The following is a 142,709-nucleotide window of genomic DNA, read 5'->3' as shown; positions in this document are numbered from 1 at the left end:
AAACTGCCCCAAAATGTCACTGCTTGTCATGTGTGCATTTTTTGATTATCTTGCAAGGTAAGAGACTTAACACTACAAAACACCAGTGAAATGAGTCATAGGCAGGTCAGGCAAACTCTGTGTCATCTTTTAGATACAGGAGAAATGACTGGTTAGCTTTGAATCGGATGAAAACAAAGGGAATTAACACGCTTGGCGTACATTCAGCAAATTTTATTTTTCTCTGAGATGTGCATCGCTTTGAAGAAAAGCATCTGCTAAATGAATAAATATAAATTTCAATGTAAATTTATTTTTTTCAGTTGATATCATACATCTTGTGATGCACATGGACACATCATCAGTCATGCAACCAGGGGTCACCAGGCGTTTTGGGCCTTTCTGCATCAGACACCCCTCCCCAGGCAACCTGATCAGGGTTGATTAGGTCCCAGCCTTTGTCCAGGCAGTGCTACCTTGAACCCACAGCTCACCTTTCTTGATCCACAGCCATCTAGATGCCCTGTCCACAGCTGTAACAGCAGCTTTCATAGCCTTCCTCTTAACATATAAATACGGTAGTAGTTCATGTCCCTTGCTTTTCTGCAGTGTTCGCTGAGTCCAAGCCACAGCTGTATTACTTTGATGCAGTGGAGGAAGGGGTCATAGGTAAATTTGGCCCACCCAGTGCCTGACCCTGACAGTTATAACACACACCAGTGATCCGTGTTTTAGTCAGTTTCAGTATTTTCACCTTCAATTTTCCTCTGTCACTTTTTGTTGATATTTGAAATTGCATTTATTTTATATTGTACTGTACTTGACTTTGGAGGTTAAGTCAAATGAATAATTATGGAAATGTAATATACCTGAGACCTCCGTCTGCTCTCTCACTCAGGTATTCTGTCAGTACCTGTTTATATTTTCGTGCTACCACACCTGTGAAGGTTTTCTGGTCTAGAGAGGCTTCGTGATGGTAGCTGCCAGCTGTGTGAACAAGTGAGTTCGGAGCTTATGATGGCATGTGAATGAATGAATGAATGAATGAATGAAATTACTCTTTTAATGAAATGTGCTGCCACATAAATCGAAATATACTTTCATTTAAAAAAATAAAAAGCTTGTCAGAAATAAATGTCAGATAAAAAAAATGTCAGATACCTTGGAAAAAGCCCTGGCCAAGTAACAGGTAATAATAATAATTCATGTCCATAGATTTATTAGGGACAACATGTCTGTACACAAAACACAGTCTGTGAACTGGTGTATTCCTACAAACGCACATTTTAATTTTTGTGAACCACAAAAATGTTATTAATATGGATTTTGCACACACACAGACTTTGCACAATACTGTGTTTTGTGCAAGGAAAACCATACTATAGTGTAGTATATAGTATACAGTATATGTTATATAGTAAATACAGTAGTATATAAGGGGGCGCAGTGGCTTGGCATGATGGACTTGGACGGGTCTGGAGTTCCAGTCCTGATTGGGATGCCTTGGGATGGACTGGCATCCCGTCCTGGGTGTGTCCCCTTCCCCTCTAACCCTGCACCCTGTGTTGCCGGGTTAGGCTCTGGCTTGCTGTGACCCCGCTTGGGACAAGTGGTTTCAGGCTATGTGTGTTTGTGTGTGTGTGTTTGTGTGTGTGTGTGTGTGTGTGTGTGTGTGTGTGTGTATTATGTAGCATATATGTTAGAAAAATGACTGAGTCCTCTAACACACTTGCACATAGGCAATAGTTGACTTGACCAGTTGAACCAGTTGGCTTTGACATAACTAAAAACAAGAACACGCATTCCACAAATATTATAAGCAACCTATATAAATGGAGCTCCCAGGATCAGATACAACAGTGAGTCAGAAAATCCCAGCTCATCACAGAGTCCAGAAGGCCTGCAGACATGCTGAAGTTTCTACTGCTGAGTGCTCTCATAGCAGTGGGTAAGAACCGTCTTTTCCACAGCAAAGTTTTTCACTCAGTCACGTTATCGGTATGCATAGTTAAATCCATTTGACTAATCTTAGTCAATTTCTTGCAAGGTTCACGATAGTTTTCACATTGTTCTAATATTGACTGTCTTTTGGTTTTCCCCAGTGCTTGCTGAGCAAAATGTAAAGCCCCAATACATGGAAGCATTGCAAGATAAGGTTGTGGGGGGTAGTGAAGCCCAACCCCATGCTTGGCCCTGGCAGGTATGACACATAACGGTGTTGAATGTTTTTGTCAATTTCAGCATTCGTCAGTTTTTTTTTTTTTTTTGTCATTAGAAAATAATGCTTTTGCTATACTGTCCTCTTTAAGTGAGACTAAGGTTTAGCCCCTTTTGGTGAGGCTCATTTAACTCAACAGTTATGTGTTAATTTATGGTCCATATGTTAATTATGATGTACCTGATGGATTTTTCCTGCTTTGTGTTTCAGGTCTCCCTTCAGTATCGGTTTCTCTACTTTTGGTACTTCCATGCCTGTGGAGGTTCTCTGGTCAGGAGAGGCTGGGTGATGACAGCTGCCCACTGTGTGGACACGTGAGTTTGGGGCCTAAGCTGGCATGTCCTAAAAGACTTACGGCAGCACTTTGGTGTGTTGTAACTTTGGTTGTGCAGTGTATTGGGTTTGGACCATGCATCCAGTGGTCTCTATGAACAACTCTTTAGAGAGAAAGAGGAAAGTGCCTATCCTGAGTTGCTCCTTTACAAATACCCTGCTGCATAAAAGGGAATATACTTGTAACTTGTGATTATTGTAACATTGTAAGGCACCTTGAACAAAGGCCTCAGCCCAGTAGCAGTCTATTATAATGACTAAAGTTCATTTTTATATTCATTAGAAATGGTGCATGTGTGTATCACTAACATAGACTGTACACCCTAACAATCTCTGTTTTCTGTACCCTACTGCTCTCTAGAACAAAGACTTGGCGAGTGGTTCTTGGCGATCACAACATATATGTGAGTGAGGGCACAGAGCAGGCGATCGCTGTGAGCAATTTCTACGTACACCCCAACTGGAACCCCAACAGTCTCGCCAACGGGTGAGTGGATAAGCCAGGCGAGCTTTTCTCACTTAAAATTTGAGAAGTACTGTAGGACCTTTTTTTGCTTAATTATAGTAAAATTAGTCAAAACTCAACTCAAAATTTGCATGTTCTGCTGTCAAAACACAGTACATAGTGATGAAGTGGTACAGCAGTCGTTTGTGGAAGAAAACAGTGATCAGCATTTTTCATAGCCTCCTTTACCGTGAAAACCGTGCAAGTGGTCAAAATGAGATGAATTCAGTTCTAGAGCCTGTACCTACCTACCCATGATATCCGAAAAATTATAAGTGGTAGTGAAGGCAGGTCACCTGTAAAGAATCTTGGTCAAACACTTAAACATTAACCCTGGTAGCCAAAAATTACCAGAAAAAAATGAGTTTATCGAGTATTTATGTGACTCGCTGTAAATGACACTAAGGTGATTTGGTTATTTTTTCATCATCTGAACACCCGTATGGCTCATTTGCCTCCCCTCAGGTATGATATCGCTCTGCTCCGTCTGTCCTTCGATGCCACCCTCAACTCCTACGTGCAGCTGGCTTCTCTGCCCCCATTCGGTCAGATCCTGCCCAACAACAACCCCTGCTACGTCACAGGCTGGGGCTACACCCAGAGTGAGTGTAACACTTTACCTGGGTGATTTACAACCTTATTTTTTATTGTCATTCTACCTGTTTACTGCATTCTGTGTGTTTTCGTGTGCTATATGCATGTTTGAAACGAGATTTGTTCTTACTGTGTGACACCTTAGCCATCTCTGACTGTGTCTGCAATGGTCTCTGCAGGTGGGGGTCAGCTGTCTGCCTCTTTGAAGCAGGCGTACCTGCCTCTGGTGGACTACAGCACCTGCTCCAGGAGTGACTGGTGGGGCAGCACTGTTAAGACCACTATGGTCTGTGCAGGGGGCGGCAGTGACTCTGCCTGCCAGGTGACTCAGCCCTTATTACTACAACATTAACAAAAGTATAAAACATAACTTTTTGATAAATCAAGGGAAATATTCATATCTGTAAATATTTTGGGGGGTGCGGTGGCGCAGTGGGTTGGACCAGGTCCTTCTCTTCAGTGGGTCTGGGGTTCGAGTCCCGCTTGGGGTGCCTTGCGACGGACTGACGTCCCGTCCTGGGTGTGTCCCCTCCCCCTCTGGCCTTACGCCCTGTTTTGCCGGGTAGGCTCCAGTTCCCCGCAACCCCGTATGGGACAAGCGGTTCCGAAAATGTGTGTGTGTGTGTGTATGTAAATATTTTAAAGGTGTTAAAATTCTAGTGATGCATCTCAAACGGTGTGATTCAAGTTTTGAGGATCAAAATGAGATATCCAAAAACGTTCCTTTTGTTAACTCAAGGTCTGTTACTCTTCAGGGTGACTCTGGCGGTCCACTGAACTGTCAGGTCAATGGACGCTACTATGTCCATGGTGTGACCAGCTTTGTGTCCGCCCTTGGCTGCAACACACTGAGGAAACCCACCGTTTTCACCCGAGTCTCGGCGTACACCACCTGGATGGAAGGAGTGAGTACCTGTAGGCTCCTACTGGCCAATCACAGAGAGTCACTGTTCGCGAGAACCAATGAGAACTGTTTGTCTCAGAACAAGTGCAGTTTTAGATTTGTGGCAGTTGGTGGCACCGTGTTTTTAGTCAGCGTCTACCAAGCTGAAGGTCTCTGGTGTGATTCTCCCTCCTCCCCTACCACCTTGATCAAAGTACTAACCCTAAACGGATGAGGCACACAACTGCAAGTGATTTGTTACAGAAAGCTAAATGAGCTAAAATTACTTCTATAGTCAATTTTACCATATCTAATTGATACAGTCATATCTAACTGATGCAATCTAATTTTTAAAATGTAGTTGGAAGGGAAATATTTTAATTTTATTGAGGTTTTTCGTAGCGCAATATAATGTTTCTGAGTTTTAACAAGCGGCCTTTTTCTGTTACAGATTATGAATCAGTAAAAGCAGAAATTTAAGCGGTGTGAAGGACAGTCTACTGGATAGGATCTCAGCATTCCAGATACGAGCCTTCCTTCTTAAATTCCACTCCACTGCAGACACGACGGATCAACTAAAATAAAACAAAGTCTCTTGATCACTCTAAATACTGTGTCCATCTGATTTTTATTCCATTTTTAATTCTGGTCTCAGTACAGCAAAAACACATTGTGAAGTAACCCCCATAAGGGTGTACTGTAATGTCCATGACTGTAGTGAAAAGTACTGAAAACGTTTCAGTCTGGTATTGTTCACTAGCTGAAGGTCAGATTTCTAAGAAGAGTTCCTGTATATTAGAAGAAACGGCAAAACTGAATAAAAGTAGTCGTGTTACACCTGTTACTGTCACGATTGTAACAAATCAGACTTTAAGACTGTCTCACTTTGAAACATAACCCTGTGTTTGCAATGGGGAAAAAAAGGCCTTGGTGCCTCTACATCATTAGTCATGGTTTCCAAGTGTCACGGTTCCGTGTAGCATGGACGGACTCAAGTGCAGAGTGTTCGGATCGAGGTGCACGGAAGCCAAATCAGAATCCATAATCGTAGTCGAGGGGCAGGCGAGGGGCAGGCGATCAGCAAACGTCGTAGAAAGGGCTAGGCAAAGAACGTGGTCAGGAAGAAACAGGCAAAGGGTCGAAGTCAGAATGGGTCTCTCGGTAATACGGTTCGCAGGGAAACAAGGAGGCAAAACAAGGTTCCGCGTCTGGGCTTCCTCGGTTTCCCTCTTTATAGTCTTTCCCATCAGGGAACGGCAGGTGTCGCAGAGGTGCCAGATGCGGAGAACGTGACAGTACCCCCCCCCCTCCACGGGCGGCTCTGGACACCCTGGGCCGGGAAGGAGGACGCCCCCGGGGGCGCAGAGCCGGGCACTCGGGATGGTCCCTATGGAAAGCGGCCACCAGGTCGGGGTCCAGGATGTCCGAAGCAGCTACCCAGGAACGCTCCTCCGGACCATACCCCTCCCAATCCACCAGATATTGTAGCTGACCTCTCCGTCGGCGGGAGTTTAGCAGGGCTCGGACCGTGTAGACATCGTCCCCTGCGAGGGGTAGTGTTGATGGTGGTGTGGTTTCTATTGGTGGCTGATGTAAGCACACCCCAACCGGTTTCAGGAGGGAAACATGGAATGTTGGGTGCACTCGGAGGTCAGGAGGTAACTGAAGGCGGCAGGTAACCGGCGTGACACAACGTACTACCTTGAAAGGGCCGATGTAGCGGGACCCGAGTTTCTTGGAGGGGGTCTTCAGGTGAAGGTCTCGGGTGGAGAGCCAAACTCTTTGTCCAGGCAAGAACGAAAGGGTGCGCCGGTGCCGGTCAGCCTGACGTTTGTGGCGTTCCGCACTGCGGAGCAGGTGGGCCCGGACCGTCCTCCAGACGCGGGTGCTCTCGTTATGCCATGTCTCCACAGCCAGAACAGGACTTGGAGAGGTCTCACTAGGGAACAGGACAGGTTGGTAGCCTAACACACACTGAAAGGGCGACATACCTGTGGATGTATGAGGCGCGGAGTTGTGGGCATACTCTGCCCAGGCCAGGTAGCGAGCCCAGTGGTGGGGTTTTTGGGAGCAGTAGGCTCGGAGAAACCTTGCAACATCCTGTTGCAAGCGTTCTACGTGACCGTTGGCTTCCGGGTGGTATCATGATGTAAGGCTGACCGTCACTCCGAGCCGGCTCCAAAAGGCCTTCCATACCCGAGAGGTGAACTGGGGACCTCGATCGGAAACAATGTCTTCGGGGAGTCCGTAGAGTTTAAAGACTTGCTCGAATAGGACCTCCGACACCTCGAGAACGGTGGGCAACTTCGGAAGGGGCACCAGTCTGCAAGCCTTAGAGAAACGATCTATGACGGAAAGGATCATGGTCTTACCCTCTGAGACTGGGAGGTCCACTAGGAAATCCAGCGCCACGTGTGTACAGGGTCGGGTCGGCGTAGGCAAGGGTTGTAGGAGACCTGCTGCCTTTTCGGGCAGGGTCCTGGTCTGAGCGCAGGTGGCACAGGCCTGGACGAAGTCCCTGACGTCGTCGGACAGTGAGGGCCACCAGAACCGTCCTTGGACTAGGGGTAAGGTACAGCGGATCCCGGGATGCCTGGCCTCCGGAGCCTCATGGGCCCATTTCAGCACTGCTGCGCGGAAGGAACTGGGGACATACACACAGTCGGTTGGCCTCCCGGGCGGTTCTGGCTCACTGTCCTGGGCTTCTTGGATGTCCTGGAGGAGTTGCCAGTGGACCGGACCCACCACGCATCCCTGGGGTAGGATCTGCTCTGGGTTGGGGGGCAGTGGTTTGGGGTTATGAACCCGCGATAAAGCATCAGCTTTCCCATTCTTGGAACCTGGCCGATAAGAAACAGTAAAGCGGAAACGGGTGAAGAACAGGGCCCATCGGGCCTGGTGGGAGTTCAACCGTTTTGCGGTCTCTAGGTACTCTAGATTGCGGTGGTCCGTGAGTACCACAAAGGGATGGACCGCACCCTCCAGCCAGTGACGCCACTCCTCAAGCGTGAGCTTGATAGCAAGGAGTTCCCTGTTCCCAATGTCATAATTCCGTTCGGCAGGGGTCATCTTCCTGGAGAAGAAGGCACAGGGGTACGACTTGGGAGGGTCCCCTTGCCGCTGTGACAGGACTGCACCCACCCCTACCGAGGAGGCGTCGACCTCCACCACAAACGGCAAGGAAGGGTCCGGCTGTTTCAGCACTGGGGCGGAGGTGAACCGTGTTTTTAACTCCTGGAAAGCCTTCTCCGCCTCCGCCCCCCAAGGGAGTCTTTGGTCCTTGCTTGCAGTTAACGCGGTAAGGGGTGCGGCTACTGTGCTAAAATTACGTATGAACCAACGATAGAAATTGGCGAACCCAAGGAAGCGCTGGAGCGCCCTTACCGTGGTAGGTCGAGGCCAGGAGGTCACTGCACCCACCTTCCTGGGGTCCATGGAAACTCCCTCCTGGCTTAGGATGTAGCCCAGGAAGGAGATTTGGCGTTGGTGGAATTCACACTTCTCTGCCTTCACATACAATCGATATTGTAGGAGCCGCCTGAGGACCGCCCGGACCTGTTGGATATGCTGCTCTCGGGTCTTCGAGTAGATCAGTATATCGTCCAAGTAGACGATGACGCAGTGATGAAGGAAATCGCCCAACACATGGTTGAGCAAGGCCTGGAAAACTGAGGGGGCATTAGCTAGGCCAAAGGGCATGACCCTGTACTCATAGTGACCTAGTGAAGTGGAGAAGGCCGTCTTCCATTCATCCCCCTCACGGATCCGGATGAGGTTATACGCACTGCGGAGGTCTAATTTCGAGAACCAGGTCGATCCATGGATTCCCTCCAGAGCCGAGGCAATCAACGGTAAGGGGTGCGGGTACTTGACCGTTATGGCGTTCAACCCTCGGTAATCTATGCACGGCCTCAGTCCCCCGTCCTTCTTACCGATAAAGAAGAACCCCGCCGCTGCTGGTGACGTTGACGGCCGGATCAGACCAGCTTCGAGGGCCTCCCTGATGTACTCCTGCATGGCCCTTTGTTCCGGTAATGACAGGGGATACACCCCGCCCCGAGGTGGTGTGGTACCTGGCAAGAGGTCGATAGCACAGTCCCAGGGCCGGTGAGGAGGCAGTTCGGCGGCGCGGACCTTGCTGAAGACCTCTCGTAGATCCTCATAGTCCGGGGGTATGACCGGCGGGGGAAGGCCCTCTACCCCTTCCACCGATGTGGCCCGGCAAGGAAGCGTGAGGCAGGATGCATGACAGGATCCTCCCCAAGAAACCAGCTCCTTGGTACTCCACCTAAAGACGGGGTCATGTCGTGCCAACCAGGGGTAACCTAAAATGACAGGGGTGTCTGGAGCTCGGATCAGAAAGAAGGTGAGTTTCTCATGGTGACACGCACTTGTTTCGAGCACGAGAGGTGCCGTCCAGGAATCAACCACCCCATCACCCAAGGGTTGACCATCCAGGGCTTTCACACTCAGGGTGACTTCATATGTTTTAATAGGGACATGGTGCGCTTGGGCAAAGCCTACATCCATGAAACAGCCCGCGGCTCCGGAATCTATGAGGGCGTTCGTCTGCACCCGGCTTGCCCCCCAGGAAAGACTCACCGGCAGACCTAGCTGTCCCCGGTGCTCCCCTGGACTCGCCTTCGTTTCTGTGGAGGTCCCCTGAGGTGGTCGCTCGGGGCACGCCGCACGGAGATGCTCTGGGGACCCACAATAGAGACAGTCTCCCCACCTGGCGCCATCTCCTTTCTTCTTTCTTGAGCCGGTCCTCCGCTGGGCTGGTCCCCAGGGGTTGTCGACTCCTGCCAAGATTGTCGATGGTGATGGCTGTCTCCACAAACCGGTCCAAGTCCCCCTCCTCACCCCTGTACGTGAGCTCGTCCTGGATCCGGGGATTCAGCCCTTCGAAGAAGCAGGTGAGGAGGGCAGGGGAGTTCCAGCCACTCTTGGCCGCGAGGGGTCTGAACTCAAGAGCGTACTCAGCCACGCTTCTACTTCCCTGGGTGAGACGCATGAGATAATTACCCGCCGCGCGTCCCGCGTGCGGGTAGTCAAAAACCGCTTCGAACTTTTCGCGGAAAATGTCATAGGTAGTTCTAGGGCGAGTGCGCCACCCAGCGGCGGCCCACGCCCGGGCTGGACCGGTTAACAACGACAGGACAAAAGTGATCTTAGCTGCGTCCGTCTGATACATGCGCGGAGAACACTCAAAAACCAACTCGCACTGCATCAGAAAGTCCTGACATTGATCGGGCGAACCGTCATACCTCTCTGGGGTCGCGATTCTTGTGACCGTCCCCGAAGCCTTGGGGGGTGCGGGCGGGACAGGCTCAGCAGGAGTCGCGGGTGCACCCTGGAAGGCGGGGTTGAGAATACCTCCGGTTTGGAGAACCTGGATTAATCCGTCGACCTTTTCTTGTATGCGCTGCAACGACTGGGAATGCGTTCCCAAAAACTCGTCTTGCTTGGTGAGCGCTGTACGCAGTTGCGCATACTCTGCTGAGTCCTGGTAGCAGGCGGAACCTTCTGTCACGGTTGCGCGTAGCGCGGACGGACTCAAGTGCAGAGTGTTCGGATCGACGTGCACGGAAGCCGAATCAGAATCCATAATCGTAGTCGAGGGGCAGGCGAGGGGCAGGCGATCAGCAAATGTCGTAGAAAGGGCTAGGCAAAGAACGTGGTCAGGAAGAAACAGGCAAAGGGTCGAAGTCGGAATGGGTCTCTCGGTAATACGGTTCGCAGGGAAACAAGGAGGCAAAACAAGGTTCCGCGTCCGGGCTTCCTCGGTTTCCCTCTTTATAGTCGTTCCCATCAGGGAACGGCAGGTGTCGCAGAGGTGCCAGATGCGGAGAACGTGACACCAAGCTTTAATGTGCACTACTTGACACAATTTGAGTCTATTTTCTATAGTGATAACTTTAAGAAAGGTTTTTTCTGTGAAAAGTAAATGTTATATTACATTTCAACGGATGTGCGGAAAACAAAAGCTTTAATTCCCATTTAAATTGTAACTCATTTGAGTTGCATAAAAAATCATGTTACTCATATCATGGATCTGATTCAGAAACATCGAAAGGAATACTGTGATTTGTATAAATAAAACACTGTAAGGCACCTTGAACAAAGGCTTCAGCCCAGTAACAGTTTATTATAATGACTAAATTTCATATTTATATTCATTAGAAACGGTGTACGTGTGTATCACTAACATAGACTGTACACCCTAACAATCTTTGTTTTCTGTACCGTACTGCTCTGGAGTGAGTACCTGTAGGCTCCAACTGGCCAATCACATAGAGAGTCACTGTTCACAAGAACCAGTGAGGATTGTTTGTCTCAGAACAAGTGCACTTTTAGAACTGTGGCAGTTGGTGGCACTATGTTTTTGGTCTTCGCCTGTCAAGCTGATTTTTCCTGCTCTCAATCCCTCTTGCTGTACTGACACAATAAAGTTGCACTGGGGATAGCTGTTATCTTAGTTAGAGCTACTGCTTTTGGACCCAAAGGTCACATGTTCAAATTCCACTTTCAGCAATCACATCCTTGAGCAAGGTTTTTGGCCTACAAATTACTTCAGTAAAGTGACCCAGCTCTATAAATGGATAAATAATAAGTAGCTCAACATTGTGAGTTGCTTTTGAGAAAAGCATCCGCTAAATGAATAATTCTCCATTGGCAGGTAATTGCAAGTGGATTGCTAGTAATGTTTTTCATTGCATATTGTAATGTATATGTATGTTAATTAGTGTCCTGTTTCTGTTACAGATCATGGGTTATTAAAAGCATGAATTCAAGCGTCACAATGACACTCAACTGGATACAGCTTCAACATTGCAGATACGATCCGTGTTGTTGAAGTGCAACAAAAATACACTCCAGACTAGATCCAGTTAGGGTACAATGCAATTATCAACACTGCAACTGAAAGTATGAAATATCCATCATCGGGTCTTATTCACCAGGCAAAGGTCGCTGAAAAGATATTTTCAATTACCAGTTTATTAGCACTGATTCAACAAGGGGGCCACACAGCAGTGTGCATCTCCAAAAGCCTCTCATTTCCAAGAATAACATCCACTGATACTTTTTATTTAGAAAATGTGGTCATTACTTTAATGAATCACAGGTAGAAGCCAATTAAGTCCAGTTAAGAGACAACTTGCAGTTACAACTTCAAGAGACAATTTGGATGCACCACGTTTCAGTTTTTCTTTACTACAAGCGTTCTGCTTTATTTTTTTCCAGCAATTTTTCCTATGTCATACACATCACATGGATGGCATGAAAACTGCACGGTATTTAAATATTTCGGAAAAGCACATTCTAATGTGGACCACACAAGTGTTGTTAATGTCATGAATCTAGAATGCACAAAAACATGGAAACACACACACACACACACACACACACATACAACTAGTTCACGGAAAAAACTGCATTATTGCTGCTTCTGTAGCTCTCCTGTTTGTATATGTTGTTCAGTACTCTACATCATTCCAGTGAAATGAACGCTCTTCACAATAAAGTGAAACTGAAATTACTCTTGAAAAATATGGTGCTACATAAACAAGAACATACTTGTAGCTTGCCATTCTAAAAAACTGAAAATGTAAGAATTCTCAAAGGCTTAGCATACATTTATGTACCATTTTGCTAAACACAACAAGCAAAACTCTGTCATTTGTTTGAGTGGACGAACAAGACTCTTTTCAGTTGATCAAGAGCATGCCATTGTTGACATGGTGGCCCAGAACAACATGATCCTCCTCAAAGAAATCCATTAAAGAATAATATAGGACAACCAAGTATTCCAGAATTTTCAGCAATGCAGTCTTGCTACAACTGATCGAGTTGTAAGGAGAAATGCCGTCCGGATGAAGCAGGTATACAAAGTGCCCTTTGAGAGGAACTCTATCGGAGTGACGGAGTTGCGATTCCAATTTGTTCAAGTACGTGTAAGCCACACAATTACTGCACTTTTACTCTAAATATAAAGATATTGTTTTCCTGGATCTTATGTGTCTATATACTATTCCACTCTAAGTGGAAAAATTCCGGTGTCTCTGGGCATAGTGCTGTGTCAAAGTGGGAACCCAGACTCCTCCGCAACAGATACAGTATAAACTTTGCAATCAATGGCATTACTTTAAAAAAAAACACTAACTTATTGTACCTTGTGTTCTTTTTACTCTAGAGGATTTTGGAGTTGGATAGCAGTGCTACTCATTTTGAGTACCTGTGTATTGATGAAGCTGGCTTCAATCTCAACAAAAAAAAGGAGAAGAGAGAGGAATGTGATTGGCCATCGTGCCACAGTCAATGTCCTTGGACAGCGGGGGGGGGGGCAACATCACCATGTCTGCCGCAATTTCAACTACTGGTGTTGTGGTACACAATGCTGTCTTGGGGCCATACGATGCCGAAAGGATACAAATTTTTTTGAACTCCCTCAATGAAATCCTCTTCCCGCAGGTTGACCAGAAGCAAATGGATCGAGATTTTGTAGTTGTTTGGGACAATGTGCCATTCCATCGTTCGGTGCTGGTGCGTGAGTGGTTTGAGCATCATCCACATTTCAGGGTGGTGTTCCTTCCGCCATATTTTCCTTTCCTGAATCCAATTGAGGAGTTCTTCTCCTGTTGGAGATGGAAAGTGTATGATCACAACCCTTACAGAATCAGAATCAGCTTTATTGGCCAAGTATACATGAGCATACAAGGAATTTGCTTCTGGTTTAGAGCAAAACTACAGTGCACATTCACACATACAGACTACATAAGCACATACTGAACTAGACATAGACTAATACAAACATGATTACCGATAATGCAGCAGACAAGAACATAGCATAATGCAGACAGAACATAAAACCATGCAGACATCCATCCATCTTCCTCCGCTTATCCGGGACCGGGTCGCGGGGGCAATAGTCTAAGCAGAGCCCCCCAGACTTCCCTCTCCCCACAAACCCCCTCCAGCTCCTCTGGGGGAACCCCAAGGCGTTCCCAGGCCAGCCGGGAGACGTAGTCTCTCCAACGTGTCCTGGGTCTGCCCCAAGGCCTCCTCCCAGTGGGACATGCCCGGAACACCTCCCCAGGGAGGCGTCCAGGAGGCATCCGGAACAGATGCCCGAGCCATCTCAACTGGCTCCTCTCGATGCGGAGGAGCAGCGGCTCTACTCCGAGCTCCTCCCGGGTGACTGAGCTCCTCGCCCTATCCCTAAGGGTGCGCCCAGCCACTCTGCGGAGGAAACTCATTTCTGCCCCTTGTATCCGCGATCTCATTCTTTCGCTCATGATCCAGAGTTCATGACCATAGGTGAGGGTAGGAAACGTAGATCGACCGGTAAATTGAGAGCTTCGCCTTACGACTCGGCTCCTTCTTCACCACAACAGACCGGTACAATGACCGCATTACTGCGGACGCCGCACCGATTCGTCCGTCAACCTGCCGCTCCATTTTTCCCTCACTCGTGAACAAGACCCCGAGATACTTAAACTCCTCCACTTGAGGGAGGAGCTCCCCCCTAACCCGGAGGGGGCAATCCACCTTTTTTGACTACCTCAGCAACTTCAGCCAGGGTAATGGACGAGTCCCCCTCCGAGCCCCCGGCCTCAGCTTCCTCTACGGAAGGCGTGTCGGAGGGATTGAGGAGATCCTCAAAGTACTCCTTCCACCGCCCGAGGACATCATCAGTTGAGGTCAGCAGCGCACCACTTCCACTGTAAACAGTGTTGGCGGAACACTGCTTCCCCCCTCTGAGTCGCCGGACGGTTTGCCAGAATCTCTTTGAGGCCGACCGAAAGTCTTCCTCCATGGCCTCACCAAACTCCTCCCAGGCCCGAATTTTTGCCGTGGCGACTGCCAGAGCCGCGCTCCGTCTGGCCCGCCAGTACCCGTCAGCTGCTTCAGGAGTCCTATGAGCCAGCCAGGCCCGATAGAACTCCTTCTTCAGCTTGACGGCATCCCTTACCTCCGGTGTCCACCACTGTGTTCGGGGATTGCCGTCGCGACAGGCGCCGGAGACTTTATGGCCGCAGCCCCGAACCGCCGCCCCGACAATGGAGGTGTGAAACATAGTCCATTCGGACTCAATGTCCCCAGTCTCCCTCGGGACCTGGTTGAAGCTCTGTCGGAGGTGGGAGTTGAAGACCTCTCTGACAGGGGCCTCCGCCAAACGTTCCCAACAGACCCTCACTATGCGTTTGGGCCTGCCAGGTCTGTCCAGCTTTTTCCCCCGCCATCGAATCCAACTCACCACCAGGTGGTGATCAGTTGACAGCTCAGCCCCTCTCTTCACCCGAGTGTCCAAGACATATGGCCGAAGGTCAGAAGAAACGACTACAAAGTCGATCATCGACCTCCGACCTAGGGTGTCCTGGTGCCAAGTGCACTGATGGACACCCTTATGCATGAATATTGTGTTTGTTATGGACAAACCGTGACTAGCACAGAAATCCAATAACAACTCACCGCTCGGGTTCAGATCAGGGAGGCCGTTCCTCCCAATCACGCCCCTCCAGGTGTCACTGCCGCTATCCACGTGGGCGTTAAAGTCCCCCAGTAGAACGACAGAGTCCCCAGTGGGAGCGCTTTCCAGCACGCCCTCCAGGGACTCCAAAAAGGCCGGGTACTCTACACTGCCGCTAGGCGCATATGCACAAACGACAGTGAGAGACCGTTCCCTGACCCGAAGGCGCAGGGAGATGACCCTCTCATTCACCGGGGTAGACTCCAACACATGGCGGCTGAACTGGGGGGCTATTAATAAGCCCACACCCGCCCGCCGCCTCTCACCCTGGGCAACGCCAGAATAGTGGAGAGTCCACCCTTGGTTGAGAAGAGTGGTTCCAGAACCCAAGCTGTGAGTGGAAGTGAGCCCGACTAAATCTAGACGGTATCTCTCAACCTCCTGCACTAGCTCAGGCTCCTTCTCCGCTAGTGAGGTGACATTCCAAGTCCCAAAAGCCAGAGTTGGCGTCCGAGGTTTGGGTCGACCGGGCACTCGGCCCCGACCACTGCCGAAATCACAATGCACCGGCCCCTTACGTCCTCTCCGGCAGGTGGTGAGCCCACCGAAGAGCGGCTCCACGTCTTGGCTTCGGGCTAAGCCCGGCCAGGCCCCGTGGGCATAGACCTGGCCACCAGGCGCTCGCATGCGAGCCCCACCCCCCCAGGCCTGGCTCCAGGGTGGGGCCCCGGTGACCCCGTACCGGGCGGGGTGAACGAGATCCTTGATTTAATAGTCATAATGGGATTTTGAACCGCGCTTTGTCTCGTCTGTCACCCAGGACCTGTTTGCCTTGGGAAACCCTACCAGGGGCATATAGCCCCAGGCAACATAGCTCCTGAGATCATTCAGGCACTCAAACCCCTCCACCTCGGTAAGGTGGCGGTTCGCGGTGGGGCCAAGCAGAAATAATTCAACTAAATGACCAAGCATAGAAAAAAAAAAAAAAAAAAAAAAAGTACGCGTTGTCCTGTATCATAAAGTAACATTATAGTGCAGTGATTGTCAGTTATTTGGAGAACATATTGCACATGGGTATGATGTTACTCAGAAGATATAAAGAAACATATTGCACATGGATATGATATTGCACAAAAGGTATAAGGAAACATATTGCACACGATGTTGCACAAAAGATGTAAGAACATACTGCACATGGGTGTAATGCTGAACAAGTAGGGTACAGTAGTAGTAAAAAGTCCAGTGAAGATAGCAGTTATAGGAGGGTGTTCAGAATCTTTATGGCTGCCGGGAAAAAGCTGTTTTGGTGTCTGGTACTTCTTGTTTTGATTAGTATGTATCGCCTGCCCAAGGGAAGTAGGGTAAACAGGCAGTGAGCTGGGTGTGAGGGGTCCCCTACGATTTTCTCAGCCCCTTTCCTGACACGGGACATGTACAGGTCCTGGAGGGAAGGCAGGTTGGTCCCGGTGATGCGCTCTGCTGAATTAACCAGTCTGTGAAGGCGGCGCTTGTCCAGTTGGGTGGCAGAGCTGAACCACACAGTGATTGATGAACATAGTATGGATTCCGTGGTGGCCCTGTAAAATTGGCACAGCAGTTCCTTCGGCAGGTTGTGCTTCCTCAGTTGGCGGAGAACGTACATCCTCTGCTGGGCTTTCTTTGCTATGGTAGTGATGTTCTTCTCCCACTTCAAGTCTTTGCAGATGATAGTACCAAAGAACTTGAAGGAATCAGTGCTGGACACAGTACAACCTTGGATAGCGAGTGGTGGCAGAGGAGAAGGTACTTTCTTAAAAAATGTCATCTCCACTATCCTACTGGTATTGAGTTCCAGGTTGTTGTGTCTGCACCACAAAGAAAGCCGGTCCACCTCCCACCTGTATGCAGACTCATCGCAGTCCTTGACGAGTCCTATGACTGTAGTGTCATCAGCGAATTTCAGGATCTTAACTGATGAGTCCACGGAGGTGCAGTCCATAGGCCTCTTCAAGCGATGGAAGAGGCCTGTGGAGATGTTGAGGCAGTAGCTTCTTTTATACAACAGAACTCCTCAGTAGAGAACTTCACGATAAACGTGTATTTGCATTCATGTATTTGAGTGTGTACATCAGACTATGATATACAATCAATAGGCGACACCATTGTACGTTTGATGTTAGTATTTAATTTTAGTAAATGCATTAGTAGAAGAAAAGGCAATACTTCATTATGCAGTGGAACTGAACTGTTTGATCAAGCTAAGAGTATGTTCAGTTGGCTGTGTTAATTGTTTTGAGAGCAATTACATTAATTTGGAGAAATGTGACAAAACGATTGAGAAAAACTGTAACACTTGTCCCTGAGGTTATACAATATTCAAAACACAACACCTTACAGCCAAGTAAGTCTTCTTCAAGAAATGGAAGAGCCCTGTGGAGATGTTGAGGCCGAAGCTTGTCAAGCATGGATTCAGTATTCGTGGCGTTTTTCCCAAGATGCATGGCTCGCGAAGGGGGTTGCGGTGGCGCAGTGGGTTGGACCAGGTCCTGCTCTCCAGTGGGTCTGGGGTTCGAGTCCCACTTGGGGTGCCTTGCGACGGACTGGCGTCCCGTTCTGGGTGTGTCCCCTCCCCCTCCGGCCTTACACCCTGTGTTGCCGGGTTAGGCTCCGGTTCCCCGCGACCCCGTATGGGACAAGCGGTTCAGAAAATGTGTGTGTGTGTGTGCACGGCTCGTGAGAATATATGCTGTGATGTAGATGAAATTCTCTGGCCAGATGTGAATGAGAGGCATAATCAATGAAGTTCAGTGATTGCAGTGCATATATGTATATATGTTTTTTCTTTTGGACAACTCATTGTTACACAACAGAACTCCTCAGTAAAGAACTTCACGTGTATTTGCATTCCTGTATTTGTACATCAGGCTATATTATACTGTACAATCAACAGAGCACACACTTCTACTGTTGATGTTAGTATTTATTTTTTGTAAATGCATTAGTACAATAAAAGGCAGTACTTCAGTATCCAGTGGAATTGAACTGTTTGGTCAAGGTAAGACTGTGCTTAGTTGGCTGTGTTAATTGTTTTCTGAGGAATTACGTTTGCTTGGAGAAATGTGTCAGAACAACTGAGAAAAACTGCAATCTGGATTTTACATGCGCGCGCACACACACAAAAATACTGTGTTTTGTGCAAATAAAACCATGCTATAGTATGTATGTAAGAAATGTGAGTCCTCTAGCATACTTGCACATGGGCAGTAGTTGATTTGACCAGTCGAACCAGTTGCCTTTGAAAAGAGCTAAAAACTAGAACACACATGACAAACATTCCACAGATATTACAAGCTACCCATGTATAAAGTTCCCAGAATCAAACACATCAGTCAATGAGGAAACCACACCTTGCTGGGTTTGGACTGGCAAAGAAGAGCACACAGGCAGCATTCATCAAAAACATTCATCGGAACACTGGTGCACAGGGAAATGATGCTGTGAGTCAAAAGACACATTGTCCACAAGAACGTGCAGCTGCAACTAACCCTCCCAGCCTGAAACGAAACAGAAAGAAAACAACATTCCTCCAGCACCATAGTGCTACATAAGAGAACAATATCTTATAATACATGCAATAAAAAAACAATATATTACAATATGATAATAAATGCTGTAAAAACGCAAACATAAATGTAAAACAAAAAAAATTGCAAAGGGAATGGAATGGCGTTCAGTTGAGTTTGGGTGTGCATGTCTGTGTGCGTGTGTATGTGTGGTTGGGTCAGGGTTCTTGCGGTCCGAAATGCTGCAATTTCAAAACCAGGCGGTGATGCATCTGCTCATGATGATCTCTGTAGTCGCTCTGTAGAACGTGGTGAGGATGGGGGTGGTGGGAGATGGGCTCTCCTCCACCTTCGCAGAAAGTAGAGACGCTGCTGGGCTTTCTTGGCTGTGGAGCTGGTGTTGAGTGACCAGGTAAGGTTCTCCGCAAGGTGAACACCAAGGAATTTGGTGCTCTTGACCATATCCCCAGAGGAGCCGTCGATATTCAGAGGAGAGTGGTTGCTCCGTGCTCTCCTGAAGGCAACAACCATGTCTTCTGTTTTGTCCACGTTCAGGGACAGGTTGTTGGCTCTGCACCAGTCCATTAGCCAGTGCACCTCCTCATTGCATGCTGACTCGTCATTTCTGCCGATGACACATGCCGTCGGCAAACCTGATGATGTGGTTCGAGCTATGTATTGCTGCACGGTCGTGAGTCAACAGAGTGGACAGCAGCGGACTGAGCACACAGCCCTGGGGAGGGGGTTCCAATGCTCAGTGTGTTGGTGCTGGAGATGCTGCTTCTAATCCGGACTCCTGAAGGGGGGTGTTCAGGCCTAGCAGGCTCAGCTTTCCAATCAGGTACTGAGGAATGATTGTACTGAATGCTGAACTGAAGTCTGCGAACAACATTTGAACATACGTGTCCTATTTGTCCCGGTGGGTGAGGGCCAGATGGAGGCTGGTGATGATGGCGCCGTCTGTTGAGCGCTTGGGACGATACACGAATTGCAGGGGGTCCAGGGGGTCCAGTGAGGGGGCAGCAGGATCTTACTGTGCGTCAGCAGGAGTCTCTCGAAGCACTTCATGACAATGGATGTGAGTGCGACGGGACGGAAGTCGTTGAGGCAGGACACAGAAGATATCTTTGGCAAGGGGACGATGGCGGTGGCCTTGAAGCACATTGGAAGGACGGCGCTGCTCAGGGACATGTTGAAGATGTCAGTGAGAACATCTGCCAGCTAGTCTGCGCATCCTCTGAGCCCTCTGCCAGGAATGTTTTCTGGTCCAGCAGCCTTCCATGGGTTGACTCTGCATAGCGTTTTCCTCACATCAGCCGTGGCAAGACATAGCATCTGGTTGTTGGGAGGAAGGGTGGTCTTCCTCGCCGCCACGTCATTCTGCGCCTCAGACCGAGCGTAGAAGTTGTTCAGTGCGTCTGGAAGGGAGGCATCACTGTCGCAGGCAGGTGAAGTTGTCCTGCGGTTGGTGATGGCCTGGATGCCCTTTTAAACGCGTTGCGTGTCGCCGCCGTTCTTGAAGTAGCTGTGGATTCTCTGGCCGTGTGCGCGCTTTGCCTCTCTGATGGCCCGGGACAGTTTGTCCCTCGCTGTTCTTACGGCCACCTTGTCCCCTGCTTTGAAGGCAGAGCCTCGGGTCCTCGGCAATGCACGCACCTTGGCAGTCATCCACGGCTTCTGGTTGGAGCGTGTAGTGATGGTCTTGGAGGCGGTGACGTGGTCGTTGCACTTGCTGATGTAGCTGGTCACTGATGCCATGCATTCCTCCAAGTTGGTGGAGTCATCATTGGTTGCAGCATCCCTGGACATGTGCCAGTCAGTGCGATCAAAGGAATCCTGAGGAGCAGAGATGGTTCCTGCTGGGCAGGTTTTCATCTGTTTCAGAACCGGTTTGGCGCGTCTGACGAGCGGAGCGGTCCGTATGCTGGGAACAGCATAATAGAGATGTTGTCCGAGTACCCGAGGTGAGGGCGAGGCTCTGCCCGGAAAGCGCCGGGGATGTTTCTATAAAAAACATCCATCTCCTTTGCCCCTCTCGTTGAAAAGTCCACATGTTTATGGAATTTAGTGCGCACCGACTTGAGATTGGCTTGTGTGCATTCCGCAGTTTTCTAATAGCCCCACACAGCTCACACTGCATCTCCTTAGGCATTTGCGCTGGGGGGAATGTATACTCTGACTATACGGACAGTGGTGAATTCCTGCAGTAAATAAAATGGTCTGCATGTAACAGTCACAAACTCCAACAGCGATGAGCAGTAACTAGAGACAAGCACCGAGTTCTTGCACCAATTCGTGTTGATGTAAACACACAAGCCACCACCGCGAGCCTTACCGCACAGAGACAGAGCTGCATTTCTGACCGTCTAGGTGAATGACGGCGTCTGGAACTCTGTCTCTGAGAGATGTCTCCGTGAAAAGGAAGATGCGGCAGTCTCTAAACTCACGGCACGTAGTCTGCGGCGGGAGTTAATAATTAGGATGATAATTAAAAAATAATATTCCTTAATAATAATAAGTAATAAATAGTAAGTTGGGGGATGCGGTGGCGCAGTGGGTTTGGCTGGGTCCTGCTCTCTGGCATGCCTGGGCTTCGAGTCCTGCTTGGGGTGCCTTGTGATAGACTGGCGTCCTGTCCAGGATGCGTACCCTCCCCCTCCGGCCCTGCGCGCTGCCGGGCTAGGCCCCGGAATGCCGTGACCCCGCTTGGGAGAAGCAGCTGTAGACATTGGTTGGTATACTTGTGATTTATTAAAAAAAAAATGCCAGATCCCTTGGAGAAAAGCCTCAGCCAAGTAATAAATAATAATAATTCAAGTTCCTAGGTTTATTGGGGGACTACATGTCTGTGCACACAGACCAGTCTGTAAACTGGTGTATTGCTACAAACGCACATTTTAATTTCTGTGCACCACGAAAACGTTTTCAATATGGATTTTGCACACAAACACATACACACACAGAGACAGGAATACTGCGTTTTGTGCAAATTAAACCATGCGATAGTATCTAGTATATATGCAATAAATATGATTGAGTCCGCCGGGGTGCGGTGGCGCAGTGGGTTGGACTGCAGTCCTGCTCTCCGGTGGGTCTGGGGTTCAAGTCCCAATTGGGGTGCCTTGCGACGGACTGGCGTCCCGTCCTGGGTGTGTCCCCTTCCCCCTCCGGCCTTACGCCCTGTGTTGCCGGGTAGGCTCTGGTTCCCCGTGACCCCGTAAGGGACAAGCGGTTCTGAAAAAAAAAAAATAAATAAATGATTGAGTCCTCTAACACACTTGCACATGGGCAGTGGCTGGTTTGACCGGTTGAACCAGTTGGCTTTGACCTAACTAAAAGTAAAACCAAGAACACGCATTCCACAAATATTACAAGCTACCTATATATATGGAGCTCCCGGGATCAAATACATCAGTGAGTCAGAAAATCCCAGCTCATCACAGAGTCCAGAAGGCCTGCAGACATGCTGAAGTTTCTACTGCTGAGTGCTCTCATAGCAGTGGGTAAGAACCGTCTTTTCCACAGCAAAGTTTTTCACTCAGTCACGTTATCGGTATGCATAGTTAAATCCATTTGACTAATCTTAGTCAATTTCTTGCAAGGTTCACGATAGTTTTCACATTGTTCTAATGTTGACTGTCTTTTGGTTTTCCCCAGTGCTTGCTGAGCAAAATGTAAAGCCCCAATACATGAAAGCATTGCAAGATAAGGTTGTGGGGGGTAGTGAAGCCCAACCCCATGCTTGGCCCTGGCAGGTATGACACATAACGGTGTTGAATGTTTTTGTCAATTTCAGCATTCATCACTTTTTTTTTTTTTTTTTTTTGTCATTTGAAAATAATGCTTTTGCTATACTGGCCTCTTTAAGTGAGACTAAGGTTTAGCCCCTTTTGGTGAGGCTCATTTAACTCAACAGTTATGTGTTAATTTATGGTCAATATGTTAATTATAATGTACCTGATGGATTTTTCCTGCTTTGTGTCTCAGGTCTCCCTTCAGTACCAGTATTTGTACTTTTGGTACTACCACTTCTGTGGAGGTTCTCTGGTCAGGAGAGGCTGGGTGATGACAGCTGCCCAATGTGTGGACACGTGAGTTTGGGGCCTAAGCTGGCATGTCCTAAAAGACTTACGGCAGCACTTTGGTGTGTTGTAACTTTGGTTGTGCGGTATAATGGGTTTGGACCATGCATCCAGTGGTGTGTATGAACAACTCTTTAGAGAGAAAGAGGAAAGTGCCTATCCTGAGTTGCTCCTTTACAAATACCCTGCTGTATAAAAGGGAATATACTTGTGACTTGTGATTATTGTAACATTGTAAGGCACCTTGAACAAAGGCCTCAGCCCAGTAGCAGTCTATTATAATGACTAAAGTTCATTTTTATATTCATTAGAAATGGTGCATGTGTGTATCACTAACATAGACTGTACACCCTAACAATCTTTGTTTTCTGTACCCTACTGCTCTCTAGAACAAAGACTTGGCGAGTGGTTCTTGGCGATCACAACATATATGTGAGTGAGGGCACAGAGCAGGCGATCGCTGTGAGCAATTTCTACGTACACCCCAACTGGAACCCCAACAGTCTCGCCAACGGGTGAGTGGATGAGCCAGGCGAGCTTTTCTCACTTAAAATTTGAGAAGTACTGTAGGACCTTTTTTTGCTTAATTACAGTAAAATTAGTCAAAACTCAACTCAAAATTTGCATGTTCTATGTTCAAAACAGAATACAGAGTGATGAAGTGGTACAGCAGTCGTTTGTGGAAGAAAGCAGTGATCAGCATTTTTCATAGCCTCCTTTGCCGTGAAAACCGTGCAAGTGGTCAAAATGAGATGAATTCGGTTCTAGAGCCTGTACCTACCTACGCATGATATCCGAAAAATTATAAGTGGTAGTGAAGGCAGGTCACCTGTAAAGAATCTTGGTCAAACACTTAAACATTAACCCTGGTAGCCAAAAATTACCAGAAAAAAATGAGTTTATGGAGTATTTATGTGACTTGCTGTAAATGACACTAAGGTGATTTGGTTATTTTTTCATCATCTGAACACCCGTATGGCTCATTTGCCTCCCCTCAGGTATGATATCGCTCTGCTCCGTCTGTCCTTCGATGCCACCCTCAACTCCTACGTGCAGCTGGCTTCTCTGCCCCCATTCGGTCAGATCCTGCCCAACAACAACCCCTGCTACGTCACAGGCTGGGGCTACACCCAGAGTGAGTATAACACTTTACCTGGGTGATTTACAGCCTTATTTTTTATTGTCATGTTACCTGTTTACTGCATTCTGTGTGTTTTCGTGTGCTATATGCATGTTTGAAACGAGATTTGTTCTTACTGTGTGACACCTTAGCCATCTCTGACTGTGTCGGCCTTGGTCTCTGCAGGTGGGGGTCAGCTGTCTGCCTCTTTGAAGCAGGCGTACCTGCCTCTGGTGGACTACAGCACCTGCTCCAGGAGTGACTGGTGGGGCAGCACTGTTAAGACCACTATGGTCTGTGCAGGGGGCGGCAGTGACTCTGCCTGCCAGGTGACTCAGCCTTTATTACTACAGTATGAACAAAAGTATAAAACACAACTTTTCTGTTAAATTGAGGGAAATTGTAATGTGTGTAAATATTTCAAAGGTATTTGAATTCTAGTGATACATCTCAAATGGTTTGATTTAGGTTCTGAGGATCAAGACGACGTATCCGAAAACTTGCCTTTCGTTAACTTAAGGTCTGTTACTCTTCAGGGTGACGGCGGCGGTCCACTGAACTGTCAGGTCAATGGACGCTACTACGTCCATGGTGTGACCAGCTTTGTGTCCTCCCTCGGCTGCAACACACTGAGGAAACCCACCGTTTTCACCCGAGTCTCGGCGTACACCACCTGGATGGAAGGAGTGAGTACCTGTAGGCTCCTACTAGCCAATCACAGAGGGTCACTGTTCGCGAGAACCAATGAGAACTGTTTGTCTCAGAACAAGTGCAGTTTTAGAATTGTGGCAGTTGGTGGCACCGTGTTTTTAGTCAGCCTCTACCAAGCTGAAGGTCTCTGGTGTGATTCACCCTCCTCTCCTACCACCTTGATCAAAGTACTAACCCGAAACGGACGAGGCACACAACTGCAAGTGATTTGTTACAGAAAGCTGAATGATCTAAAATTACTTCTATAGTCAATTTTACCATATCTAATTGATACGATCATATCTAACTGATGCAATCTAATTTTTAAAATGTAGTTGGAAGGGAAATATTTTAATTTTATTGAGGTTTTTCGTAGCGCAATATAATGTTTCTGAGTTTTAACAAGCGGCCTTTTTCTGTTACAGATTATGAATCAGTAAAAGCAGAAATTTAAGCGGTGTGAAGGACAGTCTACTGGATAGGATCTCAGCATTCCAGATATGAGCCTTCCTTCTTAAATTCCACTCCACTGCAGATACGACGAATCAACTAAAAGAAAATAAAGTCTCTTGATCACTCTGAATACTGTGTCCGTCTGATTTTTAATTCTGGTCTCAAAGTACAGCAAAAGCACATTGTGAAGTAACCCCCGTAAGGGTGTATTGTAATTTCCATGACTGTAGTGAAAAGTACTGAAAACGTTTCAGTCTGGTATTGTTCACTAGCTGAAGGTCAGATTTTTAAGAAGAGTTCCTGTATATTAGAAGAAACGGCAGAACTGAATAAAAGTAGTCGTGTTACACCTGTTACTGTCACGATTGTAACAAATCAGACTTTAAGACTGTCTCACTTTGAAACATAACCCTGTGTTTGCAATGGGGAGAAAAAGGCCTCGGTGCCTCTACATCGTCAGTCATGGTTTCCAAGCTTTAATGTGCACTACTTGACACAATTTGAGTCTATTTTCTATAGTGATAACTTTAAGAAAGGTTTTTTCTGTGAAAAGTAAATGTTATATTACATTTCAACGGATGTGCGGAAAACAAAAGCTTTAATTCCCATTTAAATTGTAACTCATTTGAGTTGCATAAAAAATCATGTTGCTCATATCATGGATCTGGTTCAGAAACATCGAAAGGAATACTGTGATTTGTATAAATAAAACACTGTAAGGCACCTTGAACAAAGGCTTCAGCCCAGTAACAGTTTATTATAATGACTAAATTTCATATTTATATTCATTAGAAACGGTGTACGTGTGTATCACTAACATAGACTGTACACCCTAACAATCTTTGTTTTCTGTACCATACTGCTCTGGAGTGAGTACCTGTAGGCTCCAACTGACACAATAAAGTTGCACTGGGGATAGCTGTTATCTTAGTTAGAGCTACTGCTTTTGGACCCAAAGGTCACATGTTCAAATTCCACTTTCAGCAATCATACCCTTGAGCAAGGTTTTTGGCCTACAAATTGCTCCAGTAAAGTGACCCGGCTCTATAAATGGTTAAATAATAAGTAGCTCAACACTGTGAGTTGCTTTAGAGAAAGCATCCGCTAAATGAATAATTCTCCATTGGCAGGTAATTGCAAGTGGATTGCTGGTAATGTTTTTCATTGCATATTATAATGTATATGTATGTTAGTTAGTGTCCTGTTTCTGTTACAGATCATGGGTTATTAAAAGCATGAATTCAAGCGTCACAATGACACTCAACTGGATACGGCCTCAACATTGCAGATACGATCCGTGTTGTTGAAGTGTAACAAAAATACACTCCAAACTAGATCCAGTTAGGGTACAATGCAATTATCAACACTGCAACTGAAAGTATGAAATATCCATCATCGGGTCTTATTCACCAGGCAAAGGTCGCTGAAAAGATATTTTCAATTACCAGTTTATTAGCACTGATTCAACAAGGGGGCCACACAGCAGTGTGCATCTCCAAAAGCCTCTCATTTCCAAGAATAACATCCACTGATACTTTTTATTTAGAAAATGTGGTCATTACTTTAATGAATCACAGGTAGAAGCCAATTAAGTCCAGTTAAGAGACAACTTGCAGTTACAACTTCAAGAGACAATTTGGATGCACCACGTTTCAGTTTTTCTTTACTACAAGCGTTCTGCTTTATTTTTTTCCAACAATTTTTCCTATGTCATACACATCACATGGATGGCATGAAAACTGCACGGTATTTAAATATTTCGGAAAAGCACATTCTAATGTGGACCACACAAGTGTTGTTAATGTCATGAATCTAGAATGCACAAAAACATGGAAACACACACACACACACACACACACACACATACAACTAGTTCACGGAAAAACTGCATTATTGCTGCTTCTGTAGCTCTCCTGTTTGTATATGTTGTTCAGTACTCTACATCATTCCAGTGAAATGAACGCTCTTCACAATAAAGTGAAACTGAAATTACTCTTGAAAAATATGGTGCTACATAAACAAGAACATACTTGTAGCTTGCCATCATAAAAAACTGAAAATGTAAGAATTCTCAATGGCTTAGCATACATTTATGTACCATTTTGCTAAACACAACAAGCAAAACTCTGTCATTTGTATGGGTGGACGAACAAGACTCTTTTCAATTGAACAAGAGCATGCCATTGTTGACATGGTGGCCCAGAACAACATCATCCGCCTCAAAGATATTCAGCAAAGAATAATACAGGACAACCAAGTATTCCAGAATTTTCAGCAATGCAGTCTTGCTACAACTGATCGTGTTGTAAGGAGAAATGCCGTCCGGATGAAGCAGGTATACAAAGTGCCCTTTGAGAGGAACTCTATCAGAGTGACGGAGTTGCGATTCCAGTTTGTTCAAGTACGTGTAAGCCACACAATTACTGCACTTTTACTCTAAATATAAAGATATTGTTTTCCTGGATCTTATGTGTCTATATACTATTCCACTCTAAGTGGAAAAATTCCGGTGTCTCTGGGCATAGTGCTGTGTCAAAGTGGGAACCCAGACTGTTCCGCAACAGATACAGTATAAACTTTGCAATCAATGCCATTACTTTAAAAAAAAACACTAACTTATTGTACCTTGTGTTCTTTTTACTCTAGAGGATTTTGGAGTTGGATAGCAGTGATACTCATTTTGAGTACCTTTGTATTGATGAAGCTGGCTTCAATCTCAACAAAAAAAAGGAGAAGAGAGAGGAATGTGATTGGCCATCGTGCCACAGTCAATGTCCTTGGACAACGGGGAGGCAACATCACCATGTCTGCCGCAATTTCAACTACTGGTGGGTGTTGTGGCACACAGTGCTGTCTTGGGGCCATACAACGCCGAAAGGATACAAATTTTTTTGAACTCCCTCAATGAAATCCTCTTCCCGCAGGTTGACCGGAAGCAAATGGATCGAGATTTTGTAGTTGTTTGGGACAATGTGCCATTCCATCGTTCGGTGCTGGTGCGTGAGTGGTTTGAGCATCATCCACATTTCAGGGTGGTGTTCCTTCCGCCATATTCTCCTTTCCTGAATCCAATTGAGGAGTTCTTCTCCTGTTGGAGATGGAAAGTGTATGATCACAACCCTTACAGAATCAGAATCAGCTTTATTGGCCAAGTATACATGAGCATACAAGGAATTTGCTTCCGGTTTAGAGCAAAACTACAGTGCACATTCACACATACAGACTACATAAGCACATACTGAACTAGACATAGACTAATACAAACATGATTACCGATAACGCAGCAGACAAGAACATAGCATAATGCAGACAGAACATAAAACCATGCAGACATCCATCCATCTTCCTCCGCTTATCCGGGACCGGGTCGCGGGGGCAGTAGTCTAAGCAGAGCCCCCCAGACTTCCCTCTCCCCACAAACCTCCTCCAGCTCCTCTGGGGGAACCCCAAGGCGTTCCCAGGCCAGCCGGGAGACGTAGTCTCTCCAACGTGTCCTGGGTCTGCCCCAAGGCCTCCTCCCAGTGGGACATGCCCGGAACACCTCCCCAGGGAGGCGTCCAGGAGGCATCCGGAACAGATGCCCGAGCCATCTCAACTGGCTCCTCTCGATGCGGAGGAGCAGCGGCTCTACTCCGAGCTCCTCCCGGGTGACTGAGCTCCTCGCCCTATCCCTAAGGGTGCGCCCAGCCACCCTGCGGAGGAAACTCATTTCTGCCCCTTGTATCCGCGATCTCATTCTTTCGCTCATGATCCAGAGTTCATGACCATAGGTGAGGGTAGGAAACGTAGATCGACCGGTAAATTGAGAGCTTCGCCTTACGACTCGGCTCCTTCTTCACCACAACAGACCGGTACAATGATCGCATTACTGCGGACGCCGCACCGATCCGTCTGTCAACCTGCCGCTCCATTTTTCCCTCACTCGTGAACAAGTCCCCGAGATACTTAAACTCCTCCACTTGAGGGAGGAGCTCTCCCCTAACCCGGAGGGGGCAATCCACCTTTTTCCGACTGAGGACCACGGCCTCGGATTTGGAGGTGCTGATTCTCATCCCCGCCGCTTCGAACTCGGCTGCAAACCTCTCCAGTGCACGCTGTAAGTCTTGATTCGATGAAGCCAACAGGACCACATCGTCCGCAAAAAGCAGAGACGAGATCCTGCGGCCACCAAAACAGACACCCTCCGTTCCCTGGCTGCGCCTAGAAATTCTGTCCATAAAGATAATGAACAGAATGGGTGACAAAGGGCAACCCTGGCGGAGTCCAACATGCACCGGGAAAAGGTCTGAATTACTGCCGGCAATGCGAACCAAGCTCCTGCTCCGGTCATACAGGGAACGAACAGCCCGTAGCAACGAGCCCCGAACCCCATAATCCCGAAGTACCCCCCACAGGATGCCATGAGGGACACGGTCGAATGCCTTCTCCAGGTCCACAAAACACAGATGGACTGGTTGGGCAAACTCCCATGAACCCTCCAACACCCTAGTGAGGGTATAGAGCTGGTCCAGTGTTCCACGGCCAGGGCGAAAACCGCATTGCTCCTCCTGGATCCGAGGTTCGACTATCGGTCGGATTCTCCTCTCCAGTACCCCGGCATAGACTTTCCCAGGGAGGCTAAGGAGTGTGATCCCCCTATAGTTGGAACACAATCTCCGGTCCCCCTTCTTAAAAAGAGGGACCACCACCCCGGTCTGCCAGTCCAGAGGCACCGTCCCCGAACTCCACGCGATGCTGCAGAGGCGTGTCAGCCAAGACAGCCCCACAACATCCAGAGACTTGAGAAACTCGGGGCGGATCTCATCCACCCCCGGAGCCTTGCCACCGAGGAGTTTTTTGACTACCTCAGCAACTTCAGCCAGGGTAATGGACGAGTCCCCCTCCGAGCCCCCGGCCTCAGCTTCCTCTACGGAAGGCGTGTCGGAGGGATTGAGGAGATCCTCAAAGTACTCCTTCCACCGCCCGAGGACATCATCAGTTGAGGTCAGCAGCGCACCACTTCCACTGTAAACAGTGTTGGCGGAACACTGCTTCCCCCCTCTGAGTCGCCGGACGGTTTGCCAGAATCTCTTTGAGGCTGACCGAAAGTCTTCCTCCATGGCCTCGCCAAACTCCTCCCAGGCCCGAATTTTTGCCGTGGCGACTGCCAGAGCCGCGCTCCGTCTGGCCCGCCGGTACCCGTCAGCTGCTTCAGGAGTCCTATGAGCCAGCCAGGCCCGATAGAACTCCTTCTTCAGCTTGACGGCAGTCCATAGGCCTCTTCAAGCGATGGAAGAGGCCTGTAGAGATGTTGAGGCAGTAGCTTCTTTTATACAACAGAACTCCTCAGTAGAGAACTTCACGATAAACGTGTATTTGCATTCATGTATTTGAGTGTGTACATCAGACTATGATATACAATCAATAGGCGACACCATTGTACGTTTGATGTTAGTATTTAATTTTAGTAAATGCATTAGTAGAAGAAAAGGCAGTACTTCATTATGCAGTGGAACTGAACTGTTTGATCAAGCTAAGAGTATGTTCAGTTGGCTGTGTTAATTGTTTTGAGAGCAATTACATTAATTTGGAGAAATGTGACAAAACGATTGAGAAAAACTATAACACTTGTCCCTGAGGTTATACAATATTCAAAACACAACACCTTACAGCCAAGTAAGTCTTCTTCAAGAAATGGAAGAGCCCTGTGGAGATGTTGAGGCCGAAGCTTGTCAAGCATGGATTCAGTATTCGTGGCGTTTTGCCCAAGATGCATGGCTCGCGAAGGGGGTTGCGGTGGTGCAGTGGGTTGGACCAGGTCCTGCTCTCTAGTGGGTCTGGGGTTCGAGTCCCACTTGGGGTGCCTTGCGATGGACTGGCGTCCCGTCCTGGGTGTGTCCCCTCCCCCTCCGGCCTTACGCCCTGTGTTGCCGGGTTAGGCTCCGGTTCCCCGCGACCCCGTATGGGACAAGCGGTTCAGAAAATGTGTGTGTGTGTGTGTGTGTGTGCATGGCTTGTGAGAATATATGCTGTGATGTAGATGAAATTCTCTGGCCAGATGTGAATGAGAGGCATAATCAATGAAGTTCAGTGATTGCAGTGCATATATATATATGTATATATGTTTTTTTCTTTTGGACAACTCATTGTTACACAGCAGAACTCCTCAGTAAAGAACTTCACGTGTATTTGCATTCCTGTATTTGTACATCAGGCTATATTATACTGTACAATCAACAGAGCACACACTTCTACTGTTGATGGCAGTACTTCAGTATCCAGTGGAATTGAACTGTTTGGTCAAAGTAAGACTGTGCTTAGTTGGCTCTGTTAATTGTTTTGAGAGCAATTACGTTCGCTTGGAGAAATGTGTCAAAACTGAGAAAAACTGCAATATGGATTTTACATGCGCGCGCACACACACACAAAAAAATACTGTGTTTTGTGCAAATAAAACCATGCTATAGTATGTATGTAAGAAATGTGAGTCCTCTAACATACTTGCACATGGGCAGTAGTTGATTTGACCAGTCGAACCAGTTGCCTTTGAAAAGAGCTAAAAACTAGAACACACATGACAAACATTCCACAGATATTACAAGCTACCCATGTATAGAGTTCCCAGAATCAAACAGATCAGTCAATGAGGAAACCACACCTTGCTGGGTTTGGACTGGCAAAGAGCACACAGGCAGCATTCATCAAAAACATTCATCGGAACACTGGTGCACAGGGAAATGATGCTGTGAGTCAAAAGACACGTCCACAAGAACGTGCAGCTGCAACTAACCCTCCCAGCCTGAAACGAAACAGAAACAAAACATCGTTCCTCCGGGACCACAGTGCTACGTAAAAGAATAATATCTTATAATACACACACACATTTTCTGAACCGCTTGTCCCATACGGGGTCAAGGGGAACCGGAGCCCAACCCAGCAACTCAGGGAATAAGGCTGGAGGGGGAGGGGACACACCCAGGACAGGGCACCAGTCTGTTGCAAAGCACCCCAAGTGGGACTCGAACCCCAGACACTCCAGAGAGCAAGACCCAGTTCAACCCATTGCGCCACCGCGCCCCCCCATCTTATAATACATGCGATAAAAAAAGCATTATTTTACTATATGATAATAAATGCTGTAAAAATGTAAACATGAATGTAAAACAAAAAAATTGCAAAGGGAATGGAATGGTGTTCAGTTGAGTTTGGGTGTGCATGTGTGTGTGCGTGTGTATGTGTGGTTGGGTGGTTGTTTTCTGTTCCAGCAGCCTTCCATGGGTTGACTCTGCATAGCGTTTTCCTCACATCAGCCGTGGCAAGACATAGCATCTGGTTGTTGGGAGGAAGGGTGGTCTTCCTCGCCGCCACGTCATTCTGCGCCTCAGACCGAGTGTAGAAGTTGTTCAGTGCGTCTGGAAGGGAGGCATCACTGTCACAGGCAGGTGAAGTTGTCCTGCGGTTGGTGATGGCCTGGATGCCCTTTTAAACGCGTTGCGTGTCGCCGCCGTTCTTGAAGTAGCTGTGGATTCTCTGGCCGTGTGCGCGCTTTGCCTCTCTGATGGCCCGGGACAGTTTGTCCCTCGCTGTTCTTACGGCCACCTTGTCCCCTGCTTTGAAGGCAGAGCCTCGGGTCCTCGGCAATGCACGCACCTTGGCAGTCATCCACGGCTTCTGGTTGGAGCGTGTAGTGATGGTCTTGGAGGCGGTGACGTGGTCGTTGCACTTGCTGATGTAGCTGGTCACTGATGCCATGCATTCCTCCAAGTTGGTGGAGTCATCATTGGTTGCAGCATCCCTGGACATGTGCCAGTCAGTGCAATCAAAGGAGTCCTGAGGAGCAGAGATGGTTCCTGCTGGGCAGGTTTTCATCTGTTTCAGAACCGGTTTGGCGCGTCTGACGAGCGGAGCGGTCCGTATGCTGGGAACAGCATAATAGAGATGTTGTCCGAGTACCCGAGGTGAGGGCGGGGCTCTGCCCGGAAAGCGCCGGGGATGTTTCTATAAAAAACATCCATCTCCTTTGCCGCTCTTGTTGAAAAGTCCACATGTTTATGGAATTTAGTGCGCACCGACTTGAGATTGGCTTGTGCGCATTCTGCAGTTTGCTAATAGCCCCACACAGCTCACACTGCATCTCCTTAACATTTGCACTGGGGGAATGTATACTCTGACTATACGGACAGTGGTGAATTCCTGCAGTAGATAAAATGGTCTGCATGTAACAGTCACAAACTCCAACAGCGATGAGCAGTAACTAGAGACAAGCACCGAGTTCTTGCACCAATTCGTGTTGATGTAAACACACAAGCCACCACCGCGAGCCTTACCGCACAGAGACAGAGCTGCATTTCTGTCGGCACGGAACGAGGCGAGCCCGTCTAGGTGAATGACGGCGTCTGGAACTCTGTCTCTGAGAAATGTCTCCATGAAAAGGAAGATGCGGCAGTCTCTAAACTCACGGCACGTAGTGTGTGGCGGGAGTTAATAATTAGTGTCACAGACTGAGCTGTGACAGGCAAGTTGTTCCAAGGAATCAGCAAGATGCCGGCAAAGTACCATCAATGTAACGCTGAACCTTGTTGCTGTTGCCTGTCACATGCATTTTATCTTGTATTGTTAAAAATTGTTTGTTCTGGTTTTGTATTTCATTTAACACTGTTTGTTTGAACTAGATTGGGTGCCGGGAAAGGCCTACCGCTATCTGTCTGGTTGTCATTAACTAATATTTCTTTTATAAAGATATGTGTACTGTTGTGGAGTGAATGTATTTATTGTTTTTAGAAGAACATTTCTGTAGACTTTTCCTTACCCTGTAGCTGTCTGGTGTTCTGTTGTGTTTGGTGCCTTGTGTTGGAAACCCGATGGAGTCAACTATTTGGGATATATCTAGGGGGGAGTCCTTGGGCACAACCAACTAGGCAGGGGTGTTTTACTGTGTAGTGTGAAATGTTTTTATAAGATGTATGTAGGGATTTTTTATAGTAAAAAGTGTTAGTATTGTTTGTATGTTTTAGTATTTAAGTATTTATTTTAGATGTAATTTTTGGGGGAAATGTATTTTGAAATAAATTGAGGCTGTTATGGTATAATCAGAGGGCGGAGCTATTGCTATATAGGTTTGTATTAGGGCACTAGTGAGAGAGATTGATACAAACTTATGTAGTTACTCTCATGCAGTGAATAGGAGAGTGATGCATTAATGTTGATATAAGGGCTAAGCCCATGGCTCATAGGCCTCATGTTCTTTATAACTTTATGTTTGTTTTGTACTTGGTTGAGGGTTTATGTGTTTGAAGAATACTTTTTAGTAAAGGGAAATAAACCTTTTGGTCCACTACTTCAATTCTCCACTGCTGCTTCCATCCGTCGTCCATACCTTCACAATTAGGATGATAATTAAAAAATAATATTCCTTAATAATAATAAGTAATAAATAGTAAGCTGGGGGATGCGGTGGCGCAGTGGGTTTGGCTGGGTCCTGCTCTCTGGCATGCCTGGGCTTCGAGTCCTGCTTGGGGTGCCTTGTGATAGACTGGCGTCTTGTCCAGGATGCGTACCCTCCCCCTCCGGCCCTGCGCGCTGCCGGGCTAGGCCCCGGAATGCCGTGACCCCGCTTGGGAGAAGCAGCTGCAGACATTGGTTGGTATACTTGTGATTTATTAAAAAAAAAATGCCAGATCCCTTGGAGAAAAGCCTCAGCCAAGTAATAAATAATAATAATTCAAGTTCCTAGGTTTATTGGGGGACTACATGTCTGTGCACACAGACCAGTCTGTAAACTGGTGTATTGCTACAAACGCACATTTTAATTTCTGTGCACCACGAAAACGTTTTCAATATGGATTTTGCACACAAACACATACACACACAGAGACAGGAATACTGCGTTTTGTGCAAATTAAGCCATACGATAGTATCTAGTATATATGCAATAAATATGATTGAGTCCTCTAACACACCTGCACATGGGCAATAGTTGACTTGACTGGTTGAACCAGTTGGCTTTGAATTCACTAAAACTATAGCCAAGAACACACATGACATACATTCCACAAATATTACAAGCCACCTGTACATATAGAGCTCCCGGGATCAAATACATCAGTGAGTCAGAAAATCCCAGCTCATCACAGAGTCCAGAAGGTTTGCAGACATGCTGAGGTTTCTACTGCTGAGTGCGCTCATGGCACTGGGTAAGGACCTTCTTTTCTACAGCAAAGATTTTCACTCAATCACATTACCAGTATGCCTTGTTACATACATTGTTACATTGACTGATCTTAGTCAATTTCTTGCAAGGTTCACGACAGTTTTCACATTGTTCTAATGTTGGCTGTCTTTTGGTTTTCCCCAGTGCCTGCTGAGCAAAATGTAAAGCCCCAGTACATGGAAGCATTGCAAGACAGGGTTGTGGGGGGGAGTGTTGCCAAACCTCATGCTTGGCCCTGGCAGGTAAAATACATACCGGTGTTGAATGTTTTTGTCAGTTTCAGAATTCTTTCCTTCTGTTTACCCCCTGTCAGTTTTTTTTTTTGGTCATCACTGGAAATTAATACTTTTGCTCTACTGGCCTCTATAAGTGAGAGTGAGGTTTATGCCCCTTTAAGTGATGGTCATTTAAGTGAATAATTATGGAGATATAATGTACCTGAAGTCTTGTTCTCTCCCAGATCTCCCTTCAGTACCTGTCACGTGGTTCGTACTACCACAACTGTGGAGGTTCTCTGGTCAGGAGAGGCTGGGTGATGACAGCTGCCCACTGTGTGTCTATGTGAGTTCAGTTCCTGTGATTTATTGTTATTTATTTACAAGCTGGGGGGTGTGGTGGTGCAGTGGGTTGAACCAGGTCCTGCTCTCCGGTGGGTCTGGGGTTCGAGTCCTGCTTGGGGTGCCTTGTGACGGACTGGCGTCCCGTCCTGGGTGTGTCCCCTCTCTGGCCTTATGCCCTGTGTTAGTGGGTAGGCTCCGGTTCCCCGTGACAAGCGGTTCAGAAAATGTGTGTGTGTGTATGTGTCTATTTGCAAACTCAAGCTCTCTACTTTAAACCCCCATTCTGCTGTGGTACTACACACACACACACACACACACACACACACACACACACACACACACACATTTTCAGAACCGCTTGTCCCATACGGGGTCACAAGGAACCAGAGCCAACCCGGTAACACAGGGCGTAAGGCCGGAGGGGGAGGAGACACACCCAGGACAGGACGCCAGTCCGTCACAAGGCATCCCAAGCAGGACTCGAACCCCAGACCCACCGGAGAGCAGGACTGTGGTCCAACCCACTGCGCCACCACACAACACTTTGTAAGACACCTTGTACAAAATCTGTATCCAATAATATGTGAAGTTCATTGATTAATTTATTAGAAATTACATATGTTTATGGAAAACAGACTGTAACACATGCCCTAATACCTTCAGTTTTGCATATTGTACTACTTTATAGTTTCGGGGTGTGGCGAGTGGTTCTTGGAGCTCAAAAGATCACTGCCAATGAGCCAACACAGCAGGTGGTCAGGGTGACCAACATCTACATACACCCTAACTGGGACCCCAACAATGCTTCCAGTGGGTGAGTGGACGAGTCAGAAGAGTTTTTCTCACTTTATATATGGGAAGTGCTATAGAGCCTCTTTTTTTTTGCCTAATAGTTGTTACTGTATATGCCATCAAGCTCATCATGACTAACCACAACCACTGATGTTGTTTGTGTGGTAAGGGAGGAACAGAATTGGTTTGCAGGTGTCTTCTTTTGTGTGTGTGGGGGGTGCAAACACGGGGAGAAACATGTCAACTGCAGTCTCCCTGAGCAGCTAAAGAGCTTTGACATACCAATGTCACCCGGTGTGCCACCACGTCCCATTTTTACATCAAATGAAATATACTGAAATTAGCCTACAAAAATACAGTGAAATTTTCCACTGTTGTCTAAATCAATGTGTTACGTTTTGAAATTGAGATGTGGACTTTCTGAGCAGCACAGTGGTACCCCAACAGCATCCAAGCAGCACATTCAAGCATATGTTCAAATCCAGGTCATGGCATGCAGAGTCTGCATGTTCTCCTTGTATTAACAACCCAGGAATGTGCATTGTGAGCTACTTCTGTACTCTGCCTTTCCATGGGAACTGTGACTGTGGCGACTTAAATTCGACTTTACGACGTATGCTTACGGATGTGTCATGATATCTGAAAAACTGAGTGGTGGAAATGTTATGTTACACATGGAGGCTTTTTATTAGAATTTTAAGACAGTGAAAACAACTTAAACACAAATACACCCAAATACAACAATTTGTTTTTACAACAAGTGCACATAGGACAGCTAAAAGTCAACAAAGAATGAGTTTACAAAATACACACACACACACACGGTATATAGACTTTAAAGTCCTGTCACACTAAGGAGAATTTTTGTTATGTGATCACCTGTATGGCTCACTTACCTCCCCTAGGGATGATATTGCTCTGCTTCGTCTTTCCTCCAATGTTACCCTCAACTCCTACGTGCAGCTGGCTTCTCTGCCCAAACCAGGCCAGATCCTGCCCAACAACAACCCCTGCTACATCACAGGCTGGGGCAGCACCCAGAGTGAGAATAATCAAACAGCCCTTTACCAGTGTTAATCTGGGTCTAATTTATTATTCTTTAACTTGTTTACCTAATAGTGTGTTCTCTGGTGTGCCGGTCTCTTCTGCTGTGAGAGCTGTTCTCTCACTGTCTTAAACGGTCATCCTCTGTGACTCATCTACCTTCATCTCTCCAGCTGGCGGTCCACTATCTGATGTGTTAAAGCAGGCCTACTTACCTGTAAGGAACTATGAAACCTGCTCCAGGAGTGACTGGTGGGGCAGCATAGTCAAGAAAACCATGGTCTGTGCAGGAGGCTCCAGGAACTCTGGATGCAGTGTGAGGGAGCCCTTCTTACTACTGTCACTGCAGTGAACTCACCTGACACTGATTTATTATGAAAAAGTCTGAAACATTTAACTTTTTGATGAAAGTGATTTATGGCTATGTGTTTTTTAAAAGCTGCTTAAATCCAATTAATACTTCTGAAATTGTGTATGAACACTCCATCAAGGACAGGTATCCATAAACTTGCCTTTTGTTTACTCAAAGTCTGTTACTTTTCAGGGTGACTCTGGTGGCCCACTGAACTGTAAGGTCAAAGGACGTTACTATGTCCATGGTGTGACCAGTTTTGGGTCTTCCCTCCGTTGCAACACGCCAAAGAAACCCACCGTTTTCACCCGAGTCTCAGCTTACATCGGCTGGATGGAAGGAGTGAGTACCTGTAGACTCCTACTGGCCAATCACACGGAGTCACTATTCACGAGAACCAATGAGAATTGTTTGTCTTAGAACAAGTGTACTTTTACAACTGGGGCAGTTGGTGGCACTGTGTTTTTGGCCATTGGCTTTCAAGCTGAATTTTTCTGCTTTCAATCCCCTCTTGCTGTACTAACCTGGATTGAGGTAATTGACACAATAAAGTTGAACTGGGGGCAGTTGGTATCTTAGCAGTTAAAGCTGTTGCTTTTGGATCTAAAGGTCACAGATTCAAATTCCACCTTCAGCAATAGTACCCTTGAGCAAGGTATTTGCCCTAAAAATTACCCCAGTAAAATGACCCAACTGTATAAATGGATAAATAAGTAACTTAACGTTGTGAGTCACACCAGAGAAAAGCACCGGCTAAATGAATAATTGTAAGTTAGTAGATAATTGCAAGTGGATTGCTGTTAATGTTTTTCGTTGCGCATTATAATGTATGGTGTGTATGTTAATTTATGTCCTGTTTCTGTTACAGATTATGGGTTATTAAAACCATGAGGTCAAGTGTCATAATGACACTCAACTGGATACTTTCTCATCATTGAAGATATGATCCATCTTTCACAAATTTCTCTCCACTTCAGACATGTCAGATCAACTGACATACTGTAAAGTTTCTTGATCACTGTGAACATTGTGTCCATCTGATTTGTATTCCGCTTTTAGTTCCAGCAGTTAAGTACAACAAAAATACACTCCAAACTAGATGCAGTTAGAGTACAATGCAATTTTCAGTACTCTAGCTAAAAGTATGAAATATCCTTCTTCAGGTCTTATTCATGAGGTAAAGGTCCGATCTTTAGGAAAAAGCCTCCATAGCATTAGAAATTGTGAAATGTTGATCATTGTGTTAAACTTGTTCTAGTTTTAAACACAGCAAACCACTGTCCCAACTTTAACATTAAAGTTAATTTTCAAACAAAACATGGGGTTTGCACTTGAAAGAAAACCACCTGTGCCTACGTATCATGACTTTCATGGGAATCTTAAGTCCAGAAACTGAGGAAAAGAAAGAACCTGTCACACCACTGAATCACCCAACAATGATACCCTCTCTAAGACATGAAGCATAAACAGCTTAAGGTGACTTTTTTTTTTTTTTTTTTTAAATAAGCTAGAACATAACTGTCCATATAACACTGATAAGATATACTCATTTTATTAGCACTGATCCCACAAAAGCACCCATACAGCAGTTTATATCTCCAAGAGCAACACCCACTGATGCTATTTTTATTTAGAAAAGTGGTTGTTACTTTAATGAGTCATGGGTAGAAACCAATTAAGTCCAATTAAGAGACAACTTGGAGTTACAACTTCAAGAGACAATTTGGCCTTGCGATGGACTGGCGTCCCGTCCTGGGTGTGTCCCCTCCCCCTCCGGCCTTACGCCCTGTGTCGCCGGGTAGGCTCCGGTTCCCCGTGACCCCGTATGGGACAAGCGGTTCTGAAAATGTGTGTGTGTGTGTGTGTGTGTGTGTGTGTGTGTGTGTGTGTGTGTGTGTGTGTGTGTGAGACAATTTGGATGCACCACATTTCAGTTTTTCTTTTCCTTTAAACTATCAGTAAACAAATAAATTATTTTGACTTTGACAATTTTCACAATAAAAATACTGATTGGAAAAATGTATGTAAGTATAATCTGTAATCCAGGTAATGTTGATTACTCTCAAGAGGTTTGAATATTTCTTCAAGGCCGCTTATGTTGAACATTATAGACTACAGACAGTTTTCAGTTGTATACCTTAAAATGCACCTGGAAACATCATCAGAGATGTAACTTGGGGTCTGGTGTTTCAGGTCTTTCAACATCAGACAGCCTCAAATCAGTAGCCTGACCAGAAATGATGAGGTGTACTTTAGTGTTTTGGGCTGCCAATTTTACTTTACATTAATAATTTATATTTCTGTTATTGACTTTGCACCTACCTCTGGAAATGAAGGTTGGTTAAATGAATAACTATGGAAATGGGAGGTGAATGATTTGGAGAGGTTTTGCAGAGGCTGACAACTGTATGGAGATCAGAAGATCAGTCATCCAATGATGATGATCGCTACGGCAACGAACAGACGTCATACATTCCACAAAGGTCACAAACCATCTAAAAGCACATTCTAATTGTTCTGAACCACACAAATTTTATTAATATGTTAGCACAAACAAAACACATGCAAAAAACACATACATGGACAGAAATACTGTCATGTGTAAATAAAACTGTAGTATTGCACCATACTATAGTTTATGGATAATATGTATGACTGAGTCCTCTTGCACATGGTCAGCGGTTGGCTGGGGTGGTTAGAGACTTTGGTCTTAATCCTGATGACCATTAGAGCAAAGAATTTAAATTTTTTATTAATATGCTCTCACTATAATAACACAACAAGATTGTAGTAAATTATACAGTATTGGAGGTATAACAGATATATATTTCAGAGTAAGCCAGCCACATTAGGAAGAAAAGCAAAAAAACTTCCAATCAACAAAGAAATAGTAGCTGCATACCCATCCTTTGTGTTCTAGTACGGTGACAGCGGCCCTGTGTGGATATGTCCGAACAGAGAAACCAATAAAAAATACTACAAACATTCTGCTTCTGCAACAGTTGCTTCATTTTTTTCCAACAATTTTTTCTATGTCATACACATCACATGGATGGCATGAAAATTGCATAGTGTTTAAATCTTTTGGAAAAGCACATTTTAATGTGGACCACACAAGTGTTGTTAATGTCATGAATATAGAACACACAAAAAACATGGAAACAGACACACACACACACACACACACAGAACTGGTTCACACAAAAAAAATGCATTTTTGCCGCTTCTGTAGCTCTCCTGTTTGTACATATTGTTCAGTGCTGTACGTCATTCCAGTGAAGCGAGCGCTCTTCACAATAAATTGAAACTGAAATTACTCTTGAAAAATGTGCTGCTACATAAACAAGAACATACTTAGCTTATGATAATAAAAAACTGAAAATATAAGAATTCTCAAAGGAAAGTCTTAGCTAAGCAATAGTAAACTATCATAACTGAAGTTCATAGTTACATTCATTAGAAATATGTGTGCGTAACACAGCTTGTACACTTGCATTGCTACAAGAACGCATTTTAATTTCTGTGAACCACACAAATATTGTTAATATCATGGATGTAGCTCATGCACATTGAAAGAAATACCATGCTTTGTATAAATAAAACTGTGATTTCACAGTGTAACCATGATACATGTTTAAGAGGGATAACAGTTCTCTTGTAGACTTATACATGGGAAATGGCTGGTTGGACTGCTTGATCCTGATGGTAATTATGACAAAGAACACATAATATACTGTACATTCCACAAATATCTAAATAGTTTGTAAAAGTGCATTCTCAGTGTTGTGGACAGTAGAAATGTTATTGATGTCATGGATCCACACACAAAAAAATGAAAACATGCATACAGAAATACTGTGTTCTGTGGTGTTACACTGTAATTATGGTATATGTGTGAGAGATATAACAAGCAGTTGTAGACATTGGTTGGTATACTTATACAAATAAGTTAATTAATTATTACAAGTTACCTATATACAGCTCTCCCAAGATGACATACATCAGTCAGTCAGAAAATCCCAGCTCATCACAGAGTCCAGGATGTCTGCATCAGGATATGTGTGAGAGGTATAACAAAGGCAGTTCAAAATGACAGAAACCAGTTTCATATTTTTGAACTTAACTGCACACACTTTCAAATACCGCACTGTCATCACTGTTTTTCATAGGGTGTAGGTTGCTAGACCCCCGAAATACATAAGTCCATGAATGACTGACCATCACCCATAGAGAAAGCCTGTTTAACCCAAAATTAAAGTTTTGGTGTTCATTTTCTAGTTGAGGAAAACAAAAAGGCATAAATCAATGAATAAATATTTTTTCTAACTGTACATTACTTCAGTATTCTTAAGTTTTTTTTTTTTAGTTTAAGATTCCTTTTGGTATTAAATCCATTTTAGTTATTTAAGAAAATAATGAAAAGAATAAGCATTTTATTTTTCATTCACTTCTAATGGCATTGTGCAACTGGTTCGCTTTGGCTATTTGGAATTTCTTGTCTTTTCAGACACATTAATGATCAGCAGATGAACTGGAAACACATTTGGACTCCGCATACAATAAATGTAACATATATGAGACCAAACAAACAAAAACACTTAAACAGTGAAACGCAGACAATCATCAGACCTGAAGAGACACAAAGAAAAGACTAGTTTTTACAAGGCCTCATATTATTTTAAATTGTTGCTGAGCTCCTTAACAGGGAAGGGAAAGCTTAACACAACTCATGCAGGGATTTTTACTATTATCTTCTGGGCAGAACCTGCAAATAAACTAAGCCAAAACGATGAACTGTACAACATCAATCATTTAGAAACTTAGATAGTTATGATTAATAATATATTGAAGAAGTGAGTACTGCAATTAGATAAAAAGGTGATTATTCTGATGCTGCAGCTTTAAATGTGCAATGTTTATGTATAAACTGCTGGAAACCGCACATATCACTGAGGCATAATGAATGAGGTCGGTGTTCAACATGTCATCGAACTGCAGAAAGTGGAAAAAACTGTATGACCACAGCACACACACTGACCACACAGATCCTCATATCGCTCACTGATATGAATTGCTGTCTGTTGGACACCAGTGTTTCACACACCTGCTCAGTTATACAGTAGTTGACTGAATACATCCTCAGAAGACTATTTTAAAGACTTTTTTATTGGTTCATGATATGCAAAGGATCTGATCAGAAAATGATACATTCGTCAAAAAATACTGCAAATTATCATGCAAACATGATCTATCCTCTCATATGTTACTGCAAGCTACCGTAAAATCGATAGCTGAACAAACTGTGCAAGATAATAGCAAGCAAATAAAGATTGCAGTTTTCTCACGTTCAGTCATATCTTATAGTTTTAACTCTTCTCTTTCCCGAGCCAACCACTACTTTCTTCCAGAATAAACTTGTCTGTAGCCAATAACTCCCATATAACCCTTTTTTCACTTTCTCTTTTCTCTTCACCCATCCTTCTCTTCTTTCCTCCTCCTTCGCTGCTGACGATTTTGCCTCATTCTGTTGAGGCAAAGAGAATTCCATCACTGCCAAGTTCTTGGCACCTGCCTTTTCAAACCATGGTAGAATTTCCAGCAAAGTCTCATTCTCTGCATTTCAACCTTTATCAGAAGGTGAAATCACAGACATTCTACTCTTATCCAGACCTAGCATCTTTTCTCTTGATCGCATCTCTTCACCTGCCCTATAGATAATTTCTCTGCAACTTTTTTCTTTGATCTCTCCTATTAATAATTCCTCGCTCTTTGGTTGCTTCCCAGGTGCCTTCAAAACTGCCCACATCTCTCTCTTGTTAAAGAAACCCTCTCTGGATCTAGACTCAGTCCAGAATTACAGGCAGGTCTCTCTTCTCCCTATTCTGTCAATAACTCTGGAACATGCACCTATAACCAGATACCTTTATTCTTATTCTCCTTGGCCTTCTGTAGCAGTGGATACTGTCAGCTACCAGATTCTACCTTTTTCTCTGGGGCAGCTAGCCATCAAAGGAACAGCACTGAAATGGTTAGAGTTCTGCCTACTGGGTAGATCATACCAGTTGGTCTGAGGTGGCTCCCTGTCTTCTCCACAGCCCTTTTCAACTGGTGCTCTACAAGACACCCTAATCTTAATCTCTGCCTCTTTCCTTGGCCCAGTAACTGCCTTCATTGCCTACTAATTGCCTATTCTTTTCCCCCCAGCAGGTACAGACATGTCCTTATGTATCACAGCTTGAACCTCAGACATCTCTACTTGGATGTCTTTTCAGCATCTCCAAAATGGCAAATCCCTTCTGGGAACTCTCTCAAACTGGAAAACTTTCTTATTTCACCTGCACCATTGGAGCATCCGCAGCATCCACCCTTATCTCACAACACACGCAATGCCACCTCTGCTCCAGGCCATGGTGATATCCCCCGAACTACTGCAACTTCCTCCTGTCTGGCCTTCCAGCTTCCACCATCAGACCTCTCCAGTTGACTCAGAATGCTACTGCACAAGGTGTGTTCAACCTACCAACGCATTCCTATGTATCTCCTTGTTTTATGTCTGTCCATTGACTACCTGTAGTTCACAACTCTAGTTACGGCCTTCAAAACCATCAACGGATCTGCTCCCTGATTCCTGCAGTCTTATCACTGGCTACACCACAGTCAGGCTGCTGTGCTCAATGTAGTGGAATGATCTCCCTCTTAGACTCAGAACTGCTGAATGCATCTCAATATTCAAGAGGGGTCTCAAAACAAAGCTCTGTCCGACCCACTCCTCTTTAGGTCTCCCATCTACTTCATAAACTTGTACTACAATATCAGTTTAAATTGGATTCTCTGTTAACTCTATACACTGCTAGTTGTGTAATGTATGCTGATTAAATGGTGGTGTTTGACTAAGTGGAGGGAGGTGCGGTGGCGCAGTGGGTTGGACCACGGTCCTGCTCTCCGGTGGGTCTGGGGTTCGAGTCCCGCTTGGGGTGCCTTGTGACGGACTGGCGTCCCGTCCTGGGTGTGTCCCCTCCCCCTCCAGCCTTGCGCCCTGTGTTGCCGGGTAGGCTCCGGTTCCCCGTGACCCTGTATGGGACAAGCGGTTCTGACAATGTGTGTGTGTGTGTTTGACTAAGTGGCTGTACTTTCAGAAGCATGTGTCTGCGTCTTTATCTTTTCATCTGTCGGTGAATTGCACTTTTGTTTTCTTTCAATTCTGCATCAGTTTGAAAAAATGTAGCTACAGAGAAAAACTGCCCCAAAATGTCACTGCTTGTCATGTGCGCATTTTTTGATTATCTTGCAAGGTAAGAGACTTAACACTACAAAACACCAGTGAAATGAGTCATAGAGAGGTCAGGCAAACTCTGTGTCATCTTTTAGATACAGGAGAAATGACTGGTTAGCTTTGAATCGGATGAAAACAAAGGGAATTAACACACTAGGCATACATTCAACAAATTTTATTTTTCTCTGAGATGTACATCGCTTTGAAGAAAAGCATCTGCTAAATGAATAAATATAAATTTCAATGTAAATTTATTTTTTTCAGTTGATATCATACATCTTGTGATGCACGTGGACACATCATCAGTCATGCAACCAGGGGTCACCAGGCGTTTTGGGCCTTTCTGCATCAGACACCCCTCCCCAGGCAACCTGATCAGGGTTGATTAGGTCCCAGCCTTTGTCCAGGCAGTGCTACCCTGAACCCACAGCTCACCTTTCTTGATCCACAGCCATCTAGATGCCCTGTCCACAGCTGTAACAGCAGCTTTCATAGCCTTCCTCTTAACATATAAATACGGTAGTAGTTCATGTCCCTTGCTTTTCTGCAGTGTTCGCTGAGTCCAAGCCACAGCTGTATTACTTTGATGCAGTGGAGGAAGGGGTCATAGGTAAATTTGGCCCACCCAGTGCCTGACCCTGACAGTTATAACACACACCAGTGATCCGTGTTTTAGTCAGTTTCAGTATTTTCACCTTCAATTTTCCTCTGTCACTTTTTGTTGATATTTGAAATTTGCATTTATTTTATATTGTACTGTACTTGACTTTGGAGGTTAAGTCAAATGAATAATTATGGAAATGTAATATACCTGAGACCTCCGTCTGCTCTCTCACTCAGGTATTCTGTCAGTACCTGTTTATATTTTCGTGCTACCACACCTGTGAAGGTTTTCTGGTCTAGAGAGGCTTCGTGATGGTAGCTGCCAGCTGTGTGAACAAGTGAGTTCGGAGCTTATGATGGCATGTGAATGAATGAATGAATGAATGAATGAATGAATGAAATTACTCTTTTAATAAAATGTGCTGCCACATAAATTGAAATATACTTTCATGTGAAAAAATAAAAAGCTTGTCAGATAAAAAAATGTCAGATACCTTGGAAAAAGCCCTGGCCAAGTAACAGGTAATAATAATAATTCATGTTCATGGATTTATTAGGGACAACATGTCTGTGCACAAAACACAGTCTGTGAACTGGTGTATTCCTACAAACGCACATTTTAACTTTTGTGAACCACAAAAATGTTATTAATATGGATTTTGCACACACACAGACTTTGCACAATACTGTGTTTTGTGCAAGGAAAACCATACTATAGTGTAGTATATAGTATACAGTATATGTTATAGTAAATACAGTAGTATATAAGGGGGCGCAGTGGCATGGCATGATGGACTTGGACGGGTCTGGAGTTCCAGTCCTGATTGGGGTGCCTTGGGACGGACTGGCATCCCGTCCTGGGTGTGTCCCCTTCTCCTCTAACCCTGCGCCCTGTGTTGCCGGGTTAGGCTCTGGCTTGCTGTGACCCCGCTTGGAACAAGTGGTTTCAGGCTATGTGTGTGTGTGTGTGTGTGTGTGTGTGTGTGTGTGTGTGTGTGTGTGTGTGTGTGTAGCATATATGTTAGAAAAATGACTGATTCCTCTAACAGACTTGCACATAGGCAATAGTTGACTTGACCGGTTGAACCAGTTGGCTTTGACATAACTAAAAACAAGAACACGCATTCCACAAATATTATAAGCAACCTATATAAATGGAGCTCCCAGGATCAGATACATCAGCGAGTCAGAAAATCCCAGCTCATCACGAAGTCCAGAAGGCCTGCAGCCATGCTGAAGTTTCTACTGCTGAGTGCTCTCATAGCACTGGGTAAGAACCATCTTTTCTACAGCAAAGTTTTTCTCTCAGTCACATTATCAGTACACATAGTTACATCCATTGGACTAATCTTGGTCAATTTTTTTCAAGTTCACAATAGTTTTCAGATTGTTCCAGTGATGACTGTCTTTTGGTTTCCCCCAGTGCTTGCTGAGCAAAATGTAAAGCCCCAATACATGGAAGCATTCCAAGATAGGGTTGTGGGGGGGAGTGTTGCCAAACCTCACGCTTGGCCCTGGCAGGTATGATACATAATGATGTTGAATGTTTTTGTCAGTTTCAGAATTCTTTCCTTCTGTTTACCCCCTCTCAGTTTCTTTTTTTTCTGTCATTAGCAATTAATGCTTTTGCTATACTGTCCTCTTTTAAGTGATGGTGAGGTTTATGCCCCTTTAAGTGAGGGTCATTTAAGTGAATAATTATGATTAAATTATGGTTAATATGTTAATTATAATGTACCTGAGGTCTTTTTCTGCTTTGTGTCTCAGATCTCCCTTCAGTACCAGTTTATATTTTGGTACTACCACACCTGTGGAGGTTCTCTGGTCAGGAGAGGCTGGGTAATGACAGCCGCCCACTGCGTTACTACGTGAGTTTGGTTCCTGTGAAGGCACTTGTGTGTTTTGTGACGTAATGTTTATGGTTGTTTACTTGCAAGCTCACGATATCTAGTTTAAACACCCCTTCTACTGTAGTGCTACATAAACAGGAAAACAAAAGTCAAACTCCAAAAAACTCCAAAGTCAATTCCTCCTTGTAATTATACAATGCCTAATTTTGTAAGACACCTTGGACAGAAGCATTAGTCAAGTCACATCTGATAATAATAGGTGAAGTTCATACATGCATTCATTAGAAATTACAAATGTTTATGGAAAACAGACTGTAACACATGCCCTAACAGCTTCAATTTTGCATATTGTACTACTTTGTAGTCCAAAGGTGTGGCGAGTGGTTCTTGGAGCTCAAGACATCACTGTCAATGAGCCAACACAGCAAGTGGTCGGTGTGACCAACACCTACATACACCCTAATTGGGACCCCAACAATGTTACCAATGGGTGAGTGGATGAGTCAGAACAGTTTTTCTCACTTTATATATGGGAATGATTTATAGCCTCTTTTTTGCCTAATAGTTGTTACTGTATATGCCATCAATTCCATCCTGACTCATCGCAACCACTGATGCTGTTTGTGTGGTAAGGGAGGAACAGAAGTGGTTTGCAGGTGTCTTCTTCTGTGTGTGTGTGGGGGGGGTGCAAACATGGGGAGAAACATGTCAACTGCAGACTCCCCGAGCAGTTCAGGAGCTTTGACATACCAGCTTTACCTGATGTGCCACCGCGTCTCATTTTTGCACCAAATGAAATATGGTGAAATTAGCCTACAGAAATATAGTGAAATTTTCCAGAATTGTCTAAAGCTGTCTGTTCTGAACTGAGATGTGGTAGGAACTTTCTGAGCAGCACAGTGGTACTCCAACAGCATCCAAGCTGCACATTCAAGCATATCTTCAAATCCACCTCATGGTATGCAGAGTCTACATGTTCTCCCTGTATTAACAACCCAGGAATTTGCATTGTAATATGGTTCTGTACCATGATTTTCCATGGGAACTGTGACTGTGGCGACTTAAATTTGAATTTATAGCATATACTTACTTATGTGGGGGGCGCGGTGGCGCAGTGGGTTGGACCGTAGTCCTGCTCTCCGGTGGGTCTGCGGTTCGGGTCCCGCTTGGGGTGCCTTGCGGCGGACTGGTGTCCCGTCCTGGGTGTGTCCCCTCCCCCTCCAGCCTTACGCCCTGAGTTGCCGGGTTAGGCTCCGGTTCCCCGTGACCCTGTATGGGACGAGCGGTTCCGAAAATGTGTGTGTGTGTGTACTTACTTATGTGTCCAGGTATCTGAAAAACTGAGTGGTGGACATGTTATTTCACCCCATGCAGATTTTTTTATTAAAATACAGTGGAAACAACTTAAATACAAATACAGTTAAGTACAAGAACTTTAAATGCAAACAAGGTAGCTAATAGTTAACAAAGAATGAGTTTAGAGAAATTTATATATATATATATATAGAGAGCGTGTATAAGCGGGTGTGGTGGCACAGTGGGTTGGACCGGGTCCTGCTCTCCAGTGGGTCCGGGGTTCGAGTCGCGCTTGGGGTGCCTTGTGATGGACTGGCATCCCGTCCTGGGTGTGTCCCCTCCCCCTCCAGCCTTACTCCCTGTGTTGCCGGGTAGGCTCTGGTTCCCCGTGACCCCGTATGGGACAAGCGGTTCAGAAAATGTGTGTGTATAGTGTGTGTATATGTATGTATATATATATATATATATATATACATACATACACACACACACGATATATATACTTGTCATACAGAAGGGACTGGAGGTAAGGTGGTGGACCCAAGTGTGGGTTGGCTTTACTTCAGGATGGGTTTTCTAGGAGAGGGGGCGCGGGGGTGCAGTGGCGCAGTGGGTTGGACCGGGTCCTGCTCTTCACTGGGTCTGCGGTTCGAGTCCTGCTTGGGGTGCCTTGCGACGGACTGGCATCCCATCCTGGGTGTGTCCCCTCCCCCTCTGGCCTTACGCCCTGTGTTGCTGGGTAGGCTCCGGTTCCCTGTGACCCCGTGTGGGACGAGTGGTTCTGAGAACGTGTGTGTGTGTGTGTGGGTTTTCTAGGACAGATGAAAACAATGGTCAGGGACAGGTAAGGGTCATACAAGGCTCAGATGTTGTTATATGGGCGAAGCAAGACTTAGCAGTCAGATAAACAGATGAGGGTCAGAAACCAGGAGATCAGAACACGAAGCATAAACAAAACAAGGAGTAATGCTGATTCTGCACAATCCACACAAGGAGGCATTTCCAAGAATCCGCCATGTTGTGTGGTCACGGAGCTCTGTTTATACCGGGCCTCATCAATTACCCGCAGGTGTTGCCGCTCTGCTTATTCCCGGGGATGTGACAATACTTTAATGTGCTGTCATACTACTGTGAATTTTTAATAGCATGTGATCACCTGTAAGGCTCATTTACCTCTCTTCAGGTATGATATTGCTCTGCTTCGTCTGTCCTCCGATGTCACCCTCAACTCCTACGTGCAGCTGGCTTCTCTGCCCAAACCAGGACAGATCCTGCCCAACAACAACCCCTGCTACATCACAGGCTGGGGCAGCACCCAGAGTGAGAATAATCAAGCAGCCCTTTACCAGTGTTAATCTGGGTCTAATTCATTATTCTTTAACTTGTTTACCTAATAGTGTGTTCTCTGGTGTGCCGGTCTCTTCTGCTGTGAGAGCTGTTCTCTCACTGTCTTAAACGGTCATCCTCTGTGACTCATCTACCTTCATCTCTCCAGCTGGCGGTCCACTATCTGATGTGTTAAAGCAGGCCTACTTACCTGTAAGGAACTATGAAACCTGCTCCAGGGGTGACTGGTGGGGCAGCATAGTCAAGAAAACCATGGTCTGTGCAGGAGGTGCCAGTAACTCCGGATGCAATGTGAGGGAGCCCTTCTTACTACTGTCACTCCAGTGAACTCAGTTGACATTGATTTATTATAAAAAAGTCTGAAACATTTTAACTTTGTGATGAACGTGATTTATTTAATCATGTGTTTTTTTAAAAGCTGGTTAAATCCAATTAATACTTCTGAAATAGTAACTGAACACTGCATCAAGGGCAGGTATCCATAAACTTGCCTTTTGTTTACTCAAAGTCTGTTACTTTTCAGGGTGACTCTGGTGGCCCACTGAACTGTCAGGTCAAAGGACGTTACTACGTCCATGGTGTGACCAGTTTTGGGTCTTCCCTCGGCTGCAACACACTGAGGAAACCCACCGTTTTCACCCGAGTCTCAGCTTACATTGGCTGGATGGAAGGAGTGAGTACCTGTAGGCTCCTACTGGCCAATCACAGAGAGTCACTGTTTGCGAGAACCAATGAAAATTGTTTGTCTCAGAACAAATGCACTTTTAGAACTGGGGGAGTTGGGGGCACAGTGTTTTTAGTCAGTGTTTACCAAGCTGAAGGTCTCTGGTGTGATTCTCCCTCCTCCCCTACCACCTTGATCAAGGTATGAACCCTAAACTGACGGGGCACACAACTGCAAGTTATTTGTTACAAAAGTTAACATTGTGTTGTCCTGAACAAAGGCTAAAGGAATGTTAACTTCTAGGACTTGTTCTATGAACAAAATAATTTGACAAAAGCACTTTCATCAGGAAACATTCTTTTTTTTCTTTGAATGATCTAAAATACACACACACACACACACACACTTTCTGAACCGCTTGTCCCATTCGGGGAGCCAGAGCCTAACCTGGCAACACAGGGCGTAAGGCCAGAGGGGAAGGGGACACACCCCAGACAGGACGCCAGTCTGTCACAAGGCCCCCCAAGCGGGACTCGAACCCCACACCCACCAGAGAGCAGGACCTGGTCCAACCCACTGCGCCACCGCGCCCCCAGCTCTAAAATAATTTCTATATAAATAATCATATCTAGGGGGCGCGGTGGCGCAGTGGGTTGGACCACAGTCCTGCTCTCCGGTGGGTCTGGGGTTCGAGTCCCGCTTGGGGTGCCTTGCGACGGACTGGCGTCCCGTCCTGGGTGTGTCCCCCTTCCCTTTCGGCCTTACGCCCTGTGTTACCGGGTAGGCTCCGGTTCCCCGTGACCCCGTATGGGACAAGCGGTTCAGAAAATGTGTGTGTGTGTGTGTGTAATCATATCTAACTGATACAATCTAATTTTAAAAATGTAGTTGGGAGGGAAATATTTTAATTTTATTGAGGTTTTTCATACCACATTAAAATGTTTCTGTGTTTTAACAAGTGGTCTTTTTCTGTTACAGATTATGAATCAGTAAAAACATAAATTTAAGTGGAGTGAAGGACAGTCTACTGGATAGAACCTCAGCATTCCAGATATGAGCCTTCCTTCCTAAATTCTACTCCACTGCAGACATGATGGATCAGCTAAAATAAAATAAAGTCTCTTTATCACTCTAAATACTGTGTCTATCTGATTTTTAATCCATTTTTAATTCTGGTCTCAAAGTATAGCAAAAGCACTGTCACAGTTGTAGCAAATCAGACTTGAAGACTGTCTCACTTTAAAACATAACCGCGTGTTTGCAATGGGGGAGATAAGGCCTTGATGCCTCTACATCATAAATCATGGGTTCCAAGCTTTAATGTACACTGCTTGACACAATTTGAGTCTATTTTCTATAGTGATAACTTTAAGAAAGGTTTTTTTGTGTGAAAAGCAAATGTTATATACATTTCAATGGATGTGCGGAAAACACAAGCTTTAATTTTCATTTAAATTGCATAAAAAAATCATGTTGCTCATATCATAGATCTAGTTCATAAACACCAAAAGGAATACTGTGATTTGTATAAATAAAAGTGTATTTTTACACCATACCATGGTATATGTCATATGACTGAGTCTTCTTACAGGCTTTCACATGAGATATGGTTGGCAGGACTGCTGGGACTGCTTGGTCTAGTTGGTCTTAATCCTGACAATAACTGCAGCAAAGAATTCAATTTTTCAATTCAATTTATTTTATTTCTTAAAGAGCGCTCTTCTCAACAGAGAGACACAATGTGCTGAACAAGATTGCTGTAAACGAGACATTATTACAGGCATAATGCATATGACAATAGAGTCACTCAGCTCACCATAAAGGAGAGGGAAACAAATAACTCCTAATTTACAAAGAAAGGGGGCAAAATCCTTGGGGGTCCAAGCATCAATAGCTGCCCACCCCTCCTGGGCATTCTACTGTGCTGACAGGCGATCTGTGTGCGTATGTCTGAAACAGAAAAGGCCAGTACAACCATGCTGTTCTCTATAGAGACTGTAGTTCACTATCCAAGCCAAAGGTTGCTGTTCCTGTCAGTCATGTTACACTGTTCATAGCTCGAAGGAGTGAAGTACATCAAGTATTTTTGGTCAGTGGTGGCTCAAATGCTACTACAGGATACTTGTAAAATACATAAAAGAAAAAAGTAGGAGGTATAAAGTAAAAGATAGCAACTAACAAAATATTATGGATACCAATTACACTACACACACACTTTCTGAACCGCTTGTCGCATAGAACCAGAGCCTAACCCGGCAACTCAGGGCATAAGGCCGGAGGGGGAGGGAACACACCCAGGACGGGACGCCAGTCTGTCACAAGGCACCCCCACTGGGACTCAAACCCCAGACCCACTGGAGAGCAGGACCCGGTCCAACCCACTGCGCCACCACGCCCCTCACAATTACACTAGTAAAGAGTAATACATTTCCCAGAGTTCACTTTAGTACTGCACCCTCTGTGACTCCAAAACCTTGGTCTGTCTAGCTGTCAGTCTACCATCTGATGAGTCCAGACCAGTAACTCCGGATGCTATGTGAGGGAGCCCTTATTACAACTATCACTGCAGTGAACTCACTTGACACTGATTTATTATGAAAAAAATATAAAGAATTTGAACTTTGATAATTTAAGGAAATGTGATTTTTGGCTAGGGGGTGCGGTGGCGCAGTGGGTTGGACCGCAGTCCTGCTCTTCGGTGGGTCTGGGGTTCAAGTCCTGCTTGGGGTGCCTTGCGGCGGACTGGCGTCCCGTCCTGGGTGTGTCCCCTTCCCCCTCCGGCCTTACGCCCTGTGTTGCCGGGTAGGCTCCGGTTCCCTGTGACCCCGTATGGGACAAGCGGTTCTGAAAATGTGTGTGTGTGTGTGTGTGATTTTTGGCTGTGTTTTTTTAAGCCATTTAACAGACCCGTTGGCCAGGCAAGAAGGAGAGCGGATGTCGGTGGCGGTTGGCCTGGAATTTGGTCCTCTGGGTGCTCTGTTGGAGGTGGTCTCACACCACGTGCCAGGTCTCCGTGCTCTCCTTGTACCAGATGTCCACAGCAGGTACATCGCTCAGGCTAGGGTGCCATGAAAACAATGGGAGCTGATATCCTAGGATGCCTAGAATGGTGACAGACCTGTGGATGTGTGGGACAGTGAATTGTGGGCATATTCTGCCCATGGTAGATAGTGGGCCCACTGGTGCTGCTGGTTTGCGCAATAACTGCGTAGGAACCTGCTGATGTTCTGTTGCAATTTCTCAACCTGCCCATTAGCCTGCGGATGGTAGCCAGATGTGAGACTCACCGATACCCCCAATTGCTGCCAGAAGGCCTTCCATACCCTGCAGGTGAACTGCGGCCTCCGGTATGAGACGATGTCCTCTGGCAGTCACGAGATATGGAAAATGTGGTTAAATAGCAACTTGGCCGTATCCAGTGCTTTAGGGAGTTTGGGAAAGGGGACAAGGCAGTAGGCCTTGGAAAATCGGTCCAGAATCATGAGAACAGTGGTCTTACCCTCAGAAGGCGGGAGGTCAACCAGGAAGTCCAGAGCAATGTGGCACCAAGGATGGCTCGGAACACGCAAAGGTTCGAGGAGCCCAGCTGACTTCTGGGTCAGGGTCTTTGCTTGGGCACATGTGGGGCATGCCGGGATGTCGTCCCAGGCATCGTCTAGGAGCGAGGGCCACCAGAATTGCTTCTGTAGGAGGTCAAGGGTCTTACAGAACCTAGGGTGACCCGCTGCCAGGGAGTCATGGGCCCACTGCAGGAGGGTCAGTCTCATGGAAGTGTACACATACTGCTTCCCTTCCAGTGTTTCGGGGGCCCTGGTTCCGTCTGTTGAGCGTCCTGGAGCTCCTAGGAGAATTGCCACTGCACCGGGGCCACCACACAGTGTTCTGGTAAGATTAGGTCTGGGATTTCTGAGGTGCTCGTGTATCCGGGACAGGGCATCAGCCTTGGTATTTTTACTACCTACCGGTAGGTCACAGTGAAATGAAAGCAGGTAAAGAAAAGGGCCCACCTAGTTGCCGAGGGTTGAAACACCGTGCTGTCTGCAGGTATTCCAGATTTTTGTGATCCGTCAGAACAAGGAATGGATGTACGGCCCCCTCCAGCCAGTGTCGCCACTCTTCTAGGGCCAGCTTTACGGCTAGCAACTCTTGGTTGACAATATCATAGTTTTGCTCAGCCCTGGACAGTTTATGGGAAAAGTAGGCAAACAGGTGCAGTTTTGGGGGGTCTCCTTGACATTGAAACAGGACCGTACCCAGCCCTACTACTGATGCATCTACCTCCACTACAAATGGCAGGGTAGGGTCTGAGTGCCGGAGAATGGGTGCTGACGTACACCGTTGCTGCAGGGATTCAGAAACCATCTGAGTTGCATTGGTCCAGGAGAGACGGGGACCCTTACCAGCCATGAACAGTGCAGCGATGGTATTGTAGTACCTGATGAAACGCCGGTAAAAGTTAGTGAACCTGAGATATCTTTGTAAGGCTTTCAGGGTCTTGGGACGGGGCCAGTTAATCGCGGCTTGGACTTTCCCGGGGTCCATGGCTAAATCCTCTTTGCTCAGAATGAAACTCAGGAAGGCTACCTGCTCCTGGTGGAACAGGCACTTTTCGGCCTTGACAAATAAACGGTGAGCCAGCAGATGTCTCAATACCTCCCTTATTTGTTGTGTGTGTTGTTCCTTGAACTGGGAGTAGATCAGAATGTCGTCCAAGTACACGAGAACCCCATGGTTCACCAGGTCCTCCAAAACGTGGTTATCTAATGCCTGGAATACACTGGGAGTGTAGCCAACCTGAACAGCATGACCAGGTACTCATAGTGACCGAGGGTTGTGCTGAAGGCCGTCTTCCACTCATCCCCCTCCCTGATCTGGATCAGGCTGTAGGCACTACAGAAATAGAGTTTGGTGCAGATCTGGGCCCCGTGTACCTCTTCGAGAGCTGCTGTAATCAGTGGCAGAGGGTGTGGATATTTGATGGTTATACTGTTCAAACCTTGGTAATCGATACACGGGTGAAGGTCTCCATCTTTTTTCCCAATAAAGATGAACCCTGCAGTGGCCAGAGATGCAGAGGGCCGAATGATTCCTCCCGCCAAGGCCTCGGAGACATACCTCCGTATCGCCTCCTGTTCCGGCAAGGAGGGGGGATACACTCAACCTCTAGGAGGTGTCGTGCCTGGAAAGAAGTCAATGGCACAATCCCACGGTCTATGGGGTGGTAGGACTGCGGCCTGCTCCTTGCTGAAGACATCCTGGAGGTCTTCGTAGAACCTTGGGATTTTTACAAGTGGTGGTGCATTGGAGCCTTCCACGGATGTGGCTCAACATGGCCATGACAGGCACCCATGACTACACTGTGTACCCCAGGCCACCAATTCTCCCATGCTCCTATAGAATACAGGTTCGTGCAGAGACAGCCACAGGAAACCCAGAATGACAGGGACCTCGGGGGAAACGATGAGGTAAAATCCCAGACTTTCTTGTTGACATTCCCCCACACGTATGTTTAACAGTTTGGTTTGAGATTCCACCACCCCTTTTTCAAGTGGCTGTCCCTCAAGGGCACTTACCCGGAATATTACATCCCACGCCCGTTGGGGCACACTGTGTGCCTTGGCAAACATCCCATCCATGAAACAGCCCACACCACCGGAATCCACAAATGCATGTATGCAGACCTGTTGCTCCCCCCAAACAGGACAATTGGCAGAGTTAATTGGTTACCTGAACAGCAACAGCCCCTCACCTGGGATCCTGGGTGCACTGGACAGGCTGCTCGGAAATGACTGGGGTGGCTGCAGTACAGACACAGACCGTCCTGTATCCGGCACTGTCTTTCCTCCTGGGTCAGATGTCCTTGCCCAAACTGCCTCTGCTAACTCCTCCTCCCAGTTGGAGGTCGCTCAAGAGAGCTGTGTGAGTCATGGGGCCCAATCTCAGGGCATGTTATCTATTGCAACCCCCGTCTCAATGAACTGATCCACTGTCCAGTCCTCCCTCTGGTAGGTGAGTTCTGCCTGTAGCCAGGGATTCAGTCCCTTCCTGAAACTAGCCAGAATGGAAGTTTTGTTCCAGCCACTCTGTTCAGCCAGTGTATGGAACTCAATGGAGTACTCCGTTACGGAGCGGTTCCCCTGCGGGAGCTCCATCAGGCACACACTAGCCACACGTGCCAACCCTAGACATCCAAAAACGGCCTGAAAGCGTCTCTTGAACTCCTCATAAGTTGCCTGCATGCTACTCTCCCAGGCCACCATCGCCTACTGTAATACCAGGCTGGTTAGCAGCGTGAGGAGGTAGGTGATCTTGGTCTCACCAGTGCAATACACCCATGGGAGACTAGCAAAGACAAGTTCACATTGCATGAGGAAGCCTTGACATTTCGTGGAGGAACCATCATAGTGCAGTAGGGTTATTCCATAACTGAGACACTATTAGGTGTGTATGCGGCTGGGGCTGTTCCTTCACCTTCGTGCACAGGAGGTTCTACAAGCCTCTTTCCATTGAGTTCCCAGACAAGCTCTTGGAAAGCACCCGTAAGCTTGGTCAAGGTCATTTCATGTCCTTTCAAAAGCCGATCTTGGTACAGTACCATGCAGTGTGCACATTCTAGCTCCGCTGGGTCTGATGTGTGGGCAGAACCTTCTGTCATGTTCGCCACAGTGTGATGGACCCATGTGCAGTTTTACAAGCTCACCAAATATGGAAACAGAGTAAGGACAGACTGAAACAATAACCGTGGGGCAGGCAGGAGGTCTTTGATGAGCGAACGTTGTTTCCTGGAGGATCCAATAGTCATGGTCAGGAGACAGGCGAGAGTCAAGGAGCCAGGGAAACACAGAGATGAGGTAGGCAAACACGGGACCAGGGAAAGCAAGGTAAATGTAGGAAGCACTGGGCATGGAAGCAGCAGTGTGCTCTAAGAGGTTCCACAACTGGAGGTGGTTGGGTGCTGTGCTTTTATGCTCCTGTGCCCTGATCCGCTGCAGGTGCGACCACTCCATCCGGGGGTGTGACAGAAGGATGCTGCATGTATAAAGCAGCACGTGATGATGGCACGCAATAATGTTGAAAGGTGGGGAATTTGACATGCAACTTTTGACTTACATAAAGGATTGAAGAACGGTCTATTTGTGTAAGTTGAGGGGTGTCTGCAGTTTGTTTATGTACTGTATATCAAGGCCTTGTACCAATATCATTGCCCTTTATTAATAGGGTCAATGGACACCCCTATGTTCATGATGTGACTACACAGACAAAACCCATCATTTTCACTCGTCTCATCTCGCATCAGCTGGACCAAAGCAGTAGGCTCCTACTGGCCGATCACACGAAGTCACTGTTCACAGGTGCCAGTGACATCATTTCTAAGAGACAGAACTTGTGCCATCAAAGAATTTCAGAACAGAAGCATGTATTAGCCTATTTCTTTGCATATTATAAGGATGCTTCGAAAATTTCTCCTTTCTCATTTTTAAAATCTTTTTAATTACCTTTATTAAATAACAATTTAATACCTCATCTTTATGTCACTTTACAACACTACTCTTTTAATGAAAACTGTTTCTTCTACAGATCATAAGTTAAGAAAAAAACTAAAGAATGACAGTCACCTGGACACAATTTTCCCATTCTGCATCAACCACCCATCTTCAGATTTAATTAATAGTCTAAAACAGAATGAAACTGCACAGTTTCGAAATTGTGCTTTTCATTTACAAGTTACTTTTGGTGCTATTTTTGGTATGGATTGTTAACACAAAATTTCACACCAAATGGTCATCCAACATTTATTGCATATAACATTGATCTTGAAGCTTTTTAAACATAATTAATCAGACTGAGGGGGGCGCGGTGGTGCAGTGGGTTGGACAGGGTCCTGCTCTCTGGTGGGTCTGGGGTTCGAGTCCTGCTTGGGGTGCCTTGTGATGGACTGGCGTCCTGTCCTGGGTGTGTCCCCTCCCCCTCCAGCCTTACTCCCTGTGTTGCCGGGTTAGGCTCCGGCTCCCTGTGACCCTGTATAGGACAAGTGGTTCAGATGGTGTGTGTGTGTGTGTGTAATCAGACTGAACAATCGGTCTTTCAACCCAAAGATCACAGGTTAGAATGCCACCTCTGGCTAATAGTAGCCTTGAGCAAGGTACTGACCCTAAACTGTGCCAGTGAAATTACCAGCTGTAGTAAATGGGTAAATAATTAAAAGTAGCTTGATGTTTTAAGTCACTTTGGAGAAAAGCTTCAGCTAAATGAAGAAATGTAAATAATTGGGCTTAACTGTACAAAAGAACAAAGACACCAACTGCAGGCAGAGCAATGTGATCACTTTGTACAGAAGACTTTGACATGTCACAATTCTGCAGCTCCAGTGTAGTTCCCCTCAGCACCAATATGGAAGCCTCCATACAGCACAAGGTTAATCATTTAAAGCAAATGACACAGTAAAATGTGTGGGCCTATTGAAAGACACAGCACAAAAATCTGAGGCATTATTAAAATCGGAAAATTCTCTTTATTTACATTTACGAAATAAATACATCATGACTTTACTGCCTTCCAAATCAAAGTGAATGGTTTAACAACCAGCGAATAGACACACTGACGTGATTTCAGTCTCTACCACAGGAAAAAATGTGGATGGCAACAGTTAATTACAATTTACATTTCATTAATGTATTTGCTAATATTCACAGAAATTTTTATTTACACTTTTACAGTGTTCACAGTAATTTACCACAAAATTTCCCTGATAATACATTTTACATTAAACAAAGCATTTTCTTCAAATAATCATATAAGACATGAAAACATTTCTCTGTTCAACCACCCCTGACAAATTGATTTGAATTTTTTAAATTTGTCATCTACTGTACAGATCATAAATACATCATAATATTTCGCTCCATTACTTTAAACTTAAAGGCTGATAGGACACACGATGCAAGGTCGGTCAAAAAAAAAAAAAAAAAAAAAAAAAAAACCTGAAATACTTCAGAAGAGTGCACTTGATGTATCTTGTGTGTGTTTGTGAGTGTACAGATATTTCTAAGTAGGCCAGAACATTCACCATTTCCACTGTTTTGAAAAATTTACTTAGGTGTCCTTGGTCACCTTACAATGAGTAATGTACACTGGAAACCACATTTTTGTAGAAAAATGCATATATGTATTCTCACACACACACACACACACACACACTCTCTTGAACCTACTTCCACTAGCTATTTCATGAGAGGAGAAGAGGGGCCTTTCTTTTAGATGACTTGAAAGAACAAAAATGTACTTGTGAGGAAAACGAAGGAGAGCAAAGGTCCCACAAAGTACTCTGACATTGCACTATGTTAGGGTCCACATATAGGCAGCCAGATCAGGCAACACCTTTCATGGTTTCCAGTTTCTGGTTGTCCTCCATGCGAGGCATGGACTCCGGTGCACTGTAAAGATGGTGGTACTGCTGCAAAATCTTCACCACGTTCTCATGGCCAAACTGCACAGCATCATCCAGAGGAATGTTCCCCCACCTGACGCAGGGGTGGGAATCATTTGATGGCAATGACACCTGAGTCACATTTCTTAAAGAGGGAGCAGAACAAGCAGAGGAGACTCTGATGCAAGAAGTCCAAATCTTGAGAATAAGTAGGGGTGGAAATGATAGAGGACAGAGTCGGAGCAAAGCAACAGAAAGAAGCAGCTGCCTAATAACACACCCTTACCTGTCCTTGACAAAGGGGTTAACTTTGCAAACCTCTGTCAGGAACAGCACCACATCCACATGACCTAAGTGTACAAAGTAAGTCCAGAGCTGAGTGTCATTAAATGGCCTGATGGGTTTCAGTGCATTACTGTTAACTGTTATTGAACAGAGTCCATGCATATGAACGAAAAAAGACTTGAAAGCCCACCTTCAGCTGCTGCCACATGGAGGGCTGTGCGCGAGTCATAGTCTTTGAGCTCCATGTTCATGGAAGACAGCGCAAACCTGCACGGCAGGAGGCCAGCAGGGAAGCTTATCTCAATAGAAGCACTGCACAGAACTCACAGACATGAATACACACCGTTATCTTCCTACCTTCTCAAAGCTGACACGTCCCCGCTGTAGGCTGCAAACATCAGGTTCACCACAGACTTGTTCTGAATAGACAGGAGACACCCAAGTGACCCGGGAGGCTGAACCACTAGACATTACACAGCTATTAAAATCTGGTGGAACCTCTGAAAGGCCAAATGTTGAAAGGATGCGCACTTTCTGCCACGTCTCCGACTCAAATAAAAGGAATTTCTCGGCATGTACCATATGAGCATAAAATACTGTTTAGGAACTGTCATTTGTCAAAGTAGAGAGAAGCAGAACTGGCACTTCCATTTAGAAGGAGGTCGTGCTCACCCTCTCGTCGTCTGACTGTCGCCGGGGGTCCAGCTTCTTCATAAAGTGTCTCAGGTTGTCGTAATTGTGGAAGTTGAACACAGACACCAGTTCCTGATGGGCGGACCATGTTAGTGAGTCATCTGTGAACACGCTTCAGGGACAGTAAGCAAACTGATGCTGTTTTGCGCAGGTCATCAACTTTACTAAACAGGTACAGCCCTTAAACACACAGTACTGGTATCATCATGAGGGGTGGACCCAGATGACTGACTGTGAACCCTGACTCGTGCAATCAACAAGCTCACTTTAATTTGAATTGAAAACAAAGTCTTTTTAAACTTGTTTGCATGTTGATGCTGCTTTGGTGTGTCTATAATTAACCTGAGTAAAGTGAATTCATTGTATCTCTTTCAGACAATCCTCAGCATTTGTGCTGCATTCCCTACAATATGTCTTGGACAATTAATTCAACACATTTCACTAACAAACACTGTAAGCTAACTTGTGTAGGCATTGCTGTATTACTGCCTTTACAGTCTACAGTGAGCAAAAAGTTCATACACAGTTACCCTAAGGAGCATTTACTTTTGAGCTGGAGTGTCAGTGTTTGTCAGAGTTGAGCTCTATGGTAATTCCTGGTCACTGAGCCAGTCAAAGTGGATCAAGTCATTCATGGCAAAACTGTTAAGAGATGCTTGACAGCAGCATGTCTCAGAGAAATACATCCCTTTGTTTTCAGTCCTGTGTTTTCCTTATTTTACATTTCCAGTGTTTTCCTAAGATTGTGTCCCTCACCTGTATTTTTTTTTTTTTTTTACAATAATCCTTTGTTTGAATCAAACATAACATCCCTTGTGTGTTTCACAAAGGATGTAGTTTTCAGATTGAGTATGACTTAAAATATCTACAGGAGCTTATTAGCTCCCCAGTCTACTGCTGATATTTTAAATCAAGGCTGAAAACTTGCATACTTGTGTAAGGTTTGCATTTTTTTCCTTTCAGTCAAGGCCTGCTTTACCTGGCAGAAGTGAATTCCGCGAACACTGTTTCCAACCTTGTCTAAGGGGGGAGACCAACACATGACCCCCATGATGTTGGGCACTACCAGCAGCACGGCTCCCGACACCCCTGACTTTGCAGGCAAGCCCACCTGGGGAAGAGGAGATAGTACAGGGACTGCAAAGTGTGTGTAGTTCTTTTTAACAAGCTTTCACATATGTCTCCCATGTGTACACATTCATGTGTGCATTTCTGTGTGAGAGCATCTTTGTATGTATATATGTCAGTCCATGTGTTTGTTGTCAGAGCAGGTGTGTATATCAATTTTGTAATTTTATCCATCGATACATGTATATCAGCCTTATCTGTGCGCCTGTGCCTGACTACGTGTCTCTGTCCGACAACATATTTGTTTATATTAGCAGGAATGTGTGCCAGATTATGAAAGTGTTCCAGGGAGGGTTGGACTTACATGGAAGGCAAACTGGCCCGAGAAGTCGTACATGCCACAGGAGTGCATGAGGCTGAGTGTGTTGCGCACGGCCTCAGTGCTCAACACCCGCTCACCCGTGATGGGACAGATGCCACCATTGGCAAGCGTGGCGGCCATCACGCTACCGGATTCACAGGTCACCTCGATGGAGCACAGCTGAGGGGTCCGAGGGAGGAATCCAAGATCGGAACAGGTGCACATGAAAACAGGCAGGTTTTTTTAAGAGTATAATTCTCTACAAAGGAGGAATCTTGCCGAGCACAATGGAAATACACTCAACTCTACATAACAGCCTTCCGTACAATGAAAAATAGGTAAAACTGCTTGTGGTATTATATACACCTTCTTTCACATAAATTCAGTACAGTGGCATTTTTGTCTGATATGCGGTCATTATACTTCCATAAATAGAAATGTGTGGAATACTGAGAAAGATGCAACAAGCAATACAACTGCAATACAACTACACACACAGACAAACCCCTTCAGATGACTGCCGACAACACAACTCCCATTCCCGGTTATTGGTTCAGTGCAAACATTCAACACAACAGCAACAAGGTAAATGTGAGACAACCACTCATGATGGGATTATTTAAGAAAATCATAGAAAAACTAAACTATGTTCAGAAACTTAATTATGTTTACCATCAGGCAGCATGGGACAACTGTCATGTTGACAATCTCAATCAATCACAGATATCAACTAATGTCAATCTAATATCACAAACTAGAAAAGCTAATTCATTATCACTGATATTAATGTTATTATTATTACAAATAACTTGTGCTTTTTGCCAAAAGTTACTCCCAGTGTTAGGTTACTAATAATTATTTACCAGTTTATAGCTAAGTAATTTTTTACAGCATCAGCCCAGTGCAAGTACCTTGATCAAGGGCTCTAGAGCAGGGATTGGGATTCTAACCTGGATTCTTAAGGCCCTATAGAAATAAACTATAAAAGTGAAATTATTAATTGGGTCACTGAAATCAATGTGTTCATTCTGGGAGCAGAGTTAAAGACTGAGTCAAGCTGTATGATATGCACAGAAACAGGGACTGGTGAGGGACGAGGCATAAGGAAACTCCGTGAAGCAGCTTCTATCTGTCAGGACACCTCTCTGTTGTCCTTTGGGTGGTGTTGCCTGCTACTGCCGAGGGGTATAAATGAACTGTGATGAGAACACTGCTCCTCCTCCCTTTGTGTCTTCACTGCCATGAACACTTTCAATATTAAACCAATAATATTGCATGCTATTAACCATTCAAATAGCTTTAACAACAAATACCCTTAGACTACAGCAAATAAAGCCTTAATCTCTGTTAGTAACATTACACGTGCCTCTGACAGCACGGTGTCAGCATGCCTCACAGACTGACACAGAAGGTGTGCTTGGGAACTTTACTTCTTTATACCAAGAAGTTCTGTGAGCTAAATTATGAAAATGTGTCTCTCCAGTGTACTGTGTACTGTGTCTCATATCCTGTGCCTGTGAGGTAGACTCTGGAGCACTGCAACCCTGCACTGGACAAGCAGTTACTGATAACAAATGAATGAATGAATGAATGAATGAAAGTGTAACATTAAAAGACAAGCTACAAATAATAATTTTGTTACAAATATTGTACAAATGACAGGGGCGCAGTGGCGCAGTAGGTTGGACCGGGTCCTGCTCTCCAGTGGGTCTGGGGTTCGGGTCCCGCTTGGGATGCCTTGTGATGGACTGGCGTCCCGTCCTGGGTGCGTCCCCTCCCCCTCCGGCCTTACTCCCTGTGTTGCCGGGTAGGCTCCGGTTCCCCGCGACCCCGTATGGGACAAGCGGTTCTGAAAATGTGTGTGTGTGTATTGTATAAATGTGTTGGTGTTATAATTGCAGTGGAAAAAATACCTTTCATTTTGTTTTTTAATGAATTTTAGGTGACACATTTTTCACCTAGGGACGAATTTTTTGCTTTTTTCCCCATTTTTAATTTTTCCCACAATACACACACACACACACACACACACACACACACACACACACACACACTTTCGGAACTGCTTGTCCCATACGGGGTCGCGGGGAACCGGAGCCTACCCGGTAACACAGGGCGTATGGCCAGAAGGGGAGGGGACGCACCCAGGACGAGACGCCAGTCCGCCGCAAGGCACCCCAAGCGGGACTAGAACTCCAGACCCACCGGAGAGCAGGACCCGGTCCAACCCACTGCGCCACCGCACCCCCCTTTCCCACAATATGTAATGTTATTTCGATCATCTCATGGAAATTTGCCTAATGGGCTGGTTTCAAGGAACAAACGAGCCCAGTTCAGTGAGGGGCAAAAGCACACAAACACACACACAGTGGCTGAAACCGCTTGCCCCAAGCGGGGTCACGGGGAACCGGAGCCTAACCCGGCAACACAGGGTGCAAGGTTGGAGGGGGAGGGGACACACCCAGGACGGGACGCCAGTCCGTTGCAAGGCACTCCAAACAGGACTCAAACCCCAGACCCACCAGAGAGCAGGACTCAGCCAAGCCCGCTGCGCCACTGCAGCCCCCGCCGAAAGAACTGCATCTACTCAAGCGATGAACACCCGTGGATCCAGTGGAAAGTAACAGACTAAGTTTATTTAAGAATCACATGTCTGCAGCTATGTCTCTTTCTCTAATGTAATGCACAAATTTGTATTTTTGCTGAGATGTACAGTATGTCTTTTTGGAGAAAAGCATCTGCTAAATGAATAAATGTAAATAAATGTCAATGTAAGTACTGTAGATAACAATGGGAGTTGTAAAGGTGCCCCCTGCTGGTCACAAGCACAAACACATAAACGTAGGTCTTACTGCTGCAGTGTAAGCAGGCATTTCAAGAAACTGAAGCTACTTATTGTTGATATATATGTTATTGTTTCTTAATACATTTTGCTTATTTGTTTAAATTAATATATTGTGTACCTACTACAAATGCTACGAAATCAACTGAAATCGCATTATACTACACTTATATACACACTCTCAAATACATACCACATCTGAATAAAACACAAAAATTTTTCAGTCTGGACATTTAAGATTCAGTATGTCACACATGGCCCTTGGACCAGTTCACAAAAAATTATTTTTTCCTTCATCAGATCAGAGCTGAATGTGCCACATACAGGTTCTCACAATGACACCAACATTGAAAGCACACAAGCTCAGGATCAGAATGTGAATGTAAATGTTAGTCATCACATGCTGAAACCCACCTGGAAGTAGAAGTCCAGAGCATCAATCATGTCGGCCCCTGGGGGAAAGCACTGGAAGTGTAAATGGAGAAAGATCAGTACACTCGCACGGACATTTTTCCTCACATTTCCAGCAGGCCACTTAATATGCATAAGCATCACATCAATATCATGAGCATATTTTGTTTCTGCTGTACACTTGTTTATACTGAGATGACAATAAACATAATCATAACGTTTCATTCTTAACTGTTTCACTTCCTTAAACCATCTAGTCTTAATTTACAAGTTCTGCTTACTTTTTTCTCTTTCAGGTAGTATCCAATCGCATAATTCCTGTCTCCCGTCTCTTTCTCTGATTGAAACCTGTAAATCACATCAGTTATATCATTTAACGGCAAAGTTTTCCCAAAGTACCTGTCAGCTGTCACCTTATTCAGTATTTAATGGTAGTTAAATCAAAGAATCTTACGTGGCATTACTGAAGCCCACAAACTCTCTGCCTGCCATCTTAGTGATGAAATCCATCACCTAGGAGACAGGAATGCCCATATTAACAAGTCATTCACTTTCTAAAAGTACTTTGTCCTGACAGGTTGCAAAATCAAAAAAGTTAATGCAAAAAAAGAAAAAAGGTGAGTGCTGAGGGAAAAATAAATTAGAGGACAGGTCAGGTCACTGAGCTTGTATAAAGAAGAGAAACCAGATGTGCAGACTGCAGCACGGATGCTCAGTATGGACAGGAGGGCTACAGGCACTGGGATGCGCTGCTACTTCTGTGCAGGAAGACATACTCACATAGTCGAACTTTGATGCCTTGTTTGCGCCAGGCTTTGGAAAAAGAAAGAGGAGAAATATTGTAACATCCCAAAGTTTATTTTTAAATATAATGAAAACAATTAACTATTTAGTCATGATTGCTGATGTGAATATAAGTCAATTATTCATCCGAGTGTAAAGATGATAGATCTTTTTCAAAGGCTCTAGAGCCCTACTGCAGACCAAGTAGATGGTTTAGCTCTGCTGCTACAGGAGTGTATAGACAGTGTATGGAGCATGTGCTAAAGTGGCAAAGTACAGAAGAAAGATGCTCATGTCCAGATACAGTTTCAGCATCGGGTTAAAAATCACAGCCAGGTCATAAGCTTCTTTTAATTTAGAGCCACGTCAAGAAACTGAAGCCAAGCAATTAATCTTCCAGCAAAGTGTGAGGGCCTGTGTTGGCATGTGTGACGGTGGAGCGTCTGAGAAGGGGGACACAAAATATATTCACATGGCATGCATTCTAACAATCTGCTCCTGTGCTCCACAGCTCCAAGTCTAAAATCACTGAACGATGTGAAACACAGTTAGCATCTGTTTCCAAACACTGGACTCACTGACTGATATATTTCAGTTAGCCGGATACTTTTTTCCCTTAACATAATCTGCTACTTCCCCCTTCAAACTCAGTCCTATCTTTACCACTTAATGCTTTTTCAGATACAGTATCTGCTATCTGTCACTATTTGAGAGACATCACCAAAATTAAACATACACACCCTCTCTAAAGAGTCTTTTCATTGGTTAAGCTGACACGACACACCTCCCTGCTCCAGGCCCCTCAGTGTGAGGGGAAAAGACAGCATGAGAAGGCACCTGGCTGTCACCAACCGGGGCCAAGGTCAAGATATGAGAAAAAAGTCTAAAGGACTATATGTGACACAATACAGGTCTGTTTGTACACATGTCACGACCAGATTGGCTCTCTCAGTCAGTGGGTCAAACACTATCAGGTGACGTGGTTTCTGATCATCAGACCCTTTATTTTGAAATGTTGTTAGAGATACTATGCCTCGAAGAGTGTGTGGGTGTGTGTGCATGTCCGTGCACCTTTATTTGCTTTTGCACTTTGCCACTTTGTGGGCAAATGGGTCAGCAAGAAATGCAAATCAAGTCAAACTAAACTGCAAGCAATAAATACACTTTCCCATGTATAAAGACAACATCTAAATGTATAAGACCAAAGAAGAAGTGCGTTATATTATCTGCTAGCAAACAGTTGCACCTCTGACACCCTCTATTATACTGGTAGTGTGTCAGAGGGCACGAGGGATGACTGTCTTAAGTCTAGGACTACTACAGTACAGTGAACAACAGAACAGAACACAGGAAGAACAGGGCTGTGCTGTGAAGCTGTACATGTAGTGGTGTAGGATCAGTTATTATAGAGACAAGAGAATTTGATATTTACTTAGTTGCTCCAAAAACATGTAGACTCAGACCCTCTGAAAGATCTCAGTATTTCAACCTACATGGATGTCATCAAAATAATGTTGGCTTTCCAGATCCACAGTTAATCTCACACACACACACACACACACACACACACACACACACACACACACACACAGTCTGAAATCGCTTGTCCCAAGCAGGGTCGTGGCGAACCGGAGCCTAACCTGGCAACACAGAGCGCAGGGCTGATAGGGGAGTGGACACACCCAGGACAGACACAGTTAATGAATAGCATAAATTATATTTTAACTATGTTCAGCATGTATGTTATTACATTTACAGTGATGCATGTGGGAGACCCTTTTCTTCATAGAAGTGTACAACTTAAACAGTAGTGTCTCCCACAGCAAATCAACAGACACACAGCTTAGTTGTTCTTATTTGTAGTAATGTTCAGAACATTTGGAAGAGCATGAGAAAATGCTTCAGAAAAAGAACTCTGTTTTACATTGTGTGAAAAGTACAACAGTACTAGTTACCAATACTTAAGAACATTTTTCTATGGGCTATATTAAGTAAATTAAACTGTTTTTTATGAACCTAAATTTTAATGTGACAAATGGAGGCAGGGGGTAGATTTGACTTGGTTGTGATTTATAGATTTTTAAACAGGTATCTCCTGATCCACTTTTAAAGTGACTGTGTACAATCATATGACACACATAACATTTACCTTGATGAGGGAGCTGATGACAATTGCCCCGGCGTTGACCATAGGGTTATGGGGCTTGTCTGCAGAAAAAACGCAAAACTGTAAACACTAAACTAACCTCTACTAGTAAACACCTTGAACCTTCTGATGCTAAGACAAACATGACAAGGTCAGTCATGACAGAGATCAAATTCATGGCATGAAAGTAAGCAACCTCACAAACTTTTTCAGAAAACTGGCAATAATTTACTAAGAATAACTCAGTCAATTTGTTGATTTGATATTCATCTGAATGTACAACAGAGATAATGTATCACCACACCATTGACTGCAACTGACTGATGCAAAACCTCCAAATTTGTGGGAAATCCCACACACCCCTCCCACAGTCTCTTCAGCCTCCTGCCGTCTGGGAGGAGATACAGGAGCATACGAGCCGGCTCCACCAGAGTGTGCAACAGCTTTTTCCCTCAAGCTGTCAGGATCCTGAACTCTCTGTACCACCCATAACCACCCATTACATACCAGAATCCTGAACTCTGACCACTGGAACCAAACCCACCCCATCCAGAAGGACGGCAGCCATTTTCATACGGTCAGCAGAGATTGTCCTCTCAGGTCCCTGATAGTCTCTGCTGAAAGCTCACTAACATTTACATTTACATTTATTTACACTTAAATTGGTATCCACCCAAAATATAGCTGCTGTATTTCTTGAATACATTCCACATCGACCTACATTAGGCCACACTACCCCTCTTGTCCAAATAATTATTGCACAAAAATACTCACTTTTTTTGCACTACCACTTTAAAATCTATTTACATTTCAATTTATTGAACTAACCACACCACTGCACTTTATTCCATTGTGTTTTTAGTTTAGTAGTTAGTAATTGTGAATTGTACTGTAGTAGCAATAGTATATGTTGTACATGTCTTGTGTCACACCGTGGTCCAGGAGAAACGCTGTTTCAGTCCAATGTATGTTATAAACATATTGTAGAAGTGACAATAAAGTTGACTTTGACTACTCTGATTCATGGGTGTAACTGCTAGCACTGTATGATATTTTACACGCATGTTTTTCTGTTGCTTAATTCTGCCTTCACACAGTTAAGGTCATTACCCACCAACAAACTCAGGAAATGGGAGAGACATGGGGAATGGGAGTCACCCACCTTCTTCATCCAGGGACAGCTTGTTGAACTTGAGCCCACTTGGTTCCTTGCCTACATAGCGGTGCACGCGCTCCGTTCCAGCTTCGTGAACCGCAATGGCGTACTCCAGTGGCTTCACACACGATTGCAGGCAGAACGGCACCCTGGTGTCGCCCATAGAGTACCTGTGCAGGAGACACAGTCCCATGGACTTTGACAGTGACTCAAGCCTCTTTCTGAAATTAGGATCACAACTGCAAGTTTCTGTAAGGACCCTGCTGATGCACTCTTGAAAAAGGTTATTGAGTTTGTAAGAAAATAAGAAATGCAGTGAAATATTTAAGTGCACAAGAGACTGAGCTGGAAGCACCTACAGGAGTAGTTATAGAGAGGAACACACACATAGCTTGGTGCACACTCAGCAAGAAGATTTTCTCTTTACCTCTGGCCATCCACAGTGCACAGAGACACACCCCACAGGTCTGGGCTAAACTTGGCCAGGTGGGGAATGTAGTCTGCTACCTGCACACCGAGAATGAGACATCACATCAGTGTTGATCAACAGAAACAAATGTAGACTCCTTATGGTGTGTGTGTGTGTGTGTGTGTGTGTGTGTGTGGGAGTGAAAAACAGAGAGCAATAATAATTTAAAATATAAGAACGTTGACTGAAATACCCACACGTCCGTCCTCCTGCCTCTGGACTTTGTGGTAGATTTGATTGATGTTGGCAACAAAAGTCTCAAAGTCCGGGATGATGAATTTCTTCCTGAAGGCCTGGGTCAGCAGGACAATATTGCTGCCCACACACCTGAGGTGCAGGGAAACACTGCATCAGAGGAAAGCTAACAATGAGCAAGGCAACCAACTGCAACATTTATATCTATTAACGTCATATGGCAGCTGTGGACATCAGACTTTTCACAGATTGTGTAAACTGTTAAACACCCAATACACAGCAAAAGTCCCCTCCTTGGATATTCTGAGTTTGCAATTCCATCAGAATAGGAGCAAGAATGTGTCCTATGAACCTGCCAAAAAAAGTATGTTGTGTTAAAAAAAAAACAGATGGATAGAAAGTTGGGCCATGTGAATCCTGTAGGATCTAACATGCTTTTAGATGAACCAAAACACGTCACTCATACTAAGAGTAGGTGACACCATGCGACCATCATTTACAGTATAACTCAATGGAACTCACTGGAAAATATTGTGGTTTCCACACTAAAACTATTCAAACTGCAATTCAAACTATTCAGATACTGGGTCTGATACTGACCTGCTGCAAGTCGAATGCAATGTCAAGGAAGAGTAATATACAGACCCTGTCAAAAATTTGACACACCTAGACAATCTGGGCAATACTAGTATGGAAAAACAGGACAGAAGAGTGAAGGCAAAGCAACACACAAGTGTCCATGTGCTGATTTCCTGCTCAAAGCTGGTAAGTGAACGTTTTGTGGAAAAATGACTTTGCAGCAAGAAGAGGCTCAGGCTCTAGCCAAGTTCATACCACATTGTACAGGTGCCTTTTTAGCTGCATACTGAGGTTCCACACACCAGTAAATGACAGGTGACAATGACAAATTACAAATGAGTGTCCACTATTTTCACTCATCGACTGTAGAAAAGCATGGGGTGGTGCACTTGGACCAAAACATGTGCTTCACACTATGCAGCCTACAATATGGCAACATGTGAAGAAAGTGATACTAAACTCAGGTTGTTTTTATTTTATACTTTTTCACTCCAGGCCACACTTGTGCCTTGCATGTGCTCCTGGGAGAGCTACCCGCAGCTGTTGGCCATCAATCCACTTTCTGGCCCTGCTGTCATTCTCCTGTGCTGTCAGAGTACCAGCCACGTCTCCCAACAGACATTCAAAGGAACTGACAAAGTCACACTGACAGTTGAGTGTAAACAGTGTGTATGGGTCAACACTGTTTATACACTACTAGTCATCCATAATCTAAGAAGTACAAGCCCAAGCAGATAGAGGTACATTACCTTCTGACCCTGTCCACTGAGTAGCTCCTAAAGGTCACAGTAAAAATAGCCCATTTCCATCAGGAGATTCTCCAGTGATGGCTGTGCATGAGAGGGGATACGGCAGATATATGGGACTCACTTTCGGAAGAGCTCACTGTCCATCATGACATCACCGTTTGACTCCCGTACAGCAGATCGCAGTTCCCTCATGCAGTCACGAAGCCGGGGGTCAGAGGTCAGCAGACCTGTGCTCTTCACAGCCTGTAAAGCATATCAGCAATCTGTATGAAAAAATGTGACCTGACTTCCTTTGAAAGAGCTGTTCCATTTCAAATACTTTAAGATGAACCCCCTTAAATGAGAAAATGCTTACCAAAAAATCCAGCCAATACTAGAGTGCTGTGGCATATAGTAACACTTGATATTGGACCATACTGTAGATGTGAAGGCTTCTTTACATAATGGAATTTCCAAATCCTGCACATTTTTACTGTACCCTCATGTAGGCTCATGTTTACTTTACCAACTTAAATCTTAATTAAGAACTTTCACTGACCAAATCTTTGAAACCTAAATGAATCAAGACAAAGTGATCCATTGCACAAGACAGCTCAGCCTTCAACTTTTAAAGAGCACACTGATTTAAAAATAAGTACTTCTGAATCCTTGTTGGACTTTCTAATTGGCTCGAGTCCCAGAAACCAATGACAAATTACTTTTCATTGTTTCAAGAGAGATGCATCCTATGCAGTGGTAAAACTGGCATCACACATCTTCACTTTCAGACTAACAACCTCGTGATAAAACATGTGACAAATAAACTACTATCCCCAGTGGAGAGTAGTTTAGATCACTGGATGAGGTGCTGAAAGATCTGGGTATGCTGACAATGTTTCCCGTGGGTGGTGAGGAGCACATGTGTGGAAACAGCAGGGGAAAAGTTCTGATGTGCTTCTCCTTGTAGACTTAGGGGTGAGGTTTTAGCAGCTGGAGTGAGCACACTGACAGAAAAACTTCATTAATCTTTGCATCTGGAGGAGAAGGTTGAGCTTTGATCTCATGAAAAACAAATACCACAGCACATAGTTCTTTTAATAGAGCCACGCTCTGCTAATATGAGCACATGCCCAAGTTTACGTGTCCAGTATGATGCAATCTTACAGGAGGATGTAAAGAGCAGGACAGTTTTGCAAGTCCCAAAAAAGTGAGAGAGCAGCACCACTGAGAAAGATACTTAAAATTCATTGAGCCTATAAAGATATTCTATGATTTTACAAATCAGTCAGTCACTTTGAAACTATAATTTTGAAGTAATAATAATAAGAAGAAGAAGAATAATAATAATATGATGATGGTGACAATGATGATTTGATCTATTTTGCTACAGCCTTGCATGTTTGCAATGTAATACAGATCAGCGACAATTACTGGGAAATACCATATTTAGTTGCACTGCTCCTTCTCATAAACCCACATGCTGGATGAACTCGCAGAAGGGGGCTTTTACAACCGGCTGCAGCTGGCTGTGGATGATACCATTCCAGGGACTGATAACACGGTCGGCCAAGTTTGTGTCTCAGTTACTCAGTTATTTATTGACTTACTTGCTGCATTTTTTTTCCGACACGCAGCTCATAAGAAGAGAGATTAATAAGTGGCAGAGTTAATAATCCAGCTTCTGTGCACTGCCTCCTCCAAACTGTCTGTTTATCAATAAAAACGGTAAATGGTGTTTGTGCATGTGTGTGAGAGAGAGAGAGAGAGAGAGAGAGAGAGAGAGTATGAAATATACACTCCATGCCTTACTTCAGAATTTATTGATAATTTGTCTTAAAGCTGTTGCTGTTTGTGCCCAAAATCCATTCCTGGTAATCTGACTGCAGTGCTGTTGGAAAGACTCACGGAGATGAAGCGAGAAATAGAGATCCTGTCCTCTCCATCTGTGATGGTGTAGAAGAGCATATCTTCCAGTCCGGAGAAGATGCCCTTCCTTGACACGTTCCTGCCGCACATGGACACCAAAGTCTCGGTGAACGACGGGGACATGAGCAAAAACACAGACAACACAGTAAAGAGCTACAGAGACAGTAATGGAGACAGTTTTTTGCCAAGAAACTTTCTGACAAGATCATGTGCCACACAAGAAGAGGACTGGAGAAATGCTAAAAGTTGCTTCAATAAAGGTTGTTCCTTTAAATAAAAGCTCAGCCTGTGTATGTGTTTTTTTTTTTCCAGAAAATTTTAAATGGTAACAGTTAACTCATTACAGAAAACCTGTAATGCTCTTAATAACTTTGTTTTCTCACAGTTCAGTTTGTCTGCACTCACTGCTGCTGGCTACGGTTGGAATTACCATGGTAAAGCCCGGTGCTGCATGATCATGCATGCAGGTGACGTTTGTCTTTTTTCTACTTCAAGTCAAGTGTCAATTATTCGACCCGTACTTCACTTGTACTTGTCATTTAACGTGTGTGAAACACCACCCACCCGTGCGGGTCTCTGCCCTCCGCCTCCGCGGCTCCCTGCACCGGGGCGCTCGAGCTCAGCAACCGGTCAGCCCTCCTCGGGAGCGCGAACCCCGGCGCGTCCCCGCGGCACAGAGCCCTGCGCGCGACGTCCTTCAGCAGCGCCTCGGCGGCGCCTTTTCTGACCCCGCGCAGTGCCTTCAAGCAGTACATTTGCGATACTTTTTTTTTATAAGGTGTGAGAGCGATGAGGCCAAGTGGAGAATGGACGGCGGAGACGGCAAAAGGTCCGGCGAGCCGCGACTGTAAGTAACCGACCAGTGTGGTCAGACTCACTCACTGTGTGTGAGGCGAGGCGAGCGCTGTAGCGGGCAGTGCACGTGCCCACCCGAGGCTCTGTCATCCCCTGCGGCCAATGAGTGAAGGCGCCGGGACTCTGCCAAACTGCCAAGGACTTTTATGGCGAAACAAAAAACCTTCTGCTAAGGGCAGGGCTACAGCAGATGACGTGCCGTCCTGTGTTTATTTATTCCTTTAGCAGACGCTTTTCTCCAAAGCGACGTACGTCTTTCACAGGAAATGCAATGTATGCATTACGTTAGCAGAAAGAGACTTAGATGACGTGTGAGTCTAAATCAGTTTATTTGTTACTTTCCACCATATGAACTAATGTACATCACACAAGTAACTGAATAAATCATGTTTATTATTATTATCATTATTATTATTATTGTTGTTGTTGTTGTTGCAACGACCCACGTTCCTGTGGGTTTGAGCGGGAAAACGCATGCATTGTAATTGGTTGAATTTGCGTGACGTACGGGGAAATCGGGAGGGGAGGGGGGTTGCGCTAAGCAGGCTGGGAAAGCTGGCTTCTGTTGCAGGTCCTTGAGGAAAAGAGGTTGTCGGATCGAGAACGTTATTTTCCTGTGTGCCGGTGTTCTAATAAACGTTCGTCGTGAACGCTTTCTCTGCGTCATTCTTCATCCCATCCGAACCCGGAGAGCTGCGCACCACATTATTTATTATAGTTAAGCATTTACTGCACACGAGGTGCAGCAGGTTTGGCCAGGCCTGCGTTTGTGGTGGGTCTGGGATTCGAGCCCTGCTTGGGGTGCCTTGCGGCGGACTGGCGTCCCGTCCAGGGTGTGTCCCTCCCCCTTCGGCCTGGCACCCTGCGTTGCCAGGTTGGGCTCCGGCTCGCCGCAACCCCGCTCGGGACAAGCGGTTATAGCTGGTGTGTGTGTGTGTATATGAGTAGCTGCGTGAAAGTGTATCCGATATTCAACAGTTATGATCTCAGAGTTAGAGAATGTCAACATTTACATATCACATGAAGCTAAGAGATCATTCATGCAGTATGTTAATATGTACTGGAGCAATTTAGGGTAGAGGTGATGGGATTCAAACCTGTAACCTTTGCTTCAAAGGCTGCAGTGCCAACCACTGCAGCACCAAATGTTCCACATAAACAAAAATGGATTACACACACACAGTCTGAAACCGCTTGTCCCGAGCAGGGTCCCAGCGAGCCGCAGCCTCACCCAGCAACACCGGGCACAAGGCTGGAGGGGGAGGGGACACACCCAGGATGGGACGCCAGTCCATCACAAGGCACCCCAAGTGGGACTCAAACCCCAGACCCACCAGAGAGCAGGACCCGGCCAAACCTGCTGTGCCACCGCATGCCCCTCAAAAATGGATTATCAACATATAATTTGATGTAATATTTAATGTATGGCAACATCCATTGATTGACTTCTTACAAGTTGTGTCGTGAGAAAATGTACGTTTCTTTATAACACGCGCTTTTTCAAACCATATTAGTGTTTTAGTCCTGGTGTCACCTAAATGATTTCATCAGACTCACTTCATCAAACTAGGGCTCCATCTTAATTCGTAGTTTCTTTGTTCAAGCCGAGAAATGAAAGACAAGTACAGCATTTGTATGAGTTTGAAGAGAGGTAAGTCCTTGTGTAGTGCCCTGTAGAAACTGGCCATTACTCTAATATGACTGTGAAATGGTGACACTGTTTAGAGAAGAACTTGATATTAATTTTCATTTCTTTGCAGATAACTTTAAATTCATTTTTTTCCTTGAAAGTAATGTCTGGAGGGGGGCACAGTGGCGCAGTGGGTTGGACAGGGTCCTGCTCTCCGGTGGGTCTGGGGTTCGTGTCCCGCTTGGGGTGCCTTGTGATGGACTGGCGTCCCTTCCTGGGTGTGTCCCCTCCCCCCTCCAACCTTGCACCCTGTGTTGCCGGGTTAGGCTCTGGCTCCCCGCGACCCTGTATGGGACAAGTGGTTCAGATGATAATGTGAGTAATGTCTGGTATTTTAATTATTTAAAATCATTCATTGTGAAAGTAGAGCAACTGATTTAAAAATCAATACAATACAAAAGAAACATCTGTAGTTTTACCTTTTTATTGTTACAAAAATAATGATTTAGAAACAAATCTCTCTGAACAGACTTATTATGTGTCGCTGCCATGAAATGTGAGTCAAGAGCAAGACTCACAACCATTTTGGAAAGACACAGATGGTTACTGACACCAGTAACGGCAGGTTTCCCCAGCAATTCCAAAGGTTTGTGAGATAATCATTATCCTTATAGAGACATATCAGAGCATATACAGGAATATGGGTTAAAATAATAAAACAATAATGACATTCCACATATGGGTAGTGAACATTGTTTCTTTGTGGTCAGACAGGAGTTTTCACAAAACAACAGAAGCGAAACAATGGCACTGTTCATTTTGGACATTGATGAAAACAAATAAAACATCTGACATATCTATTTATAGCTATCCATAGTTGCCTGTCTGCTGTTTGTATAGTGTTTTGAATGCTAGTGCTCAGTCCACTGGCCCATTCATATAGCTTCAGTGTTAATGCCACTGCATAATGAATATACATAAACAGAAAAAAAGACAATTTATAAGTACTACTCATGATTGCACGGGGGCGCGGTGGGTTTGGCCTGTGCCTGCTCTCTGGTGGGTCTGGGGTTTGAGTCCCCCTTGGGGTGCCTTGTGATGGACTGGTGTCCCATCCTGGGTGTGTCCCCTCCCCCTCCAGCCTTCTGCCCTGTGTTGCCGGGTTAGGCTCCGGCTCGCCGCGACCCCACTTTGGACGAGCAGTTTCAGACGGTGTGTGTGTGTGTATGTGTGTGTGTACACTCATGATTGCTGAATTCTTAACACGCTGATTGTTCATTTAAAGACAGTTACTCAGCTGGTAGTGTAGCAGCATAGCAGCAGTAGGATAGAAGGTATAGAAAGTAGTAAGTGGTTCAGGACAAGGACTTGTGCAACCTGATGGTTACTGGCTGAAACTGCAGTGTCCACTAGCGCTGCGGTGCTTTTACCCTGATCTGATCTAGTGAAAGAAGGAGCCGCACAGATGGGTCAAACAAAATTATCAGCTATGGAATTCATTAACAATAATATGTGATTCAGTCATTAAAGAGAGGAAGAAAAACAATGTCAGCAAGTAGTTGTGCAACTTGCGACAGGAAAGTCGAAAGTTCAAATGTAAGGAGGGATAGTGTACTATGTACCTGTGTTGGGGCAAAACAGAATAACTAACTTAAATCTCGTTAATAAGAATTTAGCACGCTGAAAAAAGGAAATCTTCTACAAGTGTTTGCTATTCCGTTGTTTACTAGCCCCTTCTGAAACTGACCACAGAAGCAAGGATGTAAGACATGCATAAACATGGTTTATGATCAACAAAATAGAACACAACACATGGGCCAGTCTGCCCACTGCAGCATATGCACCTACTCGAAGTATTTAGCAGCATAACTTACTTTAAATATCATGATTGGGTACAGTAATTTCAAAGAAAATATTTGTCTTTGTGTTTAATGTCAGCTCAGTTCAAAGGTAGTTTTGTCACTTTTTAAAGGGAGAGATTATTTATTGGCTGTGCGTAGCTTGCGTTCAAAGAAATTAATTATGTGACACTGAAATAAAATAGAAATGCACTGTAAAATAAAAATAATAATTTACAGATTTTGCATTTGTATGTGGTGGAGCTTTGAAACACGAGCAGAATTTACCTAACATTATGTCAGTATGACAGAGCTCGCTTCCATATTTCCTGGTGTTTGTTTCTCTAGACGCTCTGCGCCGGACGCGGTAGCACAGTCCTAAGGAAGAAGTCCAGCAGACAGGCAGGGGCGTAGGACAGGGGAATCCATGCGAACTTTGCGTCCCAGCCAGCGCTGTAACGCGTTCGGGGGTACTGTGCTGTCAAAGCGTGCTCCATGCAGTTTGTCACCTTGCTCAGGTCCGGGTCACACAACATGTTCATGATCAACCGCTGGACCTTGATATCTGAAGATGCCAGACAGAGAAAAGAGGGGAAGGAGGCATGTTTGGTGGCACAGTCGATGTAGGGTGAAACTAGTAGGAATTGTGGGACACGAGTACCTCAAATACTTACACCTGTCAAAGTACTTCTCCCCATAGCTGTCCCGCACCTCTGGGCTCAGCTGGTTCCACAGGCGGTGCAGCTCCCTCTCGATTGGCTCCAGGCTGGTCACCGCTGTCTTGAAGAAGCCCGGCTCGATGATGCTCACCTTGATGCCAAAGTAGTGTATGTCCCTCCTGGGAAGGGGGATGGATTTAATTTCAGTCTCATACAGCCACGTGCAACAAACTGTCAACCGTCACTGTCCACCATGCGCAACTATGTCAACTTGCCTGTCTGATACATTTATTAATTTCTTTTATGTCCGTCTGTCCATTATCAGTAAACACTTGTTCAGTCCTGGGTCACTGTTGTCTGGAGCCTATCCTGGAACCCTACAGTGTGAGGCTGGACACATCCTGGACGGAACACCAGTCCACACACACACACACACACACACACACACTACAGACAATTTAGAGTCACCAGTTCCCTAGAAAACAAGGTCTATGGCCTGTGGGAGGAAACCAGAGCACCAAAAGGAAACACACAAAAATGTGGGGAGACATAGAACTGCCACACAGATTGTGCTAGATTTGAAATCCACATCCAAACCCGCATCCCAGGAGTTGTGAGGCACCAGCACTATTTCTTTCAAAAAGATAATTAATAGTAATAGAAGTAATTCAGAGGTGGGAGTATCACATCACCTGAGGCAGTCAGAGAAGGACTCCACTGCAAATTTCGAGATGCAATACCCGCCACCGTTAGCGGCGACACGGCCCAGGACGGACGCCACGTTGACCACCCGCCCCCGGCCTTTCTTCAGCAGTGGCAGGAAGGTCATCGTCATCTCAATGACGCCCATCATGTTGACTCGCAGCGTGCTGTGGAAGTCCTCCATCCGCATCCACTCCGTGGGGCCCATGGGAAGGGACCGGCCCGCGTTGTTCACGAGGCCCCACAGACCTGGAGTCGGTCGAAAGAGAACAGGGTCAAATCCTCTCTCTCTCAAGAGGATATGAGTTGATAAATACAACATATCTGAACCAACTATGTTTATGTTACTTAGCAGATACTTTTCTCCAAAGCGACTTCCAATGAACTCTATGTAGTGTTATGAACCCACACACCTTATTCACAAAGGTAACTTACACTGCTAGATATGCTACTTATAATGGGCCACTCATCCATACATCAGTGGAACACACTCTCTCTGTCTCTCACACTATGAGTGAACCTGAGCAGGATGTCTTTGGACTGTGGGAGGAAACCAGAGTACCCAGAGGAAACCCACTCAGACACAGGGAAAAGATGCAAACTCCACACAGACTGAGTGGGGATCAAACCCACATCCTCTCGCACCAGCCAGGCACTGTAAGGCAGCAGCGCTACTCGCTGTACCACCATGCCACCCAACTAAACCCATTAAAACTTCAACCACATTTCGGTTCCACCGTGCTCACTCTCTGCCTCTCTCACCTCTGTCACCCACTTCCTTCTTTGTCCACTCCATGGCCCGACGGATACTGCTGCTGTCCGTCACATCCAGCAGGATGGTCTTCAGCTTGGGCCCTGTCGCCCGGCGTAGGTTGTCCGCGCCCTTCTCCGTCAAACAGCCGGCCAGCACGCGGAAGCCGCGGCGGTCCAGCCGCTTGCACAGGAGGTTCCCAAAGCCCGAGTCACAGCCAGTCACAAAGACATAGTTTTCACCGATGTCTGAGATGACCAGGCTATCTCTCCACAGCCACACCAGCAGCCAGAGCAGCAGCAGCACAGCCGCTGCATACATCCACAGGTGCTCCATGCTGCACACAGGAGAGCACATGGTGTCAGTGTGTGTGGTGGAGGTTGGGGGTGGTGGGCTGGGGGTCTGTGTAGTAAAGACTCACACCCATATCAGGGTTTTCAGAAACAAATAACAGATGCAAAGTCTGGAAAGAATGGAAGAGTACTTGACTTTGACTTTAATGTAACACATGCACTGCGAAAACAGTATTATGTGCACATGTGGTTATCCCTGTAAGCATTCCCTAAACCACATTTATCTGGACAGTGTAAAACGCGGTTTCAGACAATGTGTGTGTGTGCGTGTGTGTGTGTGTGTGTGTAAAACGCAGTAAGACACTTTTGCAATACTACCTACTGCCACATGATGGAGCCTCCAATTATACAAAGACTTGTCCTTGGCCCTTTTCCCCCACAATCCTTTTTACTCACATAGCAAGTGTGTAGGAAAAGGATACATAATGAGTGTATTCACGAGCTAAAATACACAACAAAGAAGTATTATTCATTTAGCAAACGTTTTTCTCCAAAGCGACTTCCAATGAACTCAACATGGTGTTATGAGCCCGCACACCTTATTCACCAAGGTGACTTACACTGCTAGATACACTACGTCACTCATCCATACATCAGTGGAACACACACACTATGGGAGAACCTTAACAGCATGTCTGTGGAGTGTGGGAGGAAACCAGAGCACCCAGAGGAAACCCACGCAGACAATGGGAGAACATGCAAACTCCACACAGACTGAGCGAGGATCAAACCCAGGTTCTCTCACACCACTTAGGTGCTGTGAGACAGCAGTGCGACTCACTATGCCACCCATTCTCCCACCCCTATAGATTCTCAAAAACTGCTTCTAAGTGCCAGAGTGGTCTGGAGCCTATCCGGGAAGCGTAAGGTGTGAGGCAGGGTACAGGCTAGATGGAGTGCCAGTACATTATGGAGAAATCACACACATTCAGACACACATACCATCACTAATTGCGATTTTGAGTCACCAGTTCACCTGAAACTCATCTTTGGCCTGCGGGAGGTCAAAATACAGTATCATAAAAGTATAAATAAAGTGATGCTTCGTGATGTGGCAGAGACTACCGGACTACAGACTTCTGGACTACACATTTTCTTGTACTTGGGTTTTATTCTGTTTTTATTTGCTGATGCTTTAGCAGTCAGTATGTTGGATAGTTACAGCAAGGCCATAGGACTGGTGCGAGTACACGATAATGTAGCACGTGGGAAATCTTGGGACAAGCGTCTTATGAAACAACAAGAGGCTCTGGAGCTCCGGAGCTCAGATTCCTGTTGCACAGAGTCATTATTACCGAGCAGCATGTCTTAGAAGTCTCAGTTCTAAGGACGTAAGCCTCTTGTAGTTCAAAACCTATTATCCCGTTGTCCAGGATTATGAGCGAGTACGATGACGAGTGCCTCGCCGGGGCAACACTTGCTTTCGCGTGTTCAGGGGTTGGCGAAGGTGAGAATTTTGTTCAAAATATAAACAAACAGAAGGGTTCTGGAACAACAACAAGCACAGAAAAGGAAAAAAAAAAATATTTCAAGCAGTGGATGACAAGCCAACACCTCAGTAGCAGAACCACATGTGCTACACACGATCATCCTTACCTATGATATTTTCATTCTTTTAAATCTGTGAAAGTAGTGGAGGAACATATGAAACATAAGCACTGCAAGAACGCAGCAATGCGTTTTTCGTTACTGCCAAAAGCGTTTGAAAGAGCGCTTTCATAACCGGTTTCCATAATTGTATTTGGTTAATATCTATTAAAAAAATGATACCAATGCATACAAATTGTCATGCAATACGTATTCTTAAAATATTTTATATTTCCTGAACGATCGTAACACAAATATCTTGTAAATATTTCAAACTACACTAATAACATACATTTGTAATATATATAATAAAGTAATTTTGTGTGGCATTTCTGTGCTAAATTGACATCTATGTATGACAAAACAGTGGGATGTACACTTACTAGCCAGGGAGCTGTAAAATATCTTGAGATTAATTTTTGTTACTTTGAGTAAGAACTGAAATATCTGTACAGATCTTACATTGAAATATTTCATTCAAAATATGTTTTTGGGTATACAAACGTATAGTGAAATACTCAAATAAAACTAACTAAAATGTGAAAAACAAGGAAAAGTAAAATTAACAAGGAGATGAATTAAAACAATTAAATTTCTGTTAAAAAACAAAAAAGAACATACCTTTTTTTCCTTTTGATCAAGATTTTTGTTAAAAATGATAAACTCGCCTTCCTTCACTGCCTCCGTCTTCTGCGTGGAGTTTCACTCCCTGATGCTTTGACTGGGTAAACTTTATCCTTTAAGACAAGTCTGTAATTTATAATCCGTCATTTGTGCGTGTGTGAGTATGTGTGTGTGCGTGAACACACAAACTGATGACAAAAATATAACTGGCACAAGGGGTGGAGGGAAGAGAAAAAAACAATGCGGGCTTTATGCTTTGAGCAAATCATTTGATTGTGGAGTTCATTAAGCCATTGCCTTTCTGAATTCCCAAGTGTGTGGGACTTTCCTAAAATGATCCTTCATGACTATTAGAGAACTGCTGCCCAGGCCATTTATAGAACATGCAGATTGTTACACAGATGTTTTCACATGCCATACCGCTTCAGGAGGCCGAAGCATTTTGTCGCTCCGGAACGAGACTAACAGTTCTCACTTCCACAGAATGCAGGGTTGTGTACGTTTTGCATCTTTTGTGTATTTGGTATCAAGTTTGTGCCATGCGCACAGTATGCCATGCTGACTACATTGTGTCACAAATGGAAAACATACCATCTGATGTGTAGAAATAGAGCGAGCTGTTGGTGCCTCATGGTTTTAGGGCTGTGGGTATGGATGTGGGTTTGAATCTGGCTCAACCTCTATGGCGTGTGCATGTTTCCCTCCTATTCATGCAAGTTTCCTATCACAGTCCAAGATGTGCGTTTCAGGTGAACTGGTAACTCTAAATTGCCGTAAGTGTGTGCGATTGAAAATGTTCGTACGTGTGTGTGATTGCCTTGCAGTGGACCGCTATCATGTGCGGGGTGTACCCTGCTTCATACAGTATGCATCTCAAATGAGCTCCAAACCAACACTGGACAAGCACTTATTGATGAGGGATGAAGTAATATCTATAAGTAGACAGAAATAATCACAAGAAAAAGCTTAACCATAGAGCACAGTTTGTTTCTCTCTAATTTCTGGAAAGGAAAATATGCAGTTTACCTCAAGCACTGAGGTTAATCATATAAAGACGTCACTTGGATCATGTCTGTAACCAGGTCCCACTGCAGAGCCAAGCTAAAGCTATAGCTGGGAGCCTGGGACTGGGGGGCGTTACCATACACCCTGGGGGTGGGGTGGGGGGAAGGGGGTGTTGTTAAATAAATCCTATTTCTCCATGGTGCACATTTGTTAAAAGGCCCTTTTGTTCCAGAACAGTACAACTGTAGAGGAAAGCAAGGCAAATCCAAACAGTAAAGTCTTCTTCATCCTTAGAGGAATTACACGTTCGCATAGCTTTTTATTATGTCAGCTACCCGCTGGGATTTCTGCATGAAATACCCACATGAGAGCTATTTTGTAACCAGACCCTCACCCGAAGGCAACTGTGATGCACAACAATCTCCCATTTGTTTCAAGTGATCAGAGTAGCCTTTACTTCTTAATGAATGTATCTTTGTAAAATCACGTTGGTAAGGTGCTAAAGAATGATAAAGCAGTATGATTTATTAAAAACAAAAAAAAGTGTACCTCCACATTAAAGCAAAACATCACACCTTTTATTTCGGACACTTGATGTGTAAAAACGGTATTTATACCTGGCGCACAAATCAGGGTCTATCAAGTTACCTCTCACACATATATTGAACTTCTAAACAAAGACTCAAGGAGGACATTTTTACACATATATACCTGGCCAAACTAATTTATGCTGAAAAGTATCCCACAAACCCTTTCATTTTATCATTTCCTCTGTTTCCAGCTGATTACTTCAAAAAGTGGACAGAGCTTTAAGAAGGACCTTATCCTGAAGACCTGCTCCAATTCTCCCTGCAGACTTCAAGGCAGATAATGAGTGAACCAGGAATCCTGTTCTACTACAGTAAACTTTTATACCAAAATATTATAAAAACTGAAAACCTAAAGCAATGTTAAGTTACTCATCAAATCCCTTTATTTAAAATGACTTACAGTACACTGGGGTCTTGCGTTACAAACATCTGAGTTACGGAGCTTCAAAGGTACAAACGTTCTGGGTTTCATTTTTTTATTGCATTTTCTTCAGTACAGTATTTTATCTTCTAACATTGCCCTTTGTTGTGAAAGCCACCTTTGTTTCTGTGTCCAGCTGTTAGTAATAAAGCACATTCAGAGAGAATAAAAACAGGAGTGCTTGACCGTCTTCATCCAACTTTATAATACTTATAGCTCTTGTCCAGCATTCCTGCTTTAGTGATCAACAAGATGACAAATATTGCACTTGTTTATAGAATAAATGGGTAACTTATCCTCAGTTAAAAACGGTTTGTAACAAATATTTTTAGTCTTAATATCTGAGTCCTGAAATATTAAAATGAACTCTTACAAAGATTTTTACATGTAGCTTACTTTTACTGATTGTGTAGACAATCAGCAAAATTAAAATTGGCCAAAAGCTGACAAACACTGGAATTTCTTAAGAGATGAATTGGTACCCTGCATTAAATGTGAGGTTGTCGTAATTGTTAATTTCTATTTTCAGAAATTTAAAATTTTGCACAACAGTTCAGTGGCATCATGTCCAGGGTGCACCCTGAACCACACCCTGGCTTTCTAGCACACAGCAGACCACCACAACCCTACACTGTACAAGCAGTTACTGTTAATGGATGGATGGGTTAGTGCTTTTTTTTTTTTTTTTTTTTAAATTTATCATAGCTCTGTTTGAGGTTTTGCTAAAACCTAACCCCTGTATAAGCCAAAGGGTATATTTGTATACACACACACACACACACAAACAGACATACAGAAACACATGCGTTTGTGAGGACAAAGTGTACTCAGCTTGGAGCTGAAGATATGACATATTTACAAATGTGGGGAAATTAATACCAGTAGGTCTTTAGGGTTAAGTAGGCTCAAGTGTGTAACTACTTAACATTAAATCTCACCAAGAACCTGTGGCATTTGGATTTTATGCCCAGGTCCTTACAACATTCAGTTCAATATTAAAACAAAATAGTTAACTGAAGGGTTTAAAAAAATGTACAAGTGTAAGTAAAAAGTATCTACCAAACACACACACACACACACACACACACACACACACACACACACACACACGCACACATTTTCAGAACCGCTTGTCCCATACAGGGTCGCGGGGAACCGGAGCCTACCCGGCAACACAGGGCGTAAGGCCGGAGGGGGAGGGGGACACACCCAGGACGGGACGCCAGTCCGTCACAAGGCACCCTAAGCGGGACTCGAACCCCAGACCCACCGGAGAGCAGGACTGCGGCCCAACCCACTGCAGCACCGCACCCCCCATCTACCAAACATTTATTTTAAAAAAAAATAATATGGCAGAGAGTTGTTGGCTTATCCTTGTATTCTGGTAAACACATGAAATAAGAAATAATCACGGCAAATTACTTAAGAGTTTGTCCATAATGTAAACAATTAAGTCTTTGGACTTTTTAAATGTCAACCATTAATTGCTTAGTTTTTATGTCAAACGTTTAAGCAAGCAGATATAAAATGGGCAACAAGATTAGCGACTGAAAAAACATTGAATTCATTAAAAATATGGAAAAATTAAAGAAAATTTATATAGTAGAAAGCTTTAATATTTAACTCTTGGGTCTGTGAGTGCTGTGAAGAATGAGATCTTTTCAAACAGGTGATAACTGAATAAGACTTATACAGTCAGACTGGAGCCTTGGCAAAACTGCTGGTATTTGCCTGTAAGCCACATCATTGGGAACAAGAAGTGGAAAACACCCAGCATGACATAAAGGCCCCAGTAATCTCAGAGTAGGGCTATGGGGAGTAGTCTTGTTTCTCAACATGGGCTTCAATAATCATAATAGGCTTTTTACTCCCGAGTAAGCGTTGCTACAGCCTTTCACATCCTTGTGCCCAAGCAGATGTATAATCTACTAACGGTAATGACATACTGTGCTGGTGAGAAAAAAAACCAAGCCAGCGTATGAGCCGAGGAGTTGGTGAAGGCCACATCTTTACCCAGGCTGGACCAGCGCGGTGCGTCTGAGGTGAGTCTAAGAGGATGCAGCCTGCAGCTGCCCCTTGTGCACATATTCCAGCGCTGTGGCAATTGTTCTCATGTCCATCTCGATGCTGCGAGCCCAGTTCTCCACATCCCCAATTTCCTGCACAACACAGAGGCACAGGGAAACACATTTTAATCAGGTTTGTTCAGAAGTGTAGCTTGATGTCAGCAGCTGAATCAGAGTACCATTAAAAGCAGTTTAAAAGGTCTGAGGAAGTATTGTTGTATCCCAGTACATCTTCATATGTTGAATTTTATTTTTTATCTGACATATTGATTGTGCATGTGAAAGAAACGAATGAATAAATTTGATCAATTTCTATCAATCACATTTGACTTACTGATTTAAAAATGGGTACATTTTAACTCCAGAAAAAGTACAAACCCTTTCATTATGATTCAAAGATATTTGTAACTTCATGAGAAATGTTTCCTTGAAGCTTCTCATTAATCCAGACAGCCTGCACCTAATCACCAAAAATAGCTGTGAACAGGTGTCTGTAGTTACACTTCTATCACACAAGATGGTGATAAAGTCATATAGTGCACCTACATTTCAAACAAACTCCACCAAGGACGGTTCCAAGCCCAGCGAAACCAAAGGCCCTATACTAAGACTGAAGCGAAGAGGATTAAAGAAGACATTTCAGACAGGAAGGCTGAAGGGGTTGAGCTTTACCTATCCTGTTTCAGAAAACTGAAAAGGTTAAAGGCTTGGTTTCTCCCAGTTCTATAAACACACCACAGGTTAAAATCTCTCCTTGCGTAAATTGTAATTCTTTCTAATTCTCCTTTGTTTAAACAAAGTGACTAATTTCAGCACAAGAATCTGCAGTAATTTGACCCAGCAAGACTCACAAAAGGTTAAGCTAAACCATTGAGAACATTAATCCCTCTACTCCTTATTCTGCCTTAATGACTCAGAACTGCATGCCGCTGACGGCAAGAACTTCCCGTTGGCCCAAGCTATGCTACGCTGCCTACTGCTCACCACCAAAGGGCTGTGTGTGTCTGTCTGACACAACGCATGGAGTTGCTCTGTGTCAGAGGGCTCAAGGGGAGTGTGCGGTTTGATGCGGCAGCGACAGGTGCTTGGATTCCCGCTCGCATTTGCCTTTTGGTGTGTCTCAGCACTGCCGAGAATGATCAGTGACAAAGGCACACGTACATATGAGACTACAGCACAGCATAGATGGCACTGTGGGTTTTGAATTTTAGTGCCCAAAGGCATGCTGCTCTTTTCATACCACGACCCAGTGAATCAACAAGGGCTGAAAAGGAACTACAGTCTAGTGAGGAACAGAAGGCTTCCAAATTTTCCAGTAGGTCATTTACTGTGTGGCAACTAAATTTGTGTGACTGAACACAGTTTTGGAAATCAAAAAGCAGTATTATGCTACAATTTTAAGGCTGCCCTCACTTTTCATACACTCTCCTTAGAAGTGGCTCAGATGACAGCCCTTAGGGTTAAATACAACATAAGTGTGTCTCAGAGTACATGCTCTACAATACATTTACTGATCCTACTGTTTATTACTACTTCCATTATTACTATTTTTTTCAGACTAAGTGTGTTCTAGCATTTTTTAGACATTTAAATCTTTCCTGTTGTTCAGTGACCCTTTTCAGAAGAGAGCACAAAAAGATAACATAATAGGATATATATTCACAAAATAGAGAAACATATTCTATCATATGTTAGCAGTCATAATTCTGTAAGAAGACTGTTAAAGTTTAATTTTTGTAATGTTTATACTGAACAGGGAAATTCAAATGTAACAGTGAAATTCTGGGGATGTGAGCCACAAGCAAAGCTCTGTACATGTTACAGGATGTCAGGAAGTGAGCCCCTGTGACTGATGAATCATTTTGTCTACAGGGTGAAGAGATACTAGATAGTCCTGATGATCTAGCCTCATACTTTTTGATCAAAGGAAATATTACATTTCAGGCAGTATAAACACCAAAGTAACAGCCCCCACAAGAATATCAACTGTTGCTTTAACAATGCCACCTTGAAGCAGGGAGGTGCAGGACAGTTATTCACTGTTATATCAATATCATCTTCAGTTTGAACTACATTCCAGTTCTTGAAAGCTCCATGAGTGCAAACAAAGTAGAAATACATTTAGGATAATGCAACATCAGATGCTCAGAATGAATTTAAGAGCATTTCTTTCTTTTCACTCATATGCATTTTAAAATTTCCTCCTATGCTGCCATATAGCTCACAGGATCTGGAATAACACGATCAAAAGACTCTCCTTGGTGCTCTGTACCTTGAGAGCCTGGTTGAAGCTTTCAACCATGCTGATCCACTGGGATGTCTGCTTGGCAAACTGGCTGGCCTGCACCTGTAGTGTCTTCACCTCATGGTCTAACTTGCGCTGGTTCACATAGGCTTGGGCCACCCTGGCAGGAGATAAGAAGTGAAAAATACTGGATTGTCATTAAATATGAAATTGGGAATGTAAAAATGCTGTAAGTGTCCCAATACAGGAAAATGAGACCATGCACATACAATTACAAGACAAGGCAGGGTTATATTATTTGCCACAAAGCAAACCAAACAGGTCACAAACAGGTCCTAAGCTCCAGGTTGAGTATACCAGTTACGGGAGTTCAGCTACTTCCACATGAGAAGCTGTGTCAACAAAATAACACTAACACATGAACTGTTGTAATCTTTTACTAATTTCTTTCACTTTGTTCCTGAGGTGGGTTATCACTGGAATTGCCTGATCAATATTAGTATTAATCACATGGCCTTATTAATTATTGTGTCAGGCTCACATCTAAAGTGAGAATCAATATATTCAGTGAAGCACATCCTGTAATGGGTATGCGGCATCTTCCTGGAACCTGAGCTAAATAAAGAGATGGATTCATCCTACTTACACCATTGACTCTATACTGGAAAACTGTCAGACACAACCGTAAACTGTCATCACTAAAGTTAATGCCAGCATTAAATACTTAATGTTACTGCAAAATTGTGCATTATATTAAACAACCTGTAAAGTAACAAAATACTGAACTAATAATGATCCAAATTCCATGATTGGTGAATTAAGACATTTTTAGATGGCATTTTTATTTAGCAGACAATTTTCTCCAATGGATACTATGTAGTGCTATCAGCCCACACACCTTATTCACCAAGGTGACCTACACTGCTAGATACATCTCAGCAAAAAGTAAGTAGCGTATGTCGCTTTGGACAAAAGCGTCTGCTAAATGAATAAATGTACAATGGGTCAATCAACCATACATCAGTGGAACACACTATCACACACACATTATGGGGGAACCTGAATAGCATGTCTTTGGACTGTGGGAAGAAACCGGAGCACCCAGAGGAAACCCACGCAGACACGGGGAGAACATGCAAATAAGCAAGAAGAAATTATTCAGACTGTTTGAAGGTGGCCATCAAATTAATGAATTAATGATATTGTGTCCTTTGCTTAATGACAAAGGCTTGCAAAATTTCAGTCTTTTAAAATGAAAAATATGGCTAAAGAGCTGGTTAAAACTAATTGTATCTCTTATCTCCAGGAAACCCTGTGTTGGTGGAAATGAGCTCCTGGGAAAAGCACTAATAACTAGAAGCTGAACTAAAATATTATTACATGTGAACTGGATATGCATTGATTCTGAATTTATGTGTCTTTTATAGAAGATACACAGTTATATTCTTCCAGTGTGATTACTGGCTCTCTAGAGAGACATGACACTGTGCTACACTTCCAAAATCCTGGGACACACTTGGCGTCAGAGTTTAAGACGTGTGGCATGACCAGCGTTTTCAGCAGATTCACAGCATACAAGATGCGTAAATTACTCGTAGTGTGTCCATTCAAAACCTTTAGTCATTCTCCTAAAGACATTAGAAATATCATGGCCTCTTAACAGTGAAGTAATAAAAAATTAAAGCAAGTACATTAAACCGGGAAAATCTGAGCAGTTTAACACATCAGATCAGGCGACTTCAGTTGTCTATCCTTTCCTCCTTCAACTTCACTTACTGAGGTCATTTACAGCCACAGGCACTCTGAATTTATTCCAGGTATAGTTCGGGTTACATTACTACTGAAGAAACTAGATCACAATGTCACACTAATTTTCAAGCACATTTTTAAAAACGAAGATATGTCATGAAAAAATGGATTTCTACAAGCTTTCCTCCACACATCAGCTGTTACTGATTGAGTGTTTTTAGTCAAATAAAGCTTAACTGTATGAAGAATTAATGAAACTAGAGGGGGAGGAAAAAGACAAGGTAAGGTAAACACTGAAAACCCCGAGACAGAATATGATTGATCCAATTAAGCAAAAAATGTACAAGAAATTTTAAGATAAGCTGAGGATAAGCTTTTCAAGCATTATACTTTCATGTGTTGAGCTACTTGAATCTATTTATACATTTGCTACAACACTTTCAGAATAATCCTAATCATAATAGCCAGGCACAAGAAAAGTTCCTTTCCTCAGGCCACCTACCTGATGAACAGCTAAATCCCCCCCCCCCAGAGAGTAAACCAGTGCAATACACAACGCTATTTATATTTGTATTTGTAACTATTTATCACATCATATCTCCTACTCACACTCCCTTGCATTTGTATCTAGTGACTATTTTTGTATATTGGGTACTTTATATTTTTATATATTTTTTATCCCTTATTCACATACTCTATCTTCTCATCTGTCTTGTCACTGTCATTCTGTTTGTGCTGTGGAAGTTCCAGTCACCAAGACAAATTCCATTCCTTGTATGTGTGAACATACTTTGCAATAAAGCTTGTTCTGATTCTGAACATCAAACAAGTATTTTATTGTTTCATTGAACGAGTTACTGGACAAAACGTGAGTGATATGCAAAGGTTATAAATATATACCCAAAAACAACAGTATAACCATAAATGAAGCATGCTGTCTCATAACTCAATAACTGTCATTGATCAGAAGTTCACATGTGAACATTACCCAACATTGAGGTGGTCCACCAAGGCCTCAGTCAAACAGGTGGCGGCTGCTATTGCCTCTCGCCTGCGTCTCTCTGGGGGGTGAGACCACACAGAAGCAGCACACTCGGGTTACATGGTCAAAAACATCGGTGCACATAGTGGAAAGAAACGAACTGAGTTTACTTAAGAATCACACGTCTGCAACTATGTCCCTCTTTCTCCAATGTAATCCACAAATTTTATTTGTCTGAGATGTATGTCGCTTTGGAGAAAAACTTCTGCTAAATAAATAAATAAACGTCAAAACAATTGTCCTCTTTGCTCATTTCGTTGTACTTGTATTACCATTACTACTGTTGTCATCAAAGGACTCAGGTATGTTAGTTAAAATTACCCAAAATTAGATTATTTATTCTTCGGTGGGCTCACCACCTGCCGGAGAAACCATAAGGGGCCGGTGCGTTGTGATTTGGGCGGTGGTCGGGGCCGAGTGCCCGGCCGACCCAGACCTCGGGCGCCAACTCTGGTTTTTGGGACTTGGAATGTCACCTCACTGGCGGGGAAGGAGCCTGAGCTGGTGCGGGAAGTTGAGAGATACCGTCTAGATATAGTCGGGCTCACTTCCACTCACAGCTTGGGTTCTGGAACCACTCTACTCGATCGAGGGTGGACTCTCCACTATTCTGGCGTTGCCCAAGGTGAGAGGCGGCGGGCTGGTGTGGGCTTATTAATAGCCCCCCAGTTCAGCCGCCATGTGTTGGAGTCTACCCCGGTGAATGAGAGGGTCATCTCCCTACGCCTTCGGGTCAGGGAACGGTCTCTCACTGTCGTTTGTGCTTATGCGCCTAGCGGCAGTGTAGAGTACCCGGCCTTTTTAGAGTCCCTGGGGGGCGTGCTGGAAAGCGCTCCCACTGGGGACTCTGTCGTTCTACTGGGGGACTTTAACGCCCACGTGGGCAGCGACAGTGATACCTGGAGGGGCGTGATTGGGAGGAACGGCCTCCCTGATCTGAACCCGAGCGGTGAGTTGTTATTGGATTTCTGTGCTAGTCGCGGTTTATCCATAACGAACACCATGTTCATGCATAAGGGTGTCCACCAGTGCACTTGGCACCAGGACACCCTAGGTCGGAGGTCGATGATCGACTTTGTAGTCGTTTCTTCTGACCTTCGGCCATATGTCTTGGACACTCGGGTGAAGAGAGGGGCTGAGCTGTCAACTGATCACCACCTGGTGGTGAGTTGGATTCGATGGCGGGGGAAAAAGCTGGACAGACCTGGCAGGCCCAAACGTATAGTGAGGGTCTGTTGGGAACGTTTGGCGGAGGCCCCTGTCAGAGAGGTCTTCAACTCCCACCTCCGACAGAGCTTCAACCAGGTCCCGAGGGAGGTGGGGGACATTGAGTCTGAATGGACTATGTTCCGCTCCTCCATTGTCGGTGCGGCTGTTCGGAGCTGCGGCCATAAGGTCTCCGGTGCCTGTCGCGGCGGCAATCCCCGAACACGGTGGTGGACACCGGAAGTAAGGGATGCCGTCAAGCTGAAGAAGGAGTTCTATCGGGCCTGGCTGGCTCATGGGACTCCTGAAGCAGCTGACAGGTACCGACGGGCCAAACGGAGCGCGGCTCTGGCAGTCGCCGCGGCAAAAACTCGGGCTTGGGAGGAGTTCGGTGAGGCCATGGAGGAAGACTTTCGGTCGGCCTCAAAGAGATTCTGGCAAACCGTCCGGCGACTCAGAGGGGGGAAGCGGTGTTCCACGAACACTGTTTACAGTGGAAGTGGTGCGCTGCTGACCTCAGCTGAGGATGTTCTCGGGCGGTGGAAGGAGTACTTTGAGGATCTCCTCAATCCCTCCGACACGCCTTCCGTAGAGGAAGCTGAGGCTGGGGACTCGGAGGGGGACTCGTCCATTACCCTGGCTGAAGTTGCTGAGGTAGTCAAAAAACTCCTCGGTGGCAAGGCTCCGGGGGTGGATGAGATCCGCCCCGAGTTTCTCAAGTCTCTGGATGTTGTGGGGCTGTCTTGGCTGACACGCCTCTGCAGCATCGCGTGGAGTTCGGGAACGGTGCCTCTGGACTGGCAGACCGGGGTGGTGGTCCCTCTTTTTAAGAAGGGGGACCGGAGATTGTGTTCCAACTACAGGGGGATCACACTCCTTAGCCTCCCTGGGAAAGTCTATGCCAGGGTACTGGAAAGGAGAATCCGACCGATAGTCGAACCTCGGATTCAGGAGGAGCAATGCGGTTTTCGCCCTGGCCGTGGAACACTGGACCAGCTCTATACCCTCACTAGGGTGTTGGAGGGTTCGTGGGAGTTTGCCCAACCAGTCCATATGTGTTTTGTGGACCTGGAGAAGGCATTCGACCGTGTCCCTCGTGGCATCCTGTGGGGGGTGCTTCGGGATTATGGGGTTCGGGGCTCGTTGCTACGGGCTGTTCGTTCCCTGTATGACCGGAGCAGGAGCTTGGTTCGCATTGCCGGCAGTAAGTCAGACCTGTTCCCGGTGCATGTTGGACTCCGCCAGGGCTGCCCTTTGTCACCGATTCTGTTCATTATTTTTATGGACAGAATTTCTAGGCGCAGTCAGGGAACGGAGGGTGTCTGTTTTGGTGGCCGCGAGATCTCGTCTCTGCTTTTTGCGGACGATGTGGTCCTGTTGGCTTCATCAAGTCAAGACTTGCAGCGTGCACTGGGGAGGTTTGCAGCCGAGTGCGAAGCGGCGGGGATGAGAATCAGCACCTCCAAATCCGAGGCCATGGTTCTCAGTCGGAAAAAGGTGGATTGCTCCCTCCGGGTTAGGGGGGAGTTGCTCCCTCAAGTGGAGGAGTTTAAGTATCTTGGGGTCTTGTTCACGAGTGAGGGAAAAATGGAGCGGCAGGTCGACAGACGGATCGGTGCGGCGTCTGCAGTAATGCGGTCATTGTACCGGTCTGTTGTGGTGAAGAGGGAGCTGAGTCGTAAGGCGAAGCTCTCAATTTACCGGTCGATCTACGTTCCTACCCTCACCTATGGTCATGAACTCTGGATCATGACCGAAAGAATGAGATCGCGGATACAAGCGGCAGAAATGAGTTTCCTCCGCAGAGTGGCTGGGCGCACCCTTAGGGATAGGGTGAGGAGCTCAGTCACCCGGGAGGAGCTCGGAGTAGAGCCGCTGCTCCTCCGCATCGAGAGGAGCCAGTTGAGGTGGCTCGGGCATCTGTTCCGGATGCCTCCTGGACGCCTCCCTGGGGAGGTGCTCCGGGCTTGTCCCACTGGGAGGAGGCCTCGGGGCAGACCCAGGACACGTTGGAGAGACTATGTCTCCCGGCTGGCCTGGGAACGCCTTGGGGTTCCCCCAGAGGAACTGGAGGAGGTGTGCGGGGAGAGGGAGGTCTGGAGTACTCTGCTCGGACTGCTGCCCCCGCGACCCGGCCCCGGATAAAAGCGGAGGAAAATGGATGGATGGATGGATGGATAGATTATTTATAAAATCAAGAAAAATCACTGTAAAAAAAATTAGTGGAACAAACCTAATACAATAAGTCACTTTGGACAAAAACATTAAATGAATAAATATGAGTAATTCTATTCTATTCCATTATTTATTTCTAAATAATAGTATAATTCTTGATAAAACATGCCTTATTCTCTTATTTTGTAATGGGTACACCTACAGTTTAACTTTACACTAATTAAAAGGGTCTGAAAACCCACCTTTTTCCAGACCCACTTTGCCCAAGATCCCTTCAGATCATCTATGGTGTAACCATGGTAGCTCCAGAAGCATCCCCAGATACAACCTTTATTCAGCCATTACTCTGTATTGTTCTGCTCATTTGTGTATCTTATATAATATTTAATAAAAAATAAATTAAAAAAAAAATTGGTGTGGGTATCGGGATTTGTCTGTGTCTTATGCACCTACTTGAGCGATGAACCTCAGAGACAAGAGACGAGTCAGACTAGCCTAGCCTAGACCTAGTCACTAGGTCATTTCATTCAGTGAAAAAAGAAAACTGATGTCAATGTTTGGATTTGTGCAAAAACCTTAAACTACTGACGAAATGAAGGACAAAAATAGCCAGTTTGTGCACTGTTTAAAATAATGTATTTATTGGTTTCCTACGAATAAACGGTGAAACACAAAACAAATATTTCTGTATTAATTGCGATGTAGTTACTTCCTGCAACAAAACTGAAGCAAGACTGACAGGTCTTTAAGCCACTCATATATTGAGCAGACAACGCAGAAACCAATCAGAATTTAAGAGGGACGTCTCAAGCTGCGAGCTGTTAGTACCTCGGGCCACAGCTTCCACAGCGGAACACCGTAAAAACTCAGCCGAGTGTCTCTACTTGGTGTCGGTCAGCGCTCTCACCAGAGTCACGGTGCTTCTAAATGCGCTTAAGGCCTTACGTTGAAAGCTACACATTACACGAAAAGCATACTTTGCTTACCTTGAAGTTCTTTCCTTTCATTCTGCTTCGCTTGGTGCTCTTTTAATAAACGAGAAAGCATAGTTATTTCGGCATTCAAGGGCCAGTTAACTGAATGATGTTCGGACCGTCCTGTAGATAGCTACCGGTTGCTATTCGCCGAATAATACGTGACCACCCACTGCGTGAGACACACAGACAGGGGACGACCTTGCCGTCCACGCGCTTTAGTTCTAGTTCTCACGCTTCATTGTAAACGCCTCGTCAATTAATGTACGTTTTTTTTTCTATTTTTTTTTGTCGTGGAAAGTTAATTCTGGTTAACGCAGAGAAACCTTTTTTTTTTTTTTTAAAAAAAAAAAATTATTTATTTTTTCTGAAATATGCATACCTGCCATAAGAACTTTAAGAACTGCGTTTGTTAAATGCTAAGTAACGCTCGTTTAGGGGAGATAATGACATCGCAGACACACGCATTAAAAATGTTTTATTTCAGTCAAGTATATTTGAATTTACTCATTTCAATTCAGTTTGGGAAATTAAAAAGATACTAAAACTATGATACTATGTATCTAAATCCTTAAGAAAAGTGGATACGTTGCTTTCCCCGTTGTTTCAGATTGAGCGTTCTCAAGAAGTGCAGACACTAACCGTAACGTGTTTCCTTGACCAGATGTGTAGTGTTATGAGACCAGGTGAGATCCTCAGTAAAGTGAACGCCCAGGGATCTGAAGCTGCTCGCTCTCTCCACCTCTGTCTCACCAATATGCAATGCCGAGTGCTGCTCTCTCCTCCTCCGTGGAGTGACAATCATCTCCTTTGTTTTGTTGACATTCAGGGAGGGATTGTTGTCCTGGCGCCACCAGATCAGCCACTTAACGTCCTGTATGCTGACTCAACACCTCCCGTTATCAGTCCAATGACTGTCGTTTCATCAGCAAATTTGATGATGCCGGCGTTGTTCTGGGAGGCCGTACGATCGTGGGTGATCGTGCGGCCTCCCAGAATAACATTTAAATTAAAAAGAATTGACAAAGTTTTGAAAACGTTTTCAACGAGGCTGGAATTTGGGGACTGGGGGTCGGGGAGGGCAGGACCTCTGCCCTCCGACCCACGTTGAAGGCTAAGATTAAGCTGAACACCAGTAACCAACGTGTCGACTGCAAGAGAGTTCACGCAAATGAACTTCGCTGTGTGAGCTGCACCAGCAACGCAAGACGGTTACAAATTTAGAAAGTTTTTGCGGATGCATCGGTCGCAAAAAATGCACGATTTTTACCATAGAAATTGACTGTATAGGCCTGTGCTAAGCAAGGATAAATGGCGTCGGAAAAGAAACTGTTGTTTAAACTTGAAGTTCGCTGACGGAGATTGTTGGACATTTACCTGCCGACAGTCACAAAAACATTCAGTCTTATTAACCACTTGACCTTGGAAGGGTCATGCAGTCTGGAGCCTATCCTGGAATTAGTGGGTTCTAGGCTTGGAGGGGTACACCCTGGACAGGATGCCAGTCCATTGCAGAGTAGCCACACATACGCTTTGATTCACTACAGGCAATTTATAATCACTATGAATTTAGAATAACTTGTTTCTGGACTGTCCAAGGAAACCATACTATTTAGGGTAAACCCATGTGAACACTGGGAGAGCATGCACACTCCACACAGACCACGCTAGATTTGAACACCTTCAAGATTAGTTCGATAGCCATAAAGATGTTGTCACACACCTTCACCGACCTCCCCAGTCACATGATCTGAACGGCACAGAAGCATTACCAAAAGTTTTGGATCACACACACATTTTCAGAACCGCTTGTCCCATACGGGGTCACGGGGAACCGGAGCCTACCCGGGAACACAGGGGCGTAAGGCCAGAGGGGGAGGGAACACACCCAGGACGGGACGCCAGTCCGTCGCAAGGCACCCCAAGCGGGACTTGAACCCCAGACCCACCGGACAGCAGGACTGTGGTCCAACCCACTGCGCCACCGCACCCCCGTTTTGGATCACTGAATGCAAATTAAATTTCTACATCCTTCAACCCCCAGAAAAGTGGAGACTTCCTTTGTATATATTGTTTTGGATTTAAATCTTTTGTCCACCCTGTACAAATTTATTATTTGAATGAAGTATCGAAAACCATAAAATAGACTACACAACTATATATCCAGAGCATATTAGAAGACAATAGAGCTAACTTTTCTGAAATGATTGTTTAATAATAATACCACCTGCATCTTATAATTATTATTGAATGTAAAAAATTAACAAAGAGAGGAACAGTATTTGCTATCGGAAGAATGACATCAAATAAGGCTTTTTTTTTTTTTTAATTACCTTTCCAGGTTATACATACATGCACTGACATTTTTCTGAACAAGCACACCGTAAACAAAATAAATGAAAAGATCACAAAACTGTGTCCATAAAATCTGAGAATACAGAATATTCCATTGTATGTCTTTCAAGGGCAATGCCAGAGGAGAGAAAAAATGCTTCCGTTGCAATGCTGATATATGGACATTGTGGCATTAGATATTTGTTTCTTGAATTATGTATGCTGGAACATATCCCAGTATTGGCACTGCACCATTAGGAAATTAGAGTCGCTGGGGGAAGACGAAAACATACACGATGCTTAAGAGACAGTGAATTGAAAAAAGTCTCAGATGTAGCGGGGACATACAGACACCACACCAGAATGTGAAAGGGCAACTCGCTTATCTACACTAACGCATCCATTAATCAATTCTGTGTTAGTGCTGACTGCAGCAATAGCAGAGAGTTGTCGGTGTGTGTGTGTGTGTGTGTGTGTATGTGAAGTGGTGCTCTAGGAGAAGGATCAAGAAAAACGACCCCACTTTAAGTACTGCTACCTAAAAATAAGCTTTCTCCTTGAAGTGTGGCCTGGACTGCTAATGAGTCCTTGCAGCACTGCTAGTGTCAGGCTAGATCTTCCGGACACTGTGTACAGGAGGTTCGATCGTCGCTATTGCTCCTCCTCTCCCGGCTCTGTGCTTTATTTGAAGATCTGGGCTTCTTGCCCTGGCTGCCATTAAGGTATTTCCAACATTTTTAAGGCCCCCACTATTTCTTCTTCTTTTGGTTTCTCCAGATCTCAGGAGCCTTGGATGGGTTGGGATGTGTGGGATATGTTAATTGTCATACAATATAATATGTTTATTTATTTAATTGTTTATTTTTTGCTTCTTTTTTCTTTTACGGAAGTTGGTGGAGAAAGCACCACGGACTTTTCACGGACCGCGCCAGCAATAACTAGTTCCACCATGGCTGAGATCTTCCATAATGAGCATGAACACTGAAACTCCTGCGTACTGAAAAAGATGCCATACTACCTAATGAAACTGCTGTATTTTGCTGCTTTCATTCATAATTTAAATCATGCACTAGGTCTTTAGAACAAATTCTTTACCTGTTTTGAACATTTCTGTAAAGTGTTTAGATACTGTATATGGTAATGTTTCAAGATGTTCTAAGAGTCATGTTTCATGTTCTCAGTTGTTCCGAATCTTTCATATTCAATGAGTGACTAAAGAGTTTTCTCATAAAGGTGTTGTGCGTAGGTAGATTACACAGAGAGATTAGAGAGAGGAAATGACAATGTAAAACAGAACTGTTTAACAGACAATTTTTTTAAAGTACTTCTATTTTTTCTGGAGTGGTAGAATTATACTCTTGAAATATTTTAGACCAAAAAAAATCAGTTTGAAAGGTGAAAGAAAAGTTCATTTGGATGAAAATATTTCACACTGCACTTTTTTCGGAATTAAATATTAATTTCTTTGTAGCCTGTATGATGCACTGTGACATCATTCAACATTACACTTTCCAGATATTGAACTTCTGCCTTCAGATGATACATCCAGTGATAACCAGAAGTATATTTCATTGTATGATTCAGTGTCAGCTGTTGACGGTATCTCCTAAAATTCTTAGTGTTCTAATGTGAACAGGCGTGCAGAAAGAAAACCCTCTGTCAGTTTCTAAATACAAAAGCAGTATGTGAGGAATGGTTGAGAAGAGTGGGAATGGCCGTGACACTGAGTAAATACATTTGATTCCTGGCAGACTTTCTGTTAATGTAGAGGTAATGCAATTATCTCCATACTGTGCTGGTGCTACAGGGGGTGCGGTGGCGCAGTGGGTTGGATTGCAGTCCTGCTCTCCGGTGGGTCTGGGGTTCGAGTCCTGCTTGGGGTGCCTTGCGACGGACTGGCGTCCCGTCCTGGGTGTGTCCCCTCCCCCTCCGGCCTTACGCCCTGTGTTACCGGGTAGACTCTGGTTCCCCGTGACCCCGCATGGGACAAGCGGTTCTGAAAATGTGTGTGTGTGTGTGTGTGTGTGCTGGTGCTCTCATTTACAGAAAATTGGTTACTCATCTTCAGTGTTCTCATCTTCAGAGAACTTTTGCAATGTTTATTCAATATAAAAATAACTGAGCTTTATTCAATATGTAAAAATCACATCTTACATGCTGCATGAAGGAGAGGTGTGGTGGCGCAGCAGGTTTGACCAGGTCCTGCTTTCCAGTGGGTCTGGGGTTCCAGCCCTGCTTGGGGTGCCTTGTGGTGGACTGACATCCTGTCTCTGGTTTGCTGCGACCCCCGCTTGGGACAAGCAGTTTTAGACAGTTTGTGTGTGAGTGAGATGATGCAGCAACTGGTAGCATAGTGGTTAGAGGTGTTGCCTTCCTAATGCTGCAGGTTTGAATCCCACCCCTGGCAGTAGTACTCTTCAGCAAGGAACTTACTCTAAAATTGCACCACTAAATTAACCCAGCTGTATAAATGGGTGAATAACTGTAGGTAAGGGGGTGCGGTGGCGCAGTGGGTTGGACAGCAGTCCTGCTCTCCGGTGGGTCTGGGGTTCGAGTCCCGCTTGGGGTGCCTTGCAGCAGACTGGCGTCCCGTCCTGGGTGTGTCCCCTCCCCCTCCGGCCTTACGCCCTGTGTTACCGGGTAGGCTCCGGTTCCCCGCGACCTCGTATGGGACAAGCGGTTCTGAAAATGTGTGTGTGTAACTGTAGGTAGCTTGACATTGCAAGTCACTTTGAACAGAAGTATCAGCTGAAGGAATAAATGTAAATCTTCCAGCACTGATTTACAGTCCAAGGGCTTTTCATATTTTGTTCAACATAACATTACGAGTACCAGAATATTCAGAAGACTTGAAATGTAAAAAAAGTACACCTGAAAATCTTATGCTAAAAACTGTGAAATTTGTCTTGATATTGTTGTGTGTGCTTAATTGCCAGAGAAGATTTGAACTTTACTGAGACAATACAGCAAGTTCTGGAACACATTAGAACCACGCAAATTTTAACCATTCTCTCTGAAGGTGTGTTCCAGCACCGCGGGGATATTATGGAATTCCAATCTGCCCATTATTAACCAAAGTGGAAGTGGTTGAATCTCCATTTGTCCAGTTGTTTAAATAGGAATAGCTCTCTTTCCTGATTTGAGACGACAGCTTCCAACCCACGTCTCTCCCAGATCTTCTTAATAAAGAAACAGGCGTGGCATAGTTAAACAACAGGAAACACTTAGAAACACAACAGAGAGCCAATCTGCCTCTTCCTGCGTATGTGCTTGACTACACTGAATAATGAAATTACCTCTTGTGCCGTCATCACATCAGACTCACTATTAAGAGCAGCAGTAAAATCAAAGGCAGGTTATGTGGATTTTTCATTCAGAAACCATTTGTGTGCAGCTGTGCTTACTTTGCTCAAACTCCATTAAAATGGCAGCCTTCTCCAAAATTGTTCACATCACCGGTGAATAGCTTTTCTTCTCAGTCTTCCTAACAATGAACACGAGGATCCCTTAAAAAGCTTGGCGAAGGCATGAGGCTGGTTAGTTAGTATTAACAACTGACGTGGTGGAATTGTTGTTCATTCGGGTCAAGTGAAGTCTTGTTTTTTGAAGGCATCGAGATGTCGGGAAAGGAAAGTTCTCACACTGGCACTTTGGTGTTTTTCAGTGTTGGTTGACTTGGAATTACACACACACACACACACACACTTTCAGAACCGCTTGTCCCATACGGGGTCACGGGGAACCGGAGCCTACCCGGCAACACAGGGCGTAAGGCCGGAGGAGGAAGGGGACACACCCAGGACGGGACGCCAGTCCATCGCAAGGCACCCCAAGCGGGACTCGAACCCCAGACCCACCAGACAGCAGGACTGTGGTCCAACCCACTGCGCCACCGCACCCCCCTGACTTGGAATTAGTGGTGCATTTTGTCACTTAGCTATGAATTTAGCTACAAGGACGGCACTGGAGACAAGTTGTGCGTGAAAGCAGTGCTCTGTATTTAGATAGGTGATCAGAATAATTGAAAGGCATCACTGATGGGGATGCAGGAGACAGCGAGAACATTGCTGGTGGGTTACAGCAGAAGGTATAAATGACAGCTGCATGGGAACATAAAGGGGCAGGGGGGCATGTGTGGATAATCACAGTTGCAATGCTAGCAATGCAGTTTTTGCCTGTGACAAGCTGCACTGAAGCAGTGTACGGGCAACACTGGAAAGGGCAGTGCAACTCCTCTGCAGATCACGGGTCGGACTTCTTCACAGGATCTGCTGTTTTGCTTCATGGGCTTTGCTTCCAACCTCCTGCAGGAACATTCTTTTGAAGGGTGTCACCATGCGGGAAGTTTTCCTCATTTACACTTGTATATTCATTTGTTGTTTAATGCATTATTAAGATATTACTGCAACGTATTTTTAAACATCTCAGTACAGTCTCTCAGCAGTCAAGGTTCACTGATTATACTTAAGATTAATTCCAGATCTCTGAAAGTCTCCAGATAAGCATACCAACTTGTTTAATCCCTCTCTTGCTTTCTTCCCCTTTTTCTTCGGCTTTAATGCCATCATTTTTCTGGTTCTTTTCTTGTCCACCCTAGCACCTGTATTTGCTTGTTATAACATACTGCTGCAGATGAAACGGCAGCCAGTTTTCTTCCATTCTCCTGATTTTATTCCTTTTCAGAAGCGTCCAAGTGTCTTGACAACACTGCCTGGTATTTTGGCAGCGGTCCCTTGAGTGTTGATGTCAGCTGGGGGTTGGGGGGGGGGGGGGTGTATGAGAGGCAGGGGGAGGAGTGAGGGCTATTCGAAGCACTTGTCCTCCGCTTCTCCCAGTCTCAGAGCCAAGAAGACAAGAGGAGGGAACACACACATACAGGCTGGCTCACACACAGCCTCATTTTCTCCAGCTGTCCTTGCAAACAGCAGCATACTGAAGGGAGAGAAAGTTTCAGATAGGCAAAGAAAGAAAAGGAAAAAGAGAGAAGGAGAGGGAGGAGGGAATGAGAGGAAGATTTCTGGAAGGATTAAAAAAAAAAAGGGAAAGTGAGAAATTGCTGCTGTGATATTTCCATACACTCTCTGCCTAGAGAAGGACAAAACTGTACTGTGTCTTTGCTACTGAAAGGGAGCTGGTCCAAGGACATATCTGAGATTTGCAATGCTCTCTCATTGCTCCTGTGAGGGGAAAGGCACCCTTTCGTGTGGATCTACCTCCAGCTGGGTCCTGCTGCTCTGTGCTGCAGCACTGGCATCTTTTCCTCTGGCTCTGGGATTCAACCTGGACACAACACAGACACTGACCAAGGAGGGTGAGAAGGGCAGCTTCTTCGGCTTCTCCTTAGCTCTCCACCAGCAGCTCAGTCCTATATCCCACAGCTGGTGAGTGGATCCCTGTGCTCCATCATTATTAGCAGGGCTCCATTTCTCTAAAGAAAAGTTATTCTTGCCTTTCATAAATGCCACTGCATTATCATCAATGGGTCCTCATTTGTTACTCAGTGTTCCTAGGAGATTGGTTGTTGTAAAGGACCCCGGGGTGCTTCTGAGATGGTATGATGTTTAACTTGTTGTGTGTCCATTTCCGCTATAATTGCCGGGGTGGATGTGTCAATTCTACCTCAATCACAACGTCGGTGTAGAAGTTCCGTTGTGGTTATGTATTGCTTGTGCAGTGAAAGGCCCATGAACTCATCCAGTGGTCATAATTTACCCCATTTAAGGCTACCAGGCACAGCTGACAGTGCAGCTCTGGTACAGCAGATTCAATAGGGAGAAAATCTTGAAGTGTTGTACAATCACTGATGGTTGCTAAGCACCGTTTTCTTCAGGTTTCTCAAGTGCTTTTTTTAAGTGCTCTGTAAATTTTCATCTGTCATGTTCCTTAAATTTGAGTGCCTGAAAGTCTTTTCAAGTCACTTGCTGATGCTGTGTGATGTCAGGTTATGCATAACAGCGTGAGCAATGGATTAGGTCATCAGTCTTAGCAGAAGAAACATCAGAGTCATCTACTTGAATTTGACCACTAAAGTTTCCCTTAAACCTACTTCTGACTCAACACTTAATTTACACATGTTGCTCCCTTTGGACTAAAGCCTGGTGTTCCAGTCACAGCCTATTTCTGCACTTTGAATTCACTGAAAACCAGCAAACAGTTGCCTTTCAGTGAAGGGCAGATTCAGAGACAGGAGCTGCCAGTTGAGATGCCTGTCACATACAGTAGCATTGATTGCCATCAAAATCAGAGCAGTTCCTTTGTCTTTCTGAAATCATTGGTGGAAAGTTTATCGTAAATCTTGGTCAGTATCATGAAAGAAATCTCTTTTCTCTGTGATATTTCATAAGTGCAGCCAAAAGACTGGTTCATAAAGGTAGCTCTAGTTAGAAAGGCCCTGAAGCAAGGCATGGAAAATGAATACCTTTGTTTCTATTGTATAGATTGCTTCTCTCTTTGTAACGTTACAGTTTGGCTTTTTGTTAGGGCTCTATGGCTGGGAGGAGGTTGCGTCCATACTTTGGCAAATTAGTGGTGTGAATGGCAAAGGGAGAATGAAAGGGTCATTCCGACATGATACTTTGACAATAGGAGCTCACTGTCACGGCTGATGTCATGCATTTCATACACACACAATAACTGAAACCGCTTGTGCCGAGTGGGGTCGCGGCAAGCCGGAGCCTAATCCGGCAACACAGGGCGCAAGGCTGGAGGGGGAGGAGACAAACCCAGGACGGGACGCCAGTCTGCCGCAAGGCACCCCAAGCAGGACTCGAACCCCAGACCCACCAGAGAGCAGGCACTGGCCAAGCCTGCTGTGCCACTGCGCCCCCCTCATGCATTTCACATAAGTTATAGAAATGATGTATCCATTTGTGATCAGACAGGCGTTTTTCAATATCTTCCGAGTGCAGTGTGCACCCAAAATTAGCTTAAAGTCGCAAGCCAAAAATGTCCTCTAACAGCAGTCCAGAGTTCCAGTGTTGTACCTTACACTAATGTGAGACTTTTGCTAGACCTTATTGACTTAGGTACCTCTGCTCTGCAGGGACAGGGGTGAGCTGATCTATGCTAGAGTTCCAAAGAAAGGTAAAAAGTGTATCCCTCTCTTGTAGTAACAGCTCCGAAAGCATATCTCCTTCAAGATGAGGCATGTGGTTTAATATTTGTCACTGTCTAGTGGTAAAAGCTCAAGCCGGGATCAAAATAACAGCAATGGGAGGGGAAAATCAAGGGTTATATGTAGAGTTTCTATATATACTGGTATGAGAGCTGCTGCCCCTAATAGTCCATTCGTGAAAGGGAAAGGCTCTCCCACAATACTTTTAACTCTGGGCTTTTGTGTTGCATCAATCTCAACAGTACCTGTATATGTATAGGGAAGAGGAGGAATTGGCATAATATTTTCCCTCAAATTTGTCACTAGGGACACCTTCTGCAATTGTTTAAGTATGGTGTCGTTGCTGACAGCACTGATATCTCCATTTCTTGCAAGCGCATCATTCATGCAGGAATTAGTAATGCCTTATTTTTGAAAATGGAATTATGGCTTCTTTACACTTTGTTTAAGGGATAATGGATGAATTACACGCTAATTTTCGGAGGGTAAATTTCACAGAGCGTTCATCCGAAACTTAACTGATTTTTTGCGCATGTGAATGAGCAAGGTAATGATTGTAGCTCAGTCCTGATAACAGCTAAATACCAGCTGCTTTGAATAAGCTAAATTCCAATGAATCTATTCTGTTACCATTATGTCATATGTTTATAAGTGTCATGTGCTCCTACACATGTGAAAGAATAAATAGCTTTCACACTCAGCAAGTTTTACAATGTCATATCAACCAACTTATTTTTTCAAAGGGTTGGTCCACATTTGTCTTGTTATAAGATTAAAATTTATTTGATAATTTCTTTTCATTGTCAAAAAAACTTAAAATGGAAACATAAAAGTAAACAAGAATTTTTTTCTCTATTAGTCTCACTTGTTTTGACAGAGAGAAGGTGTCTGGTCAAGCATGAGACTGGCTATTTTTAGAGATGTTCTCCCAGGGTAATATCTGCATCTGCACAGTTACCTGCCTTACGTCTCATTCCGGATTTCAGATGATCTAAAACATGGTTCACTTCCCTCCAGCTCCCCAACCTGCTGGCCTGGAAAGCATATTGAAAAGACGAGGTACAAGTGTTTTCAAGTGTCTCCAGCTCTGGTTCTATCCATAGCTGGAATTCTGGCAATCTGACACTGTCTCCAGGTCAGAAGTAGAAACCCTAAGGTTTGTAAAACCAAATACTCCCGCTGTCCCCTTTCCAGTGTCTGTGATCCTATTCTATTTAAGTTCTGTTTAGATGTGTAAAATCACACACCCAGAGAGAGAATGAAAACCCTTATAGGATCTAAGTGGCTTCATTCCAATACAGCCAAATAGTGACAACCCTGATAAGATGGGTGTCCATCCTGTTGGTAGTAATTAGCATCCAAAAGAAACTGCACACACAGAGACTAAAGTCAAACATGATTTTCCTCACCCTGTTCTTTTTTCCATAATTTGCATGCTAAACACCCAAATGAAATTCCTAGCATTAAAAATTAAAGAGAAAAAACGTTTACAACTGACTAAAAGGACTGACATGAACAGTAAAATTTACAAAAGCGTTGTTTTATAAGTAATGTACATGAGAAATTAGAGACACACCAAACCTAATAACTGTAACTTGTAATGACCAAAAAGGTGGTTCACAAGTAAACAGACAAAAGTTCCATATTGTTTTGTGTCATCGTTTTACCGTAATTCCTCATAGCTCTGCCACACTTCACTTTGCAGTAATTTAGGTTTTCTGAAAAGTACGAGGACGGACTGCTTGGATCCGGCGAGAGTCTTCAGGCATTACAGAATTGTGAATCATTTTGAAAAGCGGACAGTAGAACTCCTTCACACATTCCAAACACATTGAAAAATTCTGAGAGCTAATTTGCATTACAATAGCTGCATAAAATCCTCTTTTGTGAACCAGCTTACAGGCTGACAATGAACCTGCCTCTTTTCACTCCTTAAATCAATTCATTATTTCTTTTTCCACCGTCCCTTTTAGTATCTCACAAAGTTGTTCTTGCTGCTGAATCGCCATCACTCGTTTGTGGAATCCTTGTAAATGCTCAGGCCTTAGCGCTCCTTCATTTGTCTGTAGATGATCAAAGGAAGCAGCACTGGACTAGTGTCTCCTATATATACATATATTATATATATATATGTATATATTATATTATATTATATTAGGAGGGCACGGTGGAGCAGTGGGTTGGACCGGGTCCTGCTCTCTAGTGGGTCCGGGGTTCGAGTCCCGCTTGGGGTGCCTTGCGACGGACTGGCGTCCCGTCCTGGGTGCGTCCCCTCCCCCTCCGGCCTTACGCCCTGTGTTGCCGGGTGGGCTCCGGCACCTCAAGCGGGCTCGAACCCCAGACCCACTGGAGAGCAGGACCCGGTCCAACCCACTGCGCCCCCCCTTAAGCACATTCAGTTTTTTTTTTTTTAAACTTTTCCTTGCACCTTTTTTTCTCCAGTGATGTTCCCCATTTTGCTTTTAAGAAGATCCCTAATGGATCTGGAGAAGGAGCTTTCAGAAAAAGTGTACCGTAGGAAAGAGGGAGAGGACAATGTTTGAGATCTGAGGAAAGCATTCTAATCCTGGTGGATGTTTAATTTTAATATGTTAATCATTAAATGACTGTTCACATTATTCATTTAGTGTTACAAAAGGACAGGACAGGACAGTACTTTCTTAAAACCTGTGGGAAAATTCCCAGAACTAGTAAAATACTCAATTAAATGTTGCTCAAATACAGTATGAATGGTGTGGATTCACAACGTACAACAATTATTACCCTTTTTACACTCACACGAGTTTAAAAGAGAATTGTTTTTTAAAAAAAAATGCCATAAACAGAGAAAATTAGAATTGGTGTTAATGGTTAACTAACATTACGCAGAAGAAAAACCCTTGGATGTCATTTTTTTCCTAATTAAATTGGTTTTCTTATTCGGTTCAAGCCCCGCTTGGGGTGCCTTGACGCGGACTGGCGTCCCGTCCTGGGTGTGTACCTTCCCCCTCCAGCCTTCCATCCTGTGTTGCCGGGCTAGGCTCCAGTTTGCTGCGATCCCACTCGGGCCCAGTGGCTTCAGACTGTGTGTGTGTGTGTAAAGTATGCAGTGAGCTGCATACATATATAGGCAGACCAGGGACACATTGTGCTTCTTTGCTCAGCTGAGAAGCTCATTAGCTTTATTTTCTCCTTTAACAACCTGCTTTGAAAGAGGGTCCCCTGGTGCCCCCTCCCTACCCTTGAATCAGTGGATTAATAAATCACAGCAAAGCCCAATACTTTGATAAAAAACACAATTTAATGCTTTTATTGTATGACAAGCACTGGGATCTCATAATTTGTGGAGATTAGACAGGGGCCTTTATTGGCCAGGGATATTAATGGGAAGGCCAGGAGTGGAAGGGATCTTTTTTTCACAGCTACACTGCATCATAAACCACACAAAGTGGCACCACCATGGCAAGTGCACAGTTTTCCGTGTGCTTTATTTTCCAAGTACCACACAGAGAGCAGAAGGAAATTGCTCAATGTTTTCTCTGTCTGCTATTGCCTCTCAAGAGTAGTCATCCTTACTGGGGTGCACTTCTATTCCCATCAGTCATCATAACTGCCTGGTGTTGCATAAAATTGGATTAGGTACGTCTAATAGTGGTGAAGACGTGACCTTATATTACACTGTACCTTTTATTCCCTGCGTGTACTGAGTGATCCTCCATACTGTTCATAAAAATGTATACAGGAAAGAGAGGGCCTTTTCTCCATGAAGGATTTTAGCACTTCCTAAATTGTGGCTAAACTGCAGCTGTACACACTCCATGGGACAAGCGCTCAGGTGTGATCTGGACCGCCACAGTAAATGCCAAGCGGCTGGGCTCCAGGGTGCCGAGAAATGCTGACAATTCTAGATTAGCCAGATCGTTGATGAAGAACAGGAGGGGCGGTAACCCATGTGATCAGAATGTGAAAGACCAGCAAGGCACTTGGCTCACATGCTGTACAGTTACTGAGCTGCAAATGTAGTGAGTCTGTGTGTAGATTTGACACAGAAAAAGCAATGAAGCCTTTTGTCCTTTGCGAACTAGGGGGAATTCCTTTGACACGCCTGCCTTTTTTTATATATACAGTAGTTATTGTATATCATGAAGTGAAGAAGTAGTGAAACATGTACTTCACGGTGTTGGTCGATGGCCTGCTTATGTATGTAAAACATTCTGCAGAGTGCATTACCGCAAAATTAGAAACACAAAGGATAGCTTTGTGAATTTTTTTCTAAAATTGCAAAATTACGTGTCTGTGCGTCACTCCAAAATGGATAACTTCTGCAATGTGTTTACATGTGTGTATAATACAATATAAGGCTAGTGCGAGTGTAATACAATTCTGAGTAGCTGTGGGCACATGTGTTTATTGGTTTACTAGACAAGGGATCCCAGGGGAGCGGGTTACACCATCTGTCCATGGAGATGACCGTTCAGCATTTCGATCAATCCAAGCATAGTACAGGAGGCTGCAAATGATGCTAAAGACATCATCAGGATGTTGTGGTTTCTGCACAAAGTGAGACAAATCTAAAATATTTTTTTTAAAGATTAACAGCTTAAAACGGGGGCACGGTGGCGCAGTGGGTTGGACCGGGTCCTGCTCTCCAGTGGGTCTGGGGTTCGAGTCCCCCTTGGGGTGCCTTGTGACGGACTGGCGTCCCATCCTGGGTGTGTCCCCTCCCCCTCCAGCCTTACGCCCTGAGTTGCCGGGTTAGGCTCCGGTTCCCCGTGACCCCATATGGGACAAGCGGTTCTGAAAGTGTGTGTGTGAAATAACAGCTTAAAATGAATTTGTTAGGTTAGGACAGATTGGTTAGGGGTGCAGCCATTCCTTTGATGATGTCTTCAAGCAGAGTGCTGTAAAGGCTCAAACTTTTACTTCATGTCAGAAAAGGAGAAATTAAAGTCAAACCTGAGCGGTGTTGTCAGGTCTGCCTGACTTCACTTTAGCACAGTTCCAGGGGCCAGCTTGATGAAGGTGATCTCACCACAAGGCATTGTTAGCTTTTGTTAGCTTACCAGATAAGCCAAGTAATGCAGTTCCCAGTACAACTGTGCAGAATCTAGCTCTGGACTGTTGTACTCTATGGGGGTGTTGCGCAGCTGTCTCTGTCGCTCCCTCTGCCAGTCCCTCGCTGTTCCGCTGGATGCCTAACCCTGGCCTGGCCAGGCATTCCTGCAGAGACAAGGAATCAAGGAATCATGGTGAGTCATGGCACAGATATTTCAGCTGTTGGCATTCTTGCATCAATAAACCAGAAGAAAGGTGAAAAAAAATGGTAAACTTTCCGCTGCCTTTTTTTCGATGGGTGGCAATCAACAATCTGGCGTTGTAAGGGTTTCCTTTCCGATAGGTTTGATTGTTGTTTTATAATTATTTTCTTTTTATCAGACATTTCGTGGAAAAGAGCTGAAAGCAATTCATCATCAGAGTACAGTCTGTTGGCAGAACACTGGCATACCTTTGCCATATTTCTCCAGAGTAGCAATAATGGTCTCATACTTGTGCAAGGCTGCTATTGGACTGCTTACAGAACATGGAGACTGGAATGAATGGAAGATGTTGGAGCGGATTTGACACCAGGAGGTGGACAGAATCAGAAAGGAGGATACTGGACCTGATGGCGGGGGTGGTCAGATGGAGTACGATTGATTTTCAGCAGCTGTCCACATGTGAATTCAGGCCATAAAATCATAAGACGAGAGCACAATTGCTCATTTTTCCACTTGCAAAAACCTTTTAGTCTTTAAATAAATCCACAAATTTTTCTAATGTCGTTGACCAGGTCTTTTGTACACTGTCATTTTACACAGAAAATGGTAGAAGAATAGCAGAATAAGTATTTATCAAATTCTGCCAGTAAACAAGACGTTTCCAGGGCTCACTACAGTGCAGCTCAGCGCAATGTCATCTCTGGTTCCTCTTGGATTTTCCATGTTGTGGTATTTATGGTTGCAGGTTATAATGTACAACAAACGGCCTTTACAGAATCCGAGCGTCTAACTTGTTTTACGGCTTTTAATGGCCTGTAAAGCTTGACAATTGGTGGAGCTGATATAAAAACAGGCGCTGAAAGTAGAGCTAGACCTGTATATTCCCCACCTCTTGGTTAATAACTGTGTGGCAACATGAAAAAAGCATACACTATCTAGATGTCACAGCCTTCCTTCAACCTTTGTCTCCTTTCCTCCCTCCCCCATTGGATGTCATTAGGGTCACTACAATCAATACTGCTGCAAGATTTCACATTTGTCCTGAAGCTCACAGTTCAATGTTATTCCTTTTTGAAATCCTACAAGGACCCACCCCGATGTCTTTCAAGATAAGTCGTCCATGCCATGATGCTGTTGCAGACTCAAGCTTTTGCAAATGGTTTGAAATCTTCAGATGGAATAGTCGGGACTTTATCTTGGTTTAGACTGATATTCTCCATATTTGGTAAAACGATAAGGGCATTAGTCCAGCTTCCGCAAGCACTAGTGAGTCATTATAGTGGTAACTGAAGATACTATTGAGTGGCACCAGGAATACGGAGGTGGGGAGAAGAGATGAGGGCACAGTCAGATGTGTGTCTGGGCCATGGTGGGCGGGGGGGCAGTACCTTCTGGCAAATACGTTTCAGGGTTACTGAGCATTAGCCGGTGGAAATAATGACCTCTATCAGCCACAACAGAAAAGACAAGGAAGTGAGGCGGAAAAGGACCGCAGGCCCCATGTATGGCTCTGGTTTCTTTCGGTGGAGGAGGGGTGTGCTGTCTTGCTGTCTTCTCATTGGAAATGGAGTATTTCTATCAGGGAGGGGCAGATTGAAATAAGTTGTTACGTTTAAAAAAAACTGCATTTGCTGTTACAAACTTCAGCTTTTGTTCCTGTTAGGTGTTTCTTCTCTTTGAAGAAATGTCAGCGATGACTATTGGGAGCTCTGTTAGTGTTTCCTTACTGCCACTGTTTATGATGAGGAAAGAAAGACATTTCTCCAGGGTAGGAGATATGCACGCAGCACTGAGGTCTGGGAGATGTGAGAGCATTACTACTCTGGTTCCCACGCCCGGCCCTCTCTGTCTCGAGCACCAGATCAGCGCCCCTTCACACTCGCTCACGTCGGTGGGGTTTCGGCAGCGTTGGCCCCGTCCGGGAATTCCATGGCACTTTGTCACTTTCACACTCAGCGCCCAGATATCCCATGCAATAAGGGGAAGGGTGATGGGGCACCTCTGGCGCATCGAATCTGGGATTATGAAATGATAATGCAGGGAAGAGGCAAGGGCTGAAAAATTGTCTTAAGCTACTGGAGTTGAGAAAGGAAGTCTTGCTGAAAACACATGTGCTTGTTTCTGTGGCTCTGTGTGCCAGATATGGTTTAAACTAGGAATCTGTGATAGAAACATTTCCAAATCAGGTTGTTATGATGAGTCTGAGATAAAATGAGCTATTGGCGAAGCTTCATATTTAATTACGAAATTCCCTGATGTTTTTTAATGGAGCACACTAACCAACTGGAAAAGGAGAAAACCAGGAGAAAAAGTCCAAAAGTTGCATCAGCAATGGTTTAAATGTATAATTATAATAAGTATTTATATATGTATATAATAAAGGAGAGAGTGCCATGTTGTGTGGTATTAACTATTTAATTTTATAATTAAACTCTTTATGGGGCAGCATGATTTCGCAGCAGGTAACATGCGAGCCTCACAGTACCTGGACAACCATGGTTGGGTATAGGTTGAGTCCCCATCCAATATCTGTGGCATGTTTTGTCTATGTTTGAGTGGGTTTCCCTGGGTGGTCTGGTTTTTATTCACAGTCCAGACATGTGTTTCAGGTGAACTGGTGACAGTAAATTGCCTGATGTGTTTGTTTGTACGTGCGTGATTACCTTGCAATGGATGAGTTCCAGTCACGGTGCACTGTGCCTCACACCATATGATTCAGGAAAAAGCTCTGTTCTGCCATGATCCTGCCTTGGGATGAGCTTGTACGTATTTAGTGAATTTAATTATATTTCCACATTATAATATTTACATTATTGATTTCTTCCTTTGGTTTCCCTACAATTAAATACACACACACACACACACACACACACACACACACACACACACACACACACATTTTCAGAACCGCTTGTCCCATACAGGGTCACGGGGAACCGGAGCCCAACCCGGCAACTCAGGGCGTAAGGCTGGAGGGGGAGGGGACACACCCAGGACAGGACGCCAGTCCATCGCAAAGCACCCCAAGCGGGACTTGAACCCCAGACCCACCAGAGAGCAGGACCTGGTCCAACCCGCTGCGCCACCGCAACCCCCCTTGAAGAAAACAATTCTGACAAAAAAAAGATTTATAAAACAAATGATCAAGATTTAATACCTATAAGAGAGACACCATCTTCAAATAAGTCCTAATGAAAACATAGATATTCATGTGCAATTTTCTGTCTGTCTGGCCACTAATCAAACTTCAGCTCTCATCGTGAGAAGTGGTACAGAAGATGGGATGGAAGAAGTATCCCAGGGACATTATACAATATTCAGCAGAGGCAGATGGAGTGTGTGAGGGACTTAAAGTGTGAGCCTGTGAAATTCAACAGCTGTACTGGCAGTCTAGGGGTTGAGGATCCAGTGGTAGAAGTCTGAGTATGATAGCTGGGTAAAGAAGGCATCTAGCTTTCTTCCAGCAGTCCCCCCATCTCGCCTACATTTCCCACCCCCAGATCATTTACTTACTCCCCAGCAAGCACATAAAGTGAAGCCAATGTGAAGCTACCACAGCTGCTGTTGGCCTGTAAACAGAGCAGCTTGTAAAACCATAGGCTGCTCAAGTCACAGGAATACCTATAGAAAGTACCATGCGCCACCACCTGTGGACAGTGCTTTGGGGTAAAATCGCATGTATCCTATCTGCTAGAGACCACCGGGTGACATTAACAGATGCTGGAGTATTTTTCATTGCTGCATTCTCGCTGGACCACCTCTGGTCGCTCCCATGCTGGGGCTGTTAGGCTTTGATAGAGAGACGCAAAAAGAAAATGAGCACGAAAGTTTCCATCCCCTCAGATGATAATGACAGCTCTGAGAGTGGCTGTTCTGCTTTGCGTTCGTCCTCTTGATGTCTGCTCTTTTTCTTTCCTTTGGTCCTGTACCACCACCTCCAGACAGACAGACAGACAGATGCAGACACAGACACACACACACAGACGCACATACACACACTTCTGCCACTGTGCTCAGGTTGAGACTGTCGGTTGGAATGTGGCTCAATGATGGGTTTTTAAATAGCTCCAGTAACCGTCCAGCCCAAATAAGGCTCGTGCCACTGGTGGGACCCAAAATATCAACCGCCACGGCCCTGAAAATAAAGATTTTCACCGTCTGCCAAAAATAATTGGAGGGAGAGGTCGGGGCTGAAAGTTACTTGTGACACCTATCAAGATGCACTTTCTTCCTTTTTTTCAGACCTTTGGGATACTGCCCTCAGATCTAGAGAATCAGTTTGACCTTGTCCTTTCTGTTTTACTGGCCCAGTAGCAGCAGGATGTTGCTTGCAATGGGAAATCTGGAGCAATCTGTCCCTTTCTTGCAGGATCCTGGTGGGAGCGCCACGAGCACGCGGTCTGGGTGCCTTGCAGGGTAGCCGTCCTGGTGCTCTGTACCGTTGTCCAATCACAGCCGAGGAGTACGACTGTGAGCGAGTGGACATTGATGGGGAAGGTGAGGGACGGAGAGCAGTTACTGTGGACTGTGTGTGAATACGTGCGCAATTCGTGAATGAACTTGTGTGTTTTCCCTTTTGTCAATGACAAAACCGTGCCTATCGTGACTTCACGTGGACCTGAGGGACAACGTCAAACCTAGTGCTCTCATTGGGTTTGTGCTAAATATGGAGTGTGACCATTCCACTGTGTGATCATTACCTGTCTTGTGTCACTCATTTCCTGTCAATGATACACAAATGTGCTCGTGGTTTCCATAGTAAGGCCTGACCGTGAGAGCAAGGACAACCAGTGGCTGGGTGTCACCGTTAGGAGTCAGGGGATTGGTGGAAAAGTCGTGGTGAGTATTTTCAGTGCAAAAAACCTAGAAAGAAAACTAAAGTCAGAGTTCCCAAAACATGTTGGAAGCCAGGAATCAGCCAAAGTAGATGCCCACCTGCACTGAATCCTGAATATCTTAATACTATATTTGTGTATGTATAACCCTCTTTTTATATAGTGCTATGTATGGTTATAAACATGTATATGAAGTTATCTGGCTGTTTTTTCATCTTTGTGGATCAGCAAAGAGACATTATTGCATATGTCCTACCCTCATCTACCCCTCAGACCTGCGCCCATTTGTACGAGCTCCGCCAGCGTGTGAACCAGTCGTCCGAGACTCGGGACCCCATTGGGCGCTGCTACGTGCTGAGCGAGGACCTGACAGAGCGTGACGACCTGGACGGGGGCGAGTGGAAGTTCTGCGAGGGGAGGCCGCAGAGCCATGAGCAGTTTGGTTTCTGCCAGCAAGGCCTGGCTGTCAGCTTCACGCCCGACAAGAACTTTATCCTCTTTGGTGCTCCAGGCACCTACAACTGGAAAGGTGAGGCAGGGAGCAGGGACCCAAGGTCCTCCTTGCATTTCAAGACTTTGTTTTTTTTTTTCTTTTAAACTCTTTGACTCAATTTGATCTGTTATTTGTTCATTGTAACTGCTTGTGTCAGGAGAGAAAAATGCATTTGGTTCCACTAGGAGAGAGTACAGGGATGGCAGAGATGTACCTCTCGGCTGCTGATTGCCTCAGTAAAACCAATCGGATGTCTGCGAGTTAGAGGCAGTCAGTGACTGCTGCATCCCTGCTATGCACTCCTCCCTAATGCCAGCTATCTTGCAGAATAAAAACAAATAAAATGTCATGCTATTCCCCCCGGCGCGGTTGCGTCGGACCCAAGCGCGGGGCACAGGAAGCTTGGTCAAGGGGGGGTTCAGTAGACATTGTCAGGGAACAGGCAAAGGGTCACCGATGTACAGACAGAATCCAAAGGGGCAAATCCAAGAACCGTAATCCAAGAAACAGGCGAGTGATCAGGCAAACCAGTGAGTCGGAGATGAGGAGCAGGGCGAGGAGCGTGGAGCAGGGCGAGGAACGAGGATCGAGGAGCAAGACTAGGAGCGCAAGTGATCAATAAGGCTGAACAAGGTTCCGCAGCCCCTTTTTAAGCTTGTGCTTGCTAATTCGAAGCAGGTGTTCCCTGTTGTGCAGCCATGGGGGGCGTGACATAAAAAAAGAGCCGTTGCCAGGGATGTAACATATACAGTAGGAATATACAGACAGTAGGATTTCAAACTTGAAAACAAACACAAAGACAAAATATTTCTCCGGAAAAAATTGTGTTTTATCTATTAATTAAAGTGATTATCACTGGAGGGGTGTAAACACAGGTTGAACAGGCTGAAACATGCAAACTCCATATACCATGAGCAGGACTTGAACTCTTCATGCGACAAGAAGTTTAGGAGCTGTGAAGCACTGGTTTTACCTACTGTACCCCTCTCTTCAATATACTATAATGACAGATGTATGAAAGAGAACACAACAAAGGGCAGCTGGTACCACAATGGTTTAAGTTGTGGCCTTGAAACAGGAAGGTCCCAGGATCATATCCCATAAACTATTGTAGTACCCTTAAGTAAGTCGCCTAAATTGATGCAGTTAATAACTCAAAGTTTCTCCATATACAAACCAAACATGGTAAGTCACTTTTGCAGAACAGCATCAGCCAAATAAGTACATTTAAATTATTACTCCAAGTCCAGTTTATACTTCAGGTGAAAGAGTTAGTTGTAACTTCTTCCAGAACCAGGTAAGTACACACACTTTTTCTTGTTTATGCTGGTGTAACCTTGTATATTTGAACCTCCGTAAGATGAAGAACTTACATGTAAATGAATAAATGCTAATGCATGTTTGTACACTGGCTCCGCAAGTTATGAAATGTCATGTTTCAAAATTTTTAGGATACAAACTTTTTTCAGTTGGTTTATTTATTTCCAAACTGCATTTTCTTCACTCTTCTGTATTCTAAAATTTCTACTTCTATAGAGGCAAATACAACCTATGCTTAGCGACCAAGTCAATAGGTGGTAGTAAAGTGCAAAAACACAGAATAGAAGTATCAGTGTCATGTGTGGTGTGTTGACTGGTGGTGATTCTATTTGTACCACTAAGAAGAGGTGTATTGTTACCATGGGGAACAAAGTGGAGATAATTAAGGCAAAAGTGAAAAGATGATTTTGAACATGGCACATGCTTCGGGGATGAATTGTTAAAAGATCTGTACTGATTATGAGTATTTGTAGCTCTGTTGAATCAACCATTCACCAGCAGTGTAGATTAAAAGAGTGATTTCTAAATATTTATTTTAGCTATATGCAGGGTTTTTAGGGAACGTAAACCAAGGAATAATTGAGGGAAGTCCCTAGAGTATTCTCTCATATAACAAGCACTCATAACAGACTTTTCATGAGAATTTGAATTTTCATGACAACATGTAATTTGTACCCTGAAACTTGCATAATGACTCATCAAGTTTCAAGAAACTGCTTAGTAGAAGTAGCACAAATTTCAATTCAAAATGTGAGCTTTTTAGTGTTGTCAAACACCACACAAAGCAAGCAGACCTTTCTTATGCATCTCAGCTACCTCATAGATGGCTCATAACCTGATCTTTCTTTACTTTTATCATAGTTTAAACCATCTATCATAATAAGCAATGAAGCAACAAAAAAAATTCAAGAAAGTGTTATAAGATGTGGAAACACAATCTGCAAAGGAAATCTTTACTTATCAGCTTAAAACTTGAAGTTAGAAATCATTTGTTTCAAACCCATGTCTAAACCAAAAGCACTGGAGCTGTGAGGCACCTGCTGCACCACCAAGAACAGAACAGGATAAAGCAGTAAAACAGAGAAAATAACGGTAAGGGAAATGATGAGAAGGAAGGAGAAAGAAGATAGAAAAGTGAGTGTGCAAATGGGTTATGGATAGGTAGCTATGAACATGTGGGTCTTAACCCTGGTTTTAAAGGACATAAGTGTAGTTCCCATATTATGAACTTAATTTTCTCTATTTTTCAAGAATAAAGTAGGAATTTTGCATGTTCAGTGAAAATAATGGTATAATCTTTTCTGGCTCAGGAACATATTTAAATGAATTCAGGCTTTCTTTCTTTTACAAGACTTCCTTTTGAGGAGCTTTCAAGGAAAGACTTATACTTTGTATGCAAGGAAAACCTCTTCTATTAAGTTTTTATGAAGTGTGAGTGAAAAGAGACTTTGGAGTGCCAGTTATGTTCATAAGTTGTTGAGCCATTGTACATGGAAAGTGTTTATCTGTGTGTCAGGTACATATGTATGTGTTTGTGTGTGTGTTTCTGTGCCTCTTACCCTTATACATTCCAGGAGAGTTGCGCGTGCAGCTCCTCAATCAGTCCCTCCTTGATTTGGGCTTCTACGATGATGGGCCATACGAAGTAGCTGATGAGAAACAACAGGATGCACGGCTAATCCCAGTTCCCTTCCACAGCTACCTGGGTATGGGGGGCCTGCTCAGTGCTGCTGGAGCACTGGAGAGAGGCCTGGGGAAGTGTGAGACCTGCTGCAGCTGGGCCCAGAACTGTCCCAGTCCCTGTCTCCCCCATGTTTCTTAAGCCTCAGTCAGGCATCATTTATACACACCCGTATTTGTATACCCCAGTGATGGTTTTAGAAGACATTCCCATTCTAAATTTATTTAACTTTTGTTTCAGCTAAGTTCTAAGTTATAAAGATATCTGGTTTTGGCAAAAAGATTTTGTAATTAATTACAGTCACAGTAGGAACTTAGTGCGAGCTACAGTAAATAAGTCTTGATGTACCCACAGATATCTACATTCTCCATGGACGGTATTTTGGGCTCAGTCTGAATTGCACTTCTCATCCTTCTGCATGTTACCTGAGGTCAGCGATGCTGGCTTCCGCAGTGCCACAAACACAATGCAGTCTTTTTCACCTGCACCTTCCTCTCTCTCTCCCTGTCTATGCCCCTCACTCTCACCCCCTCACCTGCCCTTTTTGCCTCTGCACTTGGGGCCGCAGGGCTATTGTTCATGGCTAGTCCCGTGGAGGACGCACTGGTGTACAAAACCCTGGAGCCGTTATACCGCCCCACCACCTTTGAGGACGTAGCTCAGAATAGCTACTTAGGTTTGTAGGCGTAAGAAACCGTTGTTTGACTGGATTCTCGTGTGTAGTGGTAGAGTAACCCCTCCCATCCCTCCAAACCTCAGTTCCCTGCTCCTTGTGTGCAATCTAGCCAATGTGTAGAAACTGTGTAGATTTTGTGTAGAATAACAGTAAGACTCCAAAACAACTCCTCCTCAACAGAGAGCAACTGCTACTGCTGCACAGGAAGTGTTACACATGCTGTTCCAGGATTATCCAGAGATATCAGTCATTAATATGGCTAATGTTCCTCCAGATCAAGGTCTCTTATCAATATAAGCTTGGAAAGCGCCATCATTAGGCGCAGTCTCCACAGGGTGCGGTGGTTCTGAGCAGCAGTTTGCTCTAGTTGTGGAGCGGTTGGGGGTCTGTGCGCACTTTGGTGGGTAGAGCTGTACTCTGTGTTGGTGTCGGTCCAGTCAGACCTCTGTCTGCATGCCTGTGTTGGGGTCTCTGTGGAGCTGTTCAGGGATTCAGTGGCAGTGGATTGTAGAAGATGGATGAAGTTCTCACAGTGGTAGACATCCAGGGCCAGGAGGACTGACTATAAAATAAATCACAGCAGTTCTCTCAAGTAACCAGTTCTTTGTGTGTTACTGAATTAGGAGTAATTTACACTGTTTGAAATGGAAAGTTGTATTATGGGAAAAGAATATTACTGAAGGTAAATGGTTTAAATAAATAATGAAGTGTAGCATTACCCTCATTTAGATAACCACATTGGAAAATGAACAGGATAGGGAGTTTCAAATGTTAGAATTTTGCAGCTGTAGGATAAAATGAGAATAATAGATGAAAATGTAACAATTGTACAATATTTTGAATTTTTATTTGTCTATTGTGTATTAGCCAATGTATCCTATTTGACAGCAGTTCTCAATTAGCAAAAGATCAGTGAGTTGTGCAGGATGATCAATAGTTTCCTTCATGTACTCCTTCACAAGCCATGAATGCCATTTTGACATTACTGCACTGTCCACACAACCCCCTAAACACTATAGGCAGTGCAACTTGTATGTTGTCATCACTGCTCCAAAGTCATGCAACAAAAACATACACACATACACAAAAACTGTTAAATAGAAAAGAACTAAACCTTGCGATTTTTTTAGTCCTATACTGGACTGATTTCATCTATATATATATATATATATATAAGGCGTCAATGCATAGGCGTTGGGAAAGTACTGCAATATGCCATACTCAGTTCAGCTGGGGACAGCTGGTAGCATAGTGGTTAGGCGTACTGCTTTTAGACCCAAAGGTCATGAGATTGAATCCCACCTCTAGCTGTAGTACCCTTGAGCAAGTTACTGAATTGCTTTATTAAAATTGCCCAGCTGTATAAATGTGTAAATAACTGTAAGTAGCTTAATACTCTAGCTCACTTTGGAGAAAAGCATCAACTAAATGTAAATGATAAACCATTACTGCCAATTTGATCACCACTAAAGCAGCTTTCTACCCTTAATGATAAGGGAATTAAATCAAACATCTACTGTGTAACTTTTTTGCTCTTAACAAAAGCATGTCAGATGAAATTCAGTTCAGATTTTCAACAAACCTGGTTTTAAATGTTTCATTTATGTAATGTAACAAATATTTCATTCACCACTTGGATGGGAATTGCACAAGTTACAGTTCAGCTGTCAAGAGAGGTGCTCAGTTTTAGTTGTAAATGTGCTCTCGCCTCTTCGTGACCACGATCCAGGCTTTTATATCAGAATGGTCCTGAAGATTTTTCATCTGGTATGTTTCTTTCCATAGCTTTTCTTTAGTTTTCTTGGGGTTTCACTCCACACCTGCCACCCTGAAACTGCTCGGTCCTTGTGTGTCTACCTGTTTGTCAGTGTGTGGCATCTGCATGTTGGTCCCAAGCCATCATTAACCCTCTCCCTCTTTGCGGCCTCTGTGTGACCTTGCCCATACTGCATGCTCTACCATTTATCAGACGCTCTCTCATTTACCTGCTTTCTCACCTTCGATGAAAAGGTGGAATTTAAATATTGATGAGTAGTGAAAAGATCAATGAAATCCTGCCATGACAATCAGACCAAATCACCCCCTCTCACACACTTCTGCACGTATGTGCTGGCCCCAGGTCTGCTGCACACATCATCTCAGTCTGAAATAAAAGAGATCTGTCTCAACATCAGCCACATGCTGTACAAATATGTTAAAAATAAAAGGTCATGGCTGCATTTGAAGGCAATGGGATCATGTGCACTGCCTTTAATTTTCATTGTACTGCCATCTAGTGTAGAGTGATCTGGAATGCAGTACCCGATGTGTTCGGACGCCTCCAAATTGGACCTCTATTGCATGATTTTAGTAGGTTATATAACCTATTAAGCCATAAAAAGAGTTCGGATGTAGTCCAGGTTACAGGGACTTTCATAAGCACAGAATGAACATTACGTGAAAGCACTTTGTCCATGTAACACACCAGTCCGACTTTCACTGTGAGTAAAGCAGCAGCTAAGAAATTCATTTGAAGTAAACAGCTCTCATCACAGGATACTATCCGCTATCCTACTTTCCACACTTCCAAAAAGTATAATTATTCTACGTATCATGATTATGTTTTTTCTATCAGCAAAACTTAAGCACGCTCAAGAAATACACATAATCAGGCATAAAAATAAAGGCAGTGACAGGACTCATTCGTACCCGTGGTCAGTGGTGACACATCCTCTTCCCGTGTGCCGGTGCAGGATTCTCTGTTGATTCCGCTAAGGACGTGCTGAGTCGAGGGCACCTGACCTTCGTGGCGGGAGCGCCACGTGCCAACCATACGGGCGCAGTGGTGCTGCTGCGAAAGGACAACGTGTACCGGCTCGTACCCCAGCACATCCTGTGGGGGGAGGAGCTGGCCTCCTCCTTCGGCTACTCGGTGGCCACGGCGGACCTCAACAATGATGGGTAAGACCTCCAGGTACATGTGCACTTTCACAGATTTCAAAAGTCAGTAATGAAACAAAGACAATGAAGATATTATTTCTTTCTCTCATTTTCTTAATAAACTAATCTGTTTCATATAGGTTTTATTACAAAGAAAGCTGTTTGCATTTAATACCAGCGCTGTGTATCTGTGCAATGTCAACTGGACTCTCCCCTCCTTCTCTCAGGTGGACAGATATAATTGTTGGGGCCCCCAACTTTTTTGACCGCAAGGCGGAGATTGGAGGGGCGGTGTATGTGTACCTGAACCCAGCGAGCCACTGGCACCAGGCGCGGCCCATCCGGCTGAACGGAACGCATGACTCCATGTTCGGCCTAGCTGTCACCAGCGTGGGGGACCTGGACCAAGACGGCTATGGGGGTGAGTGTGAGGTGAAGGACAGAGTCACCTTATTAAAAGCACATTTACCGATCTGCAACATATACCATTGTCTCAGTTGAAGTTTGATCGTAGAGACAGAATACGTCAGTTAGAGTTGGAGAAACTATTTTTTGTAGAATTCCTATGTGAAAAAATAAAGCAAGGAAACTTACACGTTGAGCTGAACCCGTCACATTCAGCGCATATGAGCTGCGAGAAGGTTACTGTTCATTGTTCCTGTTCTTCTTGTAGACATTGCGGTGGGAGCTCCATTCGATGGAGACGGTAAGGTCTTCATCTACCGCGGTTCATCCTCGGGCATTGACACCAAGACTTCCCAGGTGAGTCTGGGATAACAACTGTAGATTTACTTGGGTTTTGTGTGTATTTACAGGGTTAACACAGTTTATATTCCTCAACATTATGTTTTTTTTTTAAATCACTTTCTTTATCCAGGTTCTGGATGGGGTCGGGGTGGGGGTGAAACACTTTGGCTATTCTATTTCTGGTGGTCTGGACATAGATGGGAACTCATACCCTGACTTGGCAGTGGGTTCCCTTGATGACCAGGTTGTGTTGTACAGGTAAGATGAATATATCTTCAGTGAGCATCTATGCAGTTTCAATCTGGTTTTTCTTTCAAAGAATGCTAACAAGAAGCATCCTATCCCTGGTCTTTCTAACCACAGATCTCGCCCCGTCATCCATCTCAGACGGGACATCAGTATTGAACCCCAAAACATTGACTTGGAGAACCGTAACTGTAAAGGTCGTGATGGAGTGTGGTAGGTTGTGGCCTGCTGTGCCATGGCTGCACTCTTATAGATAAGTTATAAAAGACCTGAAATCCTCTCTGTTACTTATCAGTCCAACTTCTCATCTTCTTGCTGATGTTTGCAAAAGTAAAAGAAATCGTTCTCAACGGTCACATTGTGACCATTACTTCTCTTTTGCTCTTTTGCAGCGTGGAGGTGAAGGCATGTTTCACCTATACTGCTCGTCCGACATCATACTCACCCTACATCAGTGAGTACGACAGGTTCCTCTTCCAGTGGATAGTCTTTGTCTGCTGCCTCATCTGTGTCATTCTTCATGTCTGACACTGTTATTCTCCTCATCTGCTCCATTATTCAAGAGGAAACAGCTGGATCATGATTTTTCTCAAATTTACCATTGATACCATGATTTTACTAAACTTACTTCTCTGCTGATACTGCAATTAGTTTCACATTTAGTTGACACTTTCTTCCAAAAACAACTTACACTGTCAAGCTACTTACAATTATTTACTCATTGTTACATCCGAGTAACTTTTACTGGCACAATTTCGGGTAAGCACGTTGCTCAAGGCTACTACAGCTGGAGGTGGGATTCAAACCTCCAACCTTTGGGTCCAAAGGGAGCAGCTGCAACCACTGCACTACCTCCTGTCCTGCATGATTTATGTTGAAACCTTGTGTTGGTTACTTAAAATAAATAAACTTTTTATGAAGATTATAATATTGCATGAAGGTGTACCTCCATTTGAGCAGAGCTATTTTTATCCGATTTTGTACGGGTTGCATTTCCTATGACTTCGCTCTGCTCCCAATCTCCCTGACAGCCCTGGAAGTGCGCTTTGAGGCCGACACGGAGCGCAGGAAGCTAAACTTGCCCCACCGCATCAGCTTCTTGGGTCGCACCGCATCGGAGCTGGAGTACCAGCGCTCTGAGGAGGTGGAGCTTCGTGGCCAGAGCCAACCGGCGTGCAAGGTGGCGACCTTTCAGCTACAGGTAGGGGGCAGCAGAGTGCCAAAGTCGCTCCCATGCGACTGTGTATATGGTTTGTTGCAGCACACATTTTTAAGTTTTAGTACAGAAATATAAGATCATATGTTGACCAGCGTACACATGATTTCATTGCTTTGCATTTTTATAACTCGATGCAACGCTAGGAGAATCTCCGTGACAAGCTGCGCCCCATTTCCCTGGCAATAACACACAGCATCAAACGAGCCCGCCACCTCGGACACGTCGCTCCCAAACACCTGGGGCCGCTGTCTCCCGTGCTGAGCGCTTCCATTTCCAGCACTCTGCACACAGAGGTGCGTGAAGCCACCGATAGGTTGCTTTATTGCTTTTTTGCCTTATTAAAAACGCTTTCTGAGAAGTGTTTGTACCCACACGCGTACTCGTCCTTTGCGTGCAGGTGAACTTCTTGCGGGAGGGATGTGGGGATGACAGGATCTGTCAAAGCAACCTGCAGCTGAGCTATCGCTTTGGCACCCGTCCTGTAAACTCTGACCTTTTCACCCCTTTGCCCATGTGAGTGCAGTACACGGGTACTTAGTACCGATATACATGCTTTGTCAAATATAAATCTCAAAACGTCAGCTCACTTGAAGTCAAAACTCCACCTTTGACACATTTCTGTGTGTTTCTTGCTTCCGTGTTTCTATGTCTGGATATAGAGATGAAGATGGAGTACCGGTCTTTTCGCTGTCCGACCAGCGGTCAATAGCATTGGAGGTTTTGGTCACCAACATGCCCTCTGACCCCCAGCGACCACACGAGGATGGAGATGATGCCCATGCAGCGCAGCTCCTGGTGACCCTTCCTGACACGCTGTCCTACTCTGGTTTCAGAGGTCAACAGGTACTCGCGTGTCCGAGCTGTATAAGAACACACACGTGTATGCGAGATCGCGCTCACACTGGTTGGAAACATTACACATTTCGAGCAGATTTTTGATGGTGTAATCTGGCCAATCACCGTAGGTGGTGTGCCAGACCAACCAAAACGGCTCTCAGGCTGAATGTGAGCTGGGAAATCCGCTGAAGAGAGACTCCAAGGTAAGCACAGCACATCTCCTGCAGGCGGCATGAGTCTGTTCGCTCGCCCAGTGTTTCACACCACAGTTCAGATAGCGATAGTGAAAGAGACCACAAGATTTCAGCTCCCTTTCAATCCTCAGCGGGAGATTTCCGATGCTTTGCATTCGCGTTCTAAGTCACACCTTATAATATAGCAGTTATCTACATTATGGTGAAATTATCACACACACACACATTTTCAGAACCGCTTGTCCCATACGGGGTCACAGGGAACCGGAGCCTACCCGGCAACACAGGGCGTAAGGCCGGAGGGGGAGGGGACACACCCAGGACGGGACGCCAGTCCGTCGCAAGGCACCCCAAGCGGGACTCGAACCCCAGACCCACCGGAGAGCAGGACTGTGGTCCAACCCACTGCGCCACCGCGCCCCCCCATGAAATTATCAATGTTCATAAATGAATGTTAGAAAATAGATCTGTTCTAGGCTCAAATTATGGCTTTGCATAAAATATAGCACAAATTCACATACAGTTTAGTATTCATTTATTATCAATACCTGCCTTTCCGGTGCTGGGATGCTGTGTTTCAGAGCCAATCTCAGAAGCACTGGGTATTGGGTGAAGCAGGGTACACCTTGGACGCTAGTGCATCACAGGGCCATCAGACAAACACTCATTTACTCACACTTGTAAACATATCATGGGCAATTTAAAGTCATCATGTCACCTGAAAATGATATCTTTTAACTGCGGGAGGATATTGATTTTGACTTTTACCTAACCCTCTTTTTTCTCTTTTCTCTAGCTAAAATTTTATATTATATTAAGCACATCTGGAATCACCATAGAAACCACAGCACTGTCAGTTGATCTCCTGCTGGTGACGTAAGATCTGCGTTAAAGACTAATACAAATTCACAGATGCCAATACTTTGAGTGTCTGTGAAAATCAGTGCTGTCACTGTGACTGCATGATTTATGTAGCTGAATAAATGGGACATTTGTTTTTGTCTCTGTGGGTGTCTGCGTCCGGATTGCGGTCTTTCCAGCATAAGCGAGCAGTCCGATCTGGCACCAGTCAGAGCCCATGCTAAAGTAGTCATTGAGCTCCCTCTGTCCATCAGCGGGTAAGTGATCTGGTTCTGAACGCAAATTTTGGATCTAACTCATTTGCAGAAACATCATCTTTACACTCAGGCCAGTTTCTGAACATTTTAGAGCCCATCCTATTTGGGGTCCCACCCAGGGAATAAACACTTCAAGGAATTAATACTTTTCATTCCCTTTGATTATTAGTTCTGTTAATAAACAAGATTAATACAATACAAAAAAATAACTACGGAATAAATAACTAGAACAAAATAACTATGTCGAAAATCCTTAGAACTTCTGAATCAACAGAAAAAAAATACAAATAAGTGAATTTATTTTCAATTTTTGAAATTTTAGAAACTTTTGCCTGAAACATGCACTGAATTGAGCTTTTTTTGTGAAAAGGAAGTAGGCAATATTATTGGGGAAAAAACAGTCACAGTGTACCGCTTTACCACTTATAGCAACATCGGGCCAGTTTGCACTACATGTACACTCTGGATTCTGTTCTTCATTTTTGTATATGCTGATGTGTTTCCAGGGTGGCCCGGCCTCATCAGCTCTTCTTCAGCGGGACGGTGAAGGGCGAGAGCGCCATGGTGACTCTAGACGATGTGGGCAGCCCGGTGGAATTTGAGTTCACGGTGAGAATCTGGCATCTTGCTCGTTAAACGTAAAACACAACATCATATTATTCTCTGCATTTTGCCAGGAAAACAGAACATTTTTAACTGGTGTCTCAACATCTATCCCTCCCACTGCTGTTTGTCAGGTGACCAATCCAGGGCAGTTTCTGCAAACACTGGGCTCTGCCTTCCTGAACATCATGTGGCCCCACGAGCTGGCTAATGGGAAATGGCTGCTCTATCCCACCGACGTGCATTTCCAGGGGCACCCGAACACTCACTGCACCCCCGCCACCCTCAATCCACTGAGCCTGACTGACAGTCATCCCCGCCATCACCATGAACACCACCAAGATCACCACCACCATCATGATGACCTCCGCCAGGACACATATCACACAGTGAGGACCTCACATTTCCTTAACTCATGAGGCGTTTATGTTTTTTTAAGTTTTATCATTGAATTTGTGTTTAGCAGTGTTGCACAATAGATGCTAATGTTGTGAAAAAAGTGGGTTTAATAATTAATACTCAGATTGCAGGGGGGGCGTGGTGGTGCAGTGGGTTGGACCAGGTCCTGCTCTCTGGTGGGTCTGGAGTTCGAGTCCCGCTTGGGGTGCCTTGTGGTGGACTGGCGTCCCGTCCTGGGTGTGTCCCCTCCCCCTCCGGCCTTACTCCCTGTGTTGCTGGGTAGGCTCCGGTTCCCTGCAACCCCGTATGGGACAAGCGGTTCAGAAAATGTGTGTGTGTGTGTGTGTGTGTGTGTGTGCGTGTGTGCGTGTGTGCGTGCGTGTGTATTCAGATTGCAGGGGGCAAGGTGACGCAGCAAGGTTGGCCTGGTCCTTCTTGTGGGTCTGGGGTTCGAGTCCTGCTTGGGGTGCCTTGCAGTGGACAGGCGTCCCGTCCTGTGTGTGTGTGTGTATTCACACTGAGTGCATTTAAAAATGATTTCCTGATCATCTGCTCTGCTGAGTGTCTGATATCATACCATATATAACGTAAGTAATATATCCCATTCAGTCACAACTCACCACTGTAACAGACAAATTAATAGAAAAAAGTTTTTCCTTAGAACCCATCCAGAAGAAATGTACGTTCCCACCAAGAGGAAGACAACCAGGACATGGTAAAGGACACTGTGGCCAGGAGCACCCCAGCAGTGGCAGCCTCTGAGCGGAGGAAGTCCTTGCAGTTGGTGAGAGCACAAAGAGACATAATGGGGCGTGGGGGAAGTGGACTCACACCATCGTGTTGGCGATACAGTGACTGGTGCACAACTGCTCTCTGCAGGACTGCCTCCTGGGCTCGGCCCGCTGCCTTCTGCTCCAATGTCCGCTGCACAGCATCTCCGGCTCAGCTGTGCTCAGCGTCCAAGCCCGGCTGTGGAACGCCACATTCCTGGAGGTGGGAATTGATCCCCTTCTTGGTTGTTCTCCAGTGTTGTGTCTACTGTTCCTTCTCACCCAAATTCAGAGTGTATGTGGCTTAGCTGATCTACATGCAAAGTGTAGGTTCACAAAAGATACACAGATTTTTCAGCACTGGCTTCATTGCAAGTAGTGAAACGTTCCTATTCAGCTCTACATCAGACTCATGTTCTCCTCTCATCGCTGTCCTGCAGGAGTTTTCCTCAGTCAGCGCCCTGGAGCTGCTAGTGAGAGCCAACATCACAGTCAAGTCCAGCATCAAGCACCTGGTTTTGAGGGATGCTGCTTCACAGGTGCATTGAGCTGCTTATGCATGTCCACTTCTTTTGTTCCCACAACACTAAGCAAAAGAGGGCAGCGGGAGGCATACTTGTTACAGGTATAGATCTGAGACCTAAAACTGCGCATCAACACATAGAGTTTTATAAATGCATAAAACTTCAAACTGAACAAAAATGTCACTTAAGCGAGAAAGCAGTAATTCCATCAATTCACTGACGATGGGATTTCCACTTTAAATTTTCCAAGGGGTGAGGTCAGTGAAATGGTAGTGTGAACTTAATGCATTAAACGGCCACTAGAGCCCAGAGCTGCGAATCCAGACACTTCTGTCATTTCCAGGGATACCAGTTTCTGAGTGTTTGTGTGCAAACAGGTCTCAGTCATGATCTATCCAGAACACGGGGTGGCAGATCAGCACGGGATCCCTTGGTGGATCATCCTCATCGCCGTGCTAGCTGGAATACTTGTCCTGGCTCTGCTAGTGTGCATACTCTGGAAGGTAAGGGGTCAAAGCAGCTCCTTTTCACTTTGATCCTATTAATTTTTCATTCTATGCTACTCCATGTCCTTTTCTCCGCTTTCACTGTTTTAAAGGAACCCATTATTTTCATACAGCTTTTTTTTCCAAGTAGAAATCAAGGAGATGTATTCTGACAGGGAACTCCAGAGACACAGGAGGGATGTTAAAGCATGTCTGTGGTGTTGCTGTTGAATCCAGTCTGTCTGTTTGATAAAACTCTGCCGTTTTGTTCCTCCTGCGCCGTACCTTCTTCTCGTGTCTTTCGTTCTTGGCCTCTTCCCCTCTGTAATGTGCCCTACAGCCATTAGTTTTCTAATCCCTCCATCTGTTATCGTTGTTGTTTGTCAACCACACCTGTTTATCTTTCCTGTTTCTACCTTTCTTCTACTTGCTCTGACCCTCCATGGCTCTGGTCCTTCCACCGCTAGTGCGGGTTCTTCCGGCGCACAGAGCGCCACCCGCATTACACGACGGAGTACTACCGGGCCCACCTGCAGGTCCAGCCATCAGAGGCAGAGAAGCAGGCCTCTGAGCTCCAATAGGGCCATCCCACTCAGCCCCATCCTCCCCTCCCTTTCCCCCCATGCGGTAAACCAGCCTTCGGCCCGACTGCCCACATTCATCAGCCTCTGTGAAATGGGGCGTGGCTTGCTGTGTGTCGTGTTGGTCCCGCCCGCCTACAAAAAGTTCATCCTGGTTAAATTTTCAAGGGCTTCCTAAAACATGTGCATTTCAAAGTTCACCCTCTCCATCATATCATTAAGACTGTAAAGTGAAATACTGTATATGTGGCTTGCATCTTTCGAGGGCAGGTACCGGAATGAACTTTTCGCCGTGTTTAGTGTTTCGATTACCTTCTTCAGCGTTTGCCGCTCTTAACCTGCTTTGTGACCCCGAGCAGCGGTATGCACGTGCTGTGTCTGTGCACATTTTCTTATTGTTTAATGGTACTAAGTTTAACAGCACATAAGAGCATCAGTTTTTGTTTAATGGCACATGCACGCACACACTCACGGAATTTTCTGGGGATGTAAATTATCCGGCAAATTACTTATGAAGAAATTGAGTTCAGCAATCAACTGTCAGGATGATGGCCCACTGTGCTTGATTTGAGTTAAAACTGTTTAACAGAAACAATTACTTATATAATGAAAATAAAGTGGTGTCTGTGAATATTTCACACCGAATGCTTACATAGTTACGCAAAAAGAAACATACTGCATATACTATGGTCAAAGACCCAGCTGTATGAAGTTACAGTTTTTTGAATAAGTATTTGTGTCATTATTTGTTGTTTATTGATTGCTTAAACGTTACATCTCAATATTGTGAGAAAGTGCATAGAGGAAATGTAGGTTGAATACATTACTGAAAGGAACAGCAGGGCCGTTCCTGAGACTTGAACCAGCAATCCAACCGGTGTGCTTCCTGCTTCAGAACTAAAATCAGTTATTTCACCTTAGTCCTTAAAAATGCTTGTCTCAGGAATCCCATTACCCTGTAACACCTTGGTTTCCCTAGTCGAGTATTTAGCCGAGAAGGTGCAAAGTTCGTGCCTCTAGACGACTGACCTCTTGTCTCACCCTTCCCTCCCTCTGCATTTCTCTGTGGCCATCTCAAAGTGTGGCTTCTTCCAGCGAGCCCAGTACAAAGACACCGTGCCCCAGTACCACGCCATAAAGATTCCTCGTGAGGACCGCCCACAGTTCCAGAACGAGAAGACGGGAACATTACGCAAGAAGGACTGGGCCACACACTGGAGCGATGGAACATCCTGAGCTTTGTATCGACTCAGTCCTGTACGTGCAGTGTCCACTGGGGTCTCTGAAAGCCGATCTCTCCACTCAACAGACTGCCTCAATACAGGGCGTTGTGATAAAACGTAAAGTACCTTCTGAAACTCTGGACCACACTCCACACAGAACTGCAATGACAAAAATTCGACTATATTCAATGGCAAAGCATACAGTTTATTGATCCCGACTTAGAGACTGATAAAAATACAGAAAGGGCACTGAAGCAAGCATGCACTGACTGCTGTAATGCACACTGTACAATTAATAGTTCACTAATCGATGGACAGCGATGCCTAAAAAGGCTGCCTGAACAGGCAATCGATATCTTGTCCCCAACTCCCTGATGCCATCCGTTAGGAGGAAAAATGTGGAAGTGATGGCTGCACTGCTACTGACACATAAACATACAGAATTTCGAAGGAAAAAATGTTGTCTAGTCACTATAACTAAACTGCTCATATTGAATGAAACACACATACACACACAAAGGCACAGGACACACAGTTAATAAGACTCAAGCAGTCCCTTTCTCCAGGTTACCATGACAATGTAAGGCTGGGGCTGGTTCTTGTCTTAAAGTGAAGGGATAAAACATACTGCTTTTGTATTTGCTTTAACAGTTTTTTTTTTTCTTTTTTGGGGGCTTCATGAGCATAGAGACAATCCAGGCACTTGCCTGGGTAGATACGTAAAGGGATCCCACATAACCTGTCTTCAGCTCATTATCCATAGTCTCTGAATCTATGTGACTTCGACAAATAAGCATCATATGGTTCACTTTAGATGAAGACAATTCCTGAACAGTGTTTGAAACAAGCAGGGAGAGAGGAGAAACTTTGCTTTCTTTTTTGAGGTGTGCTTTTACATGGGCTGGAATTAACAGCAGTGAGGAAAAAAAAGAGAAAACACCATGAGAATGCTTGGTCAGATATCAAGGTACTTTGAAAACCAAGAAGTTGCTGACTTGGGCTTTCAGTAAAAAAGTATAAAAAAGACATGAGATCATAGTCATACTTTTTAAAGTTACGTAAAGAGGATGTAGCTTATGTTTTGAAATTGTAACTAGAAATATGACAAGAGTAGTTCACAGTTTTTCACGGTTATGATTTGAAAGTGCCTTATTGAAGTGCAAACTAAATACAGCACCCAAGAAATAAATATTTTTATAAAAAAAAATCTAAACATAATCACAGCATATTATGAAAAGGGCCTTATTTGGTTTCTCTAAATTTTTCCTTGTATTGAAGAAGGAGACCTAGTTGGTCGTTAAAAGCCAGCGTTTCAAAGATTTTTAATCCTTCAGAGTGTGCGGGAATTTGGGCACCTGTTGTCATAGAGACCAACTCCAGTTCAGGCTGAAAGCTACACATAGGTATTGCTGGACAATCTTGTTCTAATTCATAGGTCACAATTGCTGTACACACTGGTTTGTTTAACAGGCTCATGTTTTTTTATTTATTTCTGCCTCCTGGGTTTTACAACTATAAATACAGAAAGACAGAAATGTTTAGAGATGGAACTGTTTAAAAATATATAGAGAGAAACTGCGGAGAGAAACAGGGAAAAAGACGGCAAGCAGATGACTCAGAACCCCAAGTGTAATGATGTGTTGTACATTTAGCTGAGATTTTTCTCAAAAGCAAGTCACAGTGTTAAACTTACAGTTATTTATCTATTTGTACAGTGGGGTAGTTTTTTACTAGAGCAACTTAGGGTACAGTCCTTGCTCAAGGTCTTTACATCAGAAGATGAGATTTAAACCTGGTATCTGTGAGCCCAGATGTGGAATCTTCAACCACTGCACCACCTGCTGCCCTTTTATGTCTTTATAATACATTGCAACTACCAGCAGTTGACAGACTGAAGGATCTAGTGGAAATGATAAAGCCACAACTCGGATGGTTTCTGTGTGGAACTGCTTTGACATCACTGTTCGTCTCCACGATGCAACTTGCTTCTGAGAAGATGTAGCAAAATGTGGTACTTTTACTGTACATAAGCATTCAGCAGCTGGTTCGTGTTGGATTACATTCTGGTATTTTGCTGCGCTTATCAATAATTTAGCCTCCCCCCCAAAAAAAAAAGCAGTTAAAAACAACAACATATTATAATAAATAGGTGCTATAGAACAATTCAGTTATGTTTCATCACTTGTGTGCTATTTTTTGCATTTTTGCATTGAAAGTGCTTATCCATTAATACCCGCCCCTCTGCTTGATTTCCTCAAGGGTCTTTCATTCAAATGTTTCAGATCCAAGAAAAGTGTCACAAATACTTAAGTTTTTCTCTATTCCCGCAGTGATGTTATTGCCTAATCTGTAGAGCGCAATTGCTGACTGATGAATACTGCAGTAGCTTTGGAACAAGCACAGCCAAGCTTAAATTTTAGGATTTAACTGAAAGGATAAACTGTGACATGATTGCTGACATTGTGTAAATGATTAAACATTTGCGTACAGACCATGTATGAAGGCATGACATTTCAAATGTGGAATATGTTGTTTAGAATACAGAATATCTACTTGTTATGTATTTTCAGACAATAGGCTGTGTGTGTATGCTGGTTCATTCAATGCTGTTTTAAATATATTTGTTCATCTGGTTCTTTGTAAATAAAGTATTTTGAGAAAAAAAGATATCCTTTGGTTCTTAATTTATTTATTACTTTTACAGTATTGTTACAAATAATAATCTGACTGTTGCTGTGTAAACGCCCTGGTGTGAATGCTTGCGTTATACATTCTGCTGAAAATCAAGACTTGTACAGTTAGATGTGATTCCTGTCTGTAGAGCTCACCATGAGTGTGAATTTCTCACATGCTTGCTACTAGTTCAACTTACTAGATCTGAAAAAAGGAACCAGCTATGTACTGTATAGGAAAATGAGCACTTAAAGTCATGCCATTGAAAAGACCAAAACAGAAAAAAGCTCAATAAAACCTAATGTATCTACATCACAGCCATGGTCTCTGGAGCATGGTTCAGCTTTTGCCTCAATGACTGTTCTGTTTCCTCTGCCTCAGTAATCCTACTGGTTGTCATGGCAAGTAATGGTCGAAGAGGCTTGATGGTGTGCTGAGACGTTGGTAAGAAGATTGTAAGACATTAGGTATTGTGGGCCCACTCAAGGGACTACAGAGAGTGTCCAGGGTCTCTGAAAGACTGGCATACAAATGTCCCTTTCTCTCCATCACATAACCATTGCCTACTCTTATATAAATGGACTTCACATTAAGCAAAGTCACTTGGGAGGTCCTCTAATCTAATGATTAGCTTAACTGGAAAAATAATACATTAAATGTTAAAGTGGGTTCCTTCTACGTAATTCTATTAACAAAACACATCCTCAAAGAAAAAAATCAGCTTATGCACCATATACTCCAACTTTATCTGGCTTCAGATGAGCAATTTACCATCCTTTCTTAACTGTTGTTTGCAGTAAACTCAGGTAAAAAACTGAGATACATATTCATTATCTGCTCTTAAATGACGCTAGGTGGAAGTACAGAAAAAGAAAAGCAGGTCTTCTACTGAGAAATTAATGTTTCATTACATTTTTTTTTTACTTGGTTATCAGATGATTCATCAAATGGTTCCACTTTCACAATTTAAATCACCCCATTCATACAGAGCAGTGTGTCGTTTATACAGCTGAATACTTGTGGAAACAATTGAGATACAGAAGTACTTCCAAGTAGCTCAAAGGTTACAAAAATATTTTTCTGCTGCTATTTTCAACCTACAACCTTGTGGTCATATGTGTAAGTCAGTAATAAATGTTTCTCTTGATTTTTCTATAAGCTGAAGAACAGGACATGGTGCTGCATAGTTCTCTAATTGCTGAGATTTAGGACCCGGTCCCGGATAAGCGGAGGAAGAAGATGAAGATGAAGATGAAGATGAAGATGAAAAGGGGTGCGTCTTCTCTTGGTAGTCACTAGAGGGACATAATGCTCAGAGCCCAGAGGATTCATTCTTTTTTTTTCAACTTTTCTTTCTCCCTTCTTTGTTTGAAACACACAGGCACACACAAACGGACACACCCCGCTCAACCCACCTGTGGTCCCAAAGGTTCAGAAAAGCTACACGTACAGGGTATATAAAGGCTACTTGAAGATCCTGTTGACTGCAGAAGCAGAACTAGGCCAGACAGGAAGACAACGGACACAACAAGATCGAGACTCAGAAGATTCAGCTGCAAGACCAGTTTAGGAGATCACTGCAGCACTCTTCCCTACAACTGAAGATCATGGAGACAGGAGCATGGTTAGCCCTTGTTGGGCTGTTGCTGGCCATCACTGTGGTGGACCAAACCCTCCAGGAGGATGTGAGGCTGGAATCCAGTGAATACCTGCAGAGCGACACGGAGGACGCGCTCACAGATCGGCTAACAGACGCACTGGTAAGAGCCACCAGCAAGCAGCTAACACACACAAACATAATCTATACATTTCTTATCCAAAGACACAAGCGCCAGACTATTATTGTATATTTAACTCAAACTGGTTATTAATCATATAGACTTTAGAGGTCAACATTCAGTTATAACCCTTGTTCCTAAATTTTATTTGAGGTTTCCTTCTGCAACATGGCCCACTGCCTACAGATACTTACAGAAGACTGTAACTTGAACTGTAATGACTGACAGCAGTATTTGTGTACTCCAGTCCTGTGCATTAAGCAAACAAAGCATTAAGCCTCATGTCTTTTTCAGAAGGCGACTGAAAGAAGGGCTCTGAAAATAGACTGGATAGGGGTATGAAGGTGTTCAAGTGTCATCAAAAAGTGTCTGCAGCCCAAGTCCACTAGTTCATCCCACCTGCGGTTGGGTATGGTGCCTGAAGGGTTCTTGGCCATGGAGCAGTAAAGCCTGCTGTGGTGGCTGGTCAGCTACTGTCCAGTAGCATCTGGGTGGAGAACCAGAAGTCATGGGGGCAAAACCATAGTCTCGATCTACTAAAAAAGAGGACAAGCTCAGAATGTCGCCTTCTGGGCAAGGATAGAGATAGAGACTCTGTGTTTCTCTTTCCTCATTCATCTCATTTGTATTTCATTTCCTGACATCGAAATAGAAAACAGCTATTGGTGAATTTATCCTTTGTTTCTTGAAAAATTTTAGCCAACACTACAAAAAAGACTAACAGCAGTGCCCTGCAACAACAACCTTCTCAGTTTTGTTGAAAGTTTTAAACTGCAAATACATTTACATTTGTTTATTTAGCAGACACTTTTCTCCAAAGCGACTTTCAATGAACTGTATGCAGTACAAATACATATATTATATTTCAGACTACAGGCAAGTGTGTCTTAATTTCAGGATAGTGAGAATCGTGGAGTGCACGAAATGGAGGAGAGGGTTCTGAGCTTTGTGCTTCGCTCCCTCCTCCAAGGGATGGAGAGACATGGGCGCAACCCTGCAATTCTCCACCAACCACAGAGGTAAGTGCCATGGTAGCAAACGCATTCTATATTGCATCTAGTGATGACTGACCCTGCCATATTTTCTTTTAAAATATCAGAAGAAATGGTTATCCAGGAAGAAAGTTTCTATCTAGCTACCCTGTGGTACTGTTACAATATACTTTCAACAACAAAGAGTTTTGAACCTCCCACAGATTGTGGAAAACATTGTACTTAGAAAAAAATCAATTTGTTTCAAATTAGCATGTCTGGATTTTGAATGGTTTTTTTTTCTGAATGTCTTTGTGTTTTTTAATATCCTTTTGGAAAGTAAACAAAAAATGTTTTATTGCATATATTACACCACTCAAAATATATGGTTTTCTAATTATTGTTTTTTTTATTGGAGGTCAGTAATAAGACTGAAATGGCAATGAAAGGGCTTGAATTGACAAAATTATTTCAAATACGTTAGCAACAATAAGTCACTGACTTTTTTAAAATCTCAAAAAGATTTTGCATATTTTTATCTAAACAAGATACTCCTTTTTAAATATAACACATTTAACACATCTATGCACAAACTCATTGCGTGTGTTCAACACCGTCCATTGCCATGCTAATACCCTGTTTCCACAGGTTTGGACGGGGGACTAGGGGCAGTCTGAGCGAAGATGGTCGGATTCAGTCTCGGGACTGGGAGACTGTCCCCGGTCAGATCTGGAGCATGGCTGTGCCGCAGAGATTTGGCAAGAAGTAGAGAGACCTGAAGGGATTGAGGCGGATGACTTAAAGCAACTAAAACATGAATGAATAAAACATTCATATTTTTGTTTGTTTTTCTTCAAGAAGTGCTCACTTTGTCAAATCCAGACTACCATCGCAATCCACCCATCAACATCCCACCTTCACTGTGACCAGTCACAGTGCTTCGCTGCATCTAACCTTATTGTAAGCTGACTGGCTGGTGATTTTGGGTTAAAAAAAATCCGTCGGGCAAAATCAGAATTAAACATGTGCTGTAAATAAATTGCTCGTAATGTTCAGTTACCAGCACACTTCTGGTTATGATTCTTCAATAAAAGCTTATGAAATGTAATCCTTGACTCTAATCTTATTATTTTATTGTAGTCATACTATCTTATTATCATGCTACTAAGATATCTGCTTGAACTATATATCTACATTAACTTGCTCTTAATTTCTATTTTCATTTTTAAAACAAGTCTTACCCATTTTCATCAATAATGGAAAAACTGATTTTGGTGGGATAGAAAAATGACAAATTGCATACACCAACTCATGCAAAAATCATATTCTCATTAAAGGTGCTTGAGCAGTGTTTCAGCTGTAGATGACACTTTATTATTGAAACTGGGAAACTGGAAACTAGCTGGAAAAGGGTTCTAAACTTTCATACGAGGGCATGTGGGATTGCCAAGGGAATAATGCACTGGCTTCTCTGTGATGCAGATTTAAAAGCCTTTTCATTAACTTTATATATTGCCTCGCACCTCTGAGATACCATCAGTAACCTCTGTACTCCCTGCATCTAATCAAATCCTTAATTTAGAAATCAATTTTGTGCCTGGAAAAGACTCTTGGTGAACCTAGCACAGAGCTGAAAGGTAGGGTGGAGGAGACAACCCCAGGCTTTCTGCTTCTGCCCCGGTGGAGTTAATGATGTGGCAAATGGAGAGCAGGTCTGCCACCATTACGCCCGATTCACAGACTGCAGTGAGATATTTTGTCTCTCTCCTTATGGCTCTTCTGGCTACTCGTGGCGGCCTCCTGCCATAGAATCGAAGGCAACCCGGCGAGGCATCGTGACTCATTCCTTTCCACTGGGGCACACCACGGGGGCCCGGGCAACGCGACGTGATGCTGTGTGACTAAGATGCTAAATGGCTAATATAGCTGTGAAGAGGACAGCGGATTAGGGTAATTCCACATCTGACACATGCATGGTTGTTATAGTGACACCTGGTCTCATAATTGCTCATGTTGTGAAGGGGAGGGAGATTCACATTAATGACTTATTAAATACTGAAGAATGGATGGGAGGATGCTGTCAAGAAGGCAAATTGTCAGGATATTAAAAAAGAAGTAATGTTTGCTGGGAGAATTATAGACCTGCAGCTTAACACAGCCTACATCTTCAGTGTCTGAATTTATTTAATTTGTCTTTTTCAGTGCAATGACAGGGAAAGGGAAATCAAGGTATAATTGTCTGTCTCTGTCGGTCGCACGTAAGGACTTAGCTTTGCAGGAGCAATATCTGTCAAAGGAGAAGTCGCACCACAGTCTGATTATGGAAGCACTCCTAGCTGGAACTCTGGGTTTGTTCTTTTTTCCCTCGCTTAACCTTACCGCTGGAGGACTGAGCCATTTAAAAAGCCTCGAAGCAACAAAGGAGCTCGAGCATATGATGCTGATGTAGGAAATCAAAAGTTTTATTTGTATATTTTCCTCCGATACTGAAATCCTCCTGGCTGGTGCAGTAACATTTTGAAGCGTGGTACCCTATCCCTACCCTGTTGTTGAGGAGGATCTTTCCAAAATTGGCAAAGCAGCAGAGGAGCTGGGTGGGGAGAGGTGGGGAGGGGAGGGATGGGGTGGGGTGGGGTGGTGTGTGTTTGTGTGTGTGTTTGTGTGTGTGTGTGTGTGTGTGTGTGTGTGTGTGTGTGTGAGTGTTTGTCGGATAGAGGATTTTGGGAGGGTTTCTTGCATCCTGTGAGCCGGATGGTAGTAGTTTACTGCTAATTAAAAGACGTCAGCCTGTAATTACTCTTCTCCATGCGCTCTGTGTTTCAGCAACCAATTACGCTGTTCCAATTTTGTCGCAGCATGGATGAAATTAGCTTTACTTAACTGGCCTTTGAACCACGCCAACGTTAAAAGGCAAAACTGAGAGACTGGGCTAAAAGCTGGAGTCCACAATGACCTCCATATGCACAGTGTGTCCCGCTGTTTTCTAACAGGAATCATCAGGGTGATAATGCGTATTGGTGGATGGAAGTACGGTTTGATTTGGGCATCGGATGTGTCTGAGTGCGTGCAAGTTTATGTTGACTTGAGCAGCCTGCGTAGAAATAATTACGAGAAAACATCTGAAAATGAAGCTCAGTAGAAACTCTGCCTTCTTGCAGTAAAAGGTGACCGGCAGCTATTTCAGTGATTTTGTTCTTCCTCCTCTTTTTCTTTCCCTGCCATTTCTTAGCAATTTTATAAATAATAGTAGAAAACAGCAGACTGAAATTCCATATCCATTTACCAGACCTTACTGATGAAAACCTCTGCGAACTGCAGTCCGGGACAGATTGGAGTTTCATTTTGACTCCATGTTACACCACAATGCAAAAAATATTGCAGTGTAATATGTAGTTCAGTTATTGTTTTCGTACGGTTGTAAGACCTTGTCCTTTCTGATGAGAAAAGGTGAGATGATTTCTGAAAAAAAATGGTGGGAATATGGTGCCGCATGTAGTCATGAGTTTGGGGAGTGCTGCTGTCATTGAGCATAGCGCAGCAGAGCACAAAGTAGGAATGAACCTCTCAAACTGCACATAAATTATATTGTTTATAGACAAACATAGTATTTTTATATAGCCCGCTTGTGTGAGCTTTGGAAAGCTTTAAAATGGAAGTCCATGATGATGCTGGGGAGAACAAAAGGCCCTGCTTTGTTATTCCCTCCATGCAGCTGTGGCCCCTGATCAGCGCAGCTGGAGACGACACTGTGCAGCTCATCTGAATTTCATGAGTCAGGAGAACAAGTGGGAGGTAGGCTGCTGCATGAGTGTGTGTGTGTGTGTGTGTGTGTGTGTGTGTGCGTGTGCGTGTGCGTGTGTGTGTGTGTGTGTGTGTGTGTGTGTGTGTGCGCACGCGCATGCATGTGCATGTGTGCCTGCAATGAATGTGTACGTGTGCACATGTTTACATGCACATAAATATATGTGTATATACACGTTATTGGGCTCAGATGTGCTTATGTATGGATGCACTTTAAAGTGTACTTGCCTGTTTAAATGCATATTAATAGACCTTTTGTAATAAGAGTGATATAAATACTTTATTGCATTTATGAGGAGCTTTTCGCAAAATTGCCCTGACTCAAAGCCAATTAAAAATTAAGGTGTCCGAGTGTGCTGGTGAGTTAATAAGTTTGAACATGAATTTAAGTATGTATGCATGTTTGCTGCATATGCAAGAGAGCTAACGTAGTCTAATGTGGTTCTCTGCAGATTGTTTTTGCACTTGCAGTTATTTTTCATCGTTATTGCAGATGCCTCCACTTGGTTTATTGCATTCCCCTTGTCCAAGGACTCTGTCAGCCTCCTGCACGGATCCCAGCTGTTTCAGACTTGGACCTGAGTCATGGTTGATGCAGTGTTATTTCCTAATTTAAAGGGTAGGTCACTGGCTATGCATACGTATCTCAGGAAAGAAGTTATGCAAGGAGACCTGAAGTAGTGTGACAGATGCATATTTGTGCTTTAAACAGAGTTAACCCCACACAGCTTTTAGGTTGAACTGTGAGTGTATTACCAGTGGGATACCAGTGTTTTGCCAGTGCTAGTGTAGGGCAGTGTGAAGGGGACGTGTACAAGGATGTGGTTAAGTTGAATACCTCCCCTGTATACTCACATTATCATTGTCATGCTTTAGTACCATGTTTTTTGAGAGCTTGGCTCATTGCAGGTGAAGTTGTTGAGATTTTGCCTGTTTGTCAAGGTGAAAGCAGGGTCCAGTTCAGCCCGAATGGCCCTAAAGGAGATGAGTGCATGGTGAAGGGTGACATCAGCCAAAGCCTGGGGACAGGGCAGGACAAGAATGAAAGCTCGCTTTGGCAGCAGCCTGAGTGACAAATCTGTTGTTCCCAAACAGCACATCCTGTTCTAGGTTGGAAGTAACTCCAGCAGAGAGGAGGGCAGTAAACACAGGGCCCCTGGGGTTGGTCCTCACTCGCTTGATAAATCATAGCTGCAGATCACTTAACAAAGTTCTGCAAACAGTGCTACACCTTTCTACCATATCGTGACATTTTCAAGGAAAACAAATAAGGTCTTTGGTAGGCGAATAACAGTTACAAGAAAAAGGAGAATAAGCATGATCAATCTTGAATTAGACTTTAATTGATTGAATGCAAAAGTAATTTACATGAGGCAGAAATTCTGTAGTGGGTATTAAAGGTGTCTTTCTTTTCATTGACCCCTCTCAGGAGTTCAATTAAAATACCACTGTAAGGCTAACCTCTCCAAACGTCTTAATTATATTACACTTTGATTCATTAAGACCATTGTGCGGTATTTCCTCACAAAGATGGTAGACAATGGCCTTTG

The 142,709-nt window shown here is 44.5% G+C and overlaps 8 protein-coding genes across 8 annotated transcripts; 5 read left to right on the top strand and 3 right to left on the bottom strand.

Annotated features, from left to right (window-relative positions):
• Positions 1–1,846: 1,846 nt before the first annotated feature.
• Positions 1,847–5,058, top strand: LOC114909769 (elastase-1-like). Its single transcript, XM_029249563.1, has 8 exons — positions 1,847–1,927; positions 2,082–2,179; positions 2,408–2,511; positions 2,892–3,017; positions 3,501–3,637; positions 3,809–3,951; positions 4,385–4,534; positions 4,964–5,058. The coding sequence occupies exons 1-8, from the start codon at positions 1,888–1,890 to the stop codon at positions 4,976–4,978; spliced, it is 813 nt and encodes a 270-aa protein (XP_029105396.1). The 5' UTR covers positions 1,847–1,887; the 3' UTR covers positions 4,979–5,058.
• A 16,876-nt stretch (positions 5,059–21,934) lies between these two features.
• LOC114909768 (elastase-1-like) lies at positions 21,935–24,947 on the top strand. The gene is made up of 8 exons (XM_029249562.1): positions 21,935–22,028; positions 22,183–22,280; positions 22,513–22,616; positions 22,997–23,122; positions 23,606–23,742; positions 23,914–24,056; positions 24,264–24,413; positions 24,843–24,947. Exons 1-8 carry the CDS (start codon positions 21,989–21,991, stop codon positions 24,855–24,857), a joined length of 813 nt encoding a protein of 270 aa, XP_029105395.1. The 5' UTR covers positions 21,935–21,988; the 3' UTR covers positions 24,858–24,947.
• Positions 24,948–34,967: 10,020 nt separating this feature from the next.
• On the top strand, positions 34,968–39,088 carry LOC114909770 (elastase-1-like). Its single transcript, XM_029249565.1, has 8 exons — positions 34,968–35,042; positions 35,204–35,301; positions 35,520–35,620; positions 36,308–36,433; positions 37,317–37,453; positions 37,629–37,771; positions 38,000–38,149; positions 38,676–39,088. The coding sequence occupies exons 1-8, from the start codon at positions 35,003–35,005 to the stop codon at positions 38,688–38,690; spliced, it is 810 nt and encodes a 269-aa protein (XP_029105398.1). The 5' UTR covers positions 34,968–35,002; the 3' UTR covers positions 38,691–39,088.
• Positions 39,089–46,876: 7,788 nt separating this feature from the next.
• On the top strand, positions 46,877–51,976 carry LOC108928375 (elastase-1-like). The gene is made up of 8 exons (XM_029249564.1): positions 46,877–46,953; positions 47,107–47,204; positions 47,451–47,551; positions 47,898–48,023; positions 50,013–50,149; positions 50,325–50,467; positions 50,700–50,849; positions 51,819–51,976. The coding sequence occupies exons 1-8, from the start codon at positions 46,914–46,916 to the stop codon at positions 51,831–51,833; spliced, it is 810 nt and encodes a 269-aa protein (XP_029105397.1). The 5' UTR covers positions 46,877–46,913; the 3' UTR covers positions 51,834–51,976.
• A 7,419-nt stretch (positions 51,977–59,395) lies between these two features.
• Positions 59,396–74,966, bottom strand: LOC114909767 (glutaminase kidney isoform, mitochondrial-like). The gene is made up of 18 exons (XM_029249561.1): positions 74,474–74,966; positions 73,889–73,988; positions 72,126–72,247; positions 70,679–70,808; positions 70,440–70,519; positions 70,019–70,182; positions 68,860–68,918; positions 66,708–66,740; positions 66,382–66,440; positions 66,209–66,275; positions 65,931–65,981; positions 62,678–62,854; positions 62,225–62,356; positions 61,225–61,317; positions 60,910–60,971; positions 60,743–60,819; positions 60,554–60,617; positions 59,396–60,361 (listed from the first exon to the last, which is right to left on the bottom strand). The coding sequence occupies exons 1-18, from the start codon at positions 74,662–74,664 to the stop codon at positions 60,208–60,210; spliced, it is 1,815 nt and encodes a 604-aa protein (XP_029105394.1). The 5' UTR covers positions 74,665–74,966; the 3' UTR covers positions 59,396–60,207.
• Positions 74,967–77,762: 2,796 nt separating this feature from the next.
• LOC108928371 (retinol dehydrogenase 7) lies at positions 77,763–80,701 on the bottom strand. The gene is made up of 4 exons (XM_029249553.1): positions 80,356–80,701; positions 79,584–79,842; positions 78,907–79,070; positions 77,763–78,797 (listed from the first exon to the last, which is right to left on the bottom strand). Exons 1-4 carry the CDS (start codon positions 80,699–80,701, stop codon positions 78,577–78,579), a joined length of 990 nt encoding a protein of 329 aa, XP_029105386.1. The 3' UTR covers positions 77,763–78,576.
• Positions 80,702–86,214: 5,513 nt separating this feature from the next.
• Positions 86,215–96,579, bottom strand: LOC108928370 (biogenesis of lysosome-related organelles complex 1 subunit 1). The gene is made up of 4 exons (XM_029249558.1): positions 96,394–96,579; positions 91,973–92,045; positions 89,263–89,395; positions 86,215–87,083 (listed from the first exon to the last, which is right to left on the bottom strand). Exons 1-4 carry the CDS (start codon positions 96,452–96,454, stop codon positions 86,973–86,975), a joined length of 378 nt encoding a protein of 125 aa, XP_029105391.1. The 5' UTR covers positions 96,455–96,579; the 3' UTR covers positions 86,215–86,972.
• Positions 96,580–103,875: 7,296 nt separating this feature from the next.
• LOC108928434 (integrin alpha-7) lies at positions 103,876–133,650 on the top strand. Its single transcript, XM_029249552.1, has 27 exons — positions 103,876–104,096; positions 115,436–115,563; positions 115,826–115,905; positions 116,175–116,430; positions 119,289–119,420; positions 119,964–120,071; positions 122,804–123,011; positions 123,218–123,411; positions 123,664–123,752; positions 123,868–123,995; positions 124,101–124,196; positions 124,376–124,437; positions 125,015–125,184; positions 125,346–125,495; positions 125,600–125,715; positions 125,862–126,045; positions 126,168–126,242; positions 127,030–127,109; positions 127,274–127,351; positions 127,858–127,960; positions 128,089–128,275; positions 128,836–128,855; positions 129,015–129,137; positions 129,233–129,346; positions 129,564–129,662; positions 130,025–130,150; positions 131,794–133,650. The coding sequence occupies exons 1-27, from the start codon at positions 103,876–103,878 to the stop codon at positions 131,947–131,949; spliced, it is 3,483 nt and encodes a 1,160-aa protein (XP_029105385.1). The 3' UTR covers positions 131,950–133,650.
• The last annotated feature ends 9,059 nt before the right edge of the window (positions 133,651–142,709 follow it).

The sequence above is a fragment of the Scleropages formosus genome, unplaced genomic scaffold (genome assembly GCF_900964775.1).
Source record: "Scleropages formosus unplaced genomic scaffold, fSclFor1.1, whole genome shotgun sequence".
NCBI lineage: Eukaryota > Metazoa > Chordata > Actinopteri > Osteoglossiformes > Osteoglossidae > Scleropages > Scleropages formosus.
Note: the sequence above shows the minus strand (reverse complement) of the source record. Positions and strands in the feature narration are given on the sequence as shown.

Coding starts and splice junctions, on each gene's coding strand:
- LOC114909769 (XM_029249563.1), top strand. CDS start 1,888: ATGCTGAAGTTTCTACTGCTGAGTGCTCTCATAGCAGTGG. Junction 2,512..2,891: donor GCTGCCCACTGTGTGGACAC/GTGAGTTTGGGG, acceptor ACTGCTCTCTAG/AACAAAGACTTGGCGAGTGG. Junction 3,952..4,384: donor GCAGTGACTCTGCCTGCCAG/GTGACTCAGCCC, acceptor GTTACTCTTCAG/GGTGACTCTGGCGGTCCACT.
- LOC114909768 (XM_029249562.1), top strand. CDS start 21,989: ATGCTGAAGTTTCTACTGCTGAGTGCTCTCATAGCAGTGG. Junction 22,029..22,182: donor GAGTGCTCTCATAGCAGTGG/GTAAGAACCGTC, acceptor GGTTTTCCCCAG/TGCTTGCTGAGCAAAATGTA. Junction 23,743..23,913: donor AGGCTGGGGCTACACCCAGA/GTGAGTATAACA, acceptor TGGTCTCTGCAG/GTGGGGGTCAGCTGTCTGCC.
- LOC114909770 (XM_029249565.1), top strand. CDS start 35,003: ATGCTGAGGTTTCTACTGCTGAGTGCGCTCATGGCACTGG. Junction 36,434..37,316: donor CCCAACAATGCTTCCAGTGG/GTGAGTGGACGA, acceptor TACCTCCCCTAG/GGATGATATTGCTCTGCTTC. Junction 37,454..37,628: donor AGGCTGGGGCAGCACCCAGA/GTGAGAATAATC, acceptor TCATCTCTCCAG/CTGGCGGTCCACTATCTGAT.
- LOC108928375 (XM_029249564.1), top strand. CDS start 46,914: ATGCTGAAGTTTCTACTGCTGAGTGCTCTCATAGCACTGG. Junction 47,205..47,450: donor CTCACGCTTGGCCCTGGCAG/GTATGATACATA, acceptor TTTGTGTCTCAG/ATCTCCCTTCAGTACCAGTT. Junction 47,552..47,897: donor GCCGCCCACTGCGTTACTAC/GTGAGTTTGGTT, acceptor ACTACTTTGTAG/TCCAAAGGTGTGGCGAGTGG.
- LOC114909767 (XM_029249561.1), bottom strand. CDS start 74,664: ATGTACTGCTTGAAGGCACTGCGCGGGGTCAGAAAAGGCGCCGCCGAG. Junction 61,318..62,224: donor GCGGAATTCACTTCTGCCAG/GTAAAGCAGGCC, acceptor TCCGCCCATCAG/GAACTGGTGTCTGTGTTCAA. Junction 60,820..60,909: donor GACGTGTCAGCTTTGAGAAG/GTAGGAAGATAA, acceptor CCTGCCGTGCAG/GTTTGCGCTGTCTTCCATGA.
- LOC108928371 (XM_029249553.1), bottom strand. CDS start 80,701: ATGTGCTCTCCTGTGTGCAGCATGGAGCACCTGTGGATGTATGCAGCG. Junction 79,843..80,355: donor GAAGGAAGTGGGTGACAGAG/GTGAGAGAGGCA, acceptor GACCGACTCCAG/GTCTGTGGGGCCTCGTGAAC. Junction 78,798..78,906: donor GGAGAAGTACTTTGACAGGT/GTAAGTATTTGA, acceptor TGGCATCTTCAG/ATATCAAGGTCCAGCGGTTG.
- LOC108928370 (XM_029249558.1), bottom strand. CDS start 96,454: ATGCTTTCTCGTTTATTAAAAGAGCACCAAGCGAAGCAGAATGAAAGG. Junction 92,046..96,393: donor TGAAAGGAAAGAACTTCAAG/GTAAGCAAAGTA, acceptor CTCACCCCCCAG/AGAGACGCAGGCGAGAGGCA. Junction 87,084..89,262: donor GCTTCAACCAGGCTCTCAAG/GTACAGAGCACC, acceptor TGTGTTGTGCAG/GAAATTGGGGATGTGGAGAA.
- LOC108928434 (XM_029249552.1), top strand. CDS start 103,876: ATGCTCTCTCATTGCTCCTGTGAGGGGAAAGGCACCCTTTCGTGTGGA. Junction 116,431..119,288: donor AGGCACCTACAACTGGAAAG/GTGAGGCAGGGA, acceptor TATACATTCCAG/GAGAGTTGCGCGTGCAGCTC. Junction 119,421..119,963: donor TCCCTTCCACAGCTACCTGG/GTATGGGGGGCC, acceptor TTGGGGCCGCAG/GGCTATTGTTCATGGCTAGT.